At 36.5% G+C, this 144,179-nt stretch overlaps 4 protein-coding genes and 4 long non-coding RNA genes across 20 annotated transcripts in view; 6 read left to right on the top strand and 2 right to left on the bottom strand.

Moving 5' to 3' along the window:
• LOC140182006 (uncharacterized) overlaps nucleotides 1–854 on the top strand; it is a 2,950-nt gene extending 2,096 nt beyond the window's left edge. Inside the window, exon 4 of the long non-coding RNA XR_011877770.1 lies at nucleotides 618–854. This is a non-coding gene — a long non-coding RNA (uncharacterized lncRNA). The remainder of the gene's footprint in view (nucleotides 1–617) is intronic.
• A 5,458-nt stretch (nucleotides 855–6,312) lies between these two features.
• LOC112776875 (uncharacterized) lies at nucleotides 6,313–7,716 on the top strand. The gene is made up of 3 exons (XM_025821149.3): nucleotides 6,313–6,479; nucleotides 6,856–6,915; nucleotides 7,454–7,716. The coding sequence occupies exons 1-3, from the start codon at nucleotides 6,368–6,370 to the stop codon at nucleotides 7,627–7,629; spliced, it is 348 nt and encodes a 115-aa protein (XP_025676934.1). The 5' UTR covers nucleotides 6,313–6,367; the 3' UTR covers nucleotides 7,630–7,716.
• Nucleotides 7,717–9,766: 2,050 nt separating this feature from the next.
• On the bottom strand, nucleotides 9,767–14,288 carry LOC112777951 (uncharacterized). Of its 13 annotated transcripts, none has more exons than XM_072227152.1 (12): nucleotides 13,797–14,288; nucleotides 13,460–13,677; nucleotides 13,100–13,158; nucleotides 12,857–13,018; nucleotides 12,637–12,774; nucleotides 12,432–12,466; nucleotides 12,040–12,120; nucleotides 11,566–11,658; nucleotides 11,089–11,238; nucleotides 10,390–10,524; nucleotides 10,233–10,309; nucleotides 9,767–10,138 (listed from the first exon to the last, which is right to left on the bottom strand). In XM_072227152.1, the coding sequence occupies exons 2-4, from the start codon at nucleotides 13,650–13,652 to the stop codon at nucleotides 12,896–12,898; spliced, it is 375 nt and encodes a 124-aa protein (XP_072083253.1). In that variant the 5' UTR covers nucleotides 13,653–13,677; nucleotides 13,797–14,288; the 3' UTR covers nucleotides 9,767–10,138; nucleotides 10,233–10,309; nucleotides 10,390–10,524; nucleotides 11,089–11,238; nucleotides 11,566–11,658; nucleotides 12,040–12,120; nucleotides 12,432–12,466; nucleotides 12,637–12,774; nucleotides 12,857–12,895. The 13 variants fall into 13 exon arrangements, with proteins under 13 accessions (XP_072083253.1, XP_072083252.1, XP_072083255.1 ...); XM_072227151.1 differs by having other exon boundaries at nucleotides 10,407–10,524; XM_072227154.1 differs by having other exon boundaries at nucleotides 11,122–11,238.
• A 29,131-nt stretch (nucleotides 14,289–43,419) lies between these two features.
• On the bottom strand, nucleotides 43,420–60,784 carry LOC140181929 (uncharacterized). The gene is made up of 4 exons (XR_011877594.1): nucleotides 60,604–60,784; nucleotides 60,461–60,504; nucleotides 60,236–60,373; nucleotides 43,420–43,718 (listed from the first exon to the last, which is right to left on the bottom strand). It is a non-coding gene; the product is annotated as an uncharacterized lncRNA (long non-coding RNA).
• A 1,488-nt stretch (nucleotides 60,785–62,272) lies between these two features.
• On the top strand, nucleotides 62,273–63,759 carry LOC112776576 (uncharacterized). The gene is made up of 3 exons (XM_025820780.3): nucleotides 62,273–62,484; nucleotides 62,859–62,918; nucleotides 63,496–63,759. The coding sequence occupies exons 1-3, from the start codon at nucleotides 62,373–62,375 to the stop codon at nucleotides 63,663–63,665; spliced, it is 342 nt and encodes a 113-aa protein (XP_025676565.1). The 5' UTR covers nucleotides 62,273–62,372; the 3' UTR covers nucleotides 63,666–63,759.
• A 16,002-nt stretch (nucleotides 63,760–79,761) lies between these two features.
• Nucleotides 79,762–82,062, top strand: LOC140181905 (uncharacterized). The gene is made up of 4 exons (XR_011877542.1): nucleotides 79,762–79,939; nucleotides 80,031–80,085; nucleotides 80,174–80,302; nucleotides 81,781–82,062. It is a non-coding gene; the product is annotated as an uncharacterized lncRNA (long non-coding RNA).
• Nucleotides 82,063–86,080: 4,018 nt separating this feature from the next.
• LOC140181906 (uncharacterized) lies at nucleotides 86,081–88,377 on the top strand. The gene is made up of 4 exons (XR_011877543.1): nucleotides 86,081–86,258; nucleotides 86,350–86,404; nucleotides 86,493–86,621; nucleotides 88,096–88,377. It is a non-coding gene; the product is annotated as an uncharacterized lncRNA (long non-coding RNA).
• Nucleotides 88,378–99,524: 11,147 nt separating this feature from the next.
• LOC112777950 (uncharacterized) lies at nucleotides 99,525–138,095 on the top strand. The gene is made up of 2 exons (XM_072228273.1): nucleotides 99,525–99,942; nucleotides 137,992–138,095. The coding sequence occupies exons 1-2, from the start codon at nucleotides 99,525–99,527 to the stop codon at nucleotides 138,093–138,095; spliced, it is 522 nt and encodes a 173-aa protein (XP_072084374.1).
• Nucleotides 138,096–144,179: the final 6,084 nt, after the last annotated feature.

Here is a 144,179-nt window from a genome sequence, read left to right as displayed (position 1 = left end):
TCCCGGAAATGTTACCCCCATTGAGCAATATTGATTATTTGAGAAAAAGCTATGCATAGACTCTTGGGGATGCACGTCGGGGGACAGTCTAAGGACAATTCAGACTTGTCGGGTTAGCTAGATAACTGACAGATGAGCCTCATCAGCCATAGGACAGGCATGCATCATATGCATTTGTATGCTTTGCTTGGGTTTGAACTTGTTTTGGTTTGTCTAATTGCTAAACTGTTCTTAACTGCTACTTGAACTATTTGCTGTAACTGCTACCTACTTGTGCTTTCCTTGTCTGTCTTGCCTGTGTTTGTCCTGGCGTGCTACATTTGAGAATGAAATTTGGTGCTGAATTAAGGATTGTGTTGTTTGATTGCGTGGTTGGTTTCTGATTGAGATTTTCTTATAGGTAAAGAAAGATTTTGGATTTTTGAAAGATTAAACATTGTTTCTTCGAAAAGGTTTTGAATGATTACCTATTGGTTTTTTAAAAAATTCATAAGGCAATGATAATCATTGAGCTTGAAAATAGATTTCTTATCAGATATCTTCTTATGACACCTTTGAAACTCCGTGGTGAGACCGTGTGGTTAGGTTCTCACCCCCCTACAGCTTTTCCTTTTCAGGAACCAGATGAAGAGGCATAAAGAAGAGTTATACTGAGTTTAGTTTATATGCTGTTGTGTTAATTAGATTATTTTCTTCCCTCGTCTTTGTTATTACAAGTTTGTAAGAGGGATAGGAGTTGTATGTTCTATATGTATATTATATTATGAGATATTATGTAAGGAGTTTTGTATATGAATCTATGCCTGCTTGCATTTTTCTTAAGATAAAGTATTTATTTCCGATTTTCAAAGAAATCAGCGATACAGTGTCGAGTCACAGGCTCCTATCTTAATATTTAGTATGTAAAGTAGTCGTAATACCTCTTGCTATCAGAGTAGCGCAGCCGGAAATGTGACTTCTGATAGTGAGGGTGTTATATATATGATTATTGTTTACTTTTTGGGTTAATTAAAAAATTAATGCTTCTGGACGAACTTTTTATTTAAACACATTAATTTTTTAATGAATAAATATAGAAAAAGTGACATATTTTGGAATGGAGGGAGTAATTATTTTCTATATCATATTATCATTTAATACATTTGAACGTATTATTTAAGAAAGTTATTATAGAAAAATATGTAAAATTCAGTTTTTAATATAATTAATTATATATTATTAATTTTATAATAAAAATGTGTTACATGTCACTTTTTTATTTTAATTGAAATTAAATATATTTTTTTAAAATTATAGAGTTATTTTCTCTTCTCTTTTTTTTTTTATTTCTCTCATTCCTTCACCTTCCCTATCTCTCTTATATATTATTATCAATGAATAATTATAAATTTGACAATCAAAATGTGCAATATGATATATATTCTCTAATTATAATTAAAATTTAAATATTAAAATATTAAAATATAACTATATTATATTACTAATCAAATAATTAAAATGTGTGACATGACACTTTTTCATTAAAATTAAGATGAAATATTTTTTTCTAAAATTAATAAATTTTTTTCTTACGTTCTCTTATCTATCTCTATCCCCTTTTTTGTTTCTCTCTATCCTTCCCACATTATATATAACACATAATTTATATTTATATTACTAATTTGACAAATCAATTCAAAATATATTACGAGATATTCTTTTAATTTATTACAATAATCAAAATAAAATATTTTCCTCCAAAATTAACAAAATCTCTCATTCTCCAAATCCTTCTTCATCTTTAGGGCAATTTACGCAAATAAAATGAATGAGCAAAACCTTTACGCAAATACAACATTGGCAATTTCCAGACGCAAATGCAACAAACGCAACTATATATAATCCGCTACACCCTGCAGCGGAACTCAGTTGTACGTAATCCGATACAAGGTATCGCAGATTACGTTGAGAGCGGGGTTACTCATAAACCGCTACACCCTGTAGCGGTTTATGACCAAATGGCGTTTAGGCATAATCTGCTACACCCTGTAGCGGATTATGAGTATAGTGGTGTGTGTATGTTAGGGTTTAAAACCCATGATGCAAAATGCACGAATTGATACAAAATATAATCGTCATTCCCAGTAACTCGTACAAAAATAATACAGGTATAACTACATAACTAATACAGATATAACTGTCACAAGTCGTTAACCCTAACAGAAAATAAATAAGTCATAATTCATACATGGATAACTGTTGGAAATAAGAGAATCGGATGCTACTGCTGGTCACCGTCAACATCATGGTCGCCTCCGAATGGACCAAGTAGGTGCGAGCCTGTGCCACATCGAGTCGGACGCCTAACCCTAGCCGCTCGCCGATCTCCCGGCGGAGCCTCCTGTGCCCGAACTCCGAATGCAAATGGTGGCGTCCCCTCCATCCCGAACCAAGTGTCGTACGGGCTGCCTGCGGGCTCATTCAAGTCGACCGGGAGCTGGGTCTCAGGAACCTAGGTGTCAGGCATATCCGCTGGCTGTGGCCTATACTCCGTAGGGTCTGAAGGGCTGCCTAGAATCGGACTCTGGTACTGATGAACGTCGTCACCCTGTATGATCTCAGCAAAATCCGCATAGAACTGGGGTCCACCCAACTGATCGTCCAAATCCATGGTGAAAGAAGTGGTAGCAAGATCGGCTAACAGCTGTGTGCTACACCCATGTAGTACCTGAGAGCTAGATACGTGGGTAAAAGGTGTACCACCCATAGTAGCCTCCGCGGTGCCACCAACATGAGTGTCTGTAGGGTGCCGACGGGACGATCCTGCCTCGTCATCGTGGTGGACGGGAGGTGCTCCTCCACCACGAGTAGCCCGTCGTCTAGCAGAAGATCGACGAAGGCGATGATCTACCTGGCCTCCGTCATCACCACCAACCTGCTCCTCCTACATCATGTCGTCTAGCCAGCGCCAGTCGCGATCAGTGGCACGTGTACCGATGCGTCGTCTCCGCTCCAAGCGTCTGTTATCCGGCATATCGGACGCTGGAACTCTAGTCGGCGCCTGCGACGACCCTCTGAGTATAGCATCGTCCGGAACCTGGGTCGGCCTGGGGTCGGCGAAAGCAATCCCTGGTGAAAGAATCCTATGTGCAACACGGTGCCACCAGTCCAGGTACTCAGGGGATGGACCAGGATCAGGAACTCTCTGGACACTCAACACAGAACGAACTCGGTCGTCCCAATGCTGATGCCATGTCCTATAGTAAGTGGGGAACCATCTATCTCCACCCCTGCCGTCCTTACTATGAAGATACTCTATGTTGAGCATTGGCTCGGGCAAATGCTGTACACCCCCTAGCTGTGGGAAGACCCTGTCTACCTGATGCCACTCAATAACTGCAAAGTAGATCAGGTTGGTGACAGCCCGCCATAACCAGCTGTGCTCCTCAGTCAGTATCTCCGGATGGATGACTGCCAGTACATCCACCGAACCATAAGGCTCCCATACAATCTGATAGACAGGATGCAAGGTCAGCATTATACCAATGTATACATATAAGTGTGAAAAAAATAATTAAAATAACAACAAACAAAAACAAAATACTTACATCTCGATGAGTCAGTTGATCCAATGCCAGACGATACTGTATAATCTGCCGTTCCTTTCCATCAGAAGAGGGCAAATATGTGGCCCATCTGAGTTGCAGAAATAGCACGTAAGTATGTAATTTCAAATATAGAACGTAATGAACTTGAAAGAAAGAATGAATAAAAGTATACCTAGATGCCAACGGAAAAAAGAAAGCATCAAAACCCGGTGGCCTCAGCATGGGAAACCGCCAAAAGATCCATGACTGTAGCAACTGTAGGGGTCCAGCCAAGTTGGTGACGTTTCTGTTCACCACCCTGCACATGCATCGGTACAGCCACGCCAATGCAGCGGCGCCCCAGCTATAGCTGCCCATATCGTCAAGTCTTGCCACAAAAGGCAACCAGCGAAGGTGGACTCGATTAGCACTCTTGTCCATGAACAGCTGTGTCGACAGAAGCATCATAATATACGCGCGTGCATATATGCGCACGGTCTCCTCCGAAGCATCCGCTGGTAACACCCTGAACTGCTCATGAAACCATGTGAAGTGGACTGTGTATAACTTTCTCTTATCCGGTGGCGGAAGCTCACCAAATAACTCCTCGAACCACTCCCATGCCGGTCTAGCCCCCTCGATGTGCATGTGGAAGTCTGTCATGCACCCGGAAACAGCATGGCCATCCACGGGCAGCCTGAGCTGGTATGCCACGTCCTGGAGCGTGATAGTACACTCTTTGAATGGCATATGGAAAGTGTGGGTCTCCGGCCACCACCTCTCAATAAATGCGCTGACCAATGGTTCATCCAACCAGAACCAATGCGCGTTCAGCCTAGCCAGGTGGTACAACCCAGCCCTCTTTAAGTAAGGTATGATCCTATCATGTAACGGCATATTCTGTTGCCTACGGACGCTATACACACATCGGGTTGGCTGCATTTTCAGAAATAAAGAACACCGGCTTAATTTCTAATAATAACATCACCAACCAAACTATAGCTTGTATTTCTAGTCTTAAGCTAATTGGGTTTTGAAATTACTAATTTACCTCTCTACATTGACTATTAAATGTTAAATGTCAAAGTTTATATTTCAAATTTTCATTTTCAAACCAAAACCTAAACTAAGTCTCTATCTATCTAATTAATGAATTACTTCCTTAATATTGAATAAAATATACATTTATTAAAATAGTGTTTGAAAATACAGACACTTACCTCTGCATCGATGGTTTCGGCTACGTGAGCAACGCCGTCGAGTCGGTACAACCGCCGTTCATCCTCCATTCTTCGAAACTAATCAAGTACTTAAATTTTCTCTCCCTTCTCTCTACTTTCTCTCTCTAAATTTCTCTCCAAAATAACTCAAATGATTTCCGCTACAGCCTCACGCGGTATATATACACACACCACTATACTCATAATCCGCTACAGGGTGTAGCGGATTATGCCTAAACGCCATTTGGTCATAAACCGCTACAGGATGTAGCGGTTTATGAGTAACCCCGCTCTCAACGTAATCCGCGATACCCTGTAGCAGATTACGTGCAACTGAATTCCGCTGCAGGGTGTAGCGGATTTTATATAGTTGTGTTTGTTGCATTTGCGTTTGGAAATTGCCAATATTGTATTTGCGTAAACGTTTTCTTCAATCATTTTATGTGTAAATTGCCCTCATCTTTATCTTTCTTTTCTCTCTCATTCTCTATTTATATCTACTTTTCTGTTATATAAAAAATAAAATTAATAAAATAATATAATTTAAATAAATTCATAAAATTATAAAAATACGTTAAAAAATTATAATTAAATATATATAATAAAAAATAATTCTATAATATTATTAACATAAAAAAATATATTATTGTCATATGTATACTTTTTTAGTTTTTTTATTTAATTTCAAATTTTTATTATTTATCTTTTTAATACATATTTTCACCTCTCTTTTCTCAAATATTTATTACATATAAATTGAAGAAAATACTAATGTTGTGATTAATAATTAGAATAAAGATTCAATTGTTCCATAAAAATGATTTTGAGTTAATTTTATAATTATTAATATAAATAATTTTTTATTCTAATATTCAATTATATTTTTATATATGTATAAAGAAAAAATATTATTTTTAAATAATAAGTATGAAAATTAATTATTTTTATTTATGCAATAAACTTAACATCTAATCAAATATAAAACTGTAAAAGTATACATTAAATTCTTTCAAATTTTAGATAATGAATATTAAAATTAATTATTAGTAAAAAAATTAAAATTTTTCACATGAAAATAATAATTAAAAATTTTTTTTATTTGATTTTGTTTATCTACAAAGACCTTGTTTTTTCTATTTGGATTAATATCTAATTTTATAATTAATTTCATCCACATTAATTACAAATTTGGCTTTTTCCCAATTAATGTTTACTTTAATGTACATAAAAATTAAGAATTATCCTACGTGTACACTAAAATCAACTACCAAAGTCAGTCACCAGTATAAAATACATGTTGAAATATAAATATATATTGAAAATAAATTAAACCACATATGTATTTATACACAAATATATTGATAACTCATTTTAGTGACTGATTTTAGTGTACAAATAACATTTTTAAAAAATTAATTACAAAGTTTTCTCAAATAGTTATTACGGGAGGGGTGGGGGGTTTTGGGTGTGGGTGGGTCATATTTAAGTAACGATGGTCTTTCTTCTCTTGTGTATATAAACTATCCTTCTGTTGAAAATTTTCTCATATTTCTTCATCTAATTTTAGTTCATCTACTAAAAATGGCTTTAAAATATGCAATAGTCATTATAGGACTCTTAGCTTGGGTTGTTCTTGTTCCTTCAAAGATAGTTGCAAGAGATCTTCCTCAGACTTTCTCTAGCTATGGAGCAGGTGATCCCTTTACGCATTGCTTTATGTTATTCTCACAATTTTTTTAATAATTAATTCTATCTACTATACAATGATTGTTAGTTTGTTACATAAACTATTTTATAAAACAATTATACAAATAAAAAATGATTGAAATAAATTTAATATTTTTCTTTCGCAATTAATGACATCTTTTTGCCTCTAAATTCTCTACACATAATTCCCCCTATATCTTACATATTCTGTTGCAATACATAATTTTGCACTTAATTGAAAATAAAGATTAAATAAAAATATAATATTATTATTACATAAAACATAGTTATTTATATAATTGCTCTAAAATATCTGCGTTGAATTATAAAAAATCACCTTCATCATTAATATATTATTACAGGTAGTGGCATTGCCAAGGATATATTAGTTGGAGGCAACCCTGCTCATGCCCCAAACCAAGGTATATATGCCTGCTTCCATGCTTGTCTAGACCACACTCTTTCCTCTTTTCTTTTGCTTTTGTTCTTTATCCCCCCATGATTCAATGCAAAATTATCTTAATTATTTATGAGATTTTAAAAATTAAATTGGTGATCAAATTGGTTCAGTTAAAAAAAAAATTGTATTCTATTATTTTAAATCAATTAACTACTAAAAAATTGGATCAATTCGATTGATTAACCGATTATTGTTGACCGATTTTTATTCTAAACCGAACCGATGTGGTGATTAGTTCTTAATTAATGCAGTTGAATCGGTTGATTTGATTTGGGTCTCGAAACAATGATTATTTAACGCAAGATTAATTTGAGTTGACTAAATATTTTGATATATTGAGTTCAAATTTAAGAGAAAAAGGAGAACAATTGGGTTGAGCTTATTTAATTAATTCTTGATAATAATTCTCAGATATGATGATTTAATTTTAAAAAATTCTAATTAGTTGTTAAATTATTACCTTGTGAAGAACTTTTCAAAGAATTGTTATATATTTGCAGCATATAGGGAAGAAAAATCAGAATCAAATGTTGGATTAGATGGATTGGTTAAACAAGGTAGCGTGGAAGGAAGTCTTATTAGACATTGTTATGTATTTTGTTGCGCCTTGGGAAAGTGTATATGTTGTGATCATCACTTTTTGTCTTCCTTTGATCCATTACCTGCGGGTAACTAAAGAATAATGTGTTGTTAGAAATAATATATGTTTTGCTAAAATAAGATGTAGAGAATAAAACATTAAATACAAAGTCAATCTTCTTTTTTTCGGTGACTTAAAAAAAAAATTATTAAAAAAAGAAAAGGAAAAAAAAAAAAGAAGAAAAGAGGAAGATTCACTTTGTATTTAATCTTCTTTTACTCATACATGATTGTCCATGTCTCCTGACTCATTTTAGTCTAAAATAAGAAATTAAAAAAGTAACAAATTAAAATACAAAAATGAAATATAAAAAAAAATTGAATAAATCAAATTCGATTGATATATATATTTTTTTTAACGGTGACCAAAATTTCATTAACTAGAAATTAGAAGTCCAACCTTATAAGAGTATAAAAAGAGTAAGGATATCTTAGAACAAGATTCTAAATTGTTTATCTATGTTAAAAAGTAAAAAAGTTGAATTTTACTACATTTTAGATATAAGATATACGTCACTCAAAGACTTTAAAAAAGCGTTCCAACAAATAGATATATTTTGTTCCGTATATGAACATGTTCAACAAGTTAGAACGTTTGAATTTTTTTTTTTTTTTTGGTATAAAAAAATAACAAGACTAGAAATTAAAGTTAAAACGTTTGATAAAATCTTACTTCTACTTAAAAATCATATAATGATCAAAGTAGCAAGATTAGAATTTGGTCACCCTAAAATTGTTATCGGATACACTCTTTTCATTTTGTCAAAGGACTTATATAGATGCTCAAAGTGGTTAAGTATTAATTAGTTGGAATATCAGTATGAGAAATAGATTTTCTTAATTTTGACTTAGATAAAGTAGAAATTATAGATTGAGGAAGTATTTAATTTATAAGTAGTATTTTTATTTTTTCAAAAAAAAGTTATTAGGTATTTAGAGCATAATTTGAATCATGATTGGGTTTCCACCTCACCTCAACTTGATTAAGTTGCATTGGATTAACAATAAAATATGTGATATAAATATTTTTAATTTTGTTCTTAAAAACCATTATAATTGAATAATGACAAGCTAGGTCTCCACAATTTAAATCTTCATGTTATCTCTAATTTTTTATTTATGTAGAAGCAAATTAAAACTACTTTACCTATATATATAAAAGTTAAAAACGATAATGTTGCTTATTTTTTATTTTTTTTAACGTATATATAAAACAATTCAAAATAGCTTTTTATTAAAAAAAAAATTAAACTCTCAACATTTTCATGTATTATATATATATATATATATATATATATATATATATATATATATATATATATATATATATATATATATATATATATATTAAATGAACTAAATTATAATAAATATTTGGATAAAAATTATATTATATAATGATCTTTTTAACTAAAGTAGTTATTTAATAAGTTTTAATTTTTGTTAATGAAACAATCTATCCATTTGTCAAGTAATATGAAATAAAATATAATTATTTTATATTTTATATGTTATAAATAAAATTATTATTTTAATATTTTTTTTTAAATATTATAATAATTTGATTGCATAATAATTTATCATAATGAATACAAAAATAATTTATATGTTTATATTTTATAATTTTAATATAAGTATTTATTATTTAAACTATTTTTAAAAAAAAAACTTAATTAAGTTGTTTATTCAAATTGAATCTTAATGTTCAACTACAAAAAAAAAAAGACAATTAAAAAAAAATCCTTTTAACTTGTTTGTAAACTTTTCTCATTATTTTTATAGGAATCTTAATGTGCAAGTGGTACACTACAAGGTTTTTATTTATTTGTGGCAGTTTTTTTCTTATTTGTGGAGGTTTATAACTCCCACCAAATAGTTTGTGGGAGTTTCTAAAACCCCCAAAATTTGAGGTGCCACGAGATCTTTTGTGAGAATTTTTAAAAACCTCAACAATCTATTCAGTGGGGGTTTAGTGTGTGTTTAGTGGGGTTTTATATTGAATTTTTGTGGCAGTTCTTGGCCAATGTTTGTGGAGGTTTCAAACCTTCACAAACCTATCAATATAATTTTTAAAAATTAATTTACATTGTTACACTACTGATCATTTATTATTAAAAAGAAATATTTAAACAAGACATTAAAAATATAGAAGAAAATTAAAATAAAAGAAATACTTTAAAACAAAATATAGGACACTTCCATCATTTTCCAATCACGCTAATTACAACTACAAATGAATAGTATATTTATACCGGTAGAATCTAACAGCAACTCAAATAAACCTATTCCAAAAATAAAGCTATCCAAATGCTTTGTAACATTAAAGAAAGTCTAAACAGCACAATGAGAAAATAAGTTACTAAGCCATTGAATTAATAACATGCTAGTGGTTAACATGTAAATATATGCAAGGAAAACATCTCTATTCTTGGTGAAAATGAGTCAGAACCAATCTTCATTTCACTAAACATGACTGTTAGATATATTAACAAGGCCAATTGACATACGTACAAAGCTTCACTATAATATTGATGCATCCCCAGCATCTGCCAATCAAGGAAATGGAACTCCTTCAAGATTTTAATATTCAGTTACAAGAGAATATAACTCTGAAAAGAATGACAGAGGCACATTGTAAACCTTTTTCAGGAACGATGACAACAGGTGCTGCTTTGCAGTGGTGGAAGCAGTACTCTCCAACACTTTTCTGTAGCACACTGAACAAAGAAGAAACACACACTTGCATCAGAAATTCAAAACAGTATTGAATAACTGCAGAGGGAATGGAGAGGCAAACCTTTGAATTATACATACTCATTAAAAGGTGTAAAAATTTACTTGCTGCTCCTATATTCATATCTTTTCCCTTGAAAGCACAATGTTATGATTATGAAATTGGCCCAAGCCCAAACTTTAATAGCACCACCACGTTCTACGAAAACAATTTCACACAACCTTATATCATATTTTTCTTTATTATTATTTATTTATTCTTTTATGGTGCAAACCATATGAAAAATTTTTAAGTATTCTAAAAATAATGTTGTTCTAGTAATAATGTAATATTAACTATTAATATAAATTATGTATATATTTATGATTAAGATCTATGACTAAAACCAATGAAACACTAGTATTTTATAGCATATTTGAGACAACATAGATGTAGTGTCATTTTCAAGTGTTTTACTTGACTATTTACTATATTTAATGTTTAAAGTCTTATAACTGCAAGCACATCATTGAATAATAATGTAAACGAAAAGTCTCGAAAAACAAAAGTCTTAAGTCAAAAATGGATAAAACTTATTTTTTTTTTAAAAGACTAAATAAAGCAAATTTGAATTATTTGGATTTTTTTTTGTCTCTCTAACATTATTATAATGTTTACATTGTAACTACATAACAATTAAACTCGCTAATTAATTAAAGAAAAGAGAAAAGAATATTATATATAAAGTGGAAAAAATGATAATATTAGAAGGGTGGAAGTTACTTAAGAGAGTAATTGCTGCAGATAGAGTTCCACCTGTAGCCACCAAATCATCAATAACAATGGCTTTGTCACCATGTTTCACAGCACCAACATGCATCTCCAAATAATCACTTCCATATTCTAGATCATATTTTTCTGAAATTACTTCACCTAAATATGAACCACGAGTTAAGTAGCATCATTAACGAAACAGAATAACACAACTAAAATTTGTAGAGGAGAAGGACGGAATAGCTAAAAGAACAAGCATTATATGACAATTTACGAACTAAAATGATCAAAATCTATTTGGCCAATGTAACTTAAAGCAAAACTAAGCAACATGTTATGTCCTGCTTCTAAATATTGAATGCAAGCATGGTAGTTTTCAAAATCGATATGATAGCTTAAGAACATATTTTCAACCTAGTTTTTTCATGGATGCTTTGGTTTCTGTTTCAGTCAGCTAATCAACAAATATTGACAGAACATATGTACCTGGTAGCTTTCGAGGTTTGCGCAAAGGAACAAACTTTGAACCAATGGCTAATGCTATTGAGGGGCCAAAAAAGAATCCCCTAGCTTCCACTCCTGCATATTAATCAAATAATCTAATCAAATTAGCACATAAGATTGAAGAGGGTCAACATCATTAGCAAAGAACATGGTCTTTTAGGTTATGTTTATTGTTTAGTAGTTAAGACAGGACATACATACAAAGCTTTAATACACTAGCCCAACTCTTAATAAGCTTTGCAAAGATTTGGCATATAATAGCAAGATACATACCAAGTCTAAGTACACTACTACAAGCAAAATAACCACCAATATTTTTTCTACTATCAGCCAACAATTTTACAATCCCATCCAACAATAAAAGAAAGACATAAAGAACATATTTCAGAATAATCAGCTGGAGAGAGAGAAAAAGAGAGAGAGAAGAAGAAGCAGAAAGAAAGAAGAGAGGATGACCTGTAATATAGCATTAGGTTCTTGAGTCCACCAACTAGCACATGCATCAAATAGCAGAGCTACAACTTCTGTTCTCTGAGCCTTTAAAAAAACCAACAAACTAGAATCATGTAGTAACAAGTTATCACTTATCACCATATAATGACATCTGTAGTAATTGTATAGAATTCATGACTCTAATTCTAAAATAAACACTAAGTGCAGCAAGTTCAAGATAGTTTGGTCTCCTAAGATATTCCACGTAGTATTGCAAAATAAAAATTCATAGATTTAAGAAGCATTATTAAAAATAACTAAATAGATAAATATAGTAATAACAAAAGATAAAAGACAAATGGCAATTAACCAAAAAAATTTTGAGGATGAAACCAAATATTCCACTCAAAACAAACCTTTTGGAACAGGGGGTAGCACTAGAACAGGAAGTCTGCATGAAGAAGTGAACAAAAGTATATAAGTAAAGATCATACTGAAGAACAGAAGAAAAATCGAGACAAAAATAAGGAACATAGCTTATCCTTCAAGAGTATGAAGATTTCTCTTTATGTAATGCCACAAGTAGAAAGCAAATATAGCAACTAGTATGATCAAGCTTACTTGTTTCGCATATAAGACATTATTCGAACCCTCGTTTAGAAGGCCATGATCTTCCAAAACAACAGCAACAACATCATAACCTCGAAGAGTCAAGCTCTCATAAGCAGAAATCGTTCCAGAAATGTGAAAATAGCGGACCTAGAAAAATGTGCAAGCCTTTTGCATTAACATATAAATTGAGACATATATTCATTTGAAATTGAAATTGTAACTAAAGTACCAAAATTCTGGAGCACCAAATTCACTTATATAAGTCACATTAAAGTGATCCAGAAGCACCGGGACTCGCAACTCCACCTGCAGTTTCCACCACACACATAGAAGTTATTGAAGACTCTGTGGAGAATTGTTGCTTCTCTCTGGAATTCTTTAGATTCTTTTCCTGAAAACCACAATATTAAGTTTGTTAATTGATCCTGCTAAAATTATTTCATGTTAAACTACTATTCTAATATTATCTTACCTTTGCTTTCTGCATTGTGTTTTTAGCATTAAGCACTTTGATTTCATTACTGCTTTCACCTGAGAAAGAAAGGAAATTTCAGGAATATATTTAACTTTGTTCTGATGTGAACATTTCTTGAATATGTATTTTAACCTGATTTCTGAAAATATATAGATGTAAAAACAAAAAGAAAAAAAAGTGCTCAGCTCCAAAATTTAACTCCAGTTACCAGCTTCTGTCAAATCTGATTTGGAGAGTAAGGAACCAAAATGGAAGATACATAGATAAAATAGTTCAGTAAATTAGTCAGAGAACTTTAACCACATGAATCACTCCACATTTAAACAAATAAAAACTGAAGAAGAAAAGAAAACATACTGAAACAGTGCTTCGATTCAGAAACTTTCAACGTGGCAACTACAGCGACAAGAAGTCCAAGTGCAAAAGCACTCACTTTCTCAACCTCATGCTCAAACGGCAACAGCTTCTGAACGAGGTCTTCTTCTGTCACGGGAGCCGGGAGGAGCTTGGAGGTGCTAATTGCTGAACCAAAGCCGGAATAGCTCCTCATTTGATAATCACGTTCACCACTTCCTCTGCAAGACACAACCACTGAAGGATTTACACCTAGAGACATGCACGACCGAATTTGCCAAAAATTGAAACGAAGGGAGCAACACGCTAGGAGATCGAGGAAGAGGAACGGAGGATTTACCGTTTTTGGCAAGATCAGCGAGCGCGTGAGTGGCGTGCTTGGCGGCGGCTCGATCTGACTCCTTCCATGAGAAAGTGGAGCAGAGGATGGAAACCTGCTCCTGGACCTCGGCAAGGATGGCGTCGCGGGCGTCGCCGGTGACTCTCCCTCTGATCTCAGATGCTACGGCGAGTTTGATGCCTGATGGTGACAATGGCGAAAAAATATACCGCGGCGGCTAGTTGATCTAGGGTTCATTCTCAATCTTCTCCCTTTTCGAAATTTTTTGGACAAGTTTTTGGTTGGAGTTAAATTTGCATTGTTTGGATTTAATCAGAGCAGGTTAAGGATTGGTTATTGGTTTAGAAAATTGGGCTTAAAAAGTTTAAACTAACTTTAATCAACGGAGGTTTTATATTTTGCCATACATAAAATATGTTATGGGAGTTTTTTAAAACTTCCACAAAAAAAACCTCCCATAAACAAGTAGAAATCTTGTAGTGGTATATTATTAAGATAATTATGAAAAATAGCATATTTATACCAATTAAAATATAATAAAAAATCTGCAAAAATATATATTTTGATTTACACAAATGTTTGATAAATATCAATTATTAAATTAGTCATTACATATTTTTATATATTTAAAGCCTGCAAAAGTCTTTATCTAATCAAATTTTTAGAACAAAACCGTTAAATTTTAACACGAGATATTGAAAATTTTTACGAGAACAAATATGAGAATTTAAAATACCATAGAATAATTGAAATAAATTAAAGATCGAAAAAATAAGAAATATTAAAAGTAAATTTCTTTGAACAAATATGACCGCATATATAACTATAAGAATCTCCATGAAAAACTTAATATCACCTTCACCATTTGTTATACATCCACCTACAATATATTTGTCTAGGATTTGGATTCTCTAAATTTTGAATTTTACTTTAGATGATAAAGTATGACTTATTGGTGCACGAAATTGTGATTCACACTTCCGCACAACTAACCAGCAAGTGCACTGGGTCGTCCAAGTAATACTTTACGTGAGTAAGGGTCGATCCCACGGAGATTGTCGGCTTGAAGCAAGCTATGGCTATTTTGTAAATCTTAGGCAGGAGATTAATGATGAGAGTGATTGTATTTATGAAAAATAAATAACATGAAATAAAGAGTACTTGTGATTCAGTAATGGAGAACATGTTGAGGTTTTGGAGATGCTTTGTCTTCTGAATCTCTGCTTTCTTACTGTCTTCTTCTTCACGCACGCAAGGCTCCTTCCATGGCAAGCTGTATGTTGGTGGATCACCGTTGTCAATGGCTACCATCCATCCTCTCAGTGAAAATGGTCCAAATGCGCTGTCACCGCACGACTAATCATCTGTCGGTTCTCACTCATGCTGGAATAGGATCCATTGATCCTTTTGCGTCTGTCACTACACCCAGCAATTGCGAGTTTGAAGCTTGTCACAGTCATCCCTTCTCAGATCCTACTCGGAATACCACAGACAAGGTTTAGACTTTTCGGATCTCAAGAATGGCTGCCAATAATTCTAGCCTATACCACGAAGACTCTGATCTGAATCAGGAGGCTAAGAGATAAGCACTCAGTCTAAGGTAGAACGGAAGTAGTTGTTAGGCACGCGTTCATAAGTTGAGAATAGTGATGAGTGTCACGGATCATCACATTCATCAAGTTGAAGTGCGAGTGAATATCTTAGAATAGAAACAAGCGTGATTGAATGGAAAACAGTAGTAATTGCATTAATTCATCAAACACAACAAAGCTCCTCACCCCCAACCATGGGGTTTAGAGACTCATGCCGTAGAAGATACAAGTTCGAATATAAATTGTCATGAGGTGAAAATACAATAGTAAAATGTCCTATTTATAATGAACTAGTGACCTAGGGTTTACAGAAATGAGTAAATGATGCAGAAATCCACTTCCGGGGCCCACTTGGTGTGTGCTTGGACTGAGCATTGAAGCTTTTACATGTAGAGACTTTTCTTGGAGTTAAACGCCAGCTTTTGTGCCAGTTTGGGCGTTTAACTCTAGCTTTTATGCCAGTTCTGGCATTTAATGCCAGAATAGGGTAGAAAGTTGGCGTTTAAACGCCAGTTTGCATCATCAAAACTCGGACAAAGTATGGACTATTATATATTGCTAGAAAGCCCAAGATGTATACTTTCCAACGCAATTGAGAGCACGCCAATTGGGTTTCTGTAACTCGATAAAATTCGTTTCGAGTGCAGGAGGGTCAGAATCCAACAGCATCTGTAGTCCTTTTTCAGCCTCTGAATAAGATTTTTGCTCAGGTCCCTCAATTTCAGCAAAAAAATACCTGAAATCCCAGAAAAACACACAAACTCATAGTGAAGTCCAAGAATGTGATTTTTGAATAAAAACTAGTAAAAACATAATAAAAACTAACTAAAATATACTAAAAACATACTAAAAACAATGCCAAAAAGCGTATAAATTATCCGCCCATCACAACACCAAACTTAAATTGTTGCTTGTCCCCAAGCAACTGAAAACAAAATAGGATAAAAAGAAGAGAATATACTATAAATCCCATAATATCAATGAAGCTTCGTTCAAATTAGATGAGCGGGGCTAGTAGCTTTTTGCTTCTGAATAGTTTTGGCATCTCGCATTTTCCTTTGAAGTTTAGAATGATTGGCATCTATAGAAACTCAGAATTTAGATAGTGTTATTGATTCTCCTAGTACAGTATGTTGATTCTTGAACATAGTTACTTTATGAGTCTTGGCCGTGACCCTAAGCACTTTGTTTTCTAGTATTACCACCGGATACATAAATGCGTAGACACATAACTGGGTGAACCTTTTCAGATTATGACTTAGCTAAAAGTCCCCAATTAGAGGTGTCCAGAGTTCTTAAGCACACTCCTTTTGCTTTGGATCACGACTTTAACCACTCAGTCTCAAGCTTTTCACTTGGACCTTCATGCCACAAGCACATAGTTAGGGACAACTTAATTTAGCCGCTTAGGTCAGGATTTTATTCCCCTTGGCCCTCCTATCCATTAATGCTCAAAGCCTTGGATCCTTTTTATTTTACCCTTGCCTTTTGGTTTAAAGGGCTATTGGCTTTTTCTGCTTGCTTTTTCTTTCTCTTTTTTTCTTCTCTTTTTTTTTCAAGCTTTCTCTATTCACTGCTTTTTCTTGCTTCAAGAATCATTTTTATGATTTTTCAGATCATCAATAGCATTTTTCCTCTTCCATCATTCTTTCAAGAGCCAACAATTTTAACATTCATAAACAACAAATTCAAAAATATGCACTGTTCAAGCATTCATTCAAAAGACAAGAAATATTGCCACCACATCAAAGTAATTAGACTAATTTCAAGATATAATTTGAAATTCATGTACTTCTTGTTCTTTTGTGATTAAAAATATTTGTCATTTTAGAAAGGTGATAGATTCATAGGACATTCATAGCTTTAAGGCATAAACTTTAAATTTTATTAATCATGGAATAAAAATAAGACTAAAAAATAAATATAAGAGCAGACCAATAATAATAGAAGACAGAAAATAAAAAAAAAAAACAGAAAAATAAATGACTCTTAAAATAGATTCCTAATAATAAATGTTATCACAGAGTTAGGACTCAACAACCTTGATTTTGAGAAGTGGATGCTCCTTCAATCTGTGGGGTGTCTAGTCCCTCAAGGGAGAGCTTCTGGTGCTTCAACTCTTGTAGCTCACGCCCTTGCTTCTCCTGTTCCTTAAGCAGCTTGCAGAGCATGTAGTTTTGATTCTGCTGTTCTTCCTTAAGTTGATCTATAGCTTCTTGCATCTTGGTGACAGATGCTTCTAGGCGGGTCCAGTAGTCAATTTTAGGGATTTCTGGGAGGAACTCCTTCGCCCTCCTTTTGATAGAGTTATCTTGCACTTATTGTCTTTCCATTGACTTCTTGGTGATTGGGTATTCGATTGGGATGAATTCATCTACTCCCATCCTTACCTCAGCATCTTTACATAGCAGAGAAATTAAGCTTGGGTAAGCCAGTTTGGCTTCAGTGGAGTTCTTGTTTGCAATTGTGTAAATCTCACAAGAAATCAGATGATGAATCTCCACTTCGTTTCCCAGCATAATACAATGAATCATTACTGCTCTTTTGACAGTGACCTCAGAGCGGTTGCTAGTGGGCAGTATAGAACGCCCAATGAAGTCCAACCAGCCTCTTGCGACTGGTTTGAGATCTCATCTCTTGAGTTGATTGGGGACACCTTTTGAGTTGGTTATCCACTTAGTTCCAAGGAGGCATATGTCCTCTAGAACTTGGTTCAACCCCTTATCTACTCTCACCATTCTCCTATTAAAGGATTTTGGATCATCTTGTAGTTGAGGCAGTTTGAAGACCTCTCTTATTTTATCCAGGTGGAAGTAAATAATCCTCCCTCTGACCATAGTTCGGAAGGTATGAAAGGAGGTTCCAGTTATTCTCTGCTTATCTGTCAGCCACAGATTTGAGTAGAATTCCTGAACCATGTTTCTTCTAACCTTTGTCTTAGGATTAGCTAGAATTTCCCATCCTCCGTTTCGAATTTGCTCTTGGATCTTCGGGTATTCATCTTCTTTCAGATCGAATTTAACTTCCGGGATCACTAACCTCAGACCCATTATTTTGTGGTAATGGTCTGCATGTTCTTTGGTTAAGAACCTCTCTTGATTCCAAAGACTCTTTGGAGTATTCTCATTCTTGCCTCTTGAATTGGTTTGTTTTCCCTTAGAGGCCATGATCTTAATGAGTCTTAGCTCGGTGATCACGGAAAAACACACCAAACTTAGAGGTTTGCTTGCCCTCAAGCAAAAGAAAGGAAAGGAGAGAGATAGGAGGTGAGGCAAATTCGAATGGTGGAGAGGTGGGGATGGCCGAATGTGTATACATAAGTGGAGGGGAGGGATTTCGAAAATTTGAAAAAGATATGACATAAAGATATGATTGGTAAAAAAAATAGAATCATGATATGCTGAGTTGGAAAAGATTTGGAAAGAAATTGAGAAAATATTTGAGTTTTTGAAGAAGATTTGGGAAGGATTTGAAAGAAAATTGAAAAGGGGTTTAGAAAATTCTTGAATTTTTGAAAATTGAAGGTGAATGAAGAAAATTTGTAACATGTTTATGCAGAAAATTATGAATCAAAACATGAAAGTCTAAAAAATTTTGAAGTCGAAAACAAAATCCTCTCCCCCTACCTTTCTGGCGTTAAACGCCCAGAATGGTATCCATTTTGGCGTTTAATGCCCATATATTGGCCATTGTGGGCGTTTAACGCCCAGCCAGGTACCCTGGCTGGCGTTAAACGCCAGAAATCTTTTGTTACTGGGCATTTTTCTGAACGCCCAGGATGCTACAATTCTGGCGTTAAACGCCCAGAATGGTATCCATTCTAGCGTTTAACGCCCAAAATGGTATCTTTACTGGCGTTAAACGCCCAGAATGGGGGCGTTTAACGCCCAAAATGCCCCTTACTGGCGTTTTCTTGCCAGTGAGCTCCTTTTCTCTGCTTTTTTTGCGCTGAATCCTTCTCTAACTCTGTAAATTCCTACAATCTAATGATTAATCTTGAAGACAATTTATATCAAACTTCTATAAGTATTAATTAAAAAGCAATTAACTTGCTAATGGCTGGGTTGCCTCCCAGCAAGTGCTTCTTTATTATCTTTAGCTGGACCTTGACTGAGCTTTATTCTAGTCTCAGTTTTGAGCATTCTTGCTCAAAATTGCTTTCAAGATAATGTTTGATTCTCTGTCCATTAACAATGAACTTTTTGTCAGAGTCAATATCCTGAAGCTCAACATATCCATATGGTGACACACTTGTAATCACATATGGTCCCCTCCACCGGGATTTCAATTTCCCGGGGAATAGTTTGAGCCTAGAGTTAAACAGTAGAACCTTCTGTCCTGGTTCAAAGACTCTAGATGACAGTTTCTTGTCATGCCACCTTTTTGCTTTCTCCTTATAAATCTTTGCATTTTCAAAAGCATTGAGTCTGAATTCCTCTAGCTCATTCAGCTGGAGCAATCTTTTCTCGCTAGCTAACTTGGCATCCAGGTTTAGGAATCTGGTTGCCGAGTAGGCTTTATGTTCCAGTTCCATGGGCAGATGACAGGCCTTGCCATAAACAAGCTGGTATGGAGAGGTTCATATAGGAGTCTTGAATGCTGTTCTGTATGCCCACAGAGCATCATCCAAGCTTTTTGCCCAATCCTTTCTACGGGCAATTACAGTCCGTTCCAGGATTTTTTTTAGTTCTCTATTAGAGACTTCAGCCTGCCCATTTGTCTGTGGATGATATGGAGTTGCTACTTTGTGGCTAATTCCATATCGGACCATAGCAGAGTAAAGCTGTTTATTGCAGAAATGAGTGCCCCCGTCACTGATTAGTACTCTGGGAACACCAAATCTGCTGAAGATATATTTCTGGAGGAACTTCAGCACTGTCTTAGTATTATTAGTGGGTGTGACAATTGCTTCTACCCATTTAGATACGTAGTCTACTGCCACCAGAATGTAAGTGTTTGAGTATGATGGTGGGAAAGGACTCATGAAGTCAATACCCCATACATCAAATAACTCAATCTCTAAGATCCCTTGTTGAGGCATGGCATAACCATGAGGTAAGTTACCAGCTCTCTGGCAACTGTCACAATTACGCACAAACTCTCGGGCATCTCTATGGAGAGTAGGCCAGTAGAACCCACATTGGAGGACCTTAGTGGCTGTTCGCTCACCTCCGAAATGTCCTCCATATTATGATCCATGGCAATGCCATAGGATCTTCTGTGCCTCTTCTCTGGGCACGCATCTGTGGATCATTCCGTCTGCACATCTCTTAAAGAGATATGGTTCATCCTAGGGGTGGAAAACGGGCCTAAACCCGCCGGGCCGGCCCGCGTAACCCGCCAAAAAAGGCGGGCCGGGCTGGAAAATTGGGACCGCCAAATAGCAAAAGCCCGCTTAACCCGCACCGCTTAAACCGCTGGTTTTGGCGGGCTTTGGCGGGGCGGGGCGGGCTTCCCCGCCGGGTTTAGTATTTTTTTAGCAAGGGGTATTTTTATAATTTTTTTACCAAAACCCAACTTCCCCAACCCAACTTACAAGAGAATGAAGATGAAAATTGGGTGTTTTAGATTATGTTTGTTTTGTTTTAGAGACAATATTGTTAATTATGTTTTAGATTATGTTTATTTTGCTTTGGAAATAATATTTATAATTACAAAGACTTTAATGTTTGTGAATACAAAAATTATAATTTGTTTATACTTTTAGAAATTATAATCGTTAAAAGTAAAAAACAAAAGAGATTTTTTTATATCTTTATATATATTATTTAATAGTTAAAAGTAAAAAAAAAAAAAAAAGAGGATATTTGGCGGGCTTAGCCCGCCGGCCCGCCAGCCCGCCGTTAGGCGGGGCGGGCTAGGATTCTGGGACCGCCTCACTAGGCGGGGCGGGCTTCCCCGCTTGCCACCCCTAGTTCATCCCATAAGTAGTATTTTGCATCAGAAATTAGTTTTTTTGTTTGCTGCCTGCTGTACTCCTTTGGTATGAACCTCACAGCTTTATAATTTGCAATGTCTGCAAACCATGGTGCTTCCTGAATGGCGAAGAGTTGCTCATCCGGAAAGGTCTCAGATATCTCAGTAGGAGGGAGGGACGCCCCTGCTACTGGTTCTATCCGGGACAGGTGATTAGCTACCTGGTTCTCTGTCCCTTTTCTGTCTCTTATTTCTATATCAAACTCTTGCAGAAGCAACACCCATCTTATGAGCCTGGGCTTTGAATCCTGCTTTGTGAGTAGGTATTTAAGAGCAGCATGGTCAGTATACACAATCACTTTTGAACCTACTAAATAGGATCTAAACTTGTCAATGGCATAAACCACTGCAAGCAACTCTTTTTCTGTGGTTGTGTAATTTTTTTGCACATCATTTAAAACACGGCTAGAATAGTAAATGACGTGCAGAAGCTTGTCATGCCTCTGTCCCAATACTGCACCAATAGCATGGTCACTGGCATCACACATTAATTCGAATGGTAATGTCCAGTTTGGTGCAGAAATGACAGGTGCTGTGACCAACTTAGCCTTCAGAGTCTCAAAGGCCTGCAAACACCCTGTGTTAAAGACAAATGGTGTGTTAGTAGCTAGCAGATTGCTCAGAGATTTTCCGATTTTCAAAAAATCCTTTATAAACCTCCTGTAGAATCCTGCATGCCCCAGAAAGCTTCTGATTGCCTTAACATTGGCAAGTGGTGGTAGTTTTTCAATTACCTCTACCTTAGCTTGATCCACCTCTATTCCCTTGTTCGAAATTTTGTGCCCAAGGACAATTCCTTCAGTCACCATAAAGTGACATTTCTCCCAGTTTAAAACTAGGTTAGTCTCTTAGCACCTTTTCAGAACAAGTGCTAGATGGTCAAGACAGGAACTGAATGAGTCTCCAAATACTGAGAAGTCATCCATGAAGACTTCCAGAAATTTCTCTACCATGTCAGAGAAAATAGATAGCATGCACCTATGAAAGGTTGCAGGTGTATTACTGACAAACCCCAATTTGACGGTTTGTTTTGTATTGATTTTTGGGGATTTTATCACCTTTTACCCATATTTATTCAAGAAATAGCATGGTTTTGTATATTCTCCTTTAATTGTGCTTGAATGTGAAAACATGCTTTTTAGGACTCAAAATAGCTAAATTTAATTCACCTTGATTCTATTAGATGCCTTGATATGTTTGTTAAGTGATTTAAGGTTTAGGAGGCAAAGATTGGATCAAGGGAATGAAGAAAGAGAGCATGAAAAGTTGGAGAACTCATGAAGAAATGGAAGAACCGGAAAGCTGTCAAGCCGACCTCTTCGCACTTAATCGGCCATAACTTGAGCTACAGAGGTCCAAATGATGCGGTTCCAGTTGGGTTGGAAAGCTAACATCCGGGGCTTCGAAACGATATAAGATTTGCTATGGTTGAACCGCGCATAGTACGCGCACGCGCCGTTGCTGCCACCTGGTTCACTTAAAACAAAACGTGGCCAGCGATTTTAGAAGCCTTGTGGGCCCAATCCAACTCATTTCTGATGCTATTTAAGCCAAGGATTAAAGGGGAATCAACATACTTTTCATACTTTTCATACTTTTCATACTTTTCATACTTTACTTACTTTTGACCATTAGTTTAGTTTTAGCTTAGCTTAGTAGTGAGAGTTAGTTTCTAGAGAGAGAAGCTCTCACTTCTCTTTAGAATTAGGATTAGGTTTAGTTCAATAACCTTAGATCTAGATTTTAATTCATGCTTTCATCTCCTTCTACCTTTCAATTCCTTGTTGTTACATTCATTCTTCTTCTATTCTTTTGTTGTAGTTTCCTTTATGTTGTTCTTATGTTTTGTTGTAGATCTACTTTTGCTCCTTCTATTTTCTTTCAATTCAATTAGAGGTAATTCATAATAATTGTGTTCCTTTTGATTGTTGTTGTTAATTCATTGCCATAATTGTTGTTAGATTCTATTTTTGTTATCAATTTACTTTGCTTTTCTTTTATGCCTTCCAAGTGTTTGATGAAATGCTTGGTTGGATTTTAGTATAGATTTTGTTCCTCTTGGCTATGGTAGAGTAATTAGTGACGCTTGAGTTATCTAATGTCTTTGTTGATTGATAATTAGAAGTTGCTAATTGATTTAGATACCACTAAAGCTAGTCTTTCCCTTGGGAGTTGGCTAGGACTTGTGGAATCAAGTTGATTCATCCACTTGACTTTCCTCCATTATTAGAGGTTAACTAAGTGGTAGCAATGGACAATTGTGGTCACAATCGAGGAGGATAACTAGGATAGGACTTCTAATTCTCACAACCTTGCCAAGACCTTTTTAGCCATTAGTTTACTTTCTTACCATTTATCTTTCATGCTTCATATCAAAACCCCAAATATAACTCACAACCGATAACAAGACACTTCATTACAATTCCTAGGGAGAACGACCCGAGGTTTGAATACTTCGGTTATTAATTTTAGGGGTTTGTTACTTGTGACAAACAATCTTTTGTATGAAAGGATTATTGTTGGTTTAGAAACTATACTTGCAACGAGAATTCATTTGTGAAATTCTAAACCGTCAAAAATCCAATCATCAATTACACAGACCAAATGGCATCCTCCTGTAGGCAAATACTCCAGATGGACATGTGAATGCTGTTTTCTCTTGGTCTTGAGGATCTACTACAATTTGGTTGTAACCTGAATAGCCATCCAAAAAGCAGTAGTATTCGTGACCTGCTAGTCTCTCTAGCATTTGGTCTATGAATGGTAAAGGAAAATGATCCTTTCTGGTGGCTGTATTGAGCCTTCTATAGTCAATACACATATGCCACCCTGTAACTGTTCTTGTAGGAACCAGTTCATTCTTTTCATTATGAACCATTGTCATCCCTCCCTTCTTGGGGACAACGTGGACAGGGCTCATCCAGGGGCTATCAGAAATATGATATATAATCCCAGCCTCTAGTAACTTAGTGACCTCTTTCTGCACCACCTCCTTCATGGCTGGATTTAGCTGCCTTTGTGGTTGAACCACTGGCTTAGCATCATCCTCCAATAGGATCTTGTGCATGCATCTTGCTGGGCTAATGCCCTTAAGATCACTTATGGACCACCCAAGAGCTGTCTTGTGTGTCCCCAGTACTTGAATTAGTGCTTTCTCTTCCTGTGGATTTAAAGCAGAGCTTATGACCATCGGAAAAGTGTCACCTTCTCCCAGAAATGCATATTTCAGGGATGGTGGTAGTGGTTTGAGCTCGGGTTTATGAGGATTATCCTCTTCCTAAGGAGTTTTCAGAGGTTCTTCCGTTTTCTCTGGTTCCTCCAGATCAGGATGAACATCCTTAAAGATGTCCTCTAGCTCTGATTCGAGACTTTCAGTCATATTGATCTCTTCTACCAAAGAGTCAATAATATCAGCGCTCATGCAGTCATTTGATGTGTCTGGGTGTTGCATAGCTTTGACAGCATTTAAGTTGAACTCATCCTCATTGACTCTCAGGGTCACTTCCCCTTTTTGTACATCAATAAGAGTTCGTCCAGTTGGTAGGAAAGGTCTTCCTAGAATGAGAGTTGCACTCTTGTGTTCCTCCATTTCCAGCACTACAAAGTCAGTGGGAAAGGCAAATGGCCCAACCTTGACAATCATGTCCTCAATTATGCCTGATGGATATTTAATGGAGCCATCAATAAGTTGAAGACATATCCGGGTTAGTTTGACTTCTTCAGTCAAGCCAAGCTTTCTGATAGTGGATGCAGGTATTAGGTTGATACTTGCTCCAAGGTCACATAGAGCTGTCTTGGCACAAGCACCCTCTAACGTGCATGGTATCATAAAGCTTCCTGGATCTTTAAGCTTCTCTGGTAAGCTTTTCAGAATGACTGCACTGCATTCTTCAGTGAGAAAAACTTTTTCAGTTTCTCTCCAATCCTTCTTATGACTTAAGATCTCTTTCATGAACTTAGCATAAGAGGGTATTTGCTCAAGTGCCTCTTCAAACGGGATCTTTATTTCAAGAGTCCTGAGATAGTCTGCAAAGCGGGCAAATTGTTTATCCTGTTTCGCTTGGCGGAGTTTCTGAGGATAAGGCATCTTGGCTTTATATTCTTCAACCTTAGTTGCTGCAGGTTTATTCCCTACAGATGTGGTTGGAGAAGCCTTCTTAGAGGGGTTACTATCAGCACTTGCAGGTGTCTGATCCCTAATTGGCGTTTGAACGCCAGAATTGGGCAAGGAATGGGCGTTTAACGCCAAGTTTTCTCCCTTTTCTGGCGTTTGAACGCCAGAAGTGGGCATCCACTGGGTGTTTGACGCCAATCTTTCACCCTTTTCTGGTGTTTGAATGCCAGAATTATTCTTCTCTGGGCTCTTGCTGTCCTCAGAGGAAATTTGGGCAGTGGTTTGGTCATCCTCTGTCAGTTGTTCCTTTCTTGACTTTCTGCTACTTTGAGCTAAATTATTCAATGTCTTCCCGCTCCTTAGTTGAACAGCTTGACATTCTTTTGTTATCTGTTTAGATAGCCGCTGTCTTGTCTGATTCAATTGTGCTTCCACATTCTTGTTAGCATTTTTAGTATCTTGGAGCATCTCTTTAAATTCTACTAATTGTTTTGTCATAAGGAGCAATTGCTGATTAAGTTCAATAATCTGTTCTTGAGGATTAGGATCAGTAGTTACTGCCATAGCCTCTTCTTTTATGGAGGACTCACTGCTTGAGTACAGATGTTGATTTCTAGCAACCGTATCTATGAGTTCTTGATCCTCTTCAATCGTCTTTCTCATGTGTATAGATCTACCAGCTGAGTAGTCTAGGGACATTTGAGCTTTTTCTGTAAGCCCATAGTAGAAGATGTCTAACTGTACCCACTCTGAAAACATTTCAGAGGGGCATTTCCTTAGCATCCCTCTGTACCTCTCCCAGGCATTATAAAGGGATTCATGATCCTCTTGTTTAAAGCCTTGGATGTCCAGCCTTAGCTGTGTCATCCTTTTTGTAGGGTAAAATTGATTCAGGAATTTGTCTGATAACTATTTTTATGTTTTTATGCTTGCTGTGGGTTGGTTATTTAACCATCTCTTAGCTTGATCTTTTACAGCAAATGGAAACAGTAATAGTCTATAGACATTCTGATCCACTTCTTTATCACGTACTGCGTCAGCAATTTGTAAGAACTGTGCCAGAAACTCAGTAGGTTCTTCCTATGGAAGACCAGAATACTGGCAATTTTGCTGCACCATGATAATGAGCTGAGGATTTAGCTCAAAACTGCTTGCTTTGATGGGAGGTATACAGATGCTACTCCCGTATGCAGCTGTAATGGGGTTAGCATATGACCCCAGAGTCCTTCTGGACTGTTCATTTCCACTTATGTCCATGATGGAGAAAAGGGAATTGAAATGAATTGCAAATAAATTATATTTTTATTTTTTTTTATTTTATTTAATTAAAAGCAACCGAATAAAAGAAAGAAATAAAATAAAATAATTGGAAAATAAAATATAAATTTCGAAAATTAAGAGAAAAAGTAAAATAAATAAAAAGATAAATAAATAACTCGAATGCTAAAATGGCTAATTAATTAAAAAGATTTGAAAAAGATATGATTTTAAAATTTTAAAGATTGAAACTTTCTTAACAAGAAAACACCAAACTTAAAATTTTTCAATCAAAATAGTAAAATAGGATAAGAATTTCGAAAATTATGTCTAAAAGGAAAAAGATTTTGAGAAAAATTTGAATTTTGAAATTTAAAACTAGGATAAGATAAAAAAAATTTTAAAAAATAAAAATCTGAATTTTTAAAGGGATTTTTTGAAAATTCAATTAAAAAAAGAAAAGATATTTTTGAATTTAATGAGGAAAGAGAAAAATAATAAAATGACACCAAACTTAGAATTTTTAGATCAAAGCAAAGAAAACAAGCAAAAAAAACTTTGAATGTCAAGATGAACACCAAGAACACTTTGAAGGTTAAGATGAACACCAAGAGCAATTTTTGAAAATTTTTAAGGAAATAAGGACACAAAGGACACTAAACTTAAAAAGTTTTATACTTTGGACACTAATAATTCGAAAATGCACAAGAAAAATAAGGAAAGACACAAAACAAGAAAAAGTAAAGATCAAATAAAGAAAATAATTAAGAACAACTTGAAGATCAAGAAATAACTAAGAACATGTAAAATCGAAAAATTGAAGGAAAATAAAAGCATGCAATTGACACCAAACTTAAAATATAAAACTAAACTCAAATAAGAAGACTCAAATTTAGTGACTCTAAACCAAAAAAAATAAATTATTCCTAATCTAAGCAACAAAATAAACCGTCAGTTGTCCAAACTCGAACAATTCCCGGCAACGGCGCCAAAAACTTGGTGCACGAAATTGTGATTCACACTTCCGCATAACTAACCAGCAAGTGCACTGGGTCGTCCAAGTAATACCTTACGTGAGTAAGGGTCGATCCCACGGAGATTGTCGGCTTGAAGCAAGTTATGGCTATTTTGTAAATCTTAGTCAGGAGATTAATGATGAGAGTGATTGTATTTATGAAAAATAAACAACATGAAATAAAGAGTACTTGTGATTCAGTAATGGAGAACAGGTCGAGGTTTTGGAGATGCTTTATCTTCTGAATCTCTGCTTTCTTACTGTCTTCTTCTTCACGCACGCAAGGCTCCTTCCATGGCAAGCTGTATGTTAGTTGATCACCGTTGTCAATGGCTACCATCCATCCTCTCAGTGAAAATGGTCCAAATGCGCTGTCACCGCACGACTAATCATCTTTCGGTTCTCACTCATGCTGGAATAGGATCCATTGATCCTTTTGCATCTGTCACTACACCCAGCAATTGCGAGTTTGAAGCTCATCACAGTCATCCCTCCCAGATCCTACTCGGAATACCACAGACAAGGTTTAGACTTTCCGGATCTCAAGAATGGCTGCCAATAATTCTAGCTGGTGCACGAAATTGTGATCTCCAGTCTCGAACAAATCTTGGTAATGGCTCCAAAGCTTGGTGCTCTGATCTTAATTCATGATTGTCACAACTTCGATACAACTAACCAGCAAGTGCACTGGGTCGTCCAAGTAATACCTTACGTGAGTAAGGGTCGAATCCCACAGAGATTGTTGGTATGAAGCAAGCTATGGTCACCTTGTAAATCTCAGTCAGGCAGATATAAAGTGATAATGGTGTTTTCGAATATTATATAATAAAATAGGGATAGAGATACTTATGTAAATCATTGGTAGGAATTTCAGATAAGCGAATGGAGATGCTTTTCGTTCCTCTGAACCTCTGCTTTCCTGCTATCTTCATCCAATCAGTCCCACTCCTTTCCATGGCTGGCTTTATGCAAGGGCATCACCGTTGTCAGTGGCTATATCCCCTCCTCTCAGTGAATAATATGCTCACGCACCCTGTCACGGCACGGCTATTCATCTGTCGGTTCTCGATCATGCTGGAATAGGATTCACCCTCCTTTTGCGTCTGTCACTAACGCCCAGCACTCGCGAGTTTGAAGCTCGTCACAGTCATTCAATCATAGAATCCTACTCAGAATACCACAGACAAGGTTTAGACCTTCCGGATTCTCTTGAATGCCGCCATCATTCTAGCTTACGCCACGAAGATTCCGGTTTAGAGATCTAAGAGATATTCATTCTAGCTTAATTCATGTAGAACGGAAGTGTTTGTCAGGCACGTGTTCATAGGGGAGATGGTGATGAGCGTCACACATAATCATCACCTTCATCACGTTCTTGGGTGCGAATGGATATCTTAGAAGCGAAATAAGATGAATTGAATAGAAAACAGTAGTACTTGCATTAATCTTTGAGGAACAGCAGAGCTCCACACCTTAATCTATGGAGTGTAGAAACTCTACCGTTAAAAATACATAAGTGAAGGTTCAGGCATGGCCGAGATGGCCAGCCCCCTAAAACGTGATCAAAGGATCATAAGGTAATCCAAAGATGCCTAATACAATAGTAAGAGGTCCTATTTATAATAAACTAGCTACTAGGGTTTACATGAGTAAGTATTTGATGTATAAATCCACTTCTGGGGCCCACTTGGTGTGTGTTTGGACTGAGCTTAAGTGTTGCACGTGCAGAGGCCATTTGTGGAGTTGAACGCCAGTTTTTGTGCCAGTTTGGGCGTTCAACTCTGGTTTTGGATCCTTTTCTGGCGCTAGACGCCAGATTTGGGCAGAGATCTGGCGTTGAACGCCAGTTTACGTCATCAATTCTTGGCCAAAGTATGGACTATTATATATTGCTGGAAAGCCCTGGATGTCTACTTTCCAACGCAATTGGAAGCGCGCCATTTCGAGTTATATAGCTCCAGAAAATCCACTTTGAGTGCAGGGAGGTCAGAATCCAACAGCATCAGCAGTCCTTTTTCAACCTCTGAATCTGATTTCTGCTCAAGTCCCTCAATTTCAGCCAGAAAATACCTGAAATCACAGAAAAATACACAAACTCATAGTAAAGTCTAGAAATGTGAATTTAACACAAAATCTATTAAAAACATCCCTAAAAGTAACTAGATCCTACTAAAAACATACTAAAAACAATGTCAAAAAGCGTATAAATTATCCGCTCATCACTAGCCTATACCACGAAGACTCTGATCTGAATCAGGAGTCTAAGAGATAAGCACTTAGTCTAAGGTAGAACGGAGGTGGTTGTCAGGCACACATTCATAGGTTGAGAATAGTGATGAGTGTCACGGATCATCACATTCATCAAGTTGAAGTGCGAGTGAATATCTTAGAATAGAAACAAGCGTGATTGAATGGAAAACAGTAGTAATTGCATTAATTCATCAAACACAACAAAGCTCCTCACCCCCAACCATGGGGTTTAGAGACTCATGCCGTAGAAGATACAAGTTCGAATGTAAATTGTCATGAGGTGAAAATACAATAGTAAAAGGTCCTATTTATAATGAACTAGTGACCTAGGGTTTACAGAAATGAGTAAATGATGCAGAAATCCACTTCCGGGGCCCACTTGGTGTGTGCTTGGGCTGAGCATTGAAGCTTTTACATGTAGAGACTTTTTTTGGAGTTAAACGCCAGCTTTTGTGCCAGTTTGGGCGTTTAACTCCAGCTTTTATGCCAGTTCTGGCGTTTAACGCCAGAATAGGGTAGAAAGTTAGCGTTTAAACGCCAGTTTGCGTCATCAAAACTTGGGCAAAGTATGGACTATTATATATTGCTGGAAAGCTCAAGATGTCTACTTTCTAACGCAATTGAGAGCGCGCCAATTGGGCTTCTGTAACTCGAGAAAATCCATTTCGAGTGCAGGAGGGTCAGAATCCAACAGCATCTACAATCCTTTTTCAGCCTCTGAATAAGATTTTTGCTCAGGTCCCTCAATTTCAGCCAAAAAATACCTGAAATTCCAAAAAAACACACAAACTCATAGTGAAGTCCAGAAATGTGATTTTTGAATAAAAACTAGTAAAAACATAATAAAAACTAACTAAAATATACTAAAAACATACTAAAAACAATGCCAAAAAGCGTATAAATTATCCGCTCATCACTTATCACCATTTATCTCATTTTATCCTCTAAAACATGGTTCTAAAAACCGGATCGAATCGGTCGGTCGAACCGATTCAATTGAGGACCGGTAATAAAAATGGTCCGGTCCTCTATGTAAAATTGCTGGAGGAAAAACCGTTTGAAACCGGCAAACCGGCCGGTTGGACCAAACCGGTAACCACCCGATTCGCATTAAACGGCACCGTTTTATTGATTTGTTTTTAAAAAAAAAAGAAAGTAGGCATGTCGCGAACTAACCCCCCCGGCATCCTTTCTTCCCCAATCATTCGTCACTGGAGAAGTCCGAAGCAAAGGGAAAAGTGGAAAACCCTAGCCCTTCGTTGCTGCCGCCGTTCCCAGGTCCTAAGCGCCGCCTCCGTCCCCAGATCCTCAGCACCGCCGCCTTCTTCTTCTTCCTCGTGTCCAGAACCCAGTAGCTCGGCACATCGTCTTTGTAACACCCTCGCTATCCGAATGTCACACTTCCGGCTGCGCCACTTTGATAGCTTGGGCATTACGACAACTCTAAACATATTTAATACCAAAATAGGAGCCTGTTTAAAACTCAAAACCGCGTGACCTTTCAAAAGCACTTTTTCGTCGAAACATAAACATACATAAACATACAAACCAGATACAATACCTTAGGATATATATATATATATATATATATATATATATATATATATATATATATATATATATATATATATATATATATATATATATATATACATAACACTAGCTTACAAACATACATATCACAATTTCCTATCCCTCTTACAAACTTAATAATGACAAAGGCGAGGGAAAATAATAGCTAAGGTAATACAAAAATATTGAATAATAGAAAATAAATATAACTCTTCTGAAGTTTCGTCGTCCATATCCTGAAAAGGAAATAACCTGTAGGGGAGTGAGAATGTCGTCCTCGCTTGTTCTCACTATAGAATTACAGAAATCTCTATAACAAGATACATAAAATAAAAATTATTCTTAGAGTACAGTGATCATTGCTCGTCTTATGAGTCTTTCCAAAAACCTTGGGTACACATTCGAAATCCAGAAAATTCCTTTTTGAAGACTTGGTAAATTTCTCAAATATGTTAAAAAAAAACTTTTTTCTCTTTTTGTAAAATCTGAAAAGTGTTTCCTAAACAGTATGAATGACCAACATGTCCCAAACATAGGTTCAATTAAGTCTATGCTGTAAGAGTTTGATTTTTCATACTTTTCTAGACCACAACCATGAAAGCAGTTACCTACGCGGTATAAATGACCATCCCGTTCCAAGCATAGGTTCATTAAGTCTATGCTGAACCGGCCACATACTTTATACAAAACTAGAACTCAATATACCAATCATGACCTCAAGCACATCCAATCCAACACGGCCCCCGGCCCAAACAACTCAATCATCAACCAATTTATCACAAACTAACCAATCAAACACAATCACAATTAATGTAGTTCAAATACAATCAATAGCAATTACAATAATTATAGCAGTTAGCAATTAACATAAATATTCACATAGGCAAACCAATTACAATATGCACACCCAAACAATGTCACATAAATGCAAATGATGAATGTCTGCCCTACTGGCTGTGATATCACATTGTCGGTTCAACTGCTAACCCGATACATCTCCATGGAGATGTTGCCCTTCGGAATTATAGTGTGGGAATCCCCGAGATATAGTACTCGGATCACTATCCAGGGTTTTGCACCTGTACGCTCTGATGATCCGAAGGGATGCGAGCGGGATCTATTGCCACTGACCTCACATCTAAGCGCAAGCGGGACGAACCACCGCTCTTACGCTGCCGCCGCTACCTCGACAGGGGGATCCAACCACAGCCCTTGCCGGGCGCATAGCGTCTCATAATCTCAATATAAAACAATAGTCCAGTGGTTTTTTAGAAACATTTTCAACACATCAATCAGGCTCAATATCTTACTTCAAAATCATTCTTGACCCATTTACTTTTAAATAACAACCGTATTCAATTCACATCTTGCCAACAATCACTTTTCAAAACGGAGCCACTTTCCACGTCTTTCCAACACTTCCAAACAATCTCAAAACCATGCCAAATTCAAATTCATCTTTCGAAAGACTCAAAATCATTCATTTCTAAATCAGGATTTGGTCATAAAATTCCTCAGCGGAGTCTCAAGACTTCAGGGGAGAATAACCTAATTCATTTCTTAAATTCATTGAAAACCTCCGAAACCTTAACTTCTTGATTTAAATAAAAAAAATTGAATTTAAACCAAAACCAAGTCATGTGTCTAAATATTCTGAACCAATTTAAAAACCAACGTACTTAGACCAGAACCAAGTCATTTAAACCGAAAACCAACTTCAATTTCATTCTTAAATATGTTTCTAAAAGCTCGGGAATTGTGTCAGTTTTACTAAGTCAAAGTTTTAGTTAATACTTCAAACTTTTTCCAAAATGTCGTAAAGTGAAATAGATTAATTGAAAACCAGGTTTCTTTTAAATCCATTAAAATCCCTCCAAATCTTTTTACTTAAATCAAATTCCAAAACATAAAAATTTTTATCATTAAATTGATTTTTAAGACATAATTCCTTTCTTAATAATTACCTCCAAAATATAAAGATTTTCTTAATAAGGCAAGTTCAAACATAATTTATTTATCAAACATTTAATTCAAAGCATAATTCATTATTTTCAAAATAACGTTCCAATCAACATCTCAAATTTTATAGAAGTTTCGGCAGCACCTCCTCTAAAACTTGGACTTTGTCACCCTTTCCGGGTCCCATCTAGACCAATCCTCAACTCTTTCAACAAGTTCAAGACCAAATCAGTTTCTAATAAAATAAAACTCAAACTTTCAGCTTATCAAAAATCATTTCAACTCAACCAATCCAGAAATCTCCAATTTATCAAAAGTAGACATTATTTAAATCAAGCAGGCTATCATATTCATTCAAGACAAAATCAGGCAATTCATAAGACTTGCATAACCACCAAAAATGCATTTCGCACAGCATATCTATTTATAACAATTTCTAATTATAAATAAATCAGATTGTATAAAAAGCCCCTACCTCAAATACGCAAAACAATAACCAAAACGCCTCTCAGAAATCCTTTCATCTCGACCCAAAATCACCAACAACTGCAACCTCAACTCCAAGCCACTTTCGCGGTAACCCCAGCAACACTAATCGCGACATATAATAATCGAAATTCAATCTTATAGCAATTAATGCCATAAAACCTCAGCGTATGATAACAGAACAGTAACCAAAGGGCTTTCAAATCGAAAACGCTTACCAAAACGAAGAAAGAACGGTTGAACCGAAATAGTGGTAGTCTCCGAACCGGTCTGGCAGCGGCCCGGCAGCCACCTCAAGCGGCAGCGGCGACCGGACTCCGGCGATGAAGACAACAGAGTTTTCCAGTGACGGCAGAAACAGCCAGAGGCTTCGGCGGTGGTCCCGGAAGTCACAGAACCACTCCCGGCGGCCAGAATCACAGAGATGCAGCTCCCTTCTCCAGCAGCGACACCTGCGGTGGCCTGAACCCCTGTTCTGATGGCGGCAGTTCCGACGGAGGCAGACGGCAGTGACAGGAACCACCTTAGCCTCGGACCTCTCCCCTTCTTCTTCACGAACGTCGGGCTCCTCCATGTGCGTCCTCTCTCTCCTGGCAGAACCCCTATTGACGGCGACGACGAAACGGTGGCGGTCAGTGGCGCAACGGCGGCGCTACGGCTCAACCTCGGTGGTGCGAACATGATGCGTGAGCATCTTTCTTACCTTTTTCTAGTGAATTTGCATTTAATTTGTTAAGTTTTATCAAGAATTAATTATCTTTTAGCCACTATAGATGCTACTTTGAGTTTTGTTCAATTCTGTTTATTTTAGGTAGCATTTGGATGGATTTGATGGAGTTTCTGCAAAGAAAGAGAAGAAGCCAAGGTGACCAGCGAGGAGCGACGCGTGCACGTGCTTGACGCGTACGCGTGATTTGGAGCTATTCATGACGACGTGTGCACGTACCTGACGCATACGTGTGAAAAGCAAAGTTGCTCAGCGATGCGTGCGCGTACCTGACGCGTATGCGTGACACGCGAAAAAGACCAGCGACGCGTACGCGTGACTGACGCGTACGCGTGACATGTGCCACGTGTAGAAAACGTAGAAAAATGCTGGGGGCGATTTCGACTGCTGCTTGACCCAGTTTTCAGCCCAGAAAATACAGATTAGAAGCTGTAGAATGGACGAAACAAGTGGTCACCATCCATCAATTGAAGACTTGATTATTTAATTAATTCTGATTTAAATTTAAATATTATTTTAGGAAAAGATATTATTTTAATTTTTGATGATAGATTTTAAATTAATTAGGATTAGATAAAAAAGGGAATTCCAACAGGGTGATTCGAACACAACATTATTCCAATTTACAATTTACAATCCTTATTTTTCACTCTGAACCATGAGCAAATAAACCTCCACTGTTAAGGTTAGGAGCTCTGTCTATTTGTATGGATTGATTTTATTGCTTTTCCTATTTTAATTCATGTTTGGATTTACAATTTAAGAATTGTTTTCGCTCTTTATCTTATGAATTTGGGTGGAACAGAAGTATGACCCTCTTTCTACTTAGTTCTTATATAACTTGGAAAAGCTCTTTACTTGAACAACAGCTTGAAAATATATTCTCCTAAATTTTAATTATCTGGATTTAACGGGATACGTGACATATAATCCTTTTATTTTTGGGTGATTAGAGTTTTTGTGGCATATAAACTGGAATTTGATTATCACCCTCTAATTGGAATTAATTGACCAAGGAATTGGCAGTTAATGAATTTTAGAGGAGACTAAAAAGGTCTAAGGAATTAGGGTCTAGTCACACATAGTTTGCCATAAATTAAATCCTACATGATTAAAATAGTTAGTAAGAAAAGTTAATCTGAAAAAATAGATAACTCTGAAACCTTAACTGCCTTCTCCATACTTTACTCCCAACCCAATTACTTTACTATTTTAATTTATGTACGATTGTTTAATGCTCTTTGAATATTCAAACACTCTTTTCTGTTTGTCTAACTAAGCCAATCAATCAATCATTGTTGCTTAGTCCTTCAATCCTCGTGGGATCGACCCTCATTCACCTGAAGTATTACTTGGTACGACCCGGTGCACTTGTCGGTTAGTTTGTGGTTATAAATTCTGCACCAAGTTTTTGGCGCCGTTGCCGGAGATTAACTGTGATTGACAACTATCAGTTATTTGATTGCTTAGATTAGACGTTTTAATTTTAATTTTATTTAAATATTGTTGTATTATTTTTGAAAAAAAATTTAAATAAATAAACAGCACTAATATTTTTCTCAATGTCTGAAATTAAGTTTGGTGTTTCCTAGTTAGTTTTATTTTAATTTTTCTTATTTTAATTTTTAGAATTCTGTTCTTTCTTCTTTGCTTTCCTGTTTACCACATGGTGCATTTAATTGTGTTTGGTGTGTTGTGCTATGGAAAAATAATGGAGAGAGATCACATGGGTTACTACTCCCACCCAAGTAGTAATTCATATGATTGTGGATGGAGGAACTACCCAAATTTTGGTTGGCAAAGTCAAAACCAAAGAAACTTCAATGCTCCATGTTCCAACTATCAAGAACCACCATCTCCATATTCATATCAAGAACCACCATCTCCATATTCATACCAAGAACCACCACCTCTCTATCCATATCAAGAACCATCGTCTTTCTACCCATATCAAGAGCCACTATCTCCCTATTCATACCAATAACCATCCTCTTTTTACTCTTATCAAGAATCATCATCTCCTTCTTACCCATATCAAGAGCCACCATCTTCTTATTCATCTCAAATACCATCAGATCTTGAGATCTTCATGAAAGAATTCATACATGATATAAAGACGAGTGTCAAAAATGTAGAGAATTATGTGCAGCTGATTACCAAGTCCCAGGAAGAAGAACAAGCAAATCCCTTCCCAAGAGATATAGTACAAGATCCTATAGAAGAAAGTGAGGAATCAATCAAAGGAGTTCATACTCCAGTGAATTGGAGAACTTTTCATCCTCACACATGGAAGAAGAGGCAAATGCAAAAACAAAGGAGGAAGATGCACCAACAAAGGAGGAAGATGCACAAATAAAGGAGGTTGTAACGGATGAAAATAATTATGGGAATCTACACCCCCAATGAATCAGAGAGTGGCATAGAGGGTGAATTTATTGAACCACCAATTCAAGAAATTCTTGACGAAAGGTACACTCTAACCATCACACAACGCCCACATTTTGAAATCAAAGAAGTGAAGGCAACCAAGGAAAGCACTGAAAAGGGGATTATGACCAAGAAAAAGAAGAAAATATCCATGAAAAAAAAAGGTCAGCAAGAAACAATCCAACCTCTACCCCAACAAGCAAGGTGAATCCAGCTAATCACAATAAAAGAAAGCTTGTTAGGAGGAATTTATATCAGGGGGCACTAATCTTCACCTCTCCCCCCTTGGAAACATTTCTTTTAACCAACTGGAAGAAGAGGAAGAAGCTTCAATAATCAAGTGTCAAGCTAGTGACGTTAAAGAAGCACTTGTCGGGAGGCAGCCCGATAAATTCGTATCCTTAGCTATTTTTTGTAGTAGTAGTTTTCTTCCTTATTTGATTTTTACTTAGTTTTTACTGTTTTTCAGATCATGCATCTATCTTAGAACAGGAGCCAGACACCAAAAAAAAAAAAAAGCACACGACGCGCGAGCGTCGCTGACGCGTACGCGTCATATGCATGTGCGTGAAAAATAAAAGTGAACAGATAGTTGCGCGGGAGTGGCGCAGTAATGATGCATTTCGCACAAACAAGCCCACGCGTACGCGTACCCCACGCGTGCGCGTCATTCGTGATTTTGGCACTCCACGCGTACGCGTCATTGACGCGTACGCGTGACCTTAAAAATTGATGGAAATAAGTGTTTGGGCAGAGAGTTGTGCTGGCTTGGGGCTGGAAGTGTGCTAGAAACACAAAACTTGTTCATGCGTACGCATCCCTGACGCGTGCGCGTCATCTGCACAAATGGCCATGCAATTATTGGTTCCAAAGCCACGCGAACAGAGAGTTGTGCATGCGCGCGGATGGCTTCGCGTGAATCGCACAAATCATGTGCACGCGGACGCGTTCCTGACGCTCACGCGTCATTAAGGAAAATTCGCGACCTACGCGTACGCGTCGCCTTCGCCGCACAACTACACTAGTTCGCTGCCCAGTTTTAATTTTCTTTCTCTCTCTCTCCCAATCCTAATTCTCTCTTGTTCTTTTATCATTTTATTCTTCTTTCATCATAATAGTTGTTTCTTTCTGTTTTCAGTTCTTCTTTGCTTGAGGACAAGCAAACCTTTAAGTTTGGTATTGACGCTTCGCCTAGAAGTCTTCTGTTTATTCTTATGGCACCAAAGGGAGGCGAATCATCTTCACAGGAGGAGCACAACCTGAAGAATAAAATGACCGCTAGGATAACTAAGGTGGTTGAGTTCCTTTCATTCTATATTCCTTCCCGCTTTTATTATATTATGTTCCGATTTTCTGCTATTTTGCTTTGTTGCATGATCCTTCATTAGTTAGAATCCTAGGTCTAGTTTAGTTTTCTCTTAATTGCTTTAATTCCGAAAAGATGTCTCATGTATTACTCACTGAGCTTGAATTCAAATAAAAAATACAAAAGTGATGTATTGCATGAGAAAGTGAGTTTATATTGAAGAATAGTCTTATTTACTTAGATGTGGTGGTACTTTCTGTGATTCTGAATGCATGACATGAACAGTGCATAATTAAATTTGAATCAAAGAATGTTGATGTACAAGGAATGAGAATTTAGAGAATTATTATGATATTCTCTGAAATTAATGAATGTTTCATCCTTGAAGCAAAAGAAACAGCAAAAGAAAAATAAAAGCAAGGTCCAAAGGCTCTGAGCATCAATGACTAGGGAGGTCTGACATGATTAAAAGCTCAAAGATTTGTTTCCCTAGTCACATGCTTGTGGTATTTCTGTGTCAAGTAATCCTTGAGACAAAACATTTAGAGTCGAGATCAATTGCAGAGTACGCCAAAGGCTTTGAGCACCACTGTCTGGGAGTAACTGAAAAAAAAAAAATATATATATATATATATATATATATAATACTAATAAAAATAATAATATTTAGAACTTAAAGAGAATTTCCCAGTTAAGTGCTTGTGGTGTTTCTGTGTCAAGTAAAGCTTGAGACAAAACATTTAAAGTCACGGCTAGGCTCAAGGTGCAAAGCACCAAAGAAAAGAAAAAGCTGTGTTCAAGGGTTAAATTGAGTTACAAAAGATTAGAGAATTCATAATATTATCCGGATTCTAATTCCGAATGACAGTAACATTCTTTTGATTCAAAGGAGAGTGAGATGCCAAAACTATTCAGGATTGCAGTTGTAAACCCCACTAGAAGAAGAGACATGAGCTTAATCGAACCCTCCTTCTCATGCAAATTCACATTCTAAGTCTATATTAGTTTGGTTGCTTGAGGACAAACAACAATTCAAGTTTGGTGTTGTGATGCGTGAGCATCTTTCTTACCTTTTCCTAGTGAATTTGTATTTAATTTGTTAAGTTTTATCAAGAATTAATTATCTTTTAGCCATTATAGATGCTACTTTGAGTTTTGTGCAATTCTGTTTATTTTAGGTAGCATTCGGATGGATTTGATGGAGTTTCTGCAGAGAAAGAGAAGAAGCCAAGGAGCTGACCAGCGATGAGCGACGTGTGCGTGTGCCTGACGCGTATGCGTGATTTGGAGCTATTCATGACACTGCGTGCGCGTACCTGACGCGTACGCGTGAAAAGCGAAGTTGCTCAATGACGCGTGCTCGTACCTGACGCGTACACATGACACGCGAAAAAGACCAGCGACGCGTGCACGTGACTGACGCGTACGCGTGACATACGCCACGTGCAGAAAACGCTGGGGGCGATTTCGACTGTTGCTTGACCCCATTTTCAGCCCAGAAAACACAGATTAGAAGCTGCAGAATGGACGAAACAAGTGGTCCCCATCCATCAATTGAAGACTTGATTATTTAATTAATTATGATTTAAATTTAAATATTATTTTAGGAAATGATATTATTTTAATTTTTGATGATAGATTTTAAATTAATTAGGATTAGATAAAAAAGAGATTCCAACAGGGTGATTCGAACACAATATTATTTCAATTCACAATTTACAATCCTTATTTTTCATTCTGAACCATGAGCAACTAAACCTCCACTGTTAAGGTTAGGAGCTCTATCTATTTGTATGGATTGATTTTATTGCTTTTCCTATTTTAATTCATGTTTGGATTTACAATTTAAGAATTATTTTTGCTCTTTATCTTATGAATTTGGGTGGAACGAAAGTATGACCCTCTTTCTACTTGAGTTCTTGTATAACTTGGAAAAGCTCTTTACTTGAACAACAGCTTGAAAATATATTCTCCTAAATTTTAATTATCTGGATTTAACGAGATACGTCACATATAATCCTTTTATTTTTAGGTGATTAGAGTTTTTGTGGCATATAAACTGGAATTTGATCATCACCCTCTAATTGGAATTAATTGACCAAGGAATTGGCAGTTAATGAATTTTAGAGGAGATTAGAAAGGTCTAAGGAATTAGGGTCTAGTCACACATAGTTTGCCGTAAATTAAATCCTACATGATTAAAATAGTTAGTAAGAAAAGTTAATCCGGAAAAATAGATAACTCTGAAACCTTAACTGCCTTCTCCATACTTTACTCCCAACCCAATTACTTTACTATTTTAATTTATGTACGATTGTTTAATGCTCTTTGAATATTCAAACACTCTTTTCTGTTTGTCTAACTAAGCCAATCAATCAATCATTGTTGCTTAGTCCTTCAATCCTCGTGGGATTGACCCTCATTCACCTGAGGTATTACTTGGTACGACCCGGTGCACTTGCCGGTTAGTTTGTGGTTATAAATTTTGCACCAGAACGGCAACCCGAACAGCCCACCTCCTTCATTGCGCCACACCACCTCTGCCTCTCTCTCAATCCCAGCATCATTTTTCCTTCTCATTCGAGCTCGACGGCAAAGGATCCACGGCGAGGCAGAACGGCAAGGGCGGCTTCAATGGCGACGGCGAGGAAGCTCAGCGACGGTGACACTGGTGGCGCTGGCTTCCCCTGGCGATGATGAAGTTGGCCTGGCCGTAGCGGCTGCGCGACGCGACAGGGACTGGGCGGCTCCTTCCTCCCCTGCACGCGTGCCCTCCCTTCTTCTCTCTCTCAGACTCTCCTTTCTCCTCTGATAGCAACGGCAGCGATGGTGGCAGTGACATCCACCGCGCCGCCTCCCTCTTCTCCCCCCTCTCCTTCCCCACTCGGTCCCCCTTCCTTCTTCCCCTTTCTGTTTCATTTTTTTTCGTTCAAGAAGAAGAGGAAGCTGCGCATGCTACTGCTGCTGGGTGAGGGAAACATTGTGGGTGCTACGGCTGGGTCTTAGGGGGAAACGGGTCGGGTTAGGGTTTTTAGGGTTAGGGTTTCATTTTCAAAAATTAGGGTTAGGGGTAATTTGGTAATTTCACATAAAATTGGAAATGATATAATAATTGAACCCAAATTAAATTCAACACTAATTGTATATAGAAAATACTATTTGCTTATCAATTTTAAAAATTATTTTCAATAAAATGTCCAAACCAAATAATTAGAATTAATATACTTAATTTCTTCATTTTCCAAAATAGCAATATTAATATTTAAAATATTACTTATTTAATCCAAATCATATAAAATCTTTATTATTTCACAACTACCAACTTTATAATTCAAATATAGAAAAAAATCTAATAATTATAAAATTGGATAATAAATCCTAATTTATTTCAAATTCAATTAATCAAAACTTGCTTCAATTTTCTTTAATAAAGAAATTTCTGAAATTAAAGCTACAAAAATATTTTTATTTGAAATTAACTCATAGTAGTTCTTTTTCAGAAGTTCTGGGTCTTACAATCTTCACTCTTCATCGTCGCTGGCTTCTCGGCATGGCACCCAGGTTAGTGGCTTCTCGTCTTCATTTTTCAAGAATGTTCGGTCTTCTTCTTGGTTTGAACTTTGAAGTTCTGAAATTGTTGTTCTTTGGTCTTCTTCTTCAGTCTTCTTCTTCGGTCTTCTTCTTCAATTTTTGTTCCATTTTGCTTGTAATGTTTTGTAAATTGTAATTACCATTGCTGAAGGATTTGTCTTGTATGATGGCTGGTTGGTGATGTCTGTAAGATTTTGGTTCAAATTTGCTGATGAATCTATCTTGTATCTTGATTTTAATTGTTAACCACAATTTTGTTGATGGATTGATGGCTCTGTTAGTCACTTAGTCTGTTATTCTATTTTAGTTTTTTCTAATTGCTCGATGGCTCTGATAGTGTTTGGCTGTTTTACTAGTTGCTGACGACTCCTAATTTTTTTGTTCAAATTTGCTGTTCTACTGTGTTACACTTTTACTGGTTGCTGATGGCTTTGTTTGTTGCTGAATGCTGTAGAGTGTAGACAGAATTTACTCAATTTAGATATGGTGTCTTATTGATGATTTTTTGATTTCTCATTGTTCTGCGGCTGTTTTTAATTTTGTATCTGTTTTATTAATTTTATTTATGGATAATAGTATTAATCAAGAAGCAATTGCTGATAACAATGCATTTGTAAATAATAACTTGCCTGTCAATCCTCCTATTTCGAATGATATTGGAATTTAATATTTAGATATATTTTTTTACTATTTAACTTTTGAGTTTATATTTTGATAAGATCATATGGATTTGGTTGATGATATTTTATGTAGTGTTTTAAATTTCGAAGATATTTTAAAATTTATATTAGACTATAATTATATTTTAGGATGTTTATCTATAATTTATTTATTATTTTATTCTAAAACAATTTTTTCGGTTGAACTACTGGTTGGACCAGTAAATCAGTGAACCAATGACTAAAACGGTTCAATAACCGGTCTGATTTTCAAAACCTTGCTCTAAAATGAAAATCTAAAATTTAGAGGATTCAAACTCATTTGTCTAAATCCGATTTATATATGGGACATTTCCACCACTCCCACTTCTCTTTTATCAGTTATCATTTCTATTAGAGCTAGTTATTTTCTCTTTATTCTGTCTAATATTTCATTGCATCGCTAATCACCTAACTTGCTTTCACCCACTAACGTAAGACATAATGTTATTCTCCAACACCCTTAGGTTCCTATTCTTCCAAACCACCCAAATGGTAGCAAAGAGATAAATAAGCCACCTTTTTCTTTTTCCTCTATGTACCTCTTGACTCATCCAATATAACCTTCAACCATGTTTTTATGTCATTATTATCCACCCAACTAATATTTTTTTCAATTTAAAGTCAACCACCATAATTTAGACACATAAAAATAATGCAAAAGAACAAGTAATTTACTATCTCCTATTTGCCATCACATAACACACACTCATCATCTTCTTGTTGTACGATTCATCTCTTGATGACAAGAATGTCTTTAGTGTTGAGTCCTTTTGAATTACAAACCACAGCAACATCTCAACTGTTGGGGGCACCAAATCTCACCAAACATTATCAAAAATGTGTTTCATTGTCGGTAAAACATATGCTTTTCCTATAACTATGTTGGTAAAGGACTTTGTTGTATATCTCCCATTCGAGTCAAATGTCTATGCCAATTTGTCCTTGTAACCTGCACAAAGAAACACATTATTTAACAAAATTTGTAATTCTGTTATGAATGTTTTTACACGTATTTGACATAGTGCATATAACTAGATTGAGTTGATTCTAATATAATGAGAGTTATCTTTTTTATGAACTACCTTTTACTTTAAAATACTATTTTTCATGAAGTATTTTTTGTTATGAGCTGTTCTCCTTTCATATTATACTTTCTTCTTTTTCTTAATCCTATTTATCATCAATATTGTAATCTCCTCTACAAGAGTGAAACAAAAGTTATACTTATAATTAAACTCATAAAGTTGAGTAATGAGAAATTAAGTGAAATGACGAAGAACTATTATTATGATTTATGTTTCCAAAATATAGCATCTTATAATCTAAGCAAAGTATTTGATGACATTTTTATAGAAAGCTCCATTGGACGTGTAAAACCCGGTCAAACCGTAGTTAATTAAATAATAAATTAAATAGGAGCAAATATTGTTAGAAAATTTAGCAATTAAAATTTAATAATTTAAATATGATATTTGGATTCAGTGAATTTTTCTGAGTTGGAAAACATAATTTTCTACGTAAAAACGCACACTGAAATTTTGACCGGCAGTACCGGCTGAGATCTGTTTGGTACTGCAACTGAGAAAAGTGATTATAAGTAAATAAGGTTAAGAAATTAGGATATATAATTAGGGAAGGTAGAAATATTTAAAATGCGATTTAAAGTGCTAATCTTAAAGGTTTTAGCCCAAAGTTGGGCCAACAGACTAAACCAAGTGAATTGGGCCCAAGTGGATCCAAGTCCAGCATATATAAGCCTTAACTTAAAGCCATTCAGCCACCACAACCCTCATTTAGTGTGGTTGTTGCTGAAATGAAAACAGAGATATGAGAAGAGAGAAACCCTAACTCTCTTTGATCTTCAAATCATCATAACTTTCTCTCCGGAACTCCGATTGACGAGCCGTTTGCGGCCACGCATCGCTCTTCTCCTCCTCTTTGAGTTTATCTAAGTTTTGTAGTGAGTATCTAACTCTCCTCTGCCCAGTTTTGATTTTTCTCTTATATTTTGAATTTGGTTTGGGTTTTGATGAAATCTTGTGATTTTGGTTGTTTATGAGTGCTTTAGTATGAGCCATTGGTGATATTCATCACAAAATTTCATGGGTTAAGATGAGAAATCCTCTAACCCTTGTGATTTATCATTTTTATGAACTCTAGGTTGATGTATATATGTGAAATTGGTTATGTTAGTGTATTTGGTAATTTTGGTACACAATTGGGAGGTTGGTGTTGCTTGTGGAGCCTTGGTGAGGCTTGGAGCTAAGGGTTGGTGGAGACTCTCAAGAAGAAGCTCAATTATTTTGGCTACAAGAGGTACAGTTTAAGTTTTATTTACGTACCATGTAGTGTGATGAGAATTCCTAGGCTAGATGCCCCTAGGATAAGTTCGAATTGTGTAAATGATTGGTACTAATATTCATAGTTGATATATAATGTGAATTAATGATTGGGTTGAGAATTATATAAATTGGTATGTTTGGTGTGTTGAGAATTTGATGAATTGGATAATAAATGTTGGTTTTTGGAATATGCATTTAAATTGTGAATTTGGGCCGGAGGCCGTGAATCTTGGGATGGAGGCCGGAAAGAGGTAAGGAAGGTAAGTTGATCTGTGTATTGTGTGATGATATAAGAGATTGGATAGATTTTAGATATTGAATGTGTGAATAATTGGTTTGGTTATTGAATAATAAGGTTTGAGGAATTGAGGTGTGAAATTTGATAGTTTTGGGTGAAATTGTGTAAATGAGGTAGGTTTGGTTTTGGTTGAGTGTAATTATGTGAATGTGGTTGGGTTGTGGTCATTTGGATGAGTGAAAATGAATTTGGCTTGTGAACATTGGAAGAATTGGTGATTTCTATTTTTGGGTAAAAACTGATTTTTGACCAACTTTGGCGGTCTGTAACTCAGTCCACGGAGTTTAGAATTTTTCAAAATTGGATTTTTATGAAAATTTATTCAATGATCTTTCCAACGGTTCAGAAATGGTTGAAAAATTATGTGTGTTGGAAGTTTGGGGTTTGAAAATGTAATTCTGCAGCTTTTTAACTTAGTACAAATTTTGGAAAATCGTGCTTCCATACGCACATGTGGCCACGCGTGCGCCTGACCGACGCGTACGCGTCGCTGCACTAATGCGAATGCCCCCTAGAAAATCCAGAGAGTTGCACGGGTACTGTGCTGGTTTTGTGCATGAAGCACAAAACGCACCCACGCGTCACTCTACTATTTTAGCCTTCCACGCGTGCGTGTGGGCAACGCGCACTCATGACCTTGTTTTCGGCAGAAATTGATTTTTGAGTTTTAAAGCCGAATTTTATACTTTTAAACCTCCACTTTCATCCTTTAAACCCTAAATTTTTATAGTATGGCTAGTAATGAAAAGAAGCTAGGACATGTAGTAACTTGTGGATGAAGTAAAGTGAGAACCAATGATGAATGATGAGTAATGATAAGTGTAATAGCTCAGACCACCTGCTAGCACGATATTGTTCGCTTTGGCACACAAGGCCTCACGGTTTTGCCTTTGACGATAGGGATGATAGTCCAAGCCCCCCACACTCACTCATCAAAATGCGTCATGCTAGGGAGAGGTATCCACACCCTTATAAGGCATGCTTCGTTCTCCTCCCCAACCGATGTGGGACCTTACAATCCACCCCTCTAAGGGAGCCCAGTGCCCTTACTGGCACATCGATCCGGGCTCTGGCTCTGATATCATCTGTAACAGTCTAGACCATCCGCTAGCACGATATTGTCCGCTTTGGTACACAAGGCCTCACGGTTTTGCCTTTGACGATAGGGATGATAGCCCAATCCCCCCACATCACTCGTCAAAACGCGTCATGCTAGGGAGAGGTATCCACACCTTTATAAGGCATGCTTCGTTCCCCTTTCCAACCGATGTGGGACCTTACACGCACGCGTGGACATGCATACTGGCCCATTACGCGTACGCATAGGGCTACTAATGAGCGGATATTTTATACGCTTTTTGGGGTTAATTTCATATAGTTTTTAATATGTTTTAGTTAGTTTTTATTTTATTTTCATTAGTTTTTAGGCCAAATTCATATTTCTGGACTTTACTATGAGTTTGTGTGTTTTTCTATAATTTCAGGTATTTTCTAGCTGAAATTGAGGGAGCTGAGCAAAAATCTGATTCAGGCTGAAAAAGGACTACTGATGTTGTTGGATTCTGACCTCTCTTCACTCGGAATAGAATTTCTGGAGCTACAGGAGTCCAAATGGCGTGCTTCCAATTGTGTTGGAAAGTAGACATCCAAGGCTTTCCAGCAATATATAATAGTCTATACTTTGCTCAAGGATAGATGACGTAAACTGGCATTCAACACCAGTTTCATGTTGCAGTCTGGCGTCCAGCGCCAGAAACAAGTTACAAGTTGGAGTTCAACGCCAGAAACAGGTTACAGCCTGGCGTTGAACACCCAAAACAGCCCATGCACGTGAGAAGCTTAAGTCTCAGCCCCAACACACACCAAGTGGGCCCCAGAAGTAGATTTCTGCACTATCTATCATAGTTTACTCATTTTTTGTAAACCTAGGTTACTAGTTTAGTATTTAAACAACTTTTAGAGATTTATTTTAGATCTCATGACATTTTAGATCTGAACTTTGTACCTTTTGACGGCATGAGTCTTTAAACTCCATTGTTGGGGGTGAGGAGCTCTGCTGTGTCTCGATGAATTAATGCAAGTATTTCTGTTTTCTATTCAAATACGCTTGTTCCTATCTAAGATGTTCATTCGCGCTTCATTATGACGAAGGTGATGAGCCGTGACACTCGTCACCATTCTCAACCCATGAACGTGTGCCTGACAACCATCTCCGTTCTACCTTTGATTGAATGAATATCTCTTAGATTCCTAAATCAGAATCTTCGTGGTATAAGCTAGAATCCATTGGCAGCATCCTTGAGAATCCGGAAAGTCTAAACCTTGTCTGTGGTATTCCGAGTAGGATTCAAGGATTGGATGACTGTGACAAGCTTCAAACTCGCGAGTGCTGGGCGTAGTGACAGACGCAAAAGGATAGCAATCCTATTCCGGTATGATCGAGAACCGACAGATGATTAGCCATGCGGTGACAGCGCACCTGGATTATTTTCACTGAGAGGACGGATGGTAGCCATTGACGACGGTGATCCACCAACACACAGCTTGCCATAGGAGGAACGTGCGTGCGTGAACAAGAAGACAGAGGAAAGCAGAGATTCAGAAGACAAAGCATCTCCAAAACTCCAACATATTCCCCATTACTGCATAACAAGTATTTAATTCGTACCCTTTTATTTTTCATACTTCAATTTGATAAGTGAATTGTTTTCCTGACTAAGAGTCACAAGATAACCATAGATTGCTTCAAGCCAACAATCTCCGTGGGATTCGACCCTTACTCACGTAAGGTATTACTTGGACGACCCAGTGCACTTGCTGGTTAGTTGTGCGAATTTGTAAGAGAGTAATATTAACATTGACATGTAACAAATTCGTGCACCAAGTTTTTGGCGCCGTTGCCGGGGATTGTTCGAATTTGAACAACTGACGGTTCATCCTGTTACTTAGATTAGGAAAAAATTTGTCTTTGAGTCTTTTATTATTGTTCTTGTTAAAGTTTTAGAATCCTTATTTTCTCTTTCAAAAATTTTTTCGAAATTTTATTTTTTTATTTGAGTTTTTCTGTTTGAGTTTAGTTTTATATTTTAAGTTTGGTGTCAATTGTATGTTTTTATTTCCATTTAAATTTTCGAAATTTGTGTTCTTTGTTCTTTCTTCATCTTCAAGTTGTTCTTGTTTATCTTTCTTGTTTGATCTTTAGTTTTTTTTATTCTGTTTTTTTTTTCTTGTTTTTATTGTACTTTTTCAAAATATTAGTTTCCAAAGAAAACTTTAATTTTTATTCAATATTAAAATACGTTAAATTAACAACTCAATTGGCTAGAGCATTGGTTTATGTTCTTGATAATTGGGCACCGGTTCTATTAAAAATCTTTTTCAAAAATAATTTTTCTTGATTTAATCTTGTACCAAACTTTAAGTTTGGTGTTTTCTTGTTAATCTTTATATAATTTTCGAAAATTTATTTTGGTCTTCTAAAAAGTTTAAGTTTGGTGTTCCTTTTTTTGTTCTTGGTGTTCTTGTGAATCTTCAAAGTGTTCTTGAGTCTTCTTTGTGTCTTGATCTTAAAATTTTTAAGTTTGGTGTTCCTTGGTGTTTTCCCTCCAAAATTTTCGAAAACAAGGAGCATTAGATCTAAAAATTTTAAATCTTGTGCTATTTTATTGTTTTTCTCTTTCCTCATTAAATTCAAAAATATCTTTTCTCTCTATTTTAAAGCAAATTTTCGAAATTTACTTTTAAAATTCAGATTTTTTTATTTCAAAATTTAAAATCTTTTTCAAAAATCATATTCAAAATTTTTTAAATCTTCTTAATTAAGTAATTATTTTAATCTTACATTTTTGTTCTTAATTTCAAACTATTTTATTTTCTTTTATTGTTTATTTATTCGTTCTAATTTTATTAAAAAAATTATAAAATAAAATAAAAATATATTTTAATTACAATTCACATAAATTCCCTTTTCTCCATCATGGACCTAAGTGGAAATGAGCAGTCCAGAAGGACTCTGGGGTCATATGCTAACCCTTCTACTGCTTCATATGGGAGTAGTATCTGTATACCCTCCATTGGAGTCAGTAGCTTTGAGTTGAATCCTCAGCTCATTATCATGGTGCAGCAAAGTTGCCAGTATTCCGGTCTTCCACAGGAAGAACCTACAGAGTTTCTGGCACAGTTTTTACAGATTACTGACACAGTACATGATAAGGAAGTAGATCAGAATGTCTACAGATTATTACTATTTCTATTTGCTGTAAAAGACCAAGCTAAGAGGTGGTTAAATAACCAACCTAAGGCTAGCATAAGGACATGGAAACAGCTGACAGAAAAATTCCTGAGTCAATACTTTCCTCCAAAACGGATGACACAGCTAAAGCTGGACATCCAAGGCTTTAAACAAGGAGATAATGAATCTCTTTATGAAGCCTGGGAGAGATACAGAGAGATGCTAAGAAAATGCCCCTCTGAAATATTTTCAAAGTGGGTTCCGTTAGACATCTTCTATTATGGGCTTACAGAAAGAGCTCAAATCTCTCTAGACTACTCAGCTGGTGGATCTATCCACATGAGAAAGACAATTGAAGAAGCTCAAGAGCTCATTGATACAGTTGCCAGAAATCAGCATCTGTACCTAAGCAGTGAACCTTCCATGAAAGAAGAGGCTAAAACAGTAACTGCTGAACTCAGTCCTGCAGAACAAGCTAATGAATTCAATCAGCAATTGGATTTTCTGACAAAACAGTTAGCCGAATTCAAGGAAAGACTACAAGAGACAAGAGTGGCTAATATAAATATGGAAGTACAACTAAAGCAAACAAAGCAGCAGCAGTCAAAACAAATAACAGAAGAATGCCAAGCAGTTCAATTAAGAAGTGGAAAAAAATTAAATACCCCACCTCAAGGTAGCAGGAAGCCAAGAAATGAGCAAACTACCCAAGATCCATCTGAGGACAGTAAGAGCCCAGAGAGGAATAATTCTGGCACTCAAATTCCAGAAAATGGGTGGAAAGCTAGCGCTGAACGCCCAAACCACGCTCAGTCCTGGCGTTCAACGCCAGAAACAAGTAAGGACTTGGCGTTGAACGCCCAAAAGAAGCACAGTTCTGGCGTTCAGACGCCAGGAACAAGTGAGGAGATGGCATCTAACGCCACTCTAGCTTCCACCCCTGGCATTCAAATGCCAGTGAGGGATCAAACACACACAAGTGCTGATAACAACCCCTCTAAAATGGCTTCTCCAACCACCTCTGTAGGAAATAAACCTGCAGCAACTAAGGTTAAGGAATATAAAGCCAAGATACCTTATCCTCAAAAACTCCGCCAAGAGGAGCAGGATAAGCAATTTTCTCGCTTTGCAGACTATCTCAGGACTCTCGAAATAAAGATTCCGTTTGCAGAGGCACTTGAGCAAATACCTTCTTATGCCAAGTTCATGAAAGAAATCTTGAGTCATAAGAAGGATTGGAGAGAAACTGAAAAGGTTCTCCTCACTGAAGAATGCAGTGTAGTCATTCTGAAAAGCTTTCCTGAAAAGCTTAAAGACCCTGGGAGCTTTCTGATACCATGCATATTAGAAGGTAATTGCACCAAGACAGCTTTATGTGATCTTGGGGCAAGCATCAACCTAATACCTGCATCCACCATCAGAAAAGCTTGGTTTAACTGAAGAAGTTAAACCGACCCGGATATGTCTCCAACTTGCTGATGGTTCCATTAAATACCCATCAGGCGTGATTGAGGACATGATTGTCAGGGTAGGGCCATTCGCCTTTTCCACTGACTTTGTAGTGCTGGAAATGGAGGAGCACAAGAGTGATACTCTCATTCTAGGAAGACCTTTCCTAGCAACTGGACGAACTCTCATTGACGTCCAACAAGGGGAAATAACCCTGAGAGTCAATGAGGATGAGTTTAAGTTGAATGCTGTCAAAGCCATGCAGCATCCAGACACATCAAAAGACTGCATAAAAGTTGATCTTATTGACTCTCTGGTAGAAGAGATCAACATGGCTGAGAGTCTCGAATCAGAGTTGGAAGATATCTTTAAAGATGTTCAGCCTAATCTGGAGGATTCAGAGGAATTAAAAGAGCCTCTGAAATTTCCTCAGGAAGAGGAAAAACCTCCTAAATGCGAGCTCAAACCATTACCACCATCCCTAAAATATGTATTTCTGGGAGAAGGTGACACTTTTCTAGTGATCATAAGCTCTGCTTTAAATCCACAGGAAGAGGAAGCACTAATTCAAGTGCTAAGGACACACAAGACAGCTCTTGGGTGGTCCATAAGTGACCTTAAGGGCATAAGTCCAGCTAGATGCATGCACAAGATCTTATTGGAGGACAATGCTAAGCTAGTGGTTCAACCACAGAGGCGGCTAAATCCAGCCATGAAGGAGGTGGTGCAGAAAGAGGTTACCAAATTACTGGAGACTGGGATTATTTATCCTATTTCTGATAGCCCCTGGGTGAGCTCTGTCCAAGTTGTCCCCAAAAAGGGAGGCATGACAGTGGTTCATAATGAAAAAAATGAACTGGTTCCTACAAGAACAGTTACAGGGTGGCGCATGTGTATTGACTACAGAAGGCTCAATACAGCCACCAGAAAGGATCATTTTCCTTTACCATTCATAGACCAATTGCTAGAAAGACTGGCAGGTCATGATTATTACTGCTTTTTGGATGGTTACTCAGGCTACAACCAGATTGCAGTGGATCCCCAGGATCAAGAGAAAACAACATTCACATGCCCATCTGGAGTGTTTGCTTACAGAAGGATGCCATTTGGGCTGTGTAATGCGCCTGCAACCTTTCAGAGATGCATGCTCTCTATTTTCTCTGATATGGTGGAAAAATTTCTGGAAGTCTTCATGGATGACTTCTCAGTATATGGAGACTCATTCAGCTCCTGTCTTGATCACCTGACACTGGTTCTGAAAAGATGCCAAGAGACCAACCTAGTATTAAACTGGAAAAAATGTCAGTTTATGGTGACTAAAGGAATTGTCCTTGGGCATAAAATTTCGAACAAGAGAATAGAGGTGGATCAAGCTAAAATAGAGGTAATTGAAAAATTACCACCACCTGCCAATGTTAAGGCAATCAGAAGCTTTCTGGGGCATGCATGATTTTATAGGAGGTTTATAAAGGATTTTTCAAAAATCGCAAAACCTCTTAGCAATCTGCTAGCTGCTGACACACCATTTGTGTTCGACACAGAGTGTCTGCAGGTGTTTGAAACTCTGAAAGCTAAGCTGGTCACAGCACCAGTTATTTCTGCACCAGACTGGACATTACCATTTGAGCTAATGTGTGATGCCAGTGACCATGCCATTGGTGCAGTATTGGGATAGAGACATGACAAGCTTCTGCATGTCATTTATTATGCTAGCCACGTTTTAAATGATGCCCAAAAAAATTACACAACCACAGAAAAAGAATTGCTTGTAGTGGTTTATGCCATTAACAGGTTTAGATCATACTTAGTAGGATCAAAAGTGATTGTGTATACTGACCATGCTGCTCTTAAATATCTAATCACAAAGCAGGATTCAAAACCCAGGATCATAAGATGGGTGTTGCTTCTGCAAGAGTTTGATATAGAAATAAGAGACAGAAAAGGGACAGAGAACCAAGTGGCTGATCATCTGTCCCGGATAGAGCCAGTAGAAGGGACGTCCTTCCCCTCTCTTGAGATCTCTGAGACTTTTCCAGATGAGCATTTGTTTGCCATTCAGGAAACACTATGGTTTGCAGACATTGCAAACTATAAAGCTGCAAGGTTTATACCCAAAGAGTACAACAGGCAACAAAGAAAAAAACTAATTACTGATGCAAAGTACTACTTGTGGGATGAACCCTATCTCTTTAAGAGATGTGCAGACGGAATAATCCGTAGATGTGTGCCTAGAGAAGAAGCATAGAGGATCCTATGGCATTGCCATGGATCACAATATGGAGGCCATTTCGGAGGTGAGCGAACAGCCACCAAGGTCCTCCAATGCGGCTTCTACTGGCCTACACTCTATAGAGATTCCTGGGAGTTTGTACGTAACTGTGACAGTTGCCAAAGAGATGGTAATCTGCCTCATGGTTACGCCATGCCTCAACAAGGAATCTTGGAGATTGAGTTGTTTGACGTATGGGGAATTGACTTCATGGGACCTTTCCCACCATCATACTCAAACACTTATATTCTGGTGGCAGTTGATTACGTATCAAAATGGGTAGAGGTCGTTGCCACACCCACCAATGATACTAAAACAGTGCTGAAGTTCCTCCAGAAACATATCTTCAGCAGGTTTGGTGTCCCTAGAGTACTAATCAGTGATGGGGGCACTCACTTCTGCAACAAACAGCTTTACTCTGCCATGGTCCGGTATGGGATTCGCCACAAGGTGGCAACTCCATATCATCCACAAACAAATGGGCAAGCTGAAGTCTCTAACAGAGAACTAAAAAGAATCCTAGAACAGACTGTAAGTACCCGTAGAAAGGACTGGGCACGAAGCTTGGATGATGCTCTGTGGGCTTACAGAACAGCATTCAAAACTCCTATAGGGACATCTCCATACCAACTTGTGTATGGTAAGACTTGTCACCTGCCCGTGGAACTGGAACTAGAACATAAGGCCTACTGGACAACCAGATTCCTAAATTTTGATGCCAAATTGGCTGGAGAAAAAAGATTGCTCCAGCTGAATGAGCTAGAGGAATTCAGATTCACTGCTTTCGAAAATGCCAAGCTTTATAAAGATAAATAAAAAAGGTGGCATGACAGAAAGCTGTCATCTAGAATCTTTGAACCAGGATAGAAGGTTCTGTTGTTTAACTCTAGACTCAGGCTATTTCCCGGGAAACTGAAATCCCGGTGGAGGGGACCATATGTGATTACAAGTGTATCACCATATGGTTATGTGGAGCTTCAAGATATTGATTCTGATAAGAAGTTCATTGTTAATGGACAGAGAATCAAGCACTATCTTGAAGGCAATGTTGAGCAAGAGTGCTCAAGGCTGAAGCTAGATTAAAAGCTCAGCAAGGTCCAGCTAAAGACATTAAAGAAGCGCTTGCTGGGAGGCAACCCAGCCATTAGTTAACTTTTTCTGTTATTTTACCCTATTCTTGATTTTATTTGTTTATATAAAGTTTATTGATACTAAGGTAAAAAGTCAATTGCGTAAGTTCACAGGGTTACAGAAGGATTCAGCACACAAAAAGAGCTCACTGGCAAGAAAACGCTAGTAAGAGGCAAATTTGGGCGTTAAACGCCAGACAGAAGCATCTTCTGGGCGTTGAACGCCAGAAAGAAGCTCCTTCTGGGCGTTTAACGCCAGATTTACAGCGTCCTGGGCGTTCAGAAAAACGCCCAGTGACAAAGGAGTTCCTGGCGTTCAACGCCAGAAAGAAGCAACAGCTGGGCGTTCAACGCCCAAAACATGCAGCGTTTGGGCGTTTAACGCCAGGATGGTGGGGAGGAGGTAAATTCGTTTTTACTTCATATTTTTCATTTTAATTTTAATTTTCATGTTTCAATTCATGATTTCTTGCATCAATATGTTACAAACCCTGATTTCTAAAATCCCTAATTTCTAAAAACCATACTTTAAAAATATCAAATGTATCTCAATCCAATCCAACTCTTTTTCAAATTTTCCAAAACAAATCTATCTCTTTTCCTTCTAAAATCTTTTTCAAATCTCCACATTATCTTTTTCAAAATACAAATTTATCTTTTTCAAATATCTTTCTTATCTTTTCAATCTTAATTCACATCTTTTCATATCATATTTTTTTTTAAAATCATATCTTCTATCTTATCTTTTTAATATTTTCGAAAATCCCACCCCCTCCCTTTTAAAACCACATTCGGCCTCCCCCATCTCATCCACCATTCGACACAAGCTCTCCTTCTACCCATCTCCTTTCTTTTCTTTTGCTTGAGGACAAGCAAACCTCTAAGTTTGGTGTGTTTTTCCGTGATCACTAAACCATACCCACTAAGATCATGGCTCCTAAAGGAAAATAACCCACTCCAAGAGTCAAGAAAGAGAGTATTCCAAAACCACTTTGGAATCAAGAGAGGTTCTTAACCAAAGAACATTCAGACCATTACTACAAAATAATGGGTCTAAGATCAGTGATCCCAGAAGTCAAGTTTGATCTGAAAGAAGACAAATATCCGGAGATCTAAGAGCAGATCCGAAACAAGAACTGGGAAATCCTAGCTAATCCTGAAACAAAAGCGGGAAAGAATATGGTTCAGGAATTCTACGCTAATCTATAGCAAACAAACAGGCAGAGAATATCTGGAACTGCCCTCTATGACTATAGGACTGTAGTCAGAGGAAAGATTGTTCACATCCACCCTGACAAAATCAGGGAGATCTTTAAGCTACCTCAGCTGAAAGATGACCCAGACTCCTTCAATAGGAGAATGATGAGAACAAACAAGGGCCTGGATAAGATTCTAGAGGATATATGTATCCCTGGAGCCAGGTGGACCACCAGCAGCAAGGGTGTCCCAAATTAACTCAAGAGAGAAGATCTCAAACCAGTCGCCAGAGGATGGCTGGACTTCATTGGGCGTTCCATATTGCCCACTAGCAACCGTTCTGAAGTCAATGTTAAAAGAGCAGTGATGATCCATTGCATTATGTTAGGAAAAGAAGTGGAAGTTCATCAATTGATTCCATCTGAATTTTACATACTTGCAAACAAGAACTCCAAAGATGCCAGGTTGGCCTATCCAAGCCTAATCTCTATGCTCTGCAAAGATGCTGGAGTGAAGATGGGAATAACAGAGTACATCTCAGTGGAGCAACCAATCACTAAGATCACAATGGAAAAACAACAAGTGCAGGATGACCCCATCAAGAGGAGGGCGCAAGAATTTCTACCAGAACTCCCTCAATTTGAATATTGGGAAAATCTTGAAGCATCTGTAAACAAATTGCAAGAAGCTATGGATCAAATAAAAGAAGAACAGCAAAATCAAAACAGCATGCTATGCAAACTGCTCAGGGAACAAGAGGAGCAAGGGCGTGACTTAAAGGAACTAAAGCGTCAGAAGTTATCCCTTGAAGGACCAAGCACACCACAGACTAGAGGAACATCCACTTTCCAACCTCAAGGTTGTTGAGTTCTAATCTTAGCCTTAACCTTGTGATAATTGTTCTTATTTAAGTTTTACCTTAGAAGTTATATAAATAGTAGTAATTAGTATTTATATTTTGATTTTATCTCTAATTAAGCTATAATTTAATTTTCTCATCATCATTAAACATGAATAAAATAGAAGAATTTCTTTAGAATAAGAGGCAATATTTTTCGAGTTTTTTTTAAGAAAAATTCTAATTATTTACATGTGGTGGCAATGCTTTCTGCCTTCTGAATGAATGCTTGAACAGTGCATATGTCTTTGGAATTTGATGTTCTTGAATGTTAAATATGTTGGCTCTTGAAAGAATGATGAACATGAGACATGTTATTGATGATCTGAAAAATCATAAAAATGATTCTTGAAGCAAGAAAAAGCAGTGAATACAAAGCTTGCAAAACAAAAAAAAAAAAAAAAAGCAAGCAGAAAAAGCCAATAGCCCTTAAAACCAAAAGGCAAGGGTAATAAAAAGGATCCAAGGCTTTGAGCATCAGTGGATAGGAGGGCCTAAAGGAACAAAATCCTGGCCTAAGCGGCTAAACCAAGCTGTCCCTAACCATGTGCTTGTGGTGTGAAGGTGTCAAGTGAAAACTTGAGACTGAGCGGTTAAAGTCAAGGTCCAAAGCAAAAAGAAGAGTGTGCTTAAGAACCCTGAATACCTCTAATTGGAGATTTTAGCAAATCTAAGTCACAATCTGAAAAGGTTCACCCAATTATGTATCTGTGGCATTTATGTATCCAGTGGTAATACTGGAAAACAAAGTGCTTAGGGCCACGGCCAAGATTCATAAAGTAGCTGTGTTCAAGAATCAACATACTGAACTAGGAGAATCAATAACACTATCTGAATTCTAAGTTCCTATAGATGCCAATCATTCTGAGCTTCAATGGATAGAGTGAGATGCCAAAACTGTTCGGAAGCAAAAAAACTACTAGTCCCGCTCATCTAATTAGAATCTGAGCTTCACTCAAAAACTCTGAGATATTATTGCTTCATGACCTATTTGTATTCTATTTTATTTGTCTAGTTACTTGGGGACAAGCAACAGTTTAAGTTTGGTGTTGTGATGAGCGGATATTTTATACGCTTTTTGGGGTTAATTTCATATAGTTTTTAATATGATTTAGTTAGTTTTTATTTTATTTTCATTAGTTTTTAGGCCAAATTCATATTTCTGGACTTTACTATGAGTTTGTGTGTTTTTCTGTAATTTCAGGTATTTTCTAGCTAAAATTGAGGGAGCTGAGCAAAAATCTGATTCAGGCTGAAAAAGGACTGCTGATGCTGTTGGATTCTGACCTCTCTGCACTCGGAATGGAATTTCTGGAGCTACAGGAGTCCAAATGGTGCGCTTCCAAATGCGTTGGAAAGTAGACATCCAGGGCTTTTCAGAAATATATAATAGTCTATACTTTGCTCAAGGATAGATGACGTAAACTGGCATTCAACGCCAGCTCCATGTTGCAGTCTGGCGTCCAGCGCCAGAAACAAGTTACAACTTGGAGTTCAACGCTAGAAACATGTTACAGCCTGGCGTTGAACGCCCAAAACAGCCCATTCACGTGAGAAGCTTAAGTCTCAGCCCCAACACACACCAAGTGGGCCCCAGAAGTGGATTTTTGCACTATCTATCATAGTTTACTCATTTTTTATAAACCTAGGTTACTAGTTTAGTATTTAAACAACTTTTAGAGATTTATTTTAGATCTCATGACATTTTAGATATGAAATTTGTACCTTTTGACGGCATGAGTCTCTAAACTCCATTTTTGGGGGTGAGGAGCTCTGCTGTGTCTCGATGAATTAATGCAAGTATTTCTATTTTCTATTCAAATACGCTTGTTCCTATCTAAGATGTTCATTCGCGCTTCATTATGACGAAGGTGATGAGCCGTGACACTCATCACCATTCTCAACCCATGAACGTGTGCCTGACAACCACCTTCGTTCTACCTTCGATTGAATGAATATCTCTTAGATTCCTAAATCAGAATCTTCGTGGTATAAGCTAGAATCCATTGGCAGCATCCTTGAGAATCTGGAAAGTCTAAACCTTGTCTGTGGTATTCCGAGTAGGATTCAAGGATTGGATGACTGTGACGAGTTTCAAACTCGCGAGTGCTGGGCGTAGTGACAGACGCAAAAGGATAGCAATCCTATTCCGGTATGATCGAGAACCGACAGATGATTAGCCGTGCGGTGACAGCGCACCTGGATTATTTTCACTGAGAGGACGGATGGTAGCCATTGACGACGGTGATCCACCAACACACAGCTTGCCATAGGAGGAACGTGCGTGCGTGAACAAGAAGACACAGGAAAGCAGAGATTCAGAAGACAAAGCATCTCCAAAACTCCAACATATTCCCCATTACTGCATAACAAGTATTTCGTACCCTTTTATTTTTCATACTTCAATTTGATAAGTGAATTGTTTTCCTGACTAAGAGTCACAAGATAACCATAGATTGCTTCAAGCCAACAATCTCCGTGGGATTCGACCCTTACTCACGTAAGGCATTACTTGGACGACCCAGTGCACTTGCTGGTTAGTTGTGCGAATTTGTAAGAGAGTAATATTAACATTGACATGTAACAAATTCGTGCACCAGCTACTCACGTATGCACAATAAAAAATTCCATGCCACGCGTACGCGTGGGCATACGTTTTCCAAAAAAAATCTGATTAAGTTTGAAAGCTGCAGAATTTCTTTCCTGTTCCAAACCAAATCTTCCGTCGAGCATAACTTAATCATTTTAAATAATTTTTTATCCGTTTTTCGAAGGACATAAACTTCGCGAACTCAAATTTTATTTAAAACAATTTGGGAACAATTTGAAAGTCTGGAGGCCAAGTTATAGTTCGCCGAAGTTTAGCCCAAAACCAACTTTTCACGAAACTCTTTAAACTTCTATTTCATTAACTTACCATTCCCACATCAATCATTCCACACTTGAAGTCAGCCCCTGTATATACAATATGCCAGCAACAAAACTCTACACCATTTTATCAACCATCATTCATTAACATTACACAATCTCACATTTCAACAATTCCATCATGCTCTTATTCAATATGTATGTAATCATATAATCACCAACTCAACCATGTTCCATACTAACATTAATATAGCAAAAATCTCCATCACATAACTAAATCACATCATAAATATCAAGGATACTAAGTGGTTGTTTTGGTGCCATTATTTTGATAAAAAAAGATATTTTTTCAATAAAAAAGATATTTTTTATTTTTTAACGTGTTTGGCAAATTTCTAGTAGTAAAAATAAAAGCACTAGAAAAATAAAAAAAATCTTTTTTGAGAAGCTGTAATTTACATTTTTTTAAAAATATTTTTTCTTAAAAAAAAGATGTTTTTCATGTAATAAATAAACAAAAAAAATACTTTTATATCATTATACCTAAACATAATTGATAGATAAAAAGATCTTTTTGCATGAGATACCCAAACATAAAATTATTTTTACTTTTCCATAAGATCCTTTAAAAAAAAGATAACTCGAAAAAAGATCTTTTTTTAGAAGCTCATCCAAACAAGCTCTAAGCATTGTAAATTTTCGTGCGTTCCAGCTTATCCTATTGTCATCTAGCCTAAGTTTTCACAAAACATTATATATTAAATGCACGAAACCTAAACCATACCTTGGTCGGTTTCCATGTACTGTCCAAAGCAACTCACCAAAACAAACACAGCTCCCAAAAGTTAAATAAAACACTAGTGCTCAACTTCCTCCAAGTTCCAATATCCACAATTTCAAGCTCCACTTATTTATTCACAACCTAATACATATTCATAACACATATACACCCAATTTAATACCCAAAGCACAAATTTAGAAAATTAAATAGAATTTATGGTATCCTCACCTTACCCAAGTTTTGTATAAGTAAGAGTGAACGTTTTCCTCAAGCTAATTGGATCATAAAACATCAAAAAGCAAAGAAATTCAACACTTCCACATAATTTTCGAAAATTGGGAGAAGAGGCTGAGAGTAATTAAATGGCTTACCTATGAAATTGTTCTAATAGAAACGTAGAGCTCGACGCGGTAGTTAAGTGACCGCAAACGGTGCGGCGATCGGAGCTCGGACGGAGGAGATACGGGGATTTGAAGTTAGCATAAGGGTTTGGAAATGTTTTCGTTCTTCCCATTCCCAGGTTTGCTGCAGCGTGAAAATGGAAGGAAGGGGGAAGAGTTGGGTTCACTTAATTTTGTTTTGGGTTGGTTTGGGCTCACGGGTCCGGTTTGGGTCCAGTTTAATCGGTTCGTTCCGTTCGGTTCAATCTTGAGTCGAATTCTTTGAAATTAGTGTCAAAATTTTCGTTTTGATGAGCTCTATCTTAATTTAATATAATATTCACATTTCTAATTTTTTTATTAAAAATTAATTTATTGACTAATTATTTACTAATTTAACGGGGTTTACATCTATCCTTCCCATACTAATATATAACTTATAATTTATATTTTATATTACTAATTTGACAAACCAAAATATGTCACGAGATCTTCTTTTATTACAATTAAAATAAAATATTTTCCTCCAAAATTAACAAAATCTCTCATTCTCCAAATCCTTTTTCATCTTTATCTCTCTTTTCTCTCTCATTCTCCATTTATCTCTACTTTTCTGTTCTATAAAAAATAAGATTAATAAAGTAATATATTAAAATAAATTCATAAAATTATAAAAAATACGTTAAAAATTTATAATTAAATGTAATAAAAATAATTCCATAATATTATTCACATAAAAAAATATTATTGTTATATGCATACTTTTTCAATTTTTTTTATTTAGTTTCAAATTTTACCACTTATCTTTTTAATACATATTTTTACCTCTCTTCCTTCAAATATTTATTACGTATGAATTAGAGAAAATACTAATGTTGTAACTAATAATTAGAATCAAGATTCAATCGTTCTAAAAAAAATGCTTTTGAGTTAATTTTATAATTATCAATATAAATAATTTTTTATTTTAATATCTAATTATATTTTTATATATGTATAAGAAAAAATATTATTTTTAAATAACAAGTACGAAAATTAATTATTTTTATTTGTGCAATAGACTTAACATCTAATCAAATACAAAACTATAAAAATATACATTAAATTCTTTCAAGTTTTAGATAATGAATGTTAAAATTAATTATTAATAAAAAAATAAAACTTTCCACATGAAAATAATAATTAAAAAGTTTATTATTCGATTTTGTTTATCTATAGAGGCCCTACAGAGACTTTGGTATTCTTAGCCGATGGTGACTTTTGTCCTCTACGACATTTTTTTATAAAAATAACTTGATTCGATAAATCTTTTTTGCCCTAATCTATAATGTCATGATAAAATCGACATAGTTTTAAAATACTTATATTCCCATAATGTTATTACAGATAAAAATACTAATTATTGTATATTTATTAAAATAAAAAATCTAAAACTGTTTACTAATAAAAATTTTATCTCATGTTTTTAGGACACATATTAGTTAAATTTTTTTTTTTGATTAATATTTAATTTTATAATTAATTTTATCCACATTAATTACAAATTTGGCTTTTTCCCAATTAATGTTTACTTTAATGTACATGAAAATTAATTACAAAGTTTTCTAGCATATTTATTAGCGGTGGGGGAGGGGGTTGTTTTGGATGTGGGCGGGTTATATTTAAGTAACGATGGTCTTTCTTTTCTTGTGTATGTAAACTATCCTTCTCTTGAAAATTTTCTTATATTTCTTCATCTAATTTTAGTTCATCTACTAAAAATGGCTTCAAAATATGCAATAGTCATTATAGGACTCTTAGCTTTGGTTATTGTTACTCCTTCAAAGATAGTTGCCAGAGATCTTCCTCAGATTTTCTCTAGTTATAAAGCAGGTGATCCCTTTACGCATTGCTTTATGTTATTCTCACCATTTTTTAATAATTGATTTGTATCTATCTACTATATTATGATTGTTAGTTTATTACAAAAACTATTTTATAAAACAATTATACAAATAAAAATTATTGAAACAAATTTAATAATTTTCTTTCGCAATGACATCCTTTTGCCTCTAAATTCTCTACACATAATCCCCCCCTATATCTTACATATTCTGTTGCAATACATAATTTTGCACTTTATAAAAGATTAAATAAAAATATAATATTAGTATTCCATAAAACATATTTATTTATATAATTAGTTGCTCTAAAATATCTGCGTTGAATTATAAAAAATCACCTTCATCATTAATATATTATTACAGGTAGTGGCATTGCCAAGGATATATTAGTTGGAGGCAACCCTGCTCATGCCCCAAACCAAGGTATATATGCCTACTTCCATGCTTGTCTAGACCTCACTCTTTCTTCTTTTCTTTTGCTTTTGTTCTTTATCCCCCCATCATTCAATGCAAAATTATCTTAATTATTTACGAGGTTCTAAAGATTAAATCAGTGATTATACTGGTTCAGTTAAAAAAATAAATTTTGTCTTTTATCATTTTAAATTAGTTACCTACTAAAAAATTAGATCGATTTGATTGATTAACCGATTGTTGATAATTTTTTTTTGTTTTTTGATCGATTTATTGTTGATCGGTTTTTATTCTGAACCGAATCGATGTAGTGACTAATTCTTAATTAATGCAATCGAATCGACTGATTCAATCTGGCTTTCGAAACAGTGATTATTTAACGGAAGATTAATTTGAGTTGACTAAATATTTTAATATATTAAATTCAAATTTAAGAGAAAAAGGAGAACAATTGGGTTGAGCTGATTTAATTGATTCTTGGTAATAATTCTCAGATATGGATGATATAATTAAAAAAAAAATCCTAATTAGTTGTTAAATTATTACCTTGTGAAGAACTTTTCAAAGAATTATTATATATTTGCAGGATATAGGAAAGAAAAATCAGAATCAAATGTTGGATTAGATGGATTGGTTGAACAAGGTAGCGTGGAAGGAAGTCTTATTAAATTTTGTAAGAGGGCTTGCTGCGCCTTGCACCGGTGTATATGTTGTGACTTCTTGTCTTCCTTTGATCCACTACCTGCGGGTAACTAAAGAAGAATGTGTTGTTAGAAATAATATGTGTTTTGCTAAAATAAGATGTAGAGAATAAAACTTTAGATACAAAGTAAATCTTCTTTTATTCATACGTGATAGTCCATGTCTCCTGATTCATTTTAGTCTAAAATAAGAAATAAAAAAAATATTAAATTAAATACAAAAATGAAATATAAAGAAAATAGATTGAATAGATCGAATCCAATTGATTTTTTTTTAACGGTGAATAGAATTTTATTAATTAGAAATTAGAAGTCCAACCTTATGAGAGTATAAAAAGAGTGAGAATATCTTAGAACAAGATTCTAAATTGTTTATCTATGTTAAAAAGTAGAAAAGTTGAATTTTACTACATTCTAGATATAAGATATACGTCATTTTTTCTTTTGTTGTTGATCGTCAGAAATAACATGAGGGATTGTTTTCAGGTTTTATTTCGTTGGATATTGATATTTTGAGTCCGCTAGTTCTTGAAATAAAAATATATACGCCACTCAGACTTTAAAAAAGTGTTCGAACTAATAGATATATTTTGTTCCAAATATGAACATGTTCAACAAGTTAGAACTTTTGAAAATAATTCTTTCTCGTATAAAAAAATTAGCAAGATTAAAAAGTTAAAACGTTTGATAAAATCTTACTTCTACGTGAAAATCTTACTTATATGTTCAAAGTGCTTAAGTACTAATTAGTTGGAATATTAGTATGAGAAATAAATTTTCTTAATTTTGACTTAGATAAAGTAAGAATTATAGATTGAGAAAGTATTTTTATAAGTAGTATTTTTATTTTTATTTTTTCAAAAAAAAATTGTTAGGTATTTAAAGCATAATTTGAATCATGATTGGATTTCTACCTCCCCTCAACTTAATTAAATTGGGTTAACAACAAAATATGTGATATAAATCTTCTCAATTTTGTTCTTAAACCATCATAATTGGATAATGACAAGTTAGGTCTTTTTTTTCACAATTTAAATCTTTATGTCATGACTAGTTTTTCATTTATGTAGAAGCAAAACTTTACCTATATATATTTTTTTAAAAAGTTAAAAACGATAATGTACCTTATTTTTTTTATTTTTTAACATATAAATAAAACAATTCAAAATAGCTTTTTATTAAAAAAGAAAAAAATAAATTAAACTCTCAACATTTTTATGTATTATATATTAAATGAACTAAATTATAATAAATATTTGGATAAAAATTATATTATATAATGATATTTTTAACTAAATTAGTTATTTAATAAGTTTTAATTTTTGTTAATGAAACAATCTATCCATTTGTCAAGTAATATGAAATAAAATATAATTATTTTATAGGAAAAGTATGAGGAGCAAATGGAATATTTGTACAATGTGTACAATAGAGGTTTAGGGAGTATTAGAGATATAATCATTAGTGTTACCTTTTTCCATCAATTGAAGTTTTTGGGATGAGTGGTATCATGACATGGTATTAGAGCGCTAGATCCGAAAGATCAAGAGTTCGATTCTTGGTGAACCCCAAAATCAGTTTAAACTTTTGGGAAGATGTTTATTATCCCTAGTACTCGGATGGTTATTCTAGATAGTATGAGGAATGTTCATTTTATAACTCAATACCCCATTGTACACATTGTACAAATAATCTATTGTCTCCCTAGCGGGATCCTATTTTATATTATACATGTTATAAATAAAAATAATATTTTAATATTATTTTTTAAATATTATAATAATTAATTTGATTGTATAATAATAATTGATCATAATGAATACAAAAAAAAATTATATTTTATATGTTTATATACTTTACATTTATTTATTTATTTAAAATAAAAAGTTAAGATTGTCATTTGAATATTATATATTAAAATATTTTTTATGTTATTATATTCTATATTTATATTAAAATCTATTAATACTATTCTTTTGTAATACTTTTTTATTTTTATTCAATAAAATTTAATAATTTATAAAAGTGATGTATTTAATATTAATGTGTATAAAGTTATTTAGACTCTTTTAAGACACATCTTTAATAGAGGCTGTTTGCTTCAATACAATGATAAATTCATACGTACCAATACGATAAAAATGTACGTGGACAAATAACAAAATCATATATATATATATATATATATATACTTTTACCAAAATAGCTTTATAATTTAATAAAAAAATATTTTTATTTAATTTTACAAAAAGATTTAAATATCCTTTTTTTATGTTGGACAAAACTTATTCATTTAAATTAATCAAATTTTTAAATTCAACAAACTTTAATCTTATAATTTTAAATTCTAAATAATTTAACAAATAAAACAAAAATAGATTTAATTACTCATCAATACTAAAAAAAAATATTTCAATTTTATTAATACTCCATTACTTCCTCGTGAACTCTAATCTCTCATCATCTTTCGTATTAATAAAAATTGCATCTGAAAAATAAAATAAAAATAAAAATAAATTCTTCATCACTTTGACACTCTCAAAGAGAGTTAAACCCCAAAGTAGTCCCTGAGATTCACAAAATGTACCGATTTGATCTTTGACTTTCTAACTGCACTATTTATGTCATTGAGATTGGAAAAAATGCACTTAGTTGGTCCCTTCCCCTTTTTCCGTCCAAACTCCTTCCTGGCAGCAGTGATGTGGCAATTTTTTGCCATGCTGGACATTCCAACGGTTACATGACGTGGCTATCGAAAGTTTGTAATCCAATGTAGTCCCTGAGCCCTTTTTTAACCCTAACTGTTGATGGAGTAGGGTATTTCTTCCCTGTTCGTTTGCTTCGTCATTGCTGTGCTGGGTGGAACGATGGTTGGACGTGCAAATGAGGGAGACGGGAGTTCTATTCGATTGACGACAAGGACGCCAAGTCGTAGCAGAGCCCCACAAGTGCCAGAGCTTTTGATAGCCATGGAGTGTAATGAATTTGTACATGGTGAAAATGATTTGGTTTTGTAGTCATAGTAGAGGTAAGTGTTAAGCATCTTGTTTGTTTGCTTGTTGTTAAATGTGTTTGTTTGGCTACTGAGAAAATTGAAGCAGGCAAAAAAAAAAAGAAAAATAAGTTTTGATTCCTTTGGGGGGTGATTGTTTCTGTAGTTCACTAGTTATAGCCTTATAGGTCATGAGTTGACTTCACCAACTTTTTATTACTCTTTGGTTACACAGGTGTTGGTTCTTCTTACTTGAATCCCAGTTTTTGCTCATTCTTCTTCTAAAGAAAAATTAGATGTACATAACCTGTTTGTGAAAATGACACAGAAGAGTGCACTCTTGATCCCCTTATAGTGATTGTTGTTTGTGACAGAACGGGAGCCGTTTACTTTCTCATAGTTTTGTGTTGGAGGAAACAAGCTATGGTTGTTTTCTTGCTAATTGGTACAATAGGGCCACCAATCAAGAAAAGAGCTGGTTTGGGATTAAACAAGCTGGGAGAGGTTCATACAGAGGAAGCTAGGTGTTTTGTATTTATGTCTGTCTGTGTGCTTTGAACATTGAACTTGTTATTTGGACTGTGATTTTTGTACATTTTTCCTCAAAAGTGTTAGCAAAAAGAGAATATAGAACAGATAGAAGCCACTTCTATGTCTCATCAGTTGTTGAAGGGCTTTTGTGATGATGGTACACAGTGGAAGTATGCTGTTTTTTGGAAGCTTAACCACCGTTTCCCCATGTAAGTTCTGTGGACTAACGTTACTTTAAAAGGGGTTAAACCTTGGATTATTAACTAAATTTTGTTTGGTCTGCGCTCCTTTTGCTACTTGTTGGTACAATTTGAACTTTGGATCTCATGCATGCATGCTGCTCAAGCCCCCTTTTTTTTTTCCAGCTGAGGTATATTCTTCAAGTGGTGAAAGTATTGATCGAATAGAATAGAACTTCCGTCTCCCTCATTTGCACGTCCAACCATCGTTCCACCCAGCACAGAAATGACGAAGAAAATGAAGAAGAAGAAGAAGGTACGTTAATCCATCAGTAGTTAGGGTTAAAAGGGACTTAGGGACCACATTGGGTTACAAACTTTCGATAGCCACGTCATGTAACCGTTGGAATGTCTAGCATGGCAAAAAATTGCCACATCACTGTCGCCGGGAAGGAGTTTGGACGGAAAAGGGGGAAGGGACCAACTAGGTGTATTTTTTCTAATCTCGAGGATATAAATAGTGCAATTGGGAAGTTAAGGACTAAATCGGTGCATTTTGTGAATCTCAGAGACTATTTTGGGGTTTAACTCCTCTCAAAAACCGTCTCTCTCTCCTTCACACTCGCTCGCATCTCGTCTCGTCGCTGACGTTTCAACTGTCTTGCGGCCTTCCAAAGGAGGAGAGATTAAAAGGAACATACTTTTCCTCCCCATTTACAAAATACCTCCAGTTGCTTAGAAAAAGGTAACTACAACTATATATCTGTCCCAATGTTGAGTATGTTTTTTTTTTCCAATATGAACTAGATTATTCTGTCATTGAATCTTATTTGTTTCCATTTGGTTTAATCTTTTATTTTTTTCATTGAAAAAAAATTAGGTAACATGAGAATTGAGCTTTGTTTAGGATTTGGGACAAACTCACTTGCAATTTCTTTTTCACTTTTTTTTGTTGGTGATTTTCAATCAGATTGAGGAATTAAGAATAGATATCAGATAAATGAAAGATAAAAAAGATCAACAAGTCGAGACTCGTTGGATTCCCACTACTCCCATAAAACCGAATTCTTCAAAAAATAGTGCCGATCTACGCACCAGAACAGGAAGATCAACCCCAGATACCCACTCATAGTGATGGAGCAGTTGCATGTTCCAAAATCACAGGTTTTATGAAAAAAAAAAAAAAAAACAAAAATGTCCTGTATTGGGTCAGTAACTGAAGGTGGAATGAAAAACATTGTTAGTGAAAACAGTGAAGCTTGTGGAAAGACAGTATCTAGTGATCTTCCTACACTTGGTCATTTGAGTTTTTCTCAACTTATAGCATGCAAGAAAATGCAGCATCAGCTAATTTGAATGCAACCCAATCAGATAATGGATTGATGGATCCAGTTTTTTCTTCATTAGATTCACATATCAATTACAACAGAGCAGTGAATAACATCGAAAATCTTCAGGATAAGTCAACCTATTTTATTGACAATTGGTCCTGTTAAATTTAGGAGTTGTATTGTAACACAATGTAAACTAATAATGATAATGACAACTAGATAGATTATGTAGTAGTTTATTAGTGTTTATTCTGTAGATTCTATGGTGAATACTTCTTTAGTTTTTTTTTTATTTATGTACGCATGAGTACAGATGCATACATATGAGTACAAATTTATTTGCATTACTAGATACCTTGTATATGTTTTTTTTTATCATCTTTTGCCACACAGGCACATCGCTCGTTGGTTGTTCACAAATGCATCATTGTCAATGAATATGGAAAAAAATAACCCTATGGTAGAATTTGATGTTGCTTGCACACCAATAAAAATGGATGCCATCAAGGTAGAGAGCACACCACAATCAAAACAAAAGAGAAGAAAGCACCATCCTAAGGTCATTGTAGAAGGCAAACCAAAACGAACTCGAAAGCCAGTTGAAGAAAAGAATGTTCAGCTCAAAGAAAACTCAACTGGCAAGAGAAAATATGTGAGAAGAAAAGAATAAACAAGACCCCTGCTACTCCAGCAGAAGAAACAATTAAAGACTTAACGCTAGAATCTACAAAAAAGAAGTCTTGTAAAAGGACTTTATTTGACGGATTTGCTGGTACTGAAAATGCAACTGCAGATAAAGACAGTGAAGTTGAAGACAGTATAAATGTAAGTATTCTTTGTGGTATAATCACTTTCATGAAAGAGGCATCAAAGTCATCGAGAGGAAGGAGAAAATCAGAAGATAGTCAACCTGTCAAGAGGAAGTATATAAGGAAAAAAACTTCATTAACATGAATGTACTCCAACAGCATAAGGGACAGCAAGTTGTGACAAAGAAGCACAAGATCCATCGCAAAGAGGCCAACTAAGTCTTATCCAATAGAGGCCACAGTAGGATTCAGTGAAGCATTAATACGTGGACCTAACACATGATCAAGAAGTAGTAAGAAATCCAAAGAAGAAAGCTCTATAGGTGGACAGAATTCAAATGCATGTATCAACCAAAGAAGTGACATGATGAACAGTGTCCATAGTCATGACACTTCCACACAGGAAGGAGTAAAAGATTTTTGCATATTATTTATTACCTTTCGACACACAAGTTCAGAACACATTGGCTAAGAGGATGAGATATAGCAGAAGAAATGCAACAAATAATGTTAGTACTCCTTCAACACTTTATAATCAAAATTCTAACATTAATGCATTTGATTATGATCAAAATTGTTTCATTACCAGGTATCATATGATGATGAGCTGTTAACTGAAAATATCAAAACGTCAAGTATATTTTTTTGTACAGAAAGCACTTCACATGAGACAAAGTCCATTGTCAATTGCAGCTTTGAAGATAACAAAAACAAAAGAGATCAGACAGCTGGGAATGAAAAGAGTCCAAATACTAGTGGTAGGAATATCATTGGAGTACATCATAATGACTTGCCTTTATACATAATGAAAATTGAAACAGCGAGTACTTCTGCCACAACTAATCTAAATGAAATAGAAATGACATTTTCTCCGCAAGATGCGTGCAGACTTGATTACGCATCCAGTCCTGAAAGCTCTGAATATATCTCTGATTATGACAAGTTCATCTCAAGGGTGAGAAGTTGTGAAGAACTAAATTTCACAGAAAAAAAGGTTATTTTTGACGAACAAATATCAGAAGATGTAGTGGACAGATCATTAGGTATTTTGTTCAATTCTCAAGTTTACTGTGTAAACTAGATATACTCATAATTAACTCATTTACACGGTAAATGACATATATGTTTATAAATATAAAAATATAATTTTTTAAAATAATAAAAATATTAATAATTTAATTTAGATCAATTTAAAAAATAAAAATCGATATATTTTGTTATTATTTAAATTAAATGGAATATTAACTAATGTTATAATTGCATCATTAAATTTTAAAAAATTTAAATATAAAAACAATTACAAAAATTATGTTTATTTTGTTGGCATCAAAATTGGTATTTTTTTGTTTTCCAATTTTTCATGGTTTACATGTACAATTTTTTTTATTTACTTTTATTATTTAATTGAATTTAAAACGGCGCGAGTACCACTCAGGCACTCACCACTACAAAAAAAATGTCATTCTCACTGTGACAAATGCCAAAAGATAATGTTATTAAGATGTTCTATTCTCGTTTTCAAACAAAAATGTCTTATTCTCAACTAAGTTGAGTTAGTTTAGTAGTTAATAACTAAATTATCACTGAAATTAATATAAGTTATATTTATAAAATTTAAAAATTAAATAGAGACAATTAAAAGGTCATAAACTAAATTAAAATTTATATGCAATTTTAAAACTAAATTAAATATTAACTTTTTTTTTTGTGAAAATTAAAAGCTACACCCTACCTAGATCAATCTATATGTTAACTTAAAATCAAACTACATATACAATAGATTTTTCGATGTTAAATGTACTTACATAATAGATAGTAATTTATTACAAGTGAGATTACTTTATAAGTTTTAAAGTGGTCTTTAACATTAATATTGTATATTAAATTTTTTTTAAATTTTAATTGCACTAATTACATCTCTGAAATTAATAAAAGTGTACTACATTAGTCTTTAATCTATTTTTTCTTAACAACGTAGTGATGTAACTTGATTGTGAAATTACACAATAAGAGAGATTTAGGCTCTCATCAATCTCTGTTAGATGAGTTCGAAGGTGAAGGATGAAAAACTTGAAGAAAAGAATGAGAGAGATGAACAGAGGAAGAAGGAGCAAATGAAAAAGCTGTTAATGAATTGGGATTTGCATAATTGGGATTTGTAGAAAGAGAGAATCAGAAAAAATGAGAGAGAAGGAATTTGGCAAAGATGAAAGTTGTTATCTATTCATCATTTATTTATGCATTACATGCTTATCTTTATATAGTTACACAAGAGCTAATTAACTTAAGGAAAAAACTTTACATTTATGTAATTTTTTCATCCAAGCTATCCAAGTAACTCGGTGGGTCATCGTCTCTCGTTGTCTTCTAGTTTTGGGTCTTCGCTTGTCGTCTTCTGATTTCTGGTCCTGTGATTTTTCTCAGCTTTGAATTGATGATCTTTTTTAAAATGGTTTCTCAACGAAATTGACATAAAAATTAATCATGTGTTTTAAATCGATGATCATATCCAACAAAAGACAACTTGATTTGAAGGACGTGATTTATAATGAGAAAACGTTTATGGATATTGATTTGCTTCCATTTTCAATGTCCAACAAAGGAGTTGTCATGGATTATCTTGGGAGTCAATACCTTCATCACATGGTAGTCATTGGTCTTTCATGTAACAAAATTTCGGGAGAGATTTCAGATATCATGGAAAGTTTGAATCATCTTATTGTGCTCAATTTGTCCAATAACATGTTTACTGGCTGCATCCCATCTTCCTCTTTCAAAACTTGAAGTCTTGGACCTTTTTCTTCATAGCCTGTCAAAGAACATTCCTCAACAACTCACAGCGCTAACCTTCTTGGATTTCTTCAATGTGTTTTTCAACAATCTCTCAGGTCCAATCCCAAAAAATGGGCAACTTTTAACATTTGGTGATAATTTATTTACGGAAAACAAGGATTTGTGCGGGATTCAATTGTTGAAGAAATGTGAAGATCCTCTTAAAACTTCCATTGCAAAACCTGATGGTGATCAAGATTCTGAGTCAGGATCTTTCTTTGAATTTTATTGGATGGTAATTCTAATTGGATATGGTGGTGATCTTTTTGCTGGGTTAGCATTAGGAAATGCTTTTGCTGTAGATGTTTCTAGGTTGCTGAAAAAGATCTTTTCATGTGTGTAATCTTAGATTATTTTATTTTTCTGTTTGTATTTAAAGTTATTGTGTTTCTCTTATTTAAGAGTAGCTATGTGTACTGTAAATCCAAATAAAAGTAGGCAAGATAAAATGATAAATATAGTGTGTTATATATTTATTTTGCTTTTTCTATTTTTGAAATAAGAAAAGTCATGCCTTGTGTTCTTTGCATATAATAATCCATTCCCTTTGCATACTTTCTCTTATGCTTATGCCTTATGCTTATGCTTATTCAAGACATGATACCTTGTAAAAAGTAAAAAGAATCCATTGTTTTTTCAAAAACAAGTATTCATCGATATAAAAAAGATTATAAGTAGTTCAATTGGGCCAACAGTAATAACAAAAATGAGATTTTCTAACAAAACTAAAATCACAACTAACATCCAAATTCTAAATTCTAAATGAGAGAAGAAAAAAAAAACTAATATAGAAATACGTAAATCTAAAATCTTTTTATTGAAAGAGTCACTAACAAATACATGAAATTTCTTTTATTTTTCTTTCTGTTCTTTTTTCAAGATGAAAAGTCAACAATACCATAGAAAGAAGGAGAAGCAACAAGTTCTCTCTTTTTTATAGTAAGAGCACTGTTTTTTTTCTGAGAACCAACAAATAGGATCTTGTTAACTACAATTAAGAATGTGAATTTTAACTACAATTAGGTATGTTGAAGTAATTGGCATAATGATTTCTTGCAGTTAATCCAATCTATATATGTTAATGGTTCACATATGTAACAACAAATTGGATCTTGTTAAGTCTGAATTATTGCATGTTCATACACTCTTGTCTGTTAAGGGTGACAGGCATATAGTGGTGACTTGTGACTCAAGAGAGGCAGAGAAGTTGTTATGGTTTAGCTTGGAATTAATTCTGTTATAATGTGAGTGGCTGCTATAGTTTGTTAGAGTTGGTAATAACAGATTCCGATAGAATCCATCAAATATAATGGAAACAACATGATCGTGTATTAATTGTTCATTACCTCACCTTTGCTGAGATATGGGAAAAGATCACATACATCTTCACTATTTCATCAAGAACCAAGATTCAAAGCTTCAAGTGTTAATTGTGGGCAGTCAAGAAAACTGGCACCATTACTGAATATTTGGCCTGTGTTTGCCAAGGTACCATAATCACCATAGTCTTCTGCATAAGATAATGTTTGAAAGTTGATACATATATGATTATGAGATGAGATATCATATAAATTACATATCGTCGTATTTTGAAAAAATCTCAAAATGTGACTGGCCATATTTTGCCAATTAGTCTAAACTAGAAAGCGCGATAAATATTTCTTTTTCTTGCTCAAAATGCACGCCAATATTTCTAGCTCTGTCTCAAAACTCAACTCAAAACACATGAATTAGCTAAAAGAACAATACAAATGAACGGAGATTTTTTAAGAAGAAAAAAGGAAAAATATGGACATGTACATCTATGGCTACCTGTTGAATTAACAAATCAAACAGAACAACGAAAATTTTTTATGATAAGTTCTAATTAAACTTTTATAATCAAATTTTAATTTAATTTAATTTAATTTCTTTTTATGCACCTGCTAAATTTACTAATTAACTGTTTCTGGTTGTAAATTAAGTGGAGGAATATCTCTTTTTTTGCAATATCATAATAGGCTGCTGATTTTAGTAGTTACTTATCCACTTAACTACCTGTAAAAAAAGTTATTTCTGTTTAAAAGTATTTAAAATTAAAGAATCAAAGTCTTCCCATATAAGCCAAACTAAGTTTACTTTATGTAGTCAAGTTTATCAGCTAAACATAGAGCTATGCTCTTGTTGGGTACGGAATTGAGAGATATTCAATTAGTTTAGATAAATTAATCAGTAATTCAACCCCAAATGCACGTATAAGGAAGGATAGATTAGACTTTAGACACCAAAAAGGACGAAATTTGTGGAGGTAAAGACTAGCTTGTATACATAATGTGAAACAAATTAAAGATAGAGAAAAATTAAACATAAGGACAGAATGCAAATTACCAAAGTTAAATATTAGAGACAAAGATGCAGAAACTGTCAAAATTTTGTGTGTGACAAAGAGGGAGTTGAATTTACATTTACATATTTTAGAAACAAAACAACGTATACAGAAGGTAAGCTAAGTATGGGAAAAAGACATGAATGTCTAAGCCTGCATGCAAGTGCTTTGAACTTTGAAATGTATGATGAATACATTCATGACTATGATTTATCATCACTATTGTCCATTGGAATTTAGCATTGCTTCATTATAAAAGTTGATTGTAGAGTACCAAACATTTCATCCATTGAAATCTGTTGAGATATTTTTACAATAATGGGGTTGTTGTGTTCTCTTGCTTTGTTCGATTTCTTCTCCTTTTCCCAACCTCCCTGCTCAGATATTCTTTACCTTTGAATCATTCAACTACTCATCATTATGAGTGTCATTAATTTCTGATGTCTTTTGTTGGATATGATCATCGATTTGAAACACATGATTATTTCTGATGTCAATTTCGTTGAGAAACCATTTTGAGAAAGTTCAATGATTCGAAGCTGAGAAAAATTACAGGACCCGAAACCAGAAGACGACGAGTGAAGACCCCACGACGGTACACGATTTTCGACGACGGCGAGGACCCAAAACCAGAAGACGACGAGAGACAACAACCCACCGAATTGCTTCTGTCGCCCGCAATGAGAATTCCAGGAAAGGCCGCGAGACCGTTGAAACTTCGGCGACGACGAGACGAGATGCCGGTAAGTGTAAAGGAGAGAAAGACGGTCTTTGAGAGTGTCAAAGTGATGAAGAAGTTTTTTTTATTTTTCAGATGCAGTTTATTTTAGTATGAACGATGATGAGAGATTAGGGTTCATGAAAGAATAATGGAGTATTAACAAAATTGAAGTGTTGATGAATAACCAATGTTCTGAAAACCGGTTCGAACCGGCCGGTCAAACCGGTTGAACCATGAACCGAAAACTAAAGCGGTTCGGACAATTAGAAAAACCGTAAAATTAAGAAACCGGCGTTGAATCGACGAACCGGTCGATTACCGGTCGGTTGAACCGAACCGGGACCCGGCTAGTTTTTTAGCCGTGCAGCAAAACGCTGCCGTTTTGCGTTTTGTGAAATGTGAACCCTAATTCTCCTTTGCCATTCGCACTTGCGTGTTGCATCCCAGACTCCCAGTTTCACACGGCCACACCCACAGACCCACACCCACGCACTTCAGCTCCACTCTCATCATTCATCACCGTCACGATCCGTCGCACTATCACGTCAGAGAGAGTGAGAGACAGAGAACTCCTGAAGCCCTGAACGCCATCACGATTCGTCGCGCCTTCAGCACCGTCGCGCCGTCAGCTCCGTGGCGCCGTTGGGTCCGTCGCGCCGTCAGCTCCGTCGCTCACTCAGCCACTTCGACCAGTCACCTCCGTCGAGCTCTGAGAGAAAGCAATAGAGTTCGGTTGAAGCGTTGAAGAGGTGAAGCCTGAAGCCTCAAGGTGCCTTCGATCTCTGAGAGAAAGCAATAGAGTTCCAGGTAATTTTTAATTTAGTTATGAACTGTTGCATGATGAACTGACTCTGAGTCTCTGATACTGTGATGAAATCTGATACTGTGAACTTTGTGAATTGACTGAATTCTGATGAAACTGTGAAATCTGATGAAACTGTGAACTCTGATTGTGTGAACTCTAATTTATAATTTATGTGACATGATTTTGTCATTGTGAACTCTGATTTTGTATACTCTGATTTTGAGAGATGAAACTGTGAACTCTAATTGTGTGAACTCTGATTTTATGAAATATGATTGTGTGAACTTTGATTTATGTGACATGATTTTGTCATTGTGAACTCTGATTTTGTATACTCTGATTTTGAGAGATGATTCTGTGAACAAAGAATTTTTTGAACTCTGATTTTGTGACATGATTTTGTCAACACTGATTTTGAGACATGATGAACTGCTAAACTTTGAATTTTGGATGTTGTTTGTTCATTTGTTGTGAACTTGAGAGTTGAGATCATTGGGCTGGATTACTGTGAACTCTGTTCATTGAGTAGCTCTTTGATTTTGTGACATGATGAACTATTGAACTCTGAAACTGTGAACTCTGATTGATCAATCTCATTTCTCAAATTTTCTCCAACATTTGACTTGGATTGGTGGACTACTTTTCATTTGTACTTCATCTGCTTGTCACATTGTTATTTAGTATTGCTAACAATTCTACGGAACCTACATTGAGGAATTGCCACACCAAATTGGCAACTTGTACTTTTGATCCAACCCACCACATTGCTTATACCATAATGCATTATTTATACGATGAACTAGATATCAATGTATTCATCAATAGTTTATTTCTGTAGATAAGCAATTTTATAACATGTTTCTAGGTGGAATACTATGGAAGTCCAGTTAGCTTGAAGAGCATTGCTCAAATTAGCACCCCTGATGCCAGTTCCCTTCTGGTACAACCATATGACAAATCAAGGTATGTTGTGCACTTATCCATGATAAAGGATAATGATTGATTATTGTTGAATTAGATCAAAAACATTAATTTGATCTTATTCCTGTTATTGTAACAGTAAAGGGGTTTTTGTTATGGTCTATGTGTCTTTGTTACTTCATGTACACTCCGGAGATTTTACTTCATGTCTTTGTTTTATTTTTTGACTTTTGAATTTGTATTTGAATGAGATTATAACATTCTGGTTTATGTAGTACTTTTAATTTGAATGATATTTTAAAATTTATATTAGAATATAATTATATTTTTATGTGTTTATTTATATTTTATTTATTATTTTATTATAAAACGGTTTTTCGGTTCAACTACGGTCGAACCGGTTGAACCTATAAACCAGTGAACCAATAGTTAGAGCGGTTCGATGACCGGTTCAGTTTTCAGAACCTTGTGAATAACTAAATGTGTTTTTGTTGTATTTGTTAAATTATATAAAGTTTAAATTATAAAATTGAAGTTAGTTAAATTTGAAAATTTAATTAATTTAAATAGATAGTTTTTATCCAACATAAAAAAAATATTTAAATTTTTTTATAAAATTAAATAAAAATAATTTTTTTATTTTTATTAAATTATAAGAATATTTTGATAAAAATATTGATATAATATATATATTTAAAAAAATTAAATATTGACGGAAATAATATAATCCACGTGTCCTTTTATTATTTGATTATATTTTTATTGTATCAGTAAATATGAATTTATTATCGTAGCGAAACAAACAGCTAACAGAGTGTTCCTATTCATGTAAGTTAATTGATATCTATAAACAATATTCTTCCTTGAAATTGATTAGGGAGTGGAGGTAAGATAAGATGCCTTAAGGAGTTAATTAGTAAATATAATCCTTGGTTTATAGGAATCGTTGAAACAAAATCTAGAAACATCTCATATAACACTGAAAAGGCTGCGGGGGAAATTAGAGTGTGGCTGGGATAGTGGGGAGGCAAAGGAAGGCGGTGAAGGACTGCTCTGTATATGGGAGAAAGATTATTTAGAGATAATAAGTAGAGAGAATGAAAGGGATAGATGGATATGTATTAGAGCCATAATGATCCAGAAAAAACAAGATTGAGATGAAGAAGAACAAGAAAGATCGTAGTTGAACTTGAAGCAATGTTCAAAACTGGTGAACGTCCATTAATTCATGGCTGGGGTGGTTCACCCCATTGTGGCCCCTATTGAGAGGGCCAACCTTCTTCTGCATGCACAAGTCAGCGATTTCGACATTGTTTCGAGCAGCCGAGAAGGAGCAATTGAGCAGGAGGCGGTAGTAGTTGTGGTGGTGGTGAGTAGAATTAAAGTTTGGGATTGGATTAAATTAAAATAAAAAATATTTTAAAAAATTTGAATAATTTTTTAAAATTTAAATAATTTTGTCAATATAAATTTATTTTTTTATAGATATAATATTAATTTATTTTTTGTAAATGAATTTATTGGTATTTTAAATATTTATAAAATTAACTCTTTAAATTATGTATATCATATTATCATTTAATACAAGCAGCGTAAAAAATATTATTGGTAATAAAATTTAAAATTTTTAATTTAGTTGATTGTTAAATCACCCCATTCAACCCCGTGTGAATATTTTGTCGTTTAATCTATCACTAACATTTAAGATATCGATTTAGCTATCAACAATAAAGTAGTTATAAAAATTGTAGGTCGCTAAATTAGTTGTCGATGATAAAATTGGCAACCATTTAACACAAATTATACTATAACACTGTTAGTAGTTTAAAATAAAATTAGAAATTGATTTAACAACTAATATAAAAATTAGGATAATTGTTTGTCATCAAATTGATCACAGATATAAATGACATGCGAGAATTCAAAAATTTCAACTATTAATTTACCTACAGTTTGCCCGTTGATAAATTGTGAACGTTATAATATTCAAAGTTTATTTTAAATAAATAATTAATATTCTTTACCAACGGCTAAGTTATTGGTAATTAATAACATTTATTTCTTTCAATCTTTATTTAATGTGTATAAGTCTACCGACGGTTAGATCGTTGTTAATTAATCATTAAATTAATTAAAAAATTGAATTTGATTAAAGTTAATGATGACTTAGCCATCGATAAATTTATTTCGAAAATTTGTACGTTAATTATTTACCGACGGCCTTATACGTCAGTATTATCTCTACACGCTCATCACTGCAAGAAAAACGCAGAGTATCATCGGATTTATCGTCAGAAACACAAATAAAATCCGACATAACTAACTTACCATCAAAAGAAATTGGACGGTATAAATCTCGCCGGTAATTGCCATCGAATTATGCAACGGATTACTTTCCAAAAAAACTATTTGGTTACCGGTTGTAAACCCCGGTTAAATTAGTAAATAATTAGTCAATAAATTAGTTTTTAATAAGGAGGATTAGAAATGTGAATATTATATCAAATTAGGATAGAGCTCATCGAAACGAAAATTTTGACACTAATTTTGAGAAAATCGGTCCAAGATTGGACCGAATGGACCGAACCGGTTGAACCGGATCCAAATCGGACCATCGGTCCAACCGAACCGACCTATTAAATGAACCCACGCATTGCATCTCCCTCATTTCAGCAACGTGACGCTGAAAGCTTGCGTCCAGGGAGGAGAAGAAAAAGGGGTCCGAACCCTCGTTCCAAGTTCAAGGCGCCGTAACTTCCCGATCCGAGCTCCGATCGCCGCACCGTTTGCGACCACGCGTCCACCGCGTCGAGCTTTACATTTCTACCGGAACAATTTTATAGGTAAGCCCTTAAATATTCTCAGCCACTCTTTTCCCCCAATTTTCGAGTTTTGAGAAGGGGTATTGAATTTCTTTGATTTTTGATGTTTTAGGATCCAATTAGCTTGAGAAAAACGTTCACTCTTGCTTATGTGAAGCTTGGGTAAGGTGAGGATACGATAATTCTATTTTATTTTCATTGAATTTGAGCTTTGAGTATTAAATTGGATATATATGTGTTATGAATGTGTATTAGGTTGTGAATAAATAATTGGAGCTTGAAATTGTGAATACTGGAACTTGGAGAAAGCGGATTAGTTGAGTTTTGAGGGGCTGTCTTGGTTTTGAATAAATAGCTTTGGTCGTTACGTGGAAATCGGCCAAGGTATGGTTTAGGTTTCTTGCATTTAATATATAATGTTCTGTGAAAACTTAGGCTAGATGACCATAGGATAAGTTGGAATGCAGGTGTATGTTTAATATTTAGTAATTTGTCGATGAATATAATTGGTTGAAGTTTATTGGATAATTAGTTTTTAATTTTGGATGGTGAAAGTTGTTATGTTAATTTGGAGGGAATTATGGTTGAATGTTATTGTTGATTAACTAATGATTTGGTGAATTATTGATTTGAGGTATAACTATTGTGGAGGTTGTTGTGATAATGAGGTATTTTGTGTTAAAAGCTCAGGAATTGTGAACTATGATCCTTAGTTGAATTTTTGGGTTGTTGGATTTGAATATAGTATGAGTTTAATTGTTTATCTGAGGTAGATTTATCGTGGTGGTTGTTATGATGATGAGGAAGGGTATGTTGAATTGAAAAGAAAGCAGGTTTGGACCCGAAAAGGGTGGCAAAGTCCGAGTTTTAGAGGAGATGCTGCCGAAATTCTATAAAAATTAGAGATTTAGTTTATATGATTATTTATAAATATTTAAGATTCAAAGGTTATATGGTTTGATTTTGAGTTATTAAGAAAATGAGCATGTTTTAAGTTTGATTCATTTGGAAAAGAATGAATTATGTTTTGAATTAGAACTATTGATGGACGGAATGAGAGATGTGATAATGAAGGATAATGATTGAATATGATTGACGTATAATGATGAATGAGATGCGATTGAGAATGATGTGGATGTTGATGAATTTTAATTGAATTATTTATATGGCTTATGAATTTGAATAATCTGAGATACGAGATTCCCTGGATTAAGTGCCGTGGCTTGCCACCACGTGTACCAGGTTGAAAACTCGATACTCTGTTGACCCTACGACGTAAGTGTGACCGGGCACTATATAAATTCCCGGGAATGATACCCCCATTGAGCAATATTGATTATTTGAGAAAAATCTATGCATAGACTCTTGGGGATGCACGTCGGGGGACAGTCTAAGGACAATTCAGACTTGTCGGGTTGGCTGGATAACCGACAGATGAGCCTCATCAGCCATAGGACAGGCATGCATCATATGCATATTACTTGAATTACTTGCTTGTGCTCTAATTGGGTGTGCCTATCTGTATTTGCCATGCTAAATGTGTATTTGTTACCTGCAGTAGTTGTAACCTTTTTGTGTTTGCATTTATCTGTCTATTTGTCTGTGAAAATACATGATGGAGTTGGAGGTATGGAGGAATGGCAGTATAGGACTTAGATTTAAGGTTAAGTTAAGTTATGATTAAATATTTTTAGGAAACCACCTTTTATGGCTTCTGTTTAATACTTTAAGCTCTATAATCTGAGTGTCGATGCTCTAGGATTGCCTCTGGCATTCCCAGGACCTTATATATTATGTGTGAGGCACCTTTACCATACTGAGAACCTCCGGTTCTCATTCCATACTATGTTGTTGTTTTTCAGATGCAGGTCGAGAGGCATCTCGTTAGGCGTCTGGACTCTTGAAGCGGAGTGGTTACTGGGATATTTTGTTATGCTATGATGTATATATATGTACTTAGCTTTCTCTCCGCATGACTTATTCTTTTTGATCCTCTTAGAGGTTTATGGAGAGGCAGGATTGTGTATATGTACTTTTGGATTTTGGATATGTATGTATATATGTGTAAATATTCTCCGGCCAGTCTTGACTTCGCAGGCTGAGTTAGGAGCTTGTTATTTTGTATCTTTGGTATTCTACTCCTACTTCTGTTATCTTATGTTTGATAGTTATGATTTTCTTAGCACGTAAGTTAACTCGTTCCTTGAGCGTAGCGCCTTTATTGTGCGATTTTTATTTCCCCCTTTTCTTCAAGGCTCCTAGTATATTATAATTCTTCTGCTATTATATGTACTCATTTTATTTTAGAGGTCGTAATACCTCACCACCTTTGTTTTACGACTTAAGCGTAAAGCTTAGTGTGGTAGGGTGTTACATTATGGTATCAGAGCAGTTCGTTCCTATAGAGCCTGAAAGACGGACTGATTGTACTTCTGTGCATTCTCTGTATATGTGTTTATGTGCTATTAGGATATCTGATTGATATATATGGCATAAACGTTTGTGAGCATGCATTTGGAACTTAAAAGCATTAGACCTGCGATATTGAGACTGATCAACTTAATATCACTTGTTTGATGTGTATAAGGACCAGATGTCGACTCGTAGACGCGGTCGCGGGCGAGGTAGAGGTAGAATACGCATCGTTACTCCTAGCCCGGTAGGGAATGATCCAGTAGACTTTATGGCTACTCTAGGAAATATGGCTGCAGCTATGTAGACAACAGCCGAGGCACTGGGTAATAAGATAAACCAGGATAATCACGGGAACAATAATGATGAGGGCGGTCCTATGACACTTGCTATATTTCTGAAAGTTCATCCTCCGATCTTCAGGGGAACCTCAAATCCCACTAACGCAGATAATTGGATTCAAGCTATGGAACGGACGTTGCAGGCCCAACAGGTTCCTGAGAAGTAATTGGTTGAATTTGGAACTTATCAACTGCAAGGTGAGGCTCAGTATTGGTGACAGGGGACACGATGTATCCTGCAGGCAGATGACGCTGTGATAGTCGGGAGATTGGTTATTTAAGAGCCATGTTTTGCTTGATTATTCTGAGAAGTCAGTACAGTTTATGTTAGAAAGGTCAGAAGCGCCGGTTGTGGTGAATAGTTACTATTTGAATTTTATGATAGTAAACTGTTCTGGAACTGAATGTCAGAGTATTATGTTGTTAACTGCGAGAATATCAGGTGATGATCAGAGTTTAGAGCAGATTTCGGTTGTATGTGAATTTCCAGATGTGTTTCCGGATTATATTAATGAATTTCCCCCTAACCGAGAGGTTGAATTTGCAATTGAGTTGGTACCTAGATCTGGTCCAATTTCAATTACTCCTTATAGGATGTCGCCTTTAGAAATGGCTGAACTGAAGGCTCAGCTGGAAGATCTGTTGGGTAAGCATTTTATCCGACCAAGTGTTTCTCCGTGGGGAGTGCCAATATTACTGGTAAAGAAGAAGGATGGGAGTATGCGGCTGTGTGTCGATTATCGGCAATTGAATAAGATCACTGTGAAGAATAAATATCCGTTGCCTAGAATCGATGATCTAATGGATCAGTTACAGGGTGCCGGTGTGTTTTCTAAGATTGACCTGCGATCAGGGTATCATTAGATAAGGGTTAGAGACGAGGATATTCCGAAAACTGCTTTCAGGACACGTTACGGTCATTATGAGTATACAATGATGTCTTTCGGGTTAACTAATGCCCCGACAGTATTTATGGATTATATGAACAGGATTTTTCGGCTGTATTTGGACAAGTCTGTTATTGTCTTCATTGATGATATTCTTGTTTATTCTAAGACTGAAGAGGAGCATGTTAATCACTTACGAACTGTATTACAAATTTTGAGAAATAGGAAGTTATACACTAAGTTATCTAAATGCGAGTTTTGGAAGAGTGAGGTAAAGTTTTTCGGTCACGTGGTGAGTAAGCAGGGAATAGCCATGGATCCTGCTAAGGTAGAAGTAGTGATGAAATGGGAGTGATTAACTTCAGTAATAGAGATTAGAAGTTTCCTAAGTTTGGCGGGATAGTATCGAAGATTCATTAAGGGACTTTCATAGCTCGCCTTACCTTTAACTAAGTTGACTAGGAAGGATACGCTTTTTATTTGGACCCAGAGTGTGAAGAGAGTTTTTAAGCATTAAAGCACAGATTGACTACTGCACTCGTGTTAGTATTGTCTGAACCAAGTGAGCCGTTTGAAGTGTACTGTGATGCATCGCTGAAGGGCTTGGGGTGCGTTTTGATGCAGCACCAGAATGTTGTAGCATACGCCTCACGGCAATTAAGGCTGTATGAGATGAACTATTCGACACATGATTTAAAACTTGCTGCTGTTGTGTTTGCTTTAAAGATCTGGAGGCACTACCTCTATGGCGTTAAGTTTCATGTTTTCTCAGACTATAAGAGTTTGAAGAATCTTTTTGAGCAGAAAGAGTTGAATATGTGGCAGAGGAGGTGGATGGAGCTTCTGAAAGATTATGATTTTGAATTGAATTATCATCTAGGAAAAGCGAACGTTGTGGCAGAGGCTTTGAGTCGAAAGTCTTTATATGCAACTTGGATGATGCTACGGGAAGAAGAATTACTAAGGGCATTTCAAGGTTTGAATTTGGGAGTTAGAGAAGAATCTGGAATTCTGTGTTTGAGTCAATTGCAGATCTCAAGTGATTTTAAATCAGAACTTCTGAAGGCTCATCGAGACAATGAAGCGTTACGTAAGGTATTACCAGCAGTCAAACAGGAGAAACAGTGGAGAGTGTTAGAAGGACAGGAAGGTTTGTGGAAGTTCAAGAACCAGATTGTTGTGCCAGATATTAAAGAATGATGTGGCATTGCATGTATCTAAATGTTTAACATGTCAGAAGGTTAAGATTGAGCATCAGAGACCATCAGGGACCCTTCAGCCTTTGGAGATTCCACAATGGAGGAATTGGCTCGAATGTATATCAAAGAGATTGTCAAATTGCATGGTGTGCCTTCTACTATCAAATCTGACAAAGATCCTCGCTTTACATCAAAATTCTGGGGAGCTTTTCAACGTGCATTTGGGACTCAGTTAAGCTTGAGTACTGCGTATCACCCTCAGACAAATGGTCAATCAGAGAGAACTATTCAGACCTTGGAAGATATGCTAAGAGCTTGTGTATTGGACCAGTCGGCGAGCTGGGATCGGTATATGCCATTAATAGAATTTGCTTATAATAATAGCTATCATGCGAGCATCGGAATGGCTCCATATGAGGCTCTGTATGGCAGAAAATGTCAGTCTCCACTATGTTGGTATGAAACTGGAGAAAGGAGTTTATTAGGGCCTGAAATGATAGCTGAAACGACTGGGCAGATAAAGAAGATTCGTAGTCGAATGCTTATAGCCCAAAGCCGCCAGAAGAGCTATGCTGATCAGAGGCGAAAGCCTTTGGAATTCGAAGAAGGAGAACATGTCTTTCTGAAAGTTACACCAACCACTGGCGTGGGAAGAGCTATTAAGACCAAGAAACTGAATCCCCGTTATATTGGACCGTTTGAGATTCTGAAGAGAATTGGACCAGTGGCTTATAGAATTGCCTTACCGCCATATCTTTCGAATTTGCACGATGTGTTCCATGTGTCACAGCTTCGAAAGTATACTCCTGACGCAAGTCATGTTCTAGAACCAGAACCAATCCGAGTGAGAGAAGATCTAACACTTCCAGTAATTCCGATGAGGATTGATGACACCAGTGTTAAACGATTACGAGGAAGGGAAGTATCATTAGTAAAAGTAGTTTGGAGTCGAGCTGGTATCGAGGAACATACCAGGGAACTCGAATCAGATATACGAAAGGATTACCCACATCTCTTTTCAGATAACTGCTGACTACATCTGAATTTTGAGGGCAAAATTCTTTATTAGGTGGGTAGGATGTAAACCCCGGTTAAATTAGTAAATAATTAGTCAATAAATTAGTTTTTAATAAGGAGGATTAGAAATGTGAATATTATATCAAATTAGGATAGAGCTCATCGAAACGAAAATTTTGACACTAATTTTGAGAAAATCGGTCCAAGATTGGACCGAATGGACCGAACCGGTTGAACCGGATCCAAATTGGAGCATCGGTCCAACCGAACCGACCTATTAAATGAACCCACGCATTGCATCTCCCTCATTTCAGCAACGTGACGCTGAAAGCTTGCGTCCAGGGAGGAGAAGAAAAAGGGGTCCGAACCCTCGTTCCAAGTTCAAGGCGCCGTAACTTCCCGATCCGAGCTCCGATCGCCGCACCGTTTGCGACCACGCGTCCACCGCGTCGAGCTTTACATTTCTACCGGAACAATTTTATAGGTAAGCCCTTAAATATTCTCAGCCACTCTTTTCCCCCAATTTTCGAGTTTTGAGAAGGGGTATTGAATTTCTTTGATTTTTGATGTTTTAGGATCCAATTAGCTTGAGAAAAACGTTCACTCTTGCTTATGTGAAGCTTGGGTAAGGTGAGGATACGATAATTCTATTTTATTTTCATTGAATTTGAGCTTTGAGTATTAAATTGGATATATATGTGTTATGAATGTGTATTAGGTTGTGAATAAATAATTGGAGCTTGAAATTGTGAATACTGGAACTTGGAGAAAGCAGATTAGTTGAGTTTTGAGGGGCTGTCTTGGTTTTGAATAAATAGCTTTGGTCGTTACGTGGAAATCGGCCAAGGTATGGTTTAGGTTTCTTGCATTTAATATATAATGTTCTGTGAAAACTTAGGCTAGATGACCATAGGATAAGTTGGAATGCAGGTGTATGTTTAATATTTAGTAATTTGTCGATGAATATAATTGGTTGAAGTTTATTGGATAATTAGTTTTTAATTTTGGATGGTGAAAGTTGTTATGTTAATTTGGAGGGAATTATGGTTGAATGTTATTGTTGATTAACTAATGATTTGGTGAATTATTGATTTGAGGTATAACTATTGTGGAGGTTGTTGTGATAATGAGGTATTTTGTGTTAAAAGCTCAGGAATTGTGAACTATGATCCTTAGTTGAATTTTTGGGTTGTTGGATTTGAATATAGTATGAGTTTAATTGTTTATCTGAGGTAGATTTATCGTGGTGGTTGTTATGATGATGAGGAAGGGTATGTTGAATTGAAAAGAAAGCAGGTTTGGACCCGAAAAGGGTGGCAAAGTCCGAGTTTTAGAGGAGATGCTGCCGAAATTCTATAAAAATTAGAGATTTAGTTTATATGATTATTTATAAAGATTTAAGATTCAAAGGTTATATGGTTTGATTTTGAGTTATTAAGAAAATGAGCATGTTTTAAGTTTGATTCATTTGGAAAAGAATGAATTATGTTTTGAATTAGAACTATTGATGGACGGAATGAGAGATGTGATAATGAAGGATAATGATTGAATATGATTGACGTATAATGATGAATGAGATGCGATTGAGAATGATGTGGATGTTGATGAATTTTAATTGAATTATTTATATGGCTTATGAATTTGAATAATCTGAGATACGAGATTCCCTGGATTAAGTGCCGTGGCTTGCCACCACGTGTACCAGGTTGAAAACTCGATACTCTGTTGACCCTACGACGTAAGTGTGACCGGGCACTATATAAATTCCCGGGAATGATACCCCCATTGAGCAATATTATTTGAGAAAAATCTATGCATAGACTCTTGGGGATGCACGTCGGGGGACAGTCTAAGGACAATTCAGACTTGTCGGGTTGGCTGGATAACCGACAGATGAGCCTCATCAGCCATAGGACAGGCATGCATCATATGCATATTACTTGAATTACTTGCTTGTGCTCTAATTGGGTGTGCCTATCTGTATTTGCCATGCTAAATGTGTATTTGTTACCTGCAGTAGTTGTAACCTTTTTGTGTTTGCATTTATCTGTCTATTTGTCTGTGAAAATACATGATGGAGTTGGAGGTATGGAGGAATGGCAGTATAGGACTTAGATTTAAGGTTAAGTTAAGTTATGATTAAATATTTTTAGGAAACCACCTTTTATGGCTTCTGTTTAATACTTTAAGCTCTATAATCTGAGTGTCGATGTTCTAGGATTGCCTCTGGCATTCCCAGGACCTTATATATTATGTGTGAGGCACCTTTACCATACTGAGAACCTCCGGTTCTCATTCCATACTATGTTGTTGTTTTTCAGATGCAGGTCGAGAGGCATCTCGTTAGGCGTCTGGACTCTTGAAGCGGAGTGGTTACTGGGATATTTTGTTATGCTATGATGTATATATATGTACTTAGCTTTCTCTCCGCATGACTTATTCTTTTTGATCCTCTTAGAGGTTTATGGAGAGGCAGGATTGTGTATATGTACTTTTGGATTTTGGATATGTATGTATATATGTGTAAATATTCTCCGGCCAGTCTTGACTTCGCAGGCTGAGTTAGGAGCTTGTTATTTTGTATCTTTGGTATTCTACTCCTACTTCTGTTATCTTATGTTTGATAGTTATGATTTTCTTAGCACGTAAGTTAACTCGTTCCTTGAGCGTAGCGCCTTTATTGTGCGATTTTTATTTCCCCCTTTTCTTCAAGGCTCCTAGCATATTATAATTCTTCTGCTATTATATGTACTCATTTTATTTTAGAGGTCGTAATACCTCACCACCTTTGTTTTACGACTTAAGCGTAAAGCTTAGTGTGGTAGGGTGTTACACCGGTGACTTTTTTCGACAGTAACGTTGGCGCCATAATATATTGTTTTTCGCACTATTACCATCGGATTATTTCCTCGGTAAATCCGACGATAATGTCAATATTTTTTTTTAAATTGTGGCGCAATTTTTTTAATTTTTTTCTTTTTAATTTTAATTTTTTATTTAAATTTATTTTTCACACAATTAATGGTCAATTTATAAATAATAAAACTAATTATGTAATATTAAATATCAAATGTTCAAATAAATCAAATAAATACAATGAGACAATAAAACAGAACCCTAATCACTAAAGATCCAGGTAGTCATCGTCGTCATTCCCGTAGTCCTGCTGAGGCAGTGGAGAAGGTGGTGATGCCTGTGTACCACCAGCAAGACCGCTGCCACTAGCAGGGATGATGCCAGTGGCGCGCATCAGTACCCTAAGTTTAAAATTTTAGAAAACCCTAAATTCAAAACAAGTTTAGTACCCTAAGTTTAGAACTAAATAAGGAACAGAAATCAGAACCAATTAATTTCAACATTTGAAATTTATTCCTAATATAACCAAAACCGATTAAACATACAAAGTTGACCTAATCTGGTTAAAAATGACCAACTTAATTAATCTTGTACTATTAAATAAATGCCTCAATCATTCAAAGATTCAAAAGTTTTGGTCAATTAAAAATAAATTAAATTCCATTATCAATGCATAATAACAATCATAACATGCAAACAAGCATTGATTTTCAAGAATTAGACCAAAAATTGTATTAAAAGCTCTGAAGCATATTGACGAACACTTGGCATGCACAAACATTAAACATGCAAAATCAAGATCAAATAACAATTTACAACCCCAATTTCAAATCAACAATCAACACCAACAACAAATAATTCAAAACTAGCAACAACCAAGCATAATCCAAATTATCCAATCATTTTTCAGCAATTCAGAACCTAATAATCTAATCTCACCTATCCTAACCATTTAAAATCCATTAACAGAAAATTAATTCAAACTAGAAATCAGATTAATGAAACTAAAACTAACTGAAACAGAAATTAAAAACAGAAGAGTAGTAACCTGGGTTGCTAGAACGAAATGGAATGAAGAAGTTGAAAGGAGTTGCAGCGGCACTATGATGTTGCCGTTACGAGGAGCGGCAAACGAACGGTCACCGGAGTTGGATGCTACCCGGAACGAGCTAGGAACAAGGGCTGTGTGATACGGACCAAGCTAGAGTGGGTTAGAGAGAGAAGGGAAGAAAGAGAAGAGAGAGGTGGCGGCTTAGGGTGGCCGGCAGCGATAGAGAAGGCGAAGGGGTTAGAGAGAGAGAGAGAGAGAGAGAGAGAGAGAGAGAGAGAGAGAGAGAGAGAGAGAGAGAGAGAGAGAAATTCGAATGACGGAAAAGAGGGTTCGCGCTTTGAATATAAGGCCCTGTTACCATTGAAAAATCTGACAGTAAACCATTGTGAGTCACCAAAACGCAGCATTTCACTAAGTGTGTTTACCGTCGAAAAAATGCAACGGTAAATCTGACCCTAAAGGACGCGCCAATTTTTTCTTGTTTCCCGCCAAATATTACCGGTGAATTTACCATTGGGAACATAAATCCACCGGTAGTTACTAAATGTTACCAATTCAACGTCGTTACTGCCAGTAAATCTGATGATAAATCCGCCGCTACTCTACGATGCTAAATCCGACGGTACCCAACTTTTTCTTGTAGTGAATGACGCCAAAGTTTACCAACGGTTACCCTCGGCTCTACCGTGGGTAAACTTAATCCTCGAAAAAAATGCTTCCCATTTTGTTGATGCTGCTGTGGTTCGTCGTTGGTAATCTCTGCCTCCTCAAAGACAATCAGTGTATCTGTCGATAATGAGCTCTTTTACAGCAGTGAATTTAAGCTTTTCCTCTCACTTAATTTTTATAATTTACTCGATCCATGCATTTTAAAGTATTGTCGCTTTTACTTTTCAATAAAGTTAGAGGACAAATTTTTTTTTTAGTCAAGTCTAACCAAATTTCACTTACTATATGCGCACTTTGTCATCATCGTTCTTATATATGTTCAGTAAAACTACTGATTAAGAAATTTTGATACACATCACATAAATTTTGGTGCACAACATATAAATTTTGGTGTACAATACAGAAATTATTGAAGGATAACATGTCAAGAATATTGACACTCAACCAACAAAATACACACAGCACAAATATTTTGGTGTACAGTGCAAATATTTTGGTGTACAACACAGAAAAGTTAGTGTATAACATAAAACTTTTAAAGGATGACATGCTCAAAACATTAATACGCAAGTAACAAAATACATTCGCGGCATATGCAAAAATTTATGTGTTATGTGCAAATATTTTTATACTATGTACAAAAATTTCTATGCTATATTTATAAGATTTTTATTTGAAATTTTTTTTGCATTATGTGCAAAAATTTATGTGTTAGAAAAATGTAGAGAAGGATAAAGCAATGGCACACGCACTGTGTTTTTTTTTTTTTTATGGACTTATACTAATTTAATTAAATTTAATTACAAAACTGCTTATATATGTAGTATCACTATCTCTAGACAAACTTTTTATTTAAATACATTAATTTTTGATTGAATTCATACTAGCAGCAGGGACAGACCCAGTAACAACAATGAGGGAGCACTTGCCCCCACTGTATTTTTATTTTTTTTTAAATTTAATTATATATAATATGTTCCTATTTCAAATTTTAAATGATCTTACTACAAATAAATTAAATTCAATTAGTTAAAGTCCCAAATTCACTTTTTTATTTCTCTATCATTTTAACTATTATTTAACTAATCAAATTTAGTTTTTGTACCGTCACTCTTTTATTCCCTTAAATCCTCTTCTTATTTTTATATTTTTAACATTTTTTTCTATTCATTGTCTAATGGTTATCTTCTCTTCATCAAAAAGTAAATTTTAAATTCTCTATTTTTTTATACAGCTCTCCATGTCTATATGTATCTTTTTTTTTCTTTTTTACCAAAGATAAGTTAATTGTATTTCTTTAAAAAAGAAACAACAATGTCCAAAAAGGGACAAAAAGAAGCAATTGGGTATTAATTCAAACAATTATAATTTAAGTATTAGTCTAATATTTTATTTTTTTCATGACTTTATATATTTTCTTTTATTCTTAATTTATTCATCCTTATTACTTATATTTTATCTTTTGCTCTATTACATGTACCTATGTTACATATAAAATTTTAAATTGATTAATTTACTAATTTAGAATATATTTTTTATTTTTAGAAATAGCAATGAAAAAATATTTTAATTACAATACATAATTAAACAAATGCATAAATCTTTCATCTAACATTATATCAAAATTAAATTAAAAAAATATATAACAAATTTAAGTATTTTAAAAATAAAGAAAGAAAAAATTATAAATTATGTTTCTATTATTTTATATAAACATATGTTTCATATACAGATTTAATTTTTTTAATATTTATATATAATTCTAGCTTCAAATTATAAATACTAGTGTAAACCCTACTAAAATTAGTAAATAATTAGTCAATAAATTGAATTTTAATAAAAAAATTAGAAATGAAAATCTTATATTAAAATAGGATAGAGCTCTTTAAAACGAGAATTTTGACACTAATTTCAAAAAATTTGGCCCAAAATTGGATCGAACAGGATGAACCTTTGAACTGGGCCCATGGACCCAAGCGGGCCCATCACTTAAATGGACAGAAGCTCATCTCCTTCCCCATTCAGCAAAGAAGCACGCTGAACAGCCCAGGGGAGAGGAGAGCTTCCAAACCCTCACCACAACACCAATCCACCATAACTTCTTCATCCAAGCTTCGATCGCCGCACCGTTTGCGGCCACGCGTCCACCGCATCGAGCTCTACAATTCTATCGAATCAATTTCATAGGTAAGCTTCAATCTCACCCCAGTCTCTGTATCCTTCAATTTTTGAAATTAAAGAGAATCCATGTTGAGATTTTGTTAATTTGGTACTCTAGGTTCAATTTAGCTTGTGGAGCTTGACGGATTTAGTTCGTTTAGTCCATGGGCACGGTGAGAGTCCTAAACCCTAATTATTTCTTGTTTGGATTATGTTGGATATTGAATTATTGGGTATATGTATGTATATATATGTGTTAGGTGTATGAATGTATGATATGGAGACCTTGGAATCATTGGAAGCTTAATTCGAGAGCTTGGTGGAGTTAGAGTTGAATCTTGGTGATTGAAGCATTGCCCCTTTTGCCTTGTGGATTGCTTTGGTTAGTACGTGGAAATCGACCAAGGTATGGTTTAGGTTTCGCGTATATAATATATAATGTCGTGTGAAAACTTAGGCTAGAGAACCATAGGATAAGATGGAATGATTGTGTATTGGATGTTTAGTAATAATGATATGGTTTGAGCATGTGTGGTGTTCACTTAGTTTTGTTGGTATTGGAATGATGAATGATGATGTGATGATGTTTGAAGAACTTGTGATCATGGCAATATGTATATATAGGTTGGTATGTTGATGTTTGTTGATAAACTTGTGAAGTTTAGGTTGAAGTGAGATGTTATTGAATTGAGAAATGGTAGGATTGTAGAGATTATTATGATATTGTCAAAAGTGTGTTATATTTGTGATTATACGTATGATGAGTTAGGTTGGAAAGAGTTTTAAAGAGAAAATGAGGTTTTGAGGTTTTTGTGAAATTTGGTTTTTGGCCAAACTTTGGTGACCCATAACTTCGCTTCTGGACCTCCATATGATTTCAAACTTGTTTCGTATGAAAATTGGGTCCGTGAAGTTTACGCCGTTTGAAGAACAAAAGAAAAATGATTTAAAACAAAAATGTTATGCGCATCGGAAGTTTGAGGTTTAAAATGGTGAATCTGCAGGTTTCAGACTTAATAAAATTTTTGGTAAAACGTACGCCCATGCATACGCGTGACATTAGAATTTTGCGTACGCGTAACTCCCTTCTCATATGGAAGCTTCTGCCTCCCACGTATGCATGCGCGTCATGGGCTAAATTTGCACGCCCACACATATGCGTGGCCGATGCGTGCGCGTGATTTGGAATTTATGCGTACGCAAGTTTCTCATACGCGAACATGCACTTCTGCCTGGCGCATAAGCATACGCGTAATCAGGGGATGCGTATGCGTCTTGGCCTAAACGCATACTGAGGCGTACGCATGGCCCTGTTTTCTACAAAATTAGATTTTGAGTTTTTAAATCGAATTTTAAACTTCTAAACCTCTATTTTCATCCTTTTAGTCTCAAATCATAGTATGAGGTCTAGTATTAGGATGGAGATAGAAAATTGAGATAACTTGAGGATGAAGTAAAGTAGGAAAAGTGGTGAAATAAATATGGAAATGTGTATAATTAGAGTATATATTATATTATGGCATGTATGATATGATTTTGCAAAGATTATAATGGTTATGAATATTATTGTGGCATTATATACTCAATTGATCTGAGATACGAGTTTTTCTTGGTAAAGTACCGTGGCTTTCCCCCACGTGTTCTAGGTTGATACTCGATACTCTGTTGACCCTACGACGTAAGATGTGACCAGGCACTCTAAATTCCCGGGAAGGTTGACCCCTATTGAGCAATTATATATATATATATATATATATATATATATATATATATATATATATATATATATATGTGAGAAAAAGCTATGCATAGAATCTTAGGGATGCGCGTCAGGGTACAGTCCATGGTTTAGCAAACCGTACTTGTCGGGTTGGCTTGATAACCGACAAATGAGCTTCATCAACCATAGGGAAGGCATGCATCATATGCATATTACTTGATTTATTTGTTGTGCATTAACTTGGTGTGCCTAAATGTATTTGCCATGCTAAATGTATAATTGTTAACTGCAGAACTTGTACTCTACTTGTGTTTGTCTTTATCTGCTTGACTGTCTGTGAAATAACATTGGCGATGGAGGAACGGAGGGAAGGTGGACAGGTTTAATGTTACAGTTAGGATTAAGTTGAGTTTGGAATTCCTTAGAATACCTACCCCATTTGTGGTTTCTGTTTAGTAACTTAAGTTTTATAATCTGAGTGTCGGCATTCTAGGATTGCCTCTAGCATTCCTAGGACCTTATATATTATGTGCGTGGCACCTTTGCCATGCTGAGAACCTCCAATTCTCACCCCATACTGTGTTGTTGTGTTCAGATGCAGGTCGAGAGGCTCCTCGCTAGGCGTCTGGACTTCTGAAGCGGAGTAGTATCTGGGTTTATTTTTATGTACAGCTTTATATATATGTACTTAGCTTTCTCTCCAAGAAACTTGTTTATTTTCTCCATCCTAGAGGTTTAAGGAGAGTTAAGTTTTCAGCTATGTATTTTGGATTTTCGGGATATGTATATATATGTAAATATTCTCCGGCTTGCCTTAGCTTCGCAGGCTGAGCTAGGAGCTTGTTATTCTATACTTTTGACCCTCCATTACCACTTTCTACTTAGTTACACCTATGATCTCTAGGTTTCTTAGCACGCAAGTAATCTCGTTTTCTGAGCGATGCGCTTTTTATTTTGCGATTTTGTTTTACCTATTTTCCAAGGCTCCTCATATATTACTCTTTTTCAGATACTATTATGTATATATATATATTTAGATGTTGTAATACCACACCACTTCTGTTTTACGGCTTAAGAGTAAAGATTTGTGTGGTAGGGTATTACATTATGGTATCAGAGCGGTTCATTCCTATAGAGCCTGAGGGACGGACTGACTGTGCTTCTGTGCATTCTCCGTATATGTGTCTATGTGCTATTAGGATATCTAAGTGATATATGTGGCATAAATGTTCATGAGCATGCATTTGGAACTTAAAGCACTAAACTTGCGATATTGAGACTGATCAACTTGATATCACTTGTTTGGTGTGTATAGGGACTAGATGTTGACTCGCGGACGTGGTCCCGGGTGAGGTAGAGGCAGAATAGGAAATGCTATTCCTGAAGTGACAAGGAATAATCCTAACCCTGTAGACTTTTTGGCTGCCCTGGGAAACATGGTTGTGGCTATGCAGGTGACAGCCGAAGCTCTGGAAAACCATATAAACAATGGGAACCATGGGAATAACAATGAAGATGGCCCTATGATGCTTGCCACATTCCTGAAGGTTCACCCTCCAACCTTCCTGGGAACCTCAAACCCCACTGAGGCCGATAATTGGGCCCAAGCAATTGAATGGTCGCTACAGGCTCAACAGGTTCTTGAGGAGCAGTAGGTTTTGGAACTTATCAGCTTCAAGCTAAGGCCCAGTATTGGTGGCAAGGAACACGACAAATCCTGCAGCCAGATGGTGTCGTGATTTCTTGGGAATTATTCCGAACGGAATTCTACAAGAAGTATTTTCTCAGTTCGGCTAGAAACGCCAAGGAACTTGAATTGATGCAATTAAAGCAAGAGCAGATGACTGTTACTGAGTATACCAATAAGTTTGAAGAATTATGCCAATTCTCTCGCATTTGTCAAGGCGTTCCAGAGGATTTTTCTGAATGGAAGTGCATCAAGTATGAGGGAGGTCTTCAGAGTGAGATTCTAAACTCCGTGGCACCAACAGAGATCAGAGTGTTCTCTGAACTTGTAAACAAGAGTAGGATGGTTGAAGAATGTGTGAGAAAGGCGGCAGTAGAGAAAGGAAGCATGAGAATGCCTTTTCAGAGGAATCAGGGGAGAAACTTTGCACCGAGGGGCAGGAATTTCAAACGTGGAGGCTTTATCCCTCAAAATAATTAGGGGCAAGGCAACTTCAGGAGGCCGACTCACAATACTAATCATGGAAGAAGATTTGGGAAACAGCCACAGCAGGACTTGAACTATCAGAGGTGCGGGAAGCATCATCCAGGAGTTCCATGTAGATTGGGTATGGGAGTGTGCTATTTCTACGGGCAACCTGGGCACCTAGCTTGGAGCTACCCAGAAAAGAAAAAATATGAGACTGGCAGAGTGCAGCAGCCAGGGAGAGTATATACTACTTATACAGCAGGCACTAAGGGGTCAGAGACACTGATTAGAGGTAACTGTGAGATAGCCAGTAAAATTTTAAGTGCATTGTTTAATTCTGGAGCAACACATTCATTCATTGCGTTTGAAAAGGTTGATGAGTTAGGATTGAAAATAGTGGTCTTGTGTTATGATTTAAAGGTATATAATGCTACCCATGAAACTATGGTGACTAGGTTAGGATGTCCACAAGTTCCATTTCGAGTACAACAACGTGAATTCGTGCATGATCTGATTTGTCTGCCGATGATTGGTCTTGATCTCATCTTAGGACTAGATTGGTTGTCCAAGAACTATGTCTTGCTTGATTGTTCTGAGAAAATGGTATGCTTTATGTCGGAAGGGTCAGAAGCGCCTGTCGTGGTGAATCACTATTATTTGAACTCTATGATGGTAAATTGTTCAGGGACTGAATGTCAGGGCATTATGCTATTAACTGCGGGTATTTCGGGTGATGATCAAAGCTTGGAGCAGATTTTGGTTGTTTGTGAGTTTTCAGAGGTGTTTTCGGACGATATTGATGATTTTTCACCTAACCGGGAGGTTGAATTCGCTATTGAGTTGGTGCCTGGAGCCGGTCTAATCTCAATTGCTCCTTATAGGATGTCACCTCTAGAAATGGCCGAGCTGAAGGCTCAAGTAGAAGATTTGTTGGGTAAACACTTTATTTAGCCGAGTGTTTCTCTGTAGGGAGCGCCAGCACTACTGGTAAAGAAGAAATACGGAAGTATGCGCCTGTGTATCGATTATGGGCAGCTGAATAAGGTTATTGCAAAGAACAAATATTCGTTACCAAGAATTGATGACCTAATAGACCAGTTACAAGAAGCTGGTGTGTTTTCTAGGATTGATTTGCAATTTGGATACCACCAGATAAGGGTTAGAGACGAGGATATTCCCAAAACTTCTTTCAGGATGCGTTATGGTCATTATGAGTACACAGTAATGTCTTTTGGATTGACTAATGCTCCGGCAATATTCATGGATTACATGAATAGAATTTTCCATCTGTATCTGGATAAGTTTATTGTCGTATTCATCGATGACATTCTTATTTACTCTAAGACAGAAGATGAGCATGCATATCACTTACGGACTGTGCTGCAAATCTTGAAAGATAGGAATTTGTATGCTAAGCTATCTAAGTGTGAGTTCTGGAAAACTGAAGTGAAGTTTCTTTGCCACGTGGTGAGCAAGCAGGAAATAGCAGTAAATCCTACTAAGGTTGAAGCATAGATGAATTGGGATCGACCAACTTCAGTGACGAAGATCAGGAGTTTCCTAGGTTTGGAGGGTTATTATCGGAGATTCATTAAAGGGTTTTCACATCTTGCTTTACCTTTAACCAAGCTGACTAGAAAGGATGTACCTTTTGTTTGGACTTCTGAGTGCGAGGAGAGTTTTCTAGCATTGAAATAGAGTTTGACCACTGCACCTGTGCTAGTACTGCTTGAGCCAAGCGAGCCGTTTGAAGTATATTGCGATGCATCCCTGAAGGGCCTGGGGTGCGTGCTGATGCAGCACTATAAAGTTGTTGCATATGCCTTACGGCAGTTAAGGCCGCATAAGATAAACTATCCAACTCACGATTTAGAACTCACTGTTGTAGTGTTTGCCCTGAAGATCTGAAGACACCATCTCTATGGTGTTAAGTTTTAAATTTTCTCATATCACAAGAGCTTAAAGTACCTCTTTGAGCAGAAAGAGTTAAATATGCGTCAGAGGAGGTGGACGGAGCTTCTGAAAGACTATGACTTCGAGTTGAACTACCATCCTGGAAAGGCAAATGTTGTGGCAGATGCCTTGAGTCGGAAGTCTCTGTGCTGCTTGGATGATGCTGCAAGAGGAAGAGTTACTAAAAGCATTCCAAGGGTTGAAACTGGGAGTCAAAGTAAGTCAACTACAGATTTCAAGTGATTTCAAAGCTGAACTCCTAAAGGCTCATTAGAATGACAAAGAATTGTATAAGATTTTGCCGGCGATTGAGCAAGGCAAACAATGGAGCGTGTCAGAAGATAAGGATGGTTTCTGGAGGTTCAAGGACCGGATTATTGTGCCAGATGTCGGAGAATTACAACAAAGCATCTTAAAGGAAGCTCACAAGAGTGGATTCTCAATCCATCTGGGAAGCACCAAGATGTATCATGATCTGAAGAAGATGTTTTAGTGGCCAGGGATGAAAAATGATGTGGTGTTGCACGTTTCCAAGTGTTTAACTTGCCAGAAGGTTAAAATTGATCATCAAAGACCATCAGGAACCCTTCAGTCTTTGGAGATTCCACAGTAGAAATGGGAGAGTATTGCAATGGACTTCGTGTTGGGTTTACCAAGAACTCGAACGGGTTATGATGCCATTTGGGTGGTTGTGGATTGACTGACCAAGTCGGCTCACTTTCTCCCCATTCAGATAAGTTGCACGATGGAGGAGTTAGCACGATTATACATTAAGGAAATTGTGAGGTTACATAGCGTACCTTCCACCATTATATCTGACAGGGATCCTCGATTCACATAAAGGTTCTGGAGAGCCTTTTAGTGAGCATTTGGCACTCAATTAAGTCTAAGCACTGCATATCACCCTCAAACAGATGGCCAGTTAGAAAGAACAATCCAAACTTTGGAGGATATGCTGAGAGCTGGTGTTTTGGACCAGCTGGCGAGCTGGAATCGGTATATGCCCCTAGTGGAGTTTGCTTATAACAACAGCTACCATGCGAGTATTGGAATGGCTCCGTATGAAGCTTTGTATGGTAGAAAATGTCAATCTTTGCTATGCTGGTATGAAGCTGGGGAAAGGAGCTTGTTAGGGCCTGAGATGATAGCTGAGACCACAGAGAAGATAAAGAAGATCCGTAGTCGAATGCTTATAGCTCAAAATCGTCAGAAGAGCTATGCTGATCAAAGGCGGAATCCTTTGAAGTTTGAGGTAGGAGAACACGTCTTTCTGAAAGTTACTCCAACCACCGGAGTGGGAAGAGCCATTAAGACTAAGAAATTGAATCCCCGTTACATTGGACTATTTGAGATCCTGAAGAGAACTGGACCAGTGGCTTATAGGATCGCTTTACCGCCGCATCTTTCGAACCCATACGACGTGTTTCACATGTCGCAGCTTTGTAAATACACCCCTGATGCAAGTCACGTTCTAGAACCAGAATCGGTTCCAGTGAGGGAAGATTTGACACTACCAGTAACTCCGGTTAGGATTGATGACACCAGTATCAAGCGGTTATGCGGAAAGGAGGTCTCTTTAGTGAAAGTAGCTTGGAGTCAGGCTGGTATTGAAGATCATACTTGGGAGCTTGAGTCAGATATGCGGAAGGACTACCCACACCTCTTTTCAGGTAACTGAATCTGAATTTTGAGGACAAGATTCTTAATTAGGTGGGAAGGATATAAACCCTGCTAAAATTAGTAAATAATTAGTCAATAAATTGTTAATAAGGAAAATTAGAAATGAAAATCATATATTAAAATAGGATAGAGCTCTTTAAAATGAGAATTTTGACACTAATTTCGAAGAATTTGGCCCAAGATTGGGCCGGACGGGTCGAACCGGTTGGACCGGACCCAAACCAGGCCCGTGGGCCCAACTGGACCCATCACTTAAATGGGCAGAAGCTCATCTCCTTCCCCATTCAGCAAAGAAGCATGCTGAACAGCCAAGGGAAGAGGAGAGCTTCCAAACCCTCACCACAACATCAATCCACCAATCACCGCACTGTTTGCGGCCACGCGTCCACCGCATCGAGCTCTACAATTCTATCGGATTAATTTCATACGTAAGCTTCAATCTCACCCTAGCCTCTGTATCCCTCAATTTTCGAAATTAAAGAGAACGCATGTTGAGATTTTGTTTAATTTGGTACTTTAGGTTCAATTTAGCTTGTGGAGCTTGACAGATTTAGTTCGTTTAGTCCGTGGGCACGGTGAGAGTCCTAAACTCTAGTTATTTCTTGTTTGGATTATGTTGGATATTGAATTGTTGGGTATATGTATGTATATATATGTGTTAGGTATATGAATGTATGATATAGAGACCTTGGAATCATTGGAAGCTTAATTTGAGAGCTTGGTGGAGTTAGAGTTGAATCTTGGTGATTGAAGGATTGCCCCTTTTGCCTTGTGGATTGCTTTGGTTAGTACGTGGAAATCGGCCAAGGTATGGTTTAGGTTTCGCGTATATAATATATAATGTCGTGTGAAAACTTAGGCTAGAGAACCATAGGATAAGCTGGAATGATTATGTGTATTGGATGTTTAGTAAAAATGATATGGTATGAGAATGTGTGGTGTTCACTTGGTTTTGTTGGTATTGGAATGATGAATGATGATGTGATGATGTTTGAAGAACTTGTGATCATGGCAATATGCATATATAGGTTGGTATGTTGATGTTTGTTGATAAACTTGTGAAGTTTAGGTTAAAGTGAGATGTTATTGAATTGAGAAATGGTAGGATTGTAAAGATTATTGTGATATTGTCAAAAGTGTGTTATATTGGTGATTATACATATGATAAGTTGGGTTGGAAAGAGTTTTAAAGAGAAAATGAGTTTTGAGGTTTTTGTGAAATTTGGTTTTTAGCCGAACTTCGGCAACCCATAACTTAGCTTCTGGACCTCCAAATGATTTCAAACTTATTTCGTATGAAAATTGGGTCTTTGAAGTTTACGCCGTTTGAAGAACGAAGGAAAAATGATTTAAAACAAAAAAGTTATGCGCGTCGGAAGTTTAAGGTTTAAAATGGTGAATCTGCAGGTTTCATACTTAATAAAATTTTTGGTAACACGTATGCCCACGCGTACGCGTGACATGAGATTTTTGCATATGCATAACGCCCTTCGCATATGGAAGCTTCTGTCTCCCACGTATGCGTGCGCGTACGAGTCTATGCGTGCGCGTCATGGGCTAAATTTGCACGCCCACGCGTACGCGTGACCGACGCGTGCGACTTGGAGTTTATGCGTACGCAAGTTTTTCATATGCAAACATGTGCTTCTGCCTGGCGCATAAGCATATGCGTGGCCGACGCGTGCACAGAGTCCACGCATACGCGTGGCCCTTTTTTTGCAAAATTAGATTTTGAGCTTTTAAACCAAATTTTAAACTTCTAAACCTCTTTTTTCATCCTTTTAGTCTCAAATCCTAGTATGAGGTCTAGTATTAGGATGGAGATAGGAAATTGAGATAACTTGAGGATGAAGTAAAGTAGGAAAAGTGGTGAAATAAATATGAAAATGAGTATAATTGGAGTATATATGATATTGCGGCATGTATGACGTGATTTTGCAAAGATTATAATGGTTATGAATATTATTGTGGCTTTATATACTTAATTGATATGAGATATGAGTTTCCCTGGGTAAAGTACTGTGGCTTGCCCCCACGTGTTCCAGGTTGACACTCAATACTTTATTGGCCATACGATGTAAGATGTGACCGGGTACTCTAAATTCCCGTGAAGGTTGACCCCCATTGAGCAATTCTATATATATATATATATGTGATGACAAGTCATCTTAGCCTAGTTTTACTAGTCTTTTTCTTTGTCTTTATAAGGTTTTATGCACTTTCTTGCATTGTAAGTAAGTAATTTGGAATGAAAATGCATGGTTTCCTTGAATCAATCAACCACCATTTAATTGATACTAAATCATGAGGTTCAAGCTAAATTTAATTGATTTTTATTGATTTATAAACCTTGTGAATTTGGTGATACTTTGATTGGTTGTTTTGATTACTTGTAGGTGAAGAAAAGAAGAAAATAAGAAAGCGTGGCCTAAGAAGCGTGACCCAAGGAGGAGAAGAGTGTGGCAAAGAAAACAATAGAGCATGGCATATGCATAGAGCTCTCTTCAGGAGCAGAGCACTCTCTCAAGGGAGCACAAACTATGAGCCAAGAAAGCAAGGCATGATGCTACGCTCCCATTGAGAGCGGAGCACAATTTGGAGCCAAGAAATAAAGAAGAGAAGAATGATGCTCTGCTCTCCTTGAGAGCATTATCGGGCTTCACTCAAGAATAAAATCAAGGAAGAAGCTTGCCAGTGAAGGCCACAAGGTTCGGACTCATGAGCAAGGGGGAATGGGGGAGCGCTACACATGAAGGAAATAAGCCAAAAATGGCTAAAATGATACCTCCAAGGATCGAACACAGCACCTTAAGGAAGCAAGGAGCAAGGTGCCACTTTGTGCATAGAAGAAATCAGCCAGTGCATGCTTCCCCAAGGTTTCGAACTTGGGACCTCACCCAAGCAAGAGGAATGCTACGCTCTTGCTGAGAGCAGAGCGCTACTCTCCTTAGCCATTGCACAAATTTGACACGGTCAGGGGAACATGAGGCGCAACATGACACGGCAAGGAGGGAGCTTGGTGCGCACAAGACATGCCAACACAAGCCAATACTCCGCTCCCCACAAGAGCAGAGCGCTACCCTGGAGTGACCCAAGCCTTGGCACGCAACAAGGAGCTCCAACACAAGCCTCAATGCTCCGCTCCCCACAAGAGCAGAGCATCCTCCTGGGAGCAACATATGGGCTAAAAATTTAATCAAAAATCCAATTTAATTCAATTCTTCACAAAATTAAAAAGTCCACCCAAATTCTAAAATCCAAGAATAGAAAGTGTAAAAATAGAAGCTAGTTTAATTTAGAAAAGAACTTTTGACTTTTGAACTTTTACCTTTTTGCTTCTTTGAGAATTTTCATCTTTTGTAATTTTGAGAGTTTTATTTTGAATTAGGATCTTAGAGAATTGGGGAGGAGAATTGATCTTTCTTCTTCCTTGTTCTTGCTTGAGCACTCTTTACTTCTTGCTTTGGATCTTGGGTGAAGAATTGAAGAACTTCTGTTTCAATCTCACCTTGAGATTTATTGTTAATCTTTCTGCATAATTTTAGAAGTTTTGATTTACATTCAAAAATTCTGTTTACTGCTTTCACTCTTCTACTTCTTCTGCAACTTACTTTTCCATTTCTTTTGCAATTATTCTTATTGGATCAAGGAAGGATTTGAGATCTAGACTTGTTTTCTAGTCTCTTCCACTCCTGAGATCTTCAATCTTTCTTTTAATTTCTACAATTGAGCTACATTCACTTTTTGTTTTAATTTTTAAGCATTGTTACTTTTCTGTTTGAGATCCACTCCAACTTAATTCATCTTTTGCTTCTTTGTCAATTATCATTATACTTCTACTTGTTTAATTTCTACAACCCCAGTTCCTAATTCCTTTTATAATTCCAGCAATTTACATTTCTTGCATTTTAAGATTCAGTCATTTACATTTCTTGCAATCTAAGCTTCTGCAATTTAAATTACTTGTTCTTTAAGATTCAGCACTTTTACTTCCGGTTCTCTTTAATTTACTGCAATTCTTCCCTCTCCCTTTAAATTTCATGCAATTTAGCTTCTGCTGGATACCAATAACTCAAATCAACTATTCTTTGCTTGACTAAATCAACCACTAAACTAAAATTGCTCAATCCTTCAATCCCTGTGGGATCGACCTCACTCACATGAGTTATTATTACTTGATGCGACCCGGTACACTTGCCGGTGAGTTTTGTGTTGGATCTTTTTCCACACATCAATATATATATATATATATATATATATATGGGAAAAAACTATGCATGGACTCTTGGGGATGCGCATCGGGGATAGTCCATGGTTTAGCAAACCGGACTTGTCGGGTTGGCATGATAACCGACAGATGAGCCTCATCAGCCATAAAGAAGGCATGCATCATATGCATATTGCTTGATTTATTTGTTGTGCATTAACTGGGTGTGCTTAAATGTATTTGCCATGCTAAATGTATAATTGTTAACTGCAGAACTCTTACTCTACTTGTGTTTGTCTTTATCTGCTTGACTGTCTCTGAAATAACGTTGCCAATGGGGGAACAGACGGAAGGTGGATAGGTTTATTGTTACAGTTAGGATTAAGTTGAGTTTGGAATTCTATAGAATACCTACCCCCTTTGTGGTTTCTATTTAGTAACTTAAGTTTTATAATCTGAGTGTCGGTATTCTAGGATTGTCTCTGGCATTCCCAGGACCTTATTTATGTATTATATGCGTAGCACCTTTACCATGCTGAGAACATGCGGTTCTTACCCCATACTGTGTTGTTGTTTTCAGATGCAGGTCAAGAGGCTCCTCGCTAGGCGTCTGGACTTCTGAAGTGGAGTAGTCTCTGGGTTTATTTTGATGTACAGCTTTATATATATGTACTTAGCTTTCTCTCCAAGAAACTTGTTTATTTTGTCCCTTCTAGAGGTTTAAGGAGAGTTAAGTTTTCAGCTATGTATTTTGAGTTTTCGAGATATGTATATATATGTAAATATTCTCCGGCCAGCCTTAGCTTCGCAGGCTGAGTTAAGAGCTTGTTATTCTGTACTTTTGACCCTCCATTCCCGCTTGCTACTTAGTTACACATATGATATCTAGGTTTCTTAGCACGCAAGAAATCTCGTTTTCTGAGCGATGCGCTTTTTATTTTGCGATTTTGTTTTACATGTTTTCCAAGGCTCCTCGTATATTACTCTTTTTCAGATACTATTATGTATATATTTTGTTTTAGAGGTTGTAATACTACACCACCTTTGTTTTACGGCTTAAGCGTAAAGGTTTTTGTGCTAGGGTGTTACAACTAGTGTATCATTAGGTGCTAATGTGCTAATTCATTATGTCTTTTATTATTAAATGTGTATAAAAAAATTAGTTAGGATAATAAGCTATCTATAATTTAATTAAAATATTTTAAGTTTAAATTTTAGAAATAAAAAATATTTTTTATAAGTTATATATAATGAATAATATTTTAAGAATAAAAGTGTTTACTAACTTATTTTCAATTTTTATATCTTCATAATATATGAAGCACGAACACTTCGCTGAGTTGCCGTGTCCGTGACGAATAAGATTCTTGCTAATTTAGAATTTTTATAAAAATATATTGTGTTGCTAGTATAGCTTTTAAACCAACAGAGAATCCTTTGTGCAAAAATTTTGGTTGTCACAAGTAACAAACTCCTAAATAAATTGATAACCAAAGTATTTAAACCTCGGGCCGTCTCTCAAGGAATTGCAGGAAGGTGTTCTTATTATTGGTTATGAGTCTTGTAAATTGGGAGTTTTTTAAAATAAGGAACATGTAATTTAAATGACAAGAAAAATAAATTAATAATAATAAAATATCTTGGCAAGGTATAAGAAATTGAGGTCCTATCCTAGTTATCCTTATCAGGTATGATGAGAATTGGATTCTGCTCCCACTTTAATTAACCCTTGCTAAACAAAGGAAGGTCAAGTGGAATAATTAATTTGATCCTCAAGTCCTAGTCAATTCCTATGGAAAGACTAGAGTTATTGGAGTACAAATTAACCAGCAAGGAATTCCAATTTCAATCAATAGCTGAGTTTGATAACTCAAGTGTTGCTAATTACTTAACCAAAGCCAAAAGGGGAAAATATCTTAAATTAAATTAAAAGCATCCATAACATAAAATAAAGCAAAATCAAATCTGAAATACCTCAAATTGTATTAAATAGAAAATCAATATAAACATAAAGAGTTCATAAACTAAATTGAGAAAATAAATAAAAGGGACATTGAACCTGAAAATTGAGAAGAAGAAATCCTAAATCCTTTAAGAGGAATCATAATCCTAAATCCTAAGAGAGAGGAGAGAGACTCTTTCTCTCTCTCTCTCTCTCTCTCTCTCTCTCTCTCTCTCTCTCTCTAAAACTACATCTAAAACCTTAAATTGTGAATTATGAGAACGTGTTGAGTCTCTGCATGTTCCCTGACTTTAATCTGTGTTTCTGGGCTGAAAACTGGGTCAAAACGCGGCCCAAAATCGCCCCCAGCATTTTCTGAATTTTCTGCAGATCGCGCATGTCACGCGTCCGCGTCGGTCACGCGTATGCGTCACTGGCCGAATTTCCTTTCCACGCGTGCGCGTCAGGCGCGCGCTCGTGTCGTTGTGCTGATCTGCTTCCACGCGTATTCGTCAGGCACGCGTACGCGTCACCGTGATTTTCTCCGTTTTGCGCGCACGCGTGAGCCATGCATGCGCGTCACTTCTCGCTGGTTGTCTCCTTTATTTCTTGTGCTCCTTCTATTTTTGCAATCTTCTTCTCCATTCTCTAAGCCATTCCTGCCTTATAAAGCCTGAAACACTTAACGCCCAGATCACGACATCGAATGGTATAAAGGAGAAATTAAAATACACAATTTAAAGCTTTAGGAAGCAAGTTTTCAATCATAGAATAAATCCAGGAAGGAATTGTAAAACCATGCAAATCATATGAATAAGTGGGTGAAAAGATGATAAAAACCACTCAAATTAGCACAAGATAAACCATAAAATAGTGGTTTATCAACCTCCCCACACTTAAACATTAGCATGTCCTCATGCTAAACTCAAAGAGATAAAGAGAATTAATAAGGGACAGTGAGACTCATGAAATGCAACCTAAATATTAATGCAATTATATGCTAAAATGACTCTACCTACTTGGTTAAAGGTAAACAAGTTCTCCAAGACAAATATAGACTAATTTCCACTAATTCAAATCGTATAATAAAAAGCAAGTAAACTTGTAAGAAGAGAGCTCATGAAAGCAGGGAACATAGAATCAAGCATTGAACCCTCACTGGTAGTGTATATCACTCTAGTTCTCAAGTGTCTAGGGTCAATCACTCTACTCTTCCCTAATCATGCTTTCTAAACTTTGTTCTTCATCTAACCAATCAACAAGTATTTAATGTACCAATGCAAACATCATGAGGTCTTTTCAGGGTTGTAATGGGGCCAAGGTAAAGGTGATGGTATATATATGGCTAAGTGAGCTATAAATTGAATCCTTGACTAACCTAAGTTCTCACCTAACATACATTCTATATACTTTTAAATTCATGCCTAGCTACCCAAAATTCCCACTTTTTCATCTCATACTCATGTATCAACTTTTCTTTAATTTTATCACGTATGCATTGATTTTTCATTAATTTAACATTGGGGTAATTTTGTCCTCTTATTTATTAACTTATTTATTGAATATTTTTTTTTTGGATTTTTTCTTCTTTTTTTTATATAGAAAAATAAACATAACTTATCAATGCACATGGATTTTTAATTTTTCTAGTCTCACATGAGTAGGTACCCAAATTCCCAATATTTTATCAAAGTAAAGACATAACACATTTCCTTATTAACCCACGTTCCCACAGTTTCCCCGCACTTAGTTAACACACTATCTTAAGCTAACCAAAGATTCAATTGGGGTATTTAATTTATTTTTCTGCTTAAGGCTAGTGATGTGGTAAAATATAGAACAAATGGGGATTAAAAAGGCTCAAAGTGGCTAACAAAGGTAAATATAAGGGTAGGCTATTTGGGATAAGTGAGCAAAAACAAGTAATGGCCTCAATCATATGCAAGCATGTAAATACACTAAATGATGGACATATAGAATGGAATAAAATCTAGATTGCAGTTATAGAGAAGGAAACACACAAGAATAAAATATTTATGGTTAAATAATGTAACCATATAAATAAGCTCAAAATCTCACGGGTTGTGTGTTCTTTGGCTCAGAAACCATATTCCAAATACAACTTCAAACAAGTTTAACACAAAAATTTTGATTTTAAATTAGTGAAAATTTTCAAAAATAGGGTCCTAGAAAGACTTATTATTTTTCAACCAAGTAGTACGTAAATGCAAACAATCAACTACACATGCAATCTATTATGCAATGCAATAATGAAATAATAAAGAAAATAAGACATTGGTGTTGAGAAGAGAATAACTAACCCATGGAGATCGATATCGACCTCCCCACACTTAAAGATTGCACCGTCCTCGATGCATGCTGAGATGTACAGGTGGACGGGCTATTCCAACTGGCGCTTTTCTCCAAAGATTTTGCAGATGGACTTGTTTGTCTCCCCATGTAAACGTTTTCCGGTTCCCTTCCGGGTGGCCATCTTGAAAGAAAAATGGAAGAAAAGTATGGGTATTATAAAATTTTTATAAAAATATATTGCGTTGGTAGTATAGCTTCTAAACCAACAGAGAATCCTTTCGTGCAAAAATTTTGGTTGTCACAAGTAACAAACCCCTAAATAAATTGATAACCGAAGTATTTAAACCCCGGGTCGTCTCTCAAGGAATTGCAGGGAGGTGTTCTTATTATTGGTTATGAGTCTTGTAAATTGGGAGTTTTTTAAAATAAGGAACATGTAATTTAAATGACAAAAAAAATAAATTAATAATAATAAAATCTCTTGGAAAGGTATAAGAAATTGAGGTCCTATCCTAGTTATCCTTATCAGGTGTGATGAGAATTGGATTCTGCTCCCACTTTAATTAACCCTTGCTAAACAAAGGAAGGTCAAGTAGACTAATTAATTTGATCCTCAAGTCCTAGTCAATTCCTATGGAAAGACTAGAGTTATTGGAGTACAAATTAATCAGTAAGGAATTCCAATTTCAATCAATAGCTGAGTTTGATAACTCAAGTGTTGCTAATTACTTAACCAAAGCCAAAAGGAGAAAATATCTTAAATTAAATTAAAAGCATCCATAACATAAAATAAAGCAAAATCAAATCTGAAATACCTCAAATTGTATTAAATAGAAAATCAATATAAACATAAAGAGTTCATAAACTAAATTGAGAAAATAAATAAAAGGGACATTGAACCTGAAAATTGAGAAGAAGAAATCCTAAATCCTTTAAGAGGAATCCTAATCCTAAATCCTAAGAGAGAGGAGAGAGCCTCTCTCTCTCTCTCTCTCTCTAAAACTACATCTAAAACCTCAAATTGTGAATTATGAGAACGTGTTGAGTCTCTGTATGTTCCCTGACTTTAATCTGTGTTTCTGGGCCAAAAACTGGGTCAAAACGCAGCTCGAAATCGCCCCCAGCATTTTTTGAATTTTCTGCAGATCGCGCATGTCACGCGTCCGCGTCGGTCACGCGTACGCGTCACTGGCCGAATTTCCTTTCCACGCGTGCGCGTCAGGCGCGCGCTCGCGTTGTTGCGCTGATCTGCTTCCACGCGTACGCGTCGCCGTGATTTTCTCCGTTTTGCGCGCACGCGTGAGCCATGCGTGCGCGTCACTTCTCGCTGGTTGTCTCCTTTATTTCTTGTGTTCCTTCCATTTTTGCAAGCTTTCTCTCCATTCTCTAAGCCATTCATGCCTTATAAAGCCTGGAACACTTAACGCACAGATCACAGCATCGAATGGTATAAAGGAGAAATTAAAATACACAATTTAAAGCTTTAGGAAGCAAGTTTTCAATCATAGAGTAAATCCAGGAAGGAATTGTAAAACTATGCAAATCATATGAATAAGTGGGTGAAAAGATGATAAAAATCACTCAAATTAGCACAAGATAAACCATAAAATAGTGGTTTATCAGTCCGTGTGTCGGACACATTTTGAACACGATGCTCACCGACACTCGTCCGACGCGCGTGTCTGCTCTGTCCAACCGTGTCTTAATGAAAAATAAAAAATTTTTCTCCCGACACGCCTGGACACACCTAAATACCATCACGTGTCAGCATATCCAGTCTTATTCTTAACAAATATTCTTAAAATAAATTTAGATATAGTATATATTATTATTTATTAAAACAAAAAATATTTTAAATACTTGATATAATTAAAATAAGACATTAAAAATAGTTAAAAATTTTAATTTATATTTTAATATCAATAAAATATCAAAATATCATTACAATTTATCTAAAAATACTTTATACTTTATATGTATGTGTGTCCCCGTGTCATGTAAAATTTTAAAATTCGCATATCGGCGTGTTCCGTATCGTGTTCCGTGTCCGTGTCAATGTCCGTGTATCATAGTGTTCATATAATTAATAATGTTTAACAAAATTTATTTTAGTATATATATATTTGCTTCCGCTCATAAAATTTTTTGGATCCGTCACTGCATACCAAAAAAGCAACACGTATTTTGAAATGGAGGGGTAAAGCTAAACTCTTTTTTTTTATTTTAATCTGGGTTGATATTTAATTTTATAGTTAACTAGCATATTTTTTCGTGTCCTGCACGAGATAATATATAAAATTATATACAAAATTTTTATTAAAATTTAAATAAAAAATATCTATAGTAATTATTATTATTATAAATATTTTACAACTTAAAAATATTAAAAATAATTAATATTATTTTAATTAATTTAGATTGGGTGAATGGTCATATTATTTGTCTGTTTAAGCAAGTATTTAGAGTTCGAATCTCGCATTGTGTGTATAACAATTCATTAGTTAGCGACAGACCCTTAATAAATAGAGCATCAATATGTGGTGGATTAGTCATCGACTTGCCGAATTAGAAAATCCGTAGAAAAAAATTGTATTTGTCTTTAAAATAGATTAATTTTTTATTAATAGCAATACTTATTGACTTTTGTTTTGTTAAAATTTACTTGGAATATCATATTCATTCTTGAAGTCAAAACAATATTGTAACTTGTTAAAACTTCACATTTTATGAAATGATTTCTAAATTTTCAAATTCATAAACTTATGTCATTATAAAAGTTATTAGATCGATCGATTAATATTTCTTGGTAACATAGTATACCGAAACACCATCGTTGAGTATTAATTAGTGTGAAGAGAAACCAATAACAACTTTTGTTATACAATATATAATTTATTCTATGAAAAATAAATTAATATTTTCTAAACTTGTAAATACATTTTTTTCTAATTTCTTACAATATTTTATTTGACAATATTTACCATTAAAAAATAGCAAAGGACCGTACTATTTTACAATATATATGATGTACAAAGTAATTTCTTATCTTGAAATTAATTCTGGTTAGTGAGATAAAATTTAAAATATTTTTTTATTTTCTTACTCAAATTTAAATTTAAATTTAGAATTGATTAACAACTTAGTTTTTTTTAATTTCAATAAAAAATAAATTGGTTTGATACAAAATATTGAGCATTTAATAATTTCAATCATTTAAATTTTAATTACCAAAAATTGGATTAAAAATTAATTATAAACTTAATAATTGATATAATATATATATATATATATATATATATATATATATATATATATATTATATTAGTACGTAAATAATAATATCCAATGTATTAATTATTTATTTTTTTGACAGAATTAATGTACAATCTATTGAGGATTGATTTATTATCCAAAATTTTTTTCATAAATTTTGTAATATGTGAAAATAGTGATTTTATTTTTTATTATTATTTAAGAAATTCTTTATAATTTTTTAATTATGTAATTAACTTAATTCATAACCTTTATTATTGCTTTTATACTAAAAAATATCAATTTATATTATTTACATATTTTTCACTACTAATAAATAAATAAGTATTTGCACTATTATACTTATTGTCCTAGATAATGACTTAAATTACTTATTTTATATGTTAAATAATATTTTATATGTTAAATTTATTAAATATTAAGATAAAAACATTGTTCAATAAATTATATAAACAGTCATTATAGAAAAAAAAAATATATCATATATAATAATCCTTGATATATATAGTGTCATGTATATATTAAGATTATCTATTTTAATTATGTGAGTAATTATTGTTATTTTTACTTTTTTGTTACATTAGAAAATAATATTTAAAACTTAAAAAGAGGTAATTAATTTTTTTAATTTGAGTTAAAAAATATCTTATAAATATATCCAACTTTTATATATACTAAGTGTTATAATATTAAATAGTATAGTATTTGCTATAACAATGACTTAAAATATTAATCCAAGATATATTTGGGCCTAGTAAGACCTCAATGCAAGCAAGATAAACTAAAATTCATTGTTAGGGTCTCAAATCCGACTTAGGTTCATTACCTTAAATGCCCAACACAGATGAAGTCCACGCGTCCCCTCTTAAATCGGCTCAGATTGGATCCCGTTGCTAGTTAGATATGGTAATGAGTACTCAGGGGGAAGCCCCTTCCCATCCCTCACTTCTATTTAAAAAAAATGCCCCGCTCCTTCTCTGTCATTGCAAGTTCCTGTTTAATAACCGCTTAGGGAACGCAGATCTTCTCGGGTATCTACGAATATTCTTTGAAAACTTTTGAAAAAAATTAACACAAAAAGACATAATATAGTAATCATAAAATAATCGATTCAATATAATTCAACACAATTTATAACATATTCGTTATGAAAAATAACATTTCAAAAAGAGAAAACATAAAAACATATTCCAACATAATAACATAACATAATTTTTTGGGACGATACTGAACGACGTAGTGACGGACTTGAGAGGCAGAGAAAGTGAGCTAGAGAGAGAGGATCGAGGCTAAGAATGCGTCTGGAAGAAAAAGAAAGAATTTGAATTGGAGGCAGAAATTAGGGTTACAAAATTCAAGAAATGGATTTATGTATATATAAATTAGGATAAATTAATAATTTTATATTCACGTATATTTAATAGGTTCTATGAGACAGGTACTTATGCCATGTCCCCATTAGGGTGACAAATAGAACGAAAAGCCTGCCCTGTCTTGCCAAAAGCCCGCCATCTGGTGGGCTGGCCTGCCCTGCCTCGCCTATTAAGGCGGTCTTGAAATTCTCTCCCGTCCTGCCTAATGGTACACTGGCGGGTTCGCGAGTTTTCTTTTTTTTTTTTTATAAATCATTAAATATTAAACAATATATATAATTTCACAACAATTTCAATAAATTTATAATTTCTAAAAACATAAAAAAATTATAATTTTTAAATTCACACACATTAAAGGCTTTATAATTATAAATATGCAATAAACATAATTATAAACCAAATTTATTGAAACAAAATAATAAAACCAACATTGTCCAAAGCAAAATAAATATTGTCCAAAATATATAATTAAACATCTTCAAATCAATCAAACATAAACCATAATCCAAAATATAACTTAGAATATCTTCAATTATCATCTTCATCCTCTTGTAGATCAATAACATCATAAAAATTTGTAAAAAAATGGTCCGGATAAAATAAAAGCCTGGCCTAGCGAGGAAGCCTGCTCCGCCCTGCCGAAACCCGCCAAATCCCATGGATTAGGCGATGCAGGGTAGGCAGGCTTTTTAAATTTGGCAGTCTTAAATTTCCAGCCCAACCCGCCTTTTGGGGGTTATGCGGGCCAACTCGACGAGTTTCGACCCATTTACCATCCCTAGTCCCCATCTAGTCCCAAAACGCGAGTAATCCCTGCAAATACTCGTTTCAGCTATTTTTTTTATCATCCCTATTGCAAGCATTCATTGGTTCGTGACGTGGAGCTATTCTAGCCACTCAATAAATTCTCAGATAATCAAAGTTAAGGTTATATCATTTTTATAAAGTCACATATATCATTGTTATAACAATATTAATAGAAGATAAATGGATAAACACTAAGCTTTTGATATAAGATGGAAAATAAGAGGAAAGACAATGGAAAGAAAGAAAATGAGAGGAAAGAAAATTGAAAGAAAAGTATATTTTTGTATGTGTTGTTTAGATGAAGAAAAAATAAACGGAAAGAAAATAGAGAAAAAAATTTCTTTTACTTAAATGGAAGAAAAAGTAAGAAGAGAAAAATTCTAATAGAGTAAAATTATATTAATGTTTTTATATATTATATATAAATTATAATTCAAATGGTAACTTTATATTTTTACCCATGTTTGCACTTCTGCATCAGTTTTCTTTGCAACTTTGAAGGAAAAAAATTTACATGAGCTCCACATACACTTTTATGTTTTCCATTCAATTTCTTTGTTGATCCAAACAATGAAAAATTGATTTTTTTCGTCCATTTTCTTCTTCAGCATTTATTTTCCGACAAATTCTTCTAATCCAAACAATGCACAAATAAGTCACATTTTTCATATATAACAATAACTAATATCACATATTAGGTTAATTTACGTTGATAAATCAAACCCACTCCAAAATTATTTGAATCTCCCAAACTAAAAAACATTACCTGGTTGTCTCCATTTATATTTCTATAGAAATCAAATTTAATGAATTTGAATTAGGGTAATAAGTAGTAAATCGAATATATAGGATTCAAATTACTTGATATTGTGATTCGAAAGTAAATTGAGTTCAAAGAATTTGAATTATGTCATCTCCTACTAAATCGAATTTATAAATTTCGATTTATATGGTCCATGCTAAATTGAAGCAATAAGGTTCAATTTATACTCACTTAGTAGCAATCCAGCTCATTGTAAACCAAATCTTCTTCATTCGATTTAGTAGTGATATGACTGTTACAATATGAAGATATAACTCGGCATACGTTACTACAAAAACACATAATTCGAACTCCATAAATTTGATTTACATAGATATGTAAATTGAGACATGCACGTAGCCTTTTTTATTTTGGGGGATATACGTAAAATTAGTTTGTAAATGGTTTATAAAGGTGATTTACCCCACATATTATAACTTGTGAAATCATAATATTTTGAGAAGTGATGTATAGACAACTTAAATGTTCATAAGTCTGAAAAATTTTTGAAAAACATAAAAATATAAAAAAATTACATGTTGACTGTAACACCCCACCATACAGAGTCTTATGCTTAAGTCATAATTCAGAGATGGCAAGGTATTACGACCTCAAAAATAAAAATTTAGTACGTATAGTAGTATGAATGATTGATTATAACTAGGAGCCTTTATAGAAAAAGGGGTAAACAAAAAAAAATGTAACTCGAAAGCGCTACACTCCGATCGATAACGTAACGAGTAAAGGATAAGCGAACGCGAGATCATATATATAAAGAGTGTCAAAAACGGGAATAACAAGACTCAAAATCCGGCTGCGAAGATAACCGGTCCGAGCATAGCAATATATACATATAATAAAATAAGAAAAATCCCAAAGAAAATCCAAAGGGACACAAATACAGAAATCTATTCTCCAAAATCTCCTATAAGAGGAGTCATCACAGTTTGTATTATTTAATGGAGATAAAAGTATCTAAGCAAAACATATAAACCCAAAATAGAGTCCTGAGAACAAGGGATCTTCGCTAATCCAGAAGTCTCCAGCATGCCTTAACGAGGAGCCTCGCGTCCTGCATCTGAAAACCACAAAATCCGCATGGGTGAGAACCAGAGGTCCCCAGCACGGTAACAGCTTCCACATATATAATACATAATAATAGAGGAAATCCGAAGGCAATCCTAGAACTTCCTCCAGATAATATCAAAGCTTATAAACAAACTAAACCGTAAGTGGCAACTAACTAAAGATCCTTTAGTCTAACTAATACTTCCCTTTCCAATTCCTTCAGACCTCCCAACCACCAGCAGGAGTATAATATAGCAAACACAGTTATATCAGACAAGAGATTCACAAATAGGAACAGATAAGGCATTTAGACAATTAGCAAGTAATATGCAGTCAAATAGCCAATCTCAAACAATTCATGTAGTATGCTTATGATGCATGCATGTCCCTAGTGGCTGATGATATCATCTGTCGGTTATAGAGCCAACTCGATAAGTCCTAGTAGCTAACCATTGGACTGTCCCTCTGTCGCGCATCCCCAACTCGAGTTATACTCATCATAAACGTGATCATAATCATGATCCATATCCATCACCCTCACTGGTGAATATATACGGGGGCGAGCTCATCCGGGACTTTCACAGTGCCCGACCACACTTACGACATAGGGTCAACAGAGTATCAAGTCTCAACCTGGAGCACGTGGTGGCTAGCCACTGCTACTACCCAGGGAAACTCGTATCTCAGATAGTGGAAGTGCAACATTCACAATTCATTCAACAGCATATATGCATTTATACATAGCCATAATCATGGCTCCGCCGTAACACGGCAATAATCTAGCCATCCGGCTCACGGTTAAATCCATAACCAGCCAATTCATTAACAATTACGGCCCTTCGGCCCATGGCATAACAAGCACTTCCACCGCCATTCTCCGCATCTCACATAATCATCTTTGATCCTCATAGATCATTCATTTTTCCCTTGCTTCACTCGCAAGTTACCACATTCACTAGCCCTTTTCCTCATGCTAGGCATATCATAATGATTTAAGATATAAGTGGTGAGATCGGAGGCTTAGAAGTATGAAATTTGGCTTTAAAAACTCAAAAATCAACTTTGGGATGAAAACAGGGCCACGCATACGCGCACTCCACGCGCACGCGCGGATGGCCAAAAACTCATCGACGCGCAAGCGTCATACGCGCGGGTTGAAAAATATCCAAACGGCGCGCAAGCGTCAGCCACGCGTACGCGTGGGTGCTCTTGCGCCCAGGCACAAAACTGGCACAATTCTGGCACAACTCTCTGGAAAATAGCTGGGCATATGGCGCAGCGCATCGACGCGCCCGCGCACACCACGTGCACGCGTGGATGGTGCTTCCTGGAAGAATGGCGCGCACGCGCCAAGTGCGCCTATGCGCGGAGGGTTATTCTGCTAAAAATTTTCTAAGTTAAAAGCTGCAGAATTCACAAATTCAACCCCCAATCTTCCGACGGTCATAACTCTCTCATTTTAAATCACTTTTCACCTGTTCTTCGAACGGCATGGACATCCCGGATCCAATTTCTTTTCTAAACAGATTTGGCACAAATCAGAGATTCGTAGTCCAAGTTATGTCCCATCAAAGTATGCCCAAAAACCATGTTTTCATACAAAACCACAAAGTGCCATTTTCTAAACAAGCCACTTTCAACTCTTTTCAAAATCAATCAAAACATGCCAATTTCAACCATTTTCTTTGAAATCATTCAAAATGTACCAAAATCAACAACAAGCCATCCTCAACTCACACATTGACACTTTACCAAAATTTCCAAAACCACATCCAACCATTTTAACACTTCTCAATCAAATGGCTAAAGGACAAACACAATATCATATCATACATCCTTCCTCATCCCAATTTCCAATAATATCATTTCCAATCAACCATCATTATACATAATCATTATCATACTCACCATCAACATGGTACCACCCACCAATTCAACCTCAATCATCCATCAAGCATATATCACAACATGCATTTCTCATATATCACACAATCAAGGCATCAATATTCATAATCACATATATGATCACATCATATATCTCAACCATTCAACAACATCAACAATTCAATGCCTATCTTAGGGCCTCTAGCCTAAGTATTTCCTACCACATTACATATTAGATACGGGAAACCGAAACCATACCTTAGCCGATTTCCCAAGCTCAACCGGAACACTTCCAAACCACTTGTCCACAAGTCCTCTAGGTCTCAACACCTCCAAGAACAGATTTTTACCACCAAAAATCCTTTTTCAAGCTTTCCAAAATCACCAATCAAGCTCCAATATTCACATATACACAACCTAAGCCACAATCACCATACCCATACACAACATCTCAATACCCAAACATCATAGAACAACAAATTACACTAGGGTTGAAAATCTTACCACACCCAAGATCCAAGGAGACAAGATTAACCTTCTCCTTCAAGAGAGTTGGGTCCTATAACATCAAAGAGCCCAAAATCTCAACATTTTTGCTCATGAAACTCGAAATCAAGGCTGGAAATTCGAAGAGCAAAACGTGGCTTACCTCAAGATTGATTGTATGGGTTTTGTAGAGCTCTCCGCAGTGAACGCGTGGCCGCAAACAGAGCGGCAATCGGAGCTCTAGATTAAAAGTTATGGTGGTTTGAAGATCAAGTGAGAGATAGAACTTGAGAGAGTGTTCTTCCCTCAGCGTGAATGAGAGTGTTGTGAGGAGAGAGAGTGCTGAAAACTAGGGTTTTGGTTTAGTTTAGTTGGGCCAAGGGCCCACTTTGGGTCCGGTCGGACCGGTTTGGCCCGTTCGGTCCAATCTTGGTCCGATTTCTATAAAATTGGTACCGAAACTCTCGTCTCAATCTCCTCTATCATATTTAACCATAAAAATCACATTTTTGGCTTTCTAGAATAAATTCTCATTTATGGGTTAATTAGCCATTAATTAACCGGGTCTTACATTCTACCCACCTAATTGGGAATTTTGCCCACAAAATTCAAATCCAATTACCTGAGAATAAGTGCGGATAATCCGTTCGCATCTCCGACTCAAGTTCCCAAGTGTGTTCCTCAACACCGCCTCGACTCCATGCCACTTTGACCAATGAAACCTCTTTTCCACGCAACCGTTTGATACTAGTATCATCAATTCTGACTGGAGCCACTGGAAGCGTCAAATCTTCCCTTAACTGAACTAATTCAGGTTTTAACACATGGCTAGCATCAGGAGTGTACTTCCGACGCTGCGACACGTGAAACACATCGTGCAGGTTCGAAAGATGAGGTGGTAGAGCCATCCGATATGCCACCGGTCCAATCCTCTCTAGGATCTGAAATGGACCAATGTATCGAGGATTCAACTTCTTTGCTTTAATCGCCCTACCTACTCCTGTGGTTAGAGTAACCTTCAGGAAAACATGATCTCCTCCCTCAAATTCCAAGGGCTTCCGCCTTTGATCGGCGTAACTCTTCTAGCGACTCTGCGCCGTAAGCATCCTATCTCAGATTTTTTTAACTTGATCAGTGGTCTCAGCTATCATTTCCGGCCCCAACAAGCCTTTCTCTCCAGCTTCATACCAACATAGCGGAGATTGACATTTCCTCCCATACAATGCCTCATACGGAGCCATTCCGATGCTCGCATGGTAACTATTATTGTATGCAAACTCCACTAACGGCATATATAGCGATCCCAACTCGCCGGTTGGTCCAAAACACAGGCTCTCAACATATCTTCTAGGGTTTGGATCGTCCTCTCGGATTGACCATCTGTTTGAGGATGGTAAGCTGTACTCAAGCTTAATCGGGTTCCAAAAGCTTTCTGAAATGCACCCCAGAACCTCGAAGTGAAACGAGGATCTCTATCAGAGATTATAGTAGCAGGTACACAATAGAGTCTCACAATCTCCTTTATGTATAACCATGCTAGCTCCTCAAGGGTGTAAGTCATCCGAATGGGCAAAAAGTGAGCTGACTTCGTCAGTCGGTCCACAATCACCCAGATAGCATCAAAACCAGTCCTAGTCCTTGGCAATCCCGACACAAAGTCCATTGCAATACTTTCCCATTTCCATTGCGGAACCTCTAAAGGTTGCAACATCCCGGAAGGTCTTTGATGTTCAATCTTTACCTTTTGACAAGTTAAGCACTTTGAAACATATTCCGCCACATCATTCTTCATACCCGGCCACCAAAACATCGCCTTTAAATCATGGTACATCTTAGTACTTCCCGGGTGAATGGAGAATCCGCTTTTGTGTGCCTCCTTTAAGATATCTTGCCTCAAAGTACCAACATCCGGCACAATGATCCTACCCTTGAATCTCCATAACCCATCTTTTTCTTCCGACACTCTCCACTGTTTTCCTTGTTCGATAGCCGGTAACACCTTCCATAACACTTCATCATTCTCATGAGCCTTTAGGAGTTCGGACTTAAAGTCACTTGAGATTTCTAATTGGCTCAAACACAAGGTTCCAGATACTTCTCGAACACCAATTTTTAGACTCTCGAATCCCTTGAGCAACTTCTCCTCTTGAAGCATCATCCAAGCCGCATATAATGACTTTCGACTTAACGCATCCGCCACTACATTCGCTTTTTCCGGATGGTAATTCAACTCAAAGTCATAGTCCTTCAATAATTCCATCCACCTCTTCTGCCTCATCTTAAGCTCTTTCTGATCAAAGAGATATTTCAAGCTCTTGTGATCAGAGAAGACTTGGAACTTAACCCCATAGAGATAATGCCTCCACACCTTCAAGGAAAACACAACCGCAGCGAGTTCCAAATCGTGCGTAGGATAACTAACTTCGTGAGGTCTCAACTGTCGTGAGGCATACGCCACCACATTATGATGCTGCATCAGCACGCACCCTAGACCCTTTAACGAGGCATCATAGTACACCTCAAAAGGCTCGTTCGGCTCATGTAACACTAACACAGGTGCAGTGGTCAACTTTTTCTTCAATGTCTGAAAGCTCTCCTCGCACTCAGGAGTCCAAACAAACGGAGTGTCTTTGCGGGTTAACTTTGTCAACGGCAAAGCTAATTGCGAAAAGCATTTGATGAACCTTCGGTAGTAGCCAGCTAGACCCAGAAAACTCCTTATCTCAGTTACTGTGGTTGGTTGCCTCCAATCCATCAAAGCTTCTACCTTGGTTGGATCTACGGCTATTCCCTTCTTACTCACCACGTGACCCAAAAACTTCACCTCATCCTTCCAAAACTCACACTTAGACAGTTTTGCATAGAGTTTCTTCTCCTTTAGAATTTGCAACACGGTCCTCAAGTGTTCCGCATGCTCTTCTTCAGTCTTGGAGTAAATTAGTATGTCGTCAATGAAGACAACAACGAATTTATCCAGAAACGGACGGAACACTCTATTCATGTAATCCATAAACACTGCAGGAGCATTTGTCAACCCAAAAGACATTACAGTATACTCGTAATGACCATAATGAGTCCTGAAAGCGGTCTTAGGGATATCCTCATCCCTCACCCTTATATGGTGATAACCGGATCACAAATCGATCTTAGAGAAAACCCCAGCTCCTTGTAACTGATCCATGAGATCATCAATCCTCGGCAATGGGTACTTATTCTTTATGGTGACCTTGTTCAGCTGCCTGTAATCCACACAGAGTCGCATACTTCCATCTTTCTTCTTTACTAGTAACACTGGAGCACCCCACGGGGAAACACTCGGTCGAATAAAGTTCTTACCCAACAATTCCTCTAACTGAGACTTTAGCTCGGCCATCTCTAATGGCGATATTCTATAAGGAGCACTTGAGATTGGCCCCTCCCCAGGCACCAACTCAATAGCAAACTCGACCTCTCGGTTAGGTGGAAACTCCTCAATATCATCGGGAAACACTTCCAGAAACTCACACACTACCAGAATCTGATCCAACCTTTGATCATCACCTGAAACACCAGCGGTTAACAACAGGATACCCTGACATTCGAATCCAGAACAGTTCACCATCATCGAATTCAAGTAATAATTATTCACCACGACCGGCCCTTCTGTATCTTCTGGCATAAAGTACACCGACTTTGTAGAGCAATCAAGCAGGACATGGTTCTCAGATAACCAGTCCAATCCCAAGATAAGATCAAGACCGATCATCGGTAAGCAGATTAAATTATGGACAAAATCACGCTGCTTGAACCTAAACGAAACTTTCGGGCATCCTAGCCTAGTTACCATGGCTTCATGGGTAGCATTATACACTTTTAAGTCATAACCTAAGGTTACGATCTTCAATCCTAACTCATGGGCTTTCTCAAATGCAATGAATGAATGCGATGCTCCCGAATCAAATAAAGCATTTAAAGTTTGACCAGCCATTTCACAGTTACCTCGAATGAGTGTCTCAGATCCCTCTGCACCCACAGCTGAGGTGGTGAACACCCGACCAGTCTGTTGTGCTTTCCCAGCACCTTGCTTTTGCCTCTCCGGACAACTTGTGGCTTTATGTCCCGCCTTTCCACAATTGTAGCACAAACCCCATCCGGCCTTGCATGGTACTCCCGGATGGTGAGTCCCACACCTAGTACAAGCTTGATCATTTTGAGGCTGCTTCCCAAACCTTTTTCCTTGGGAGTAGTTGTTGTTGGGCCTCCTAAAAGAACCTCCCTTCTTGAAAGGCGGACCTCTAGGTGCAAAACTCTTCCCTCGGTTCTGTGGAAATGATCCTTTGTGACTTCCTTTCTTAGTGGGTGCCCTCTTCACACACTCTTCAGCAACCCTACACTTGTTCACCAACTCGGAGAAAATCCTAATCTCCATTGGTCCCACTGAACTAAAAATATCGCTCCGGAGTCCTCCTTCGTACTTAACACACTTCCATTCCTTATATTCCACCGGAGTCCCTTGACACATACGAGCGAATTTGAACAGCTCCTCAAACTTGTCAGTATACTCAGATACGGATATAGTACCCTGCTTCAGCTGCAACAATTCAAGCTCCTTGGCCATCCTAGCAGAAGTCAGAAAGTACTTCTTATAGAACTCCTCTTGGAAGACATCCCAAGTGATATAATCATCACCCTACTGCAGGAGGCGTCGGATTCCTTGCCACCAATGCGACGCTTCGCCAGTGAGCAAATAGGTAGCGAACTCCACACGCTGCCCTTCAGGTACCACCTGCGCTTGCAGTGCTCGTTGCATAGCCTGAAACCACCTATCGGCTTCAGTCGGGCTAGTAGTTCCCTTGAACTTCGGTGGATTAACCTTTAAAAAGTTCGCCAGTGTCATCGGGCTCTGAACTCCACCTCCGTCATTACCATGGTTGTTCATCTGTTGACCAAAAGCCTCAGCAGTGGCTTGCATAGCAGCAGCCATGTTCTCCAGCGCAGTCATAAAGTTCACCGGGTCATTAGGGTTAATCTCCGGTGCACGAGCATTATTACGACTCCTCCCACGACCTCTACCGCGTCCACGAGGCGCCATCTGGTTCCTATATGTAAGACCCGGTCAATTAACGGCTAACTAACCCATAAAATGAGAATTTATTCTAGAAAGCCAAAAATGTTATTTTTATGGCTAAATGTGATGGAGGAGATTGAGACGAGAATTTCGGTACCAATTTTATAGAAATCGGACCAAGATTGGACCGAACGGGCCAAACCGGTCCAACCGGACCCAAAGTAGGCCCTTGGCCCAACATAACTAAACCAAAACCCTAGTTTTTAGCACTCTCTCTCCTCACTTATCACTCAAACACGCTGAAATTGGTATGGAGGGGGGGGGGGGAGAACACTCTCTCAAGTTCTATCTCTCACTTAATCTTCAAACCACCATAACTTTTGATCTAGAGCTCCGATCGCCGCTCCGTTTGCGGCCACGCGTTCACCGCGGAGAGCTCTACAAAACCGATACAATCAATCTTGAGGTAAGCCATGTTTTACTGTTCGAAATTCCAGCCCTTGATTTCGAGTTTCATGAGCAAAAATGTTGAGATTTTGGGTTCTTTGATGTTATAGGACCCAACTCTCTTGAAGGAGAAGGTTAATCTTGTCTCCTTGTACCTTGGGTGTGGTAAGATTCTCAACCCTAGTGTAATTTGTTGTTCTATGATGTTTGGGTATTGAGATGTTGTGTATGGATATGATGGTTATGGCTTAGGTTGTGTATATGTGAATATTGGAGCTTGATTGGTGATTTTGGAAAGCTTGGAAGAGGGTTTTGTGTGATAAAATCTGTTCTTGGAGGTATTGAGACCTTGAGAGCTTGTGGACAAGTGGTTTGGAAGTGCTCCGGTTGAGCGTGGAAAATCGGCTAAGGTATGGTTTCGGTTTCCCGTATCTAATATGTAATGTGGTAGGGAATACTTAGGCTAGAGGCCCTAAGATGGGCATTGAATTGATGATGTTGTTGAATGGTTGTGATATATGATGTGATCATATATGTGATTATGAATATTGATGCCTTGATTGTGTGATATATGAGAAATGCATGTTGTGATATATGCTTGATGGATGGTTGAGGTTGAATTGGTGGGTGGTACCGTGTTGATGGTGAGTATGATGTTAATTATGTATAATGATGGTTGATTGGAAATTGGTATTATCGGAAATTGAGATGAAGAAGGATGTATGACATGATATTGTGTTTGTCCTTTAGCCATTTGATTGAGAAGTGTTAAAATGATTGGGTGTGGTTTTGGGAACCTTGGTAAAATGTCAATGTGTGAGTTGAGGATGGCTTGATGTTGATTTTGGTACATTTTGATTGATTTCAAAGAAAAGGGATGAAATTGGCATGTTTTGATTGACTTTGAAAGAGTTGAAAGTGGCTTGTTTTGAAAATGGCACTTTATGGTTTTGTTTGAAAACACGGTTTTTGGGCATACTTTGACGGGACATAACTTGGACTATGAATCTCTGAATTATGACTTAAGCATAAGACTCTGTATGGTAGGGTGTTACATTATGGTATCAGAGCAGTTCGTTCCTGTAGAGCCTGAGGAATGGATTGACTATGCTTCTGTGCATTCTCTGTATGTGTGTTATATGCTGTTAGTATATCTGCTTGATATAATTGGCATAAACGTTCATGAGCATGCATTTGGGACTTTGAAGCACTAAACTTCCGATATTGAGACTGATTAACTTAATATCGATTGTTTGGTGTGTATAGGAACCAGATGGCACCTCGTGGACGCGGTAGAGGTCGTGGGAGAGGACATACGAATGCTCGTGCGCCGGAGACTAACCCTAATGATCCGGTGAACTTTATGACTGCGTTGGAGAACATGGCTGCTGCTATGCAAGCCACTGCTGAGGCTCTTGGTCAACAGATGAACAACCATGGTAATGATAGAGGTGGAGTTCAGGGCCCGATGACACTGGCAAACTTTTTGAAGGTTAATCCACCGAAGTTCAAGGGAACTACTAGTCCGACTGAAGCCGATACATGGTTTCAGGCTATGGAACGAGCACTGCAAGCGCAGGTGGTACCTGAAGGGCAGCGTGTGGAGTTCGCTACCTATTTGCTCACTGGTGAAGCGTTGCATTGGTGGCAGGGAATCCGACGCCTTCTGCAGCAGGGTGATGATTATATCACTTGGGATGTCTTCCAAGAGGAGTTTTATAAGAAGTACTTTCTGACTTCTGCTAGGACGGCCAAGGAGCTTGAATTGTTGCAGCTGAAGCAGGGTGCTATGCCCGTATCTGTGTATACTGACAAGTTTGAGGAGCTGTTCAGATTCTCTCGTATGTGTCAAGGGACTCCGGTGGAATATGAGGAATGGAAGTGTGTTAAGTACGAAGGAGGACTCCAGAGTGATATTTTCGGTTCAGTGGGGCCAATGGAGATTAGGACTTTCTCCGAATTGGTGAACAAGTGTAGGGTTGCTGAAGAGTGCGTGAAGAGGGCAGCCGTCGAGAAAAGAAGTCACAAAGGATCATTCCCACAGAACCGAGGGAAGAGCTTTGTGGACAAGTGGTTTGGAAGTGCTCCGGTTGAGCGTGGGAAATCGGCTAAGGTATGGTTTCGGTTTCCCGTATCTAATATGTAATGTGGTAGGGAATACTTAGGCTAGAGGCCCTAAGATAGGCATTGAATTGATGATGTTGTTGAATGGTTGTGATATATGATGTGATCATATATGTGATTATGAATATTGATGCCTTGATTGTGTGATATATGAGAAATGCATGTTGTGATATATGCTTGATGGATGGTTGAGGTTGAATTGGTGGGTGGTACCGTGTTGATGGTGAGTATGATGTTAATTATGTATAATGTTGGTTGATTGGAAATTGGTATTATCAGAAATTGGGATGAGGAAGGATGTATGACATTATATTGTGTTTGTCCTTTAGCCATTTGATTGAGAAGTGTTAAAATGATTGGGTGTGGTTTTGGGAACCTTGGTAAAATGTCAATGTGTGAGTTGAGGATGGCTTGATGTTGATTTTGGTACATTTTGATTGATTTCAAAGAAAAGGGATGAAATTGGCATGTTTTGATTGATTTTGAAAGAGTTGAAAGTGGCTTGTTTTGAAAATGGCACTTTATGGTTTTGTTTGAAAACACGATTTTTGGGCATATTTTGACGGGACATAACTTGGACTACGGATCTCTGATTTATGCCAAATCTACTTAGAAATGAAATTGGATCCGGGATGTCCATTCCGTTCGAAGAACGGGTGAAAAACAATTTAAAATGAGGAAGTTATGTCCGTCGGAAGATTGGGGGTTGAATTTGTGAATTCTGCAGTTTTTAACTTAGAAAATTTTTAGCAGAATGACCCCTCGCGCGTAGGCGCACTTGGCGCATACGCACCGTTCTTCGAGAAAGCACCATCCACGCGTACGCGTGGTGTGCGTGGGCGCGTCGATGCGCTGCACCAAATGCCCAGCCATTTTTCAGAGAGTTGTGCCAGAGTTGTGCCAGTTTTGTGCCTGGACGCAAGAGCACCCACGCGTACGCGTGGTTGACGCTTGCGCGTCGTTTGGCTAATTTTCAATCCACGCGTTCGCGCGCATGACGCTTGCGCGTCAATGAGTTTTAAGGCCATCCACGCGTGCGCGTGGAGTGCGCGTACGCGTGGCCCTGTTTTCATCCCAAAGTTGATTTTTGAGTTTTAAAAGCCAAATTTTATACTTCTAAGCCTCCGATCTCACCACTTATGTCTTAAATCATTATGATATGCCTAGCATGAGAAAAAGGGCTAGTGAATGTGGTAACTTGCGAGTGAAGCAAGGGAAAATGGATGATCATTGAGGATCAAAGATGATTATGTGAGATGCGGAGAATGGCGGTGGAAGTGCTTGTTGTGCCATGGGCCGAAGGGCCGTAAATGTTAATGAATTGGCTGGTTATGGATTTTACCGTGAGCCGGATGGCTAGATTATTGCCGTGTGACGGCGGAGCCATGTTTATGGCTAAGTATAAATGCATATATGCTGTTGAATGAATTGTGAATGTTTGCACTTTCACCATCGGAGATGAGGGTTTCCCTGGGTAGTAGCAGTGGCTAGCCACCACGTGCTCCATGTTGAGACTCGAAGCACTTTTGACCCTATGTCGTAAGTGTGGCCGGGCACTGTGAAAGGCCCGGATGAGCTCGCCCCCATAAATATTCACCAGTGAGGGTGATGGATATGGATCATGATTATGATCAAGTTTATGATGAGTATAACTCGAGTTGGGGATGCGCAACAGAGGGACAGTCCAATGGTTAGCTACCAGGACTTGTCGGGTTGGCTCTATAACCGACAGATGATATCATCAGCCACTAGGGACAGGCATGCATCATAAGCATACTACATGAATTGTTTGAGATTGCCTATTTGACTGCATATTACTTGCTAATTGCCTAAATGCCTTATCTGTTCCTATTTGTAAGTCTCTTGTCTGATATAACTGTGTTTGCTATATTTTACTCCTACTGGTGGTTGGGAGGTCTGAAGGAATTGGAAAGGAAAGTATTAGTTAGACTGAAGGATCTTTAGTCAGTTGCCACTTACGGTTTAGCTTGTTTATAAGCTTTGATATTATCTGGGGGAAGTTCTAGGATTGCCTTCGGCTTTTCTCTATTATTATGTATTATATATGTGGAAGTTGTTACCATGCTGGGGACCTCTAGTTCTCACCCATGCGGATTTTGTGGTTTTCAGATGCAGGACGCGATGCTTCTCGTTGAGGCATGCTGGAGACTTCTGGATTTAGCGAAGATCCTTTGTTCTCGGGACTCTGTTTTGGGTTATATATCTTGTTTAGATACTTTTATCTCCATTAAATAATACAAACTGTGGTGACTCCTCTTATAGGAGGTTTTGGAGAATAGGTTTCTGTATTTGTGTCCCTTTGGGTTTTCCTTGGGGTTTTCCTTATTTTATTATATGTATATATTGCTATGCTCGGACCGGTTATCTTCGCAGCCGGATTTTGAGTCTTGATATTCCCGTTTTTGACACTCTTTATACATATGATCTTGCGTTAGCTTATCCTTTGCTCGTTACGTTATCGATCGGAGTGTTGCGCTTTCGAGTCACGGTTTTTGTTTACCCCTTTTTCCGTAAAGGCTCCTAGTTATAATCAATTATTCATACTACTATACGTACTAAATTTTTGTTTTAGAGGTCGTAATACCTTGCCATCTCTGAATTATGACTTAAGCATAAGACTCTGTATGGTAGGGTGTTACACTATACACACCAAACAATCGATATTAAGTTGATCAGTCTCAATATCGAAAGTCTAGTGCTTCAAAGTCCCAAATGCATGCTCATGAACGTTTATGCCATTTATATCAAGCAGATATACTAACAGCACATAACACACACACAGAGAATGCACAGAAGCATAGTCAGTCCATTCCTCAGGCTCTACAGGAACGAACTGCTCTGATACCATAATGTAACACCCCACCATACAGAGTCTTATGCTTAAGTCATAATTCAGAGATGGCAAGGTATTACGACCTCTAAAATAAAAATTTTGTACGTATAGTAGTATGAATGATTGATTATAACTAGGAGCTTTTATAGAAAAAGGGGTAAACAAAAAAAAACGTAACTCGAAAGCGCTACACTCCAATCGATAACGTAACGAGTAAAGGATAAGCAAACGCGAGATCATATATATAAAGAGTGTCAAAAACGGGAATAACAAGACTCAAAATCCGGCTGCGAAGATAATCGGTCCGAGCATAGCAATATATACATATAATAAAATAAGGAAAACCCCAAAGAAAACCCAAAGGGACACAAATACAGAAATCTATTCTCAAAAATCTCCTATAAGAGGAGTCATCACAGTTTGTATTATTTAATGGAGATAAAAGTATCTAAGCAAAACATATAAACCCAAAACAGAGTCCCGAGAACAAGGGATCTTCGCTAATCCAGAAGTCTCCAGCATGCCTTAACGAGGAGCCTCGCGTCCTGCATCTGAAAACCACAAAATCCGCATGGGTGAGAACCAGAGGTCCCCAGCACGGTAACAGCTTCCACATATATAATACATAATAATAGAGGAAAGCCGAAGGCAATCCTAGAACTTCCTCCAGATAATGTCAAAGCTTATAAACAAACTAAACCGTAAGTGGCAACTGACTAAAGATCCTTCAGTCCAACTAATACTTCCCTTTCCAATTCCTTCAGACCTCCCAACCACCAGCAGGAGTATAATATAGCAAACACAGTTATATCAGACAAGAGATTCACAAATAGGAACAGATAAGGCATTTAGACAATTAGCAAGTAATATGCAGTCAAATAGGCAATCTCAAACAATTCATGTAGTATGCTTATGATACATGCCTGTCCCTAGTGGCTGATGATATCATCTGTCGGTTATAGAGCCAACCCGACAAGTCCTGGTAGCTAACCATTGGACTGTCCTTCTGTCGCGCATCCCCAACTCGAGTTATACTCATCATAAACGTGATCATAATCATGATCCATATCCATCACCCTCACTGGTGAATATATACAGGGGCGAGCTCATCCGGGACTTTCACAGTGCCCGACCACACTTACGACATAGGGTCAACAGAGTATCAAGTCTCAACCTGGAGCACGTGGTGGCTAGCCACTACTACTACCCAGGGAAACTCGTATCTTAGATAGTGGAAGTGCAACATTCACAATTCATTCAACAGCATATATGCATTTATACATAGCCATAATCATGGCTCCGCCGTAACACGGCAATAATCTAGCCATCCGGCTCACGGTTAAATCCATAACCAGCCAATTCATTAACAATTACGGCCCTTCGGCCCATGGCATAACAAGCACTTCCACCGCCATTCTCCGCATCTCACATAATCATCTTTGATCCTCATAGATCATTCATTTTTCCCTTGCTTCACTCGCAAGTTACCACATTCACTAGCCCTTTTTCCTCATGCTAGGCATATCATAATGATTTAAGATATAAGTGGTGAGATCGGAGGCTTAGAAGTATGAAATTTGGCTTTTAAAACTCAAAAATCAACTTTGGGATGAAAACAGGGCCACGCGTACGCGCACTCCACGCGCACGCGCGGATGGCCAAAAACTCATCGACGCGCAAGCGTCATACGCGCGGGTTGAAAAATATCCAAACGGCGCGCAAGCGTCAGCCACGCGTACGCGTGGGTGCTCTTGCGCCCAGGCACAAAATTGGCACAATTCTGGCACAACTCTTTGGAAAATAGCTGGGCATATGGCACAGCGTATCGACGCGCCCGTGCACACCACGCGCACGCGTAGATGGTGCTTCCTGGAAGAATGGCGCGCACGCGCCAAGTGCGCCTATGTGCGGAGGGTTATTCTGCTAAAAATTTTCTAAGTTAAAAGCTGCAGAATTCACAGATTCAACCCCCAATTTTCCGACGGTCATAACTCTCTCATTTTAAATCATTTTCACCCGTTCTTCGAACGGCATGGACATCCCGGATCCAATTTCATTTTTAAATAGATTTGGCACAAATCAGAGATCCGTAGTCCAAGTTATGTCCCGTCAAAGTATGCCCAAAAACTATGTTTTCATACAAAACCACAAAGTGCCATTTTCTAAACAAGCTACTTTCAACTCTTTTCAAAATCAATCAAAACATGCCAATTTCAACCATTTTCTTTGAAATCATTCAAAATGTACCAAAATCAACAACAAGCCATCCTCAACTCACACATTGACACTTTACCAAAATTTCCAAAATCACATCCAACCATTTTAACACTTCTCAATCAAATGGCTAAAGGACAAACACAATATCATATCATACATCCTTCCTCATCCCAATTTCCAATAATACCATTTCCAATCAACCATCATTATACATAATCATTATCATACTTACCATCAACATGGTACCACCCACCAATTCAACCTCAATCATCCATCAAGCATATATCACAACATGCATTTCTCATATATCACACAATCAAGGCATCAATATTCATAATCACATATATGATCACATCATATATCTCAACCATTCAACAACATCAACAATTCAATGCCTATCTTAGGGCCTCTAGCCTAAGTATTTCCTACCACATTACATATTAGATACGGGAAACCGAAACCATACCTTAGCTGATTTCCCAAGCTCAACCGGAACACTTCCAAACCACTTGTCCACAAGTCCTCTAGGTCTCAACAACTCCAAGAACAGATTTTTACCACCAAAAATCCTTTTTCAAGCTTTCCAAAATCACCAATCAAGCTCCAATATTCACATATACACAACCTAAGCCACAATCACCATACCCATACACAACATCTCAATACCCAAACATCATAGAACAACAAATTACACTAGGGTTGAGAATCTTACCACACCCAAGGTCCAAGGAGACAAGATTAACCTTCTCCTTCAAGAGAGTTGGGTCCTATAACATCAAAGAGCCCAAAATCTCAACATTTTTGCTCATGAAACTCGAAATCAAGGCTGGAAATTCGAAGAGCAAAATGTGGCTTACCTCAAAATTGATTGTATGGGTTTTGTAGAGCTCTCCGCAGTGAACGCGTGGCCGCAAACGGAGCGGCAATCGGAGCTCTAGATCAAAAGTTATGGTGGTTTGAAGATCAAGTGAGAGATAGAACTTGAGAGAGTGTTCTTCCCTCCATGGCCTCCATTTCAGCGTGAATGAGAGTGTTGTGAGGAGAGAGAGTACTGAAAACTAGGGTTTTGGTTTAGTTTAGTTGGGCCAAGGGCCCACTTTGGGTTTGGTCGGACCAGTTTGGCCCATTCGGTCCAATCTTGGTCCGATTTCTATAAAATTGGTATCGAAACTCTCGTCTCAATCTCCTCTATCATATTTAGCCATAAAAATCACATTTTTGGCTTTCTAGAATAAATTCTCATTTATGGGTTAATTAGGCATTAATTTATGTATAGACAACTTAAATGTTCATAAGTTTGAAAAATTTTTGAAAAAAATAAAAATATAAAAAAATTACATGTTGACCCATAAGATTTTTTTTTTTAAAATTTGTCTATAGTCTATGATTAATAACTTTAAAATTATATATATGTTATTTATTTTATATATTTTTTTATTTAATAGAGACATATAATTTTGTTATCGGCGATGTTAGTGGTTTTAAAGAGATTTTTACCTTTAAATAAATTATAGAGAAATTAAAAATAAAATTGGTTGCAATTTTTCTGGCAATTTATTTATTTATTATTTTAAATTAAAATTAAATTATATATTCAATTTATATTTGTTTGTTTATCCTAATGATTGTATATAATAGATAATATATTTAAGCATGTTTTGAAAGAAACTATTAAATTTTATATAATTAAAAGTTAATTATGAAATTAAAACTAAGATAAAGTGAAATACAATAAACATATGAGAAGTGAAAGTAAAATAAATAATTAAAAATAAGATAATAAAATAATTAAAAAAGTAAAAAAAAAAGACAGAAAAATAATTCATGTAATTGATAAAAATACACTGTAAAAAAAATTAGTATAATCAATGAATATATGAGAGACAAAAATTAAGATATATTTTTGTTAAAAAATTCAAGAAAAACATTGTGAAGAAGAACCTATTAATTAATAAAGCTTTATGAAAATATTATAAAAAATTTAAAATGTTAGTAAATAAAATAGTAACTCCTTTAAGAATTATTAATCAAGATACATAAAAGTACATTCTGATTCATAGATATAGAAAATAATAAGAGAATGATTTAAATTAAATTCATTTATTATTTATTAAATAATTTAATATTTATTTAATTTTAGTCAAATCAGATAATATAATTGATTAGTTATAATTAATGTTATTCACCCTAATGGTATAATTGAAACATATTGAAATTCTAAAGGTAAAATTAAAATTAAATATTAAGAATAAAATTAAAATAAAATTGCACTTTCTATTTTGTAACACCATACTACATAGAGTTTTACGCTTAAGTCATAGAATAGAGGTAGTGTGGTGTTATAGACCTCTAAACAGTAACATATATATATATTAGTGGAAAGGACAATATACTAGGAGCCTTGAAAAACGGTTAAAAACAAAACCACAAAAATAAAAAGTGCAACGCTCAAGGAATAGGATTACTTACGTGCTAAGAAACCTAATAGGAAATGATAAAGGTAAACCAAAGAGTAAAGGAAAGTCAAGGAAACAACATAACTAGCCCCTGAGCTAAGGCTGGCCGGAGGATATATATATACATACATAGGTATCCCCAAAATACACCAAAATACCAATTCTAAACTCCTATCTCTCCCTTAACCTCTAAGAGGAGCAGCATACACAAGTCACTTGGAGAGTAAGCTAAATACATATATACATATATACAAACAGAAATCCAAGATACACCCAAGAACTACTTCGCTTCAAGGATCCAGACGCCTAGCGAGCAGCCTCTCGACCTGCATTTGAAAAACAACAACACAATATGAAATGAGAACCGGAGGTTCTCAACATGGTAAAAGTGCCACGCGTATAATAAATAAGGTCCTGAGAATGCCATAGGCAATCCTAGAACTCCGTTCTTCAGTTATCCAACTTAATTACTAAACAGAAGCCATAAACATGGGTAGGTAATCTAAATCTGCCTAACTTACTCCATTTCAAACCTAACATAACACCAAACCATTTCACCTTTTCCTCCGTCCCTCCATCATCCACAATGCAACAAAGACAAGCAACCAAACAAGTTCACGCACAAGTAATGAGCAGATAGTGCAAGTAGCAAGTATAACAGGTAGCAGGTGGTATATATCAATTAGGCAAACCCAGGAAATGCATAGCAATCAAAACAAACAAATGCATATGATGCATGCCTGTCCTATGGCTGATGGAACCCATCTGTCGGTTATCCAGCCAACCCGACAAGTCCAAAAACTTTAGATTCTCCCCCGTCGCACATCCCCAAGAGTTTATGCATAGAGTTCACATTCATTCATCATATAATCACTCAATGGGGGCTTTTCATACCCGGGAATTTATACGTGCCCTGTAACACCCTACCATACAGAGTCTTATGCTTAAGTCATAATTTAGAGATGGCAAGGTATTACGACCTCTAAAAATTAAAATTTAGTACATATAGTAGTGTGAATAAAGATTATAACTAGGAGCCTTTGAAGGAAAGGGGTAAAACAAAATCGCAACTCGAAAGCGCAACACTCCGATCGAAAACATGACGAACAAAGGATATACCAACGCGAGATTATACATATACAAATGAGTGTCAAAAACATGAATATCAAAACTCATAATCCGGTTGCGAAAATAACCGGTCTGAGCATAGCAATATATACAAATAAATAAAATAAGAAACCCCAAGGAAACCCAAAGGGACATAAATACAAGAGAACCTATTCTCCAAAATCCCCTCTAAGAGGAGTCATCACAGTTTGTATTATTCAGTGTAGATAAAAGTATCTAAGCAAAACATATAAACTAAAATAGAGTCTTGAGAACAAGGATCTTCGCTAATCCAAAAGTCTCCAGCATGCCTCAACGAGAAGCCTCGCGTCCTACATCTGAAAACCACAAAATCCGCATGGGTGAGAACCGGGGGTTCTCAGTATGGTAACAGTACCCACATATTTAACATGTAATGTCCTGGAAAAGCCGAAGGCAATCCTAGAACTTGCACCAAATATATCAAAGCTTATAAACAGGCTAAACCATAAATGGCAACTAACTAAAGATTCTTCAGTCTAACTAATAATTCCCTTTCCAAATCCTTCAAACCTCTCAACCACCAGTAGGAGTATAATATGGCAAACACAATTATATCAGACAAGAGATATACAAAATAGGAATAGATAAGGCATTTAGACAATTAGCAGGTAATATGCAGTCAAATAGGCAATCTCAAACAATTCACATAATATCCATATGATGAATGCCCGTCCCTAATGACTCATGATATCATCTGTCAGTTATATAGCCAACCCGACAAGTCCTGGTAGCTAACCATTGGACTGTCCCTCTGTCGCGCATCCCCAACTCGAGTTATACTCAACATAATCGTGATCATAATCATGATCCATATCCAACACCCTCACTGGTGTATATTCACGGGGGCGAGCTCATCCAGAACTTTCACAGTGTCCGGCCACACTTACGACATAGGATCAGCAGAGTATCGAGTCTCCACCTGGAGCACGTGGTGGCTAGCCACTGCTTTCACCCAGGAAAACTCGTATCTCAGATAGTGGAAGTGCAACATTCACATTTCATTCTATAGCATATATGCATTTATATTCGGCCATAATCAATAATGGCTCCGCCGTAACTCGGCAACAAACTCAGCCATCCGGCTCACGGTTCAATCCAGAACCAGCCAATTTATCAACAAATACAGCCTTTCGGCTCATGGCACATAAAGCACTTCCACCGCCATCCTCCGCATCTCATATAATCATCTTTGATCATCATTGATCATAACGTTTTCCCTTGCTTCATCCACAAGTTATCACATCCCTAGCTCCTTTCTCATTGCTAGGTATATCATAATGATTTAAGACATAAGGGGTGAGATCGGAGGCTTAAAAGTATGAAATTTGGCTTTAAAAACTCAAAGATCACCTTTGGGATGAAAACAGGGCCATGCGTACGCGTCCTACACATGCACGCGTGGATGGCCAAAAGTTCATCGACGCGTATGCGTCGCCCACGCGCACGCGAGGATGGGAAAACAGTCAAGGGACGCCTACGCGTCAGCCACGCGTACGCGTGGGTGCGTTTGTGCCCCACGCACAGAACTGGCACAGTGCTCACGCAACTCTCGGAAATTTTGTCTGGGCAACCATTTTAGCACATCGACGTGTACGCGTGAGCCACACGCATGCGTGGATGGCGTTTTTCTGAAAAACGATGCATACGCGTCAAGCACGCCTACGCGTGGGGGCCATTTTGCCAAAAAAAATTTCTAAGTTAAAAGCTGCAGAATTCACAAATTAAACCCCCAATCTTCCAAGGGACATAACTCATCCATTTTAAATTATTTTCCCCCCGTTCTTCGAACGGTATAACCACCCTAGATCCAATTTCAGTTTTAAATAGATTTGGCACAAAACCGAGATCCGGAGTTCAAGTTATGTCCCATCAAAGTATGCCAAAAAACCACATTTTCATTCAAAACCACAAAGTGCCATTTTCAAAACATCCCAATTGCAACCCTTTTCAAAATCAAGGAAAGTATGCCAAAATTAATTCAAGCCTCTTCAACTCATACATTAGTATATTTAACATATTACAAGCCAACATCTAACCATTTCATCCCATCTCAAACAATTAGCCCAATATTAAATACATTAACATGGCATATACCCTTCCTCATCATAATTTCCAATCACACCATTACCAATTAACCAACATTACACATAATCACTACCATGCTCACTCTCAACATGGTTCCATCCTCAATTCAACCTCAAACATTCATCAAGCATATATCACAACATGCATTTTTCTCATATATCACACCATCAAGGCATCAATATTCATAATCACATATATGACCACATCATATATCTCAACCATTCAACAACATCAACAATTTAATGCCTATCTTAGGGCCTCTAGCCTAAGTTTTCACTCCACATTACATTTTAGATACAGGAAACCGAGACCATACCTTAGCCGATTTCCCAAGCTCAACCGGAGCACTTCCAAACCACTTGTCCACAAGCTCTCAAGGTCTCAACACCTCCAAGAATAGATTTTTATCATTAAAATCCCTTTTCAAGCTTTTCAAAGTCTCAATCAAGCTTTAATACCCACATACACACAACCTAAGCCACAATCATCATACCCATACACAACATCTCAATACCCAAACATCATAGAACAACAAATTACACTAGGGTTGAGAGTCTTACCACACCCAAGGTCCAAGTAGACAAGATTAATCTTCTCCTTCAAGAAATTTGGGTCCTATAACATCAAAGAGCCCAAAATCTCAATATTTTTACCCATGAAATTCGAAAATTAGGGATGAAGAACTGAAATGATTTCGTGGCTTACCTCAAAAATAAAGTAGTGGGTTTTGTAGAGCTTTCCGCGGTGAACACGTGGCTGTAAACGGTGCGGCAATCGGAGCTCTAGATCAAAAGTTATGGTGGTTTGAAGATTAGAGGAGAGATAGAACTTGAGAGAGTGTTCTTCCCCCCTTGGCCTCCATTCAGCGTGTTTCTTGAGTGTAGTGAGGAGAGAGAGTGCTGAAATGAGGGTTTTTGGGCTTAGTTATGTTGGGCCAAGGGCCCACTAGGGGTCCGGTTGGCCCAGTTTGGCCCGTTCGGTCCAATCTTGGTCTGTTTTCTACAAAATTGGTATCGACATTCTCGTCTCAATCTCCTCTATCATATTTAGCCATAAAAATTACATTTTTGGCTTTCTAGAATACATTCTTATTTATGGGTTAATTAGCCATTAATTAACTGGGTTGTACATTCTACCCACCTAATTGGAAATTTTGCCCACAAAATTCAAATTCAATTACCTGAGAATAAGTGCGGATAGTCCGTTCGCATCTCCGACTCAAGCTCCCAAGTGTGTTCCTCAACACCGCCTCGACTCCATGCCACTTTGACTAATGAAACCTCTTTTCCACGCAATCGTTTGATACTAGTATTATCAATTCTGACTGGAGCAACAAGAAGCGTCAAATCTTCTCTTAACTGAACTAATTCAGGTTCTAACACATGGCTAGCATCAGGAGTGTACTTCCGAAGTTGCGACATGTGAAACATGTCGTGCAGGTTCGAAAGGTGAGGTGGTAGTGCCATCCAATACGCCACCGGTCCGACCCTCTCCAGGATCTGAAACGGACCGATGTATCGAGGGTTCAACTTCTTCGCTTTAATCGCCCTTCCTACTCCCGTGGTCGGAGTAACTTTAAGGAAATCATGGTCTCCTTCCTCAAATTCCAAGGGCTTCCGCCTCTGATCGGCGTAACTCTTTTGGCGACTCTGCACCGTGAGTATCCTATCTCGGATTTTCTTGACTTGTACAGTGGTCTCAGCTATCATCTCCGTCCCCAACAAGCCTTTCTCTCCCGCTTCATACCAGCACAGCGGAGATTGACATTTTCTTCCATACAAAGCCTCATACGGAGCCATTCCGATGCTCGCATGGTAGCTATTATTGTATGCAAACTCCACTAACGGCATATATCAATCCCAACTCGCCGGTTGGTCCAAGACACAAGCTCTCAACATGTCCTCTAGTGTTTGGATCGTCCTCTCGGATTGACTATCTATTTGAGGATGGTAAGCCGTACTCAAGCTTAGTCGGGTTCCGAAAGTTTTCTGAAATGCATCCCAAAACCTCAAAGTGAAACGAGGATCTCTATCAGAGATTATAGTAGCTGGTACACCATGAAGTCTCACAATTTCTTTTATGTACAATCGTGCTAGCTCCTCAAGGGTGTAAGTCATCCCGAATGGATAAAAAGTGAGCTGACTTCGTCAATCAGTCCACAATCACCCAGACAGTATCAAAACCGGCCCTAGTCATTGGCAATCCCGACACAAAGTCCATCGCAATGCTTTCCCACTTCCATTGTGGAACCTCTAAAGGTTGCAACATCCCGGAAGCTCTTTGATGTTCAATCTTTACCTTTTGACAAGTTAAGCACTTCGAGATATACTCCGCCACATCATTCTTCATACCCGGCCACCAAAACATCACTTTTAGGTCATGGTACATCTTAGTACTCCCCGGTTGAATAGAAAATCCACTCTTGTGTGCTTCTTTTAGGATATCTTGCCTCAAAGTGCCAATATCCGGTACAATGATTCTATCCTTGAATCTCCATAGTCTATCCTTATCCTCCAACACTCTCCACCGTTTCCCTTGCTCAATAGCTGGTAACACCTTCCATAACGCATCATCAACTTCATGAGCCTTTAGGAGTTTGGATTTAAAGTCACTCGAGATCTCTAATCGACTCAAACACAGGGTTCCAGATACTTCCTGAGCACCAATCTTCAGGCTCTCGAATCCCTTGAGTAACTTCTCTTCTTGAAGCATCATCCAAGCCGCATACAATGACTTCCGACTTAACGCATCCGCCACTATAATCGCTTTCTCCGGATGGTATTTTAACTCAAAGTCGTAGTCCTTTAGTAATTCCATCCACCTTTTCTGCCGCATATTGAGCTCTTTCTGATCAAAGAGGTATTTCAAGCTCTTGTGATCAGAGAAAACTTGGAACTTAACCCCATAGAGATAATGCCTCCACACCTTCAAGGCAAACACAACCGCAACAAGTTCTAAATCGTGCGTAGGGTAGTTGACGATCAGAATTCTGCCGGTAAAGAAATTCACAAATATAATCGCGTTGTAAGTATAGTTTCTAAATCAATAGAGAATCCTTTCGTACAAAAGTTTGGTTGTCACAAGTAACAAAACCCAATAAAATTTATAACCGAAGTATTTAAACCTCGGGTCGTCTCTCAAGGAATTGCAGGGAAGTATGATTTATTATTGGTTATGGAAAAAGTATATTTTGTCTTGGGTTTTTAAAATAAGGAACAAGTAATTTAAATGACAAGAAAAATAAATTAAAAATTAGAAAATCTCTTGGCAAGGTATGAGAACTGGAAATCCTATCCTAGTTATCCTTATCAGGTGTGATGAAAATTGGATTTTGCTCCCACTTAGTTAACCCTTACTAAATAAAGAAAAGTCAAGTGGACTAATTAACCTGATTTCTCAAGTCCTAGTCAACTCCTATGGAAAGACTAGCTTTAGAGGGATCCAAATCAATCAGCAATTCCAATTTCCGATCAACTGCTGAGTTTGATAATTCAAGTGTCACCAATTACTTAACCAAAGCCAAAAGAAGAAGAAATCTAAATTAAATTGAAAATATCCATAACATAAATAAAACAAAGCAATCTTAATTCTGAAATACCTCAAATTATATTAGATAGAATATTCAAATCTAACATGGAAAAGTTCATAAATCAATTTAGAAAGATAAATAACAATTAAAGTAATAGAATAAATAAAAGTAGAAAATAAATTAAAGGAACATTGAACCTGTAATTGAAGAGAAGTAGCCTAATCATAATAGAAATTCTAAGTCCTAATCCTAATCCTAAGAGAGAAGAGAGAACCTCTCTCTCTAAAAGCTACATCTAAAACCTAAAATTGTGAATATGAAAGTTGTATATCTTCTACTTGTTGATTCCCCCATTCTCTAGTTTTTATTCTGTGTTTCCGGGCTTGGATTTGGGTCGAAAAAGGGTCCAAAAATCGCTGGGAGCATTTTCTACAATTTCTGCACGTGGCGTCTGTCACACGTGCGCGTGGGTCACGCGTTCGCGTCATTTGGAGTTTTTCCTCGTCATGTGTATGCGTCAGTCACGCGTCTGCGTCGTTTGTGTTCTGCATCAAGCATGTGTCCGCGTCGTCCACGCGTGAGCGTCGCTTGCGTTTTGCGCTAGGCACGCGTCCGCATCGTCCATGCGTACGCATCGCTGCCTTTTTCTTCAAAACTCCATTTTTGTGCTTTCCTTCCATTTTTGTATGTTTCCTTTCTGTCCTCTAAGCCATTCCTGCCCTATGAAGCCTAGAAATACTTAACACACAGATCACGGCATTGAATGGTAATAGAGGATAATTAGAATTAATATTTTTAAAGCATAGGAAACATGTTTTCACACATATCATAAAATAAGGAAGGAATAGTAAAACCATGCAATTTACATGAATAAGTGGGTGAAGAATTGATAAAAACACTCAATTGAGCACAAAATAAATCATAAAATAGGGGTTTATCAACCTCCCCACACTTAAACAATAGCATGTCCTCATGCTAAATCCAAGAGAAAAGAGTGAAGGTAGAATAGTGGAATCTTATGCAATGTAATCTATTCTAAATGCAAGCTACCTAATGAATCATGAAATTCTAATTACTATTTACCTATATATATAAAGCTTACATGTGGTTAAATTGCTTCATATTTTTAAGGAATCATATATGTGCAATTAAGGCCAAACCATATTAAAACATATTCACAATTGAGTTGGGTTAAAATATTTCACAAACTTACAAGACAATTAACAATTAAATATGGATATATGGAAATGAGCTATTGAACCCTCACTGGATTTGTGTTTACTCTCTAGTCACTCAGTGTTTGGGGTTAATCACTCTACTCTTTTCTAGTCATGCTTTTTAAAACTTTATTCTTCATCTAACCAATCAACAAACATATAATGTACACATACAAACATCATGAGGTTTTTTTCAAGGTTGTAATGGGGCCAAGGTAAAGGTAAGGGTATATATATAAGGCTAAGTGAGCTATAAATTGAATCCTTGCTTAGTCTAAGATCTCACCTAACATATACATACTCTATATAATTTTGAAATTTTACCTAGCTACCCAATTTTTCCACTTTTGTATCATATGCTCATGTACAAATTTTATTTTTGATTTTATCCCACGTGTATTGATTTTTCTATTAGCTTAATTTTGTATTGGGGTAATTTTGTCCCCTTATTTAATTAATTAAAAAGAAATTTTTTTTGAAACATAAACACAACATATATCAATGCACATGGTATTTTAGTTTAATTTGGTTTCACATGAGCATGCTCCCAAATTTTTGATTATTTTATTAATTTAATCCTTTCCTATCAACCCATGTTCCCATGTTTTCCCACACTTAGTTGATACATAATCTCTATTTTAAGCTAACCAAGGATTCAACTTGAGATTTTTCAATTTGTTTTTCTGCTTAAGGCTAGTGATGTGGTTATAGAACAGAAGGGGATTAAAAGGCTCAAGGGGGCTAACAAGGGTGACGTGAAAGGTAGGATTATTTGGGATAAGTGAGGAAAAATTCAAATGATGGCCTCAATCATATGCGGGTATGTATCTACATTCTATATTGGATATATAGACTAAAACAAAGTAAAGATTGCAAGCATAGAAAAGAATGGCGAAACACACAGGAATGAAATTTATGGTTGAATGTAACCATACAATTAAGCTCAAAAAACTCACGGGTTGTGTGTTCTTTGGCTCAAAAATCATATATCAGTTATGTATGTCATGCAAGTAGAAATCAAGAGTTCCCATTATTCTCAATGTGAATCTTTTAATGGCTCTTATAAAATTTAGTGTTTTCCTTGAAAAAAATGTTGTCAACTAACTCACATTTATTGCTATATATATATAGTGTGTGGATTGTTGTGATTCTTGAAAATCTAAAGTTTCTAGTTTACTCTTTTTTTTTTTCAATTAAATCAAGTTATCGTATGCTAAAAGGGTAAACTAAACTAATTAATCCATATTTTCTATATCATAACTAATAAGCTAAAAGTGCAAACTAAACTAAATATCTAAGATATATATAAACCAAAGTGTGAAATGTAGAAATAAAGTAGAAATAAATAAAATACAGCAAAAGAAAATGCACAAGTATTAAAAGAAAAATAAGATAAAATAAAATACAGAAAAGGAAATAAAAATAGGATAAAAAGAGAGTCTGAGAGTGGTTCACCAAAAATAAAGTTCGCCAAAGATGGCGACCTCCCCACACTTAAATAATAGCATCGTCCTCGATGCTCGATCAAGCTGGGTGTGAAGAAGTGTCATCTCCGAAAGGATGTGCAGTAGGTGTCTCTGTGGTGGTCTGAGGCTCTGCAGTCTGTATGAGTGTCGGAGGGTCTGCCTGCTGAAGTGGAGGCTCTGTCTGTAGAGAGATCTCTGGATCTGCTGGCTGTATCTGATGGGGCTCCTCATGATGTGGTGTAGCCTGCTCAGGTCCTGCCTGCTCAGCCTCTGCATGTGTCTCTGCCTCATGATCGTTCGCCTCTGCATCAGATGGCTCCGATGGTGTGTCAGGCTCGGAGGGGATGTCATTGTCTGATCGGATCATCAACTTTAAGTGCTCATAGCATCGCTTGCTGCGACGCTCCATACGATCTAGGCGTGCGAAGAGTCAGTGCACGAGGTGATAAATGGGCTCGGGAGCAGGTGAGGGTACAGTAGTGGTGGCTGGGGCAGTAGATGCTGAAGGGGCAGCGGAAGATGTGGCTGCCTCAGTGGAAGCAGTGAGAAATGGAAGTCTGTAGCCCAAAGCCTGGAACTTTCTGCTGTAAGGGATAATCTTCTTGCAGTCGGCGGCGGTTGGCTTCTCATCCGCAAGCTCCCAGGGCACCTCAGCTCGGCGGCCTAGCTGAGTGATCAAATAAAGGAAAGGCAGAGTGCCTCTAACATGGACCCTGGCCATGTAATACCGGATAAATATGGGAAGGTACAGGTCCTTGCCCTCCATCACAAACCAAATGAGGGTAATCATGGCAGCTGGCACCTCTGTCTCGTGAGTGCTTGGCATCACGTAGTTACTCAGAATCTGCTGCCAAAGCCGAGCCTCATCATTCAAATAGATAATCTTTATTCCCTTTGGGGTCACTGTTGACTTGCCCATGACCCATGGGTCAGTAGGATCAATAGCTATTCTCTGCTTCACTGTGTCCCAGTCAAATCTCATGAATCTCATATCCTCTTCAGCCTGCTGATAACCATATGGTTTATCGGATTTAGGTAGGAGCTGGAGGATCTCTTCTATTACTTCCTCAGTAACCAGTATCTGCTTGCCTCTGAGCTGCACGGCATCCAGGGTCATTTTGAAGTAGTTACAGTAGAATTCTCTGACCCAGGATGAGTTGACTTCAGTCAAGTTTCTCTCCAAGAAGAACCAGCCTCTCTGTTTAATTTGTTATGAGGTGTATTGTTTGAGTTCTTTTGGGATTTTGAGTGTCCTTTCTAGGTATAGGTTTCTGGAAGTGGCAAAAACTGGATACTTCAGCTTACAGTATCTGTTGGTAAACTTGACAGGGTCTGTGGCAGTCAGTAGCTGACCAGCCTTTTCCTGCGGGATAAAATTCTTTTCCCGCCAGGAATCATCATGGAGGATATCCAAT

This window comes from Arachis hypogaea, chromosome 19 (genome assembly GCF_003086295.3).
Source record: "Arachis hypogaea cultivar Tifrunner chromosome 19, arahy.Tifrunner.gnm2.J5K5, whole genome shotgun sequence".
NCBI lineage: Eukaryota > Viridiplantae > Streptophyta > Magnoliopsida > Fabales > Fabaceae > Arachis > Arachis hypogaea.
This window is presented reverse-complemented; position numbering and strand designations above follow the sequence as displayed.

Excerpts from the sequence above, each read along its gene's own strand:
- LOC112777951 (XM_072227143.1), bottom strand. The coding sequence starts at position 13,652 with ATGAGGAGCTATTCCGGCTTTGGTTCAGCAATTAGCACCTCCAAGCTC. Across the intron at positions 13,159-13,459 it reads TGAATCGAAGCACTGTTTCA|GTGAAAGCAGTAATGAAATC; the intron begins GTATGTTTTCTT and ends TTTCTTTCTCAG. Across the intron at positions 12,775-12,933 it reads GTGTGTGGTGGAAACTGCAG|GTCCGCTATTTTCACATTTC; the intron begins GTGGAGTTGCGA and ends ACATTTTTCTAG.
- LOC112777950 (XM_072228273.1), top strand. The coding sequence starts at position 99,525 with ATGCTTATAGCTCAAAATCGTCAGAAGAGCTATGCTGATCAAAGGCGG. Across the intron at positions 99,943-137,991 it reads AGTAGCTTGGAGTCAGGCTG|GTTCGAAAGGTGAGGTGGTA; the intron begins GTATTGAAGATC and ends CATGTCGTGCAG.
- LOC112776875 (XM_025821149.3), top strand. The coding sequence starts at position 6,368 with ATGGCTTTAAAATATGCAATAGTCATTATAGGACTCTTAGCTTGGGTT. Across the intron at positions 6,480-6,855 it reads TTTCTCTAGCTATGGAGCAG|GTAGTGGCATTGCCAAGGAT; the intron begins GTGATCCCTTTA and ends ATATTATTACAG. Across the intron at positions 6,916-7,453 it reads TGCTCATGCCCCAAACCAAG|CATATAGGGAAGAAAAATCA; the intron begins GTATATATGCCT and ends ATATATTTGCAG.
- LOC112776576 (XM_025820780.3), top strand. The coding sequence starts at position 62,373 with ATGGCTTCAAAATATGCAATAGTCATTATAGGACTCTTAGCTTTGGTT. Across the intron at positions 62,485-62,858 it reads TTTCTCTAGTTATAAAGCAG|GTAGTGGCATTGCCAAGGAT; the intron begins GTGATCCCTTTA and ends ATATTATTACAG. Across the intron at positions 62,919-63,495 it reads TGCTCATGCCCCAAACCAAG|GATATAGGAAAGAAAAATCA; the intron begins GTATATATGCCT and ends ATATATTTGCAG.